At 37.8% G+C, this 144179-nt stretch overlaps 2 protein-coding genes across 8 annotated transcripts; both read left to right on the top strand.

Annotated features, from left to right (window-relative positions):
• Positions 1–2700: 2700 nt before the first annotated feature.
• On the top strand, positions 2701–33586 carry LOC121257592 (retinoblastoma-related protein-like). Of its 7 annotated transcripts, none has more exons than XM_041158662.1 (19): positions 2701–2949; positions 3079–3240; positions 3414–3518; positions 3602–3744; positions 3828–3924; positions 4033–4079; positions 4594–4792; positions 6330–6396; positions 6595–6774; positions 6881–7074; positions 7194–8064; positions 8388–8544; positions 8621–8738; positions 9237–9413; positions 9498–9617; positions 9688–9832; positions 9950–10062; positions 26313–26428; positions 26529–26902. In XM_041158662.1, the coding sequence occupies exons 2-19, from the start codon at positions 3118–3120 to the stop codon at positions 26677–26679; spliced, it is 3123 nt and encodes a 1040-aa protein (XP_041014596.1). In that variant the 5' UTR covers positions 2701–2949; positions 3079–3117; the 3' UTR covers positions 26680–26902. The 7 variants fall into 7 exon arrangements, with proteins under 7 accessions (XP_041014596.1, XP_041014595.1, XP_041014598.1 ...); XM_041158661.1 differs by having other exon boundaries at positions 3097–3240; XM_041158664.1 differs by having other exon boundaries at positions 3097–3240; positions 9700–9832.
• A 21150-nt stretch (positions 33587–54736) lies between these two features.
• On the top strand, positions 54737–105010 carry LOC121257190 (DNA-directed RNA polymerase I subunit 2). The gene is given in 28 exon segments (XM_041158120.1): positions 54737–55097; positions 55283–55365; positions 55431–55550; positions 64414–64490; positions 75251–75314; positions 75715–75785; positions 78289–78366; positions 79474–79519; positions 80747–80927; positions 81016–81068; positions 81190–81263; positions 81463–81580; positions 84956–85043; positions 87816–87931; positions 94264–94391; positions 94530–94609; positions 95524–95765; positions 95848–95884; positions 95887–96008; positions 96124–96288; positions 96418–96492; positions 97924–98027; positions 98104–98179; positions 98792–98920; positions 99010–99150; positions 101527–101739; positions 103013–103267; positions 104443–105010. Coding segments are annotated over 28 exon segments (3522 nt in total). The 5' UTR covers positions 54737–54931; the 3' UTR covers positions 104863–105010.
• The last annotated feature ends 39169 nt before the right edge of the window (positions 105011–144179 follow it).

Consider the following 144179-nt stretch of genomic DNA (forward strand, 5'->3'; position numbering starts at 1 on the left):
AAAATACAACCAAAGATTGTCGGAATCTGGACGGAGCTTCAACAATTGACTGCTGGTTGTGGCTTGATCTCCCAATCAATGTTTTAAATACCGTACCAGATGCTATATCAGTCAAGATACTGGAACGAAATATTTTGATCAATATATAAATAAATTATATATATAAATATATGTATATAAATTATATTTCAAAATAATAGTCTATATATGAATAACTTATATATAAATACATATATATATATATATAAATTATAAATAGCCTAGTCTGAATTGACGGTAAAAAAATGAGCTTGTAGTGTGAAAAAAAAAAAAAAATTAAGACCAAAATATCGATCAGTACAGGCCAGTACATAGGCCGGTACAAGAAGAAATATTGGCCGGTACGGCCGGTATTTGGGCTGGTACGAAATATATATAGTACCTGTACCGGCCCAGTGGCCGATACGGTAAATACCTGCTCGTACGGTACAATATTAATAACAGTGCTCCCAACTGCTAGTTGTAGGTGGTGGCTGGACATCCACCCATTATTTTCAAACTTTAATTCTAATTGTTTTAATTTTTAATATATATATATATATATATATATATATTTTAGTGTGTGAACGAATGAATTTTATCTTTTATTAAAAAATGAGATATTATGTTTTTATTAGAGGGGATAAAAATCAGCTTTACACCGCTTGGAATGAAATTAAATTCTTATAAAATTTATTTTATATTTCTATATTTTTTTATATGAGTTTATTTTAAGAGGAGTCCTGTAGCTATGGATTACATAAAAATAATCTCACAAACTGACATGATCTTTTATGTGATTAAAAAATGATTTATTTTACAATAAAATTAATTTTATAATCTGACAAATCATATCAAATTTTAAGATTATTTTTGTGTAATTATTTTATAATTAGAATATTTTTCTTTTTATTCATTTTTTTCTCATGCATTTCATTCTCCTGTGTTGCCAACAAAATAAATCCAACAAATAGCTCTTCTTTTTCAATTGTTGATTTTTTCTTCATTTTTTATTTGCCTGAAGTAAGAAGAGGACGGTGAAAAGGTTGAGGAACTCTGATTCTGGACTTGCTCTTGATATTCGTTGGTAAAGATACAAAAAAGATAAAAAAGAAAAAGATTAATATTTTAATAGTATAATGCAAAAGAGAGCTACTCCAATATAAAGAATCAGGTATATAGTTTAGTCAAGGTCAAAAGGAAAATTTTATACACTATATTATGATCTTATTTTTATTCTATTAAATAAAATATGTACATTTATCACTATTAAATGATTATTTATTGTATGTTTCTTTATCATCTAATGAAGATAAATGTGTCACATATTATTTAGGCTGCATTTGGTTCCCAAACTTAACTGAACTTAGTGTAATCTAATTTTAAACTGAGTCGAATATCCAAACACTCAATTCTCAAATTACTAAACTCATTCAAACTCAAAACCTTTTTACACGTGAGACTCACAAACTTTTTCAACTTAAAACATCTTTATACGTGAGATCCACAACCTTTTTCAATTTTTCATAAAAAAATTAAATTCATCTTAATATCCAAACACACTTTAAACTCAGTTTAGATGAGTTCCACATAATTCTTTTTACTACTCAACTCATTATTATTCATAAAGAATTCAATTTAACTGAACTCAGCTCAATATCCAAACGCAGTCTTAGTATGATCAAAATAGAATGAGAATGTGATGTATAACATTACTCAGATCATTAGGCGGCATTGTCAAGTCCAAAATTTAGCTAGAATCTTAACTTTTGGCTATAGTATCAATTTTTGACTAAATGAGTCTACATTGGACTAGCTATTTTAAAGTTAAAATAATAGTATAATATTATATATATATATATATATTTTTTTTTTACAAATACAATTAATATATTTCCTAGATTTTCATACTTTGTAGAAATAATGTATCTAATTTATCAATATTTGCAATCAGTAAAATAAATAATGTGCATGCCATGCATGTTTTACCATTAAAAGAGAAAGGGAAGTGATGAAATAATAAAATATTGTTTTCTATTGTGAATAGTAGCTAGCCATATTTGGAGAGGACTTAAGATTTATTGTAACTGAAATCTTAAACTTTGGACCATTGACTAGTCTAATATAGAGATTTTTTCTCATATCTAGCTAAAATTTATACTTGTATTAATATTTAACTAATCCATTACCAATGCTCTCATGTCAAAATAGTATATATTATTTTAGCTAATTCTGTGGGAATGCTCTAAAATTGAGATAAAGCTTAGTTTGAGTATAGATAATTTTTTAGATAATTCTTAAAATATCTCACTATTATTTATTATTTTATTATTATTTTTAACTATTATTTATTATTATTTATTACTATTTAATATTTTATTATTATTATTTCCATAAAATCTAATAATACCTCAGTATCATACACAATCATCTTCATTTTTAACAATAGGATCGATAGATTCTATAGAATGCATATGCTCTCGCCAAATCGTCACGCTTTCCAAAACCCAACACAAAACGACAGATGCCAGCCGAATAAAGACACCAACCCGGTGGGCCCATGCTTACACACACGTGTGGGCTGTGTTACCCAAAAAGCCACGTCTTTCCGTTAGTCACCGTTATCCGGTCCGTTATGTTAGGCTCCGAAATGGCCAAATCCCAATCAAATCTCTTCGTGACTCCGTCTCGGCGAATCCAGTTAGGATGGGAAATTTTGGCGGGCATTTTGCCCACACGGAGGGTTTCCCCGAAAGGAACCCTAGTAGAAGAGTAAGAAACTCTGAGAATTGAGAAAGGCAGAAAGAGAGGGAGAGAGAGGGGAAAAATAGAGTTCAGAGCTCAAAAACCTCTGCGATTTTAACTCGATCTTAGCAAAAACTGCTGTCGTTCTCATATTTCTTCACCCGATCTGTAAATTTGGTGGGGGAGGTAAAAATCGTGAACCTTTTGTGAATTTGGTATGCTTGAGTTTCAGGTTTTTTGGGTCGCACTTGTGGTTTTTCAGATTGATTTGAGAAACCTTGGAAATCTAAAGTCTGCATTAATTGGAAACTGAAGATAGTATCATTGACTTAGATTGGATCGGCTAGGGTTTGGATGACTCGAGCTGCATTAGAGAAGACGGAGGACGCTAAACCTTTGGATACAACATCCAGCATCTCGCGTACCTGTAGCTGCAATATGGACCGTCCCGAAGCTCGATTCACAAACTTCTGCGAGGTTTGTTTTTGTTTTTTTCTCTTTCTTGATTACTTGTACCCTTTTTTCTGTACATTATCACTTCATTTTGCTGTTTACTTTTGTTATAAGTTTTAATATGCATTTTGATTTGGATTTCTGTTTTATTTTTAAATTTTGGTTTTCTGTGAATTATATATGGGTTTTGGTGACAGATGGGACTATCATTGGATGAGACCACTTGTACGATAGCTATGAAGCTGTTTAAAGAAACCAAGCACCTTCTATTGGCGAATAGTTCTGCTATTGGAAATGGGACGGTACGTTTTGTTGTTCTCATCTTTCCTTTTCATGAGAAAAGTTTGTTATGTGGCACTAACTGAATTGTGTTTGTATGTGCCAGCCTGATGAAGCAGAAAGGTTTTGGTTTGCATTTGTTTTATATGCTGTGAAAAGGCTAAGCGTGAATAATGGAGATAGTGAGCAACAAGGTTGTGATGATAATGGCTTTACCTTATGCCAGATACTAAGAGTTGCAAAGCTGACGTACGTTTTTAGTCGTTCAGTTTTCCCTTTTTGGTGATTATTTACTTTCTTTGATTCTAGTCGTCCTATCCTGTGTTTCGTAGCATTGTGGACTTCTTCAGGGAGCTTCCACATTTTGTTGTCAAGGCTGGTCCCATTTTGAGAAATTTATATGGTGAAGATTGGGAAAACAGACTTGAGGTATGGATGTGACAGAGCATTATGCTTTTATTTTAAGAGGGTAGTCGTAATATGTGTTCTGGACAGAGATGCAATTTATGGTTCTGCCTTCATTTTTTTTCCCTTCAGGCGAAGGAGTTGCAGGCCAATTTTGTGCACTTGAATCTTCTTAGCAAGTGGGTTATCCTTTCTTTTGTATCTTTTTATCTTTAAACCATGTATATAGTCTGATGCATTGCCTCTTTCTCTTTTGTTGATTCAACTTTGCTGTCTTTTATCTCATCAAAGAAGCCTGAGACTAGGATGCAATTAATTACAGATACTTCCAGAAGCAGTTATGTTAGTTGAGTGTAATGTCAAGTCTCCTTAGTTTTATTTGTGTTTGTGGTACTCATTGTGTGTTTGCATAAGTGGTACTGATAAAAAATTGTTTGCTGAAGTGGTGATATAGGTAGTGATGGGAATTTCCATCTTTCCCATACATAACGTCTATGTAAATTTTGTGAGTCAATATATCATTGACAAATTCTGTTATTGTGTGTCATTGACTATTAAGATGAAACTCTCTGAAAATATGATGAAACTTTCTTCTAAGGCAATAGGTGACTACATTTTCAGTATTTCCTCTCTTGACCAATTTTCTAGTTTATATGTAAATGACATCATTTTCTCATATATTAATGATACAAGGCACTATGGACGCGCCTACCGGGATTTCTTCTTGACAAGTGATGCAAATGTTGATAAGCAGTCATCTGTTGCTAGTTCGTCTGGTTATGTCTCGGATTACCATCGTTTTGGATGGTTGCTGTTTTTGGCACTTCGTGTACATGTGTTCAGCCGTTGTAAGGACTTGGTGACTTGCACAAATGGTTTGGTTTCTGTATTGGTGAGTTACATTCCTGCATTACGTAATTTCATTGATTAATAAATCCCAGAATGGTGGTCTGGTTATGGGCATAACATGTGCTTTTCAAATTTTCTTTTTGAATGTGTAAAAATGGTTGTTGCATTAAGTTAGAATTTTGAGAATTATTTGAAAAACAGAAAAGTTAAACATTTTAAATAGGATCAAAGCAAAATCAGTCTCCGGATTTTCACGGGTTTGCAAAAAGCTACCTAGGCTTACAATGTTACCAATTTAATTATTGGATTTGAAGTTTTTGCAGTTAACTCTCTCCGTGTAACTCTCGTTAGATTTACTAATGGCGAGTTTGTCGTGTGGCATTAATGCTTTGTGTCAACCAATCAGAATTGACACGACACCACATCAGCCACATTAATAAATAAATAAAAACATAAGGGCCAAATCAGTCCTCAAGTTTCACCCGTTGGCAAAAAACTCCTGAGTTTCCAATTTTAGCATTTTAAACCTTGGGTTTTAAACTTTTTGCAACAAACTTCTTCTATCCAGCTCTTGTTTATAACCACTAGACATAGTTTCCACAGGGTATTGATGGCATGTGTTAGCCAATCAAAATCCTAAACGTGGCACAAAAAGCCATGTCAGCCATCTTACTAAAAATAATAAACAATTTAACATACAATTTCAGAAATCCAGAAATTATTTAAAAAGTAAAAAATAATTTTAAAAAATTAAGAAAAAAATTTATAAGTAACAGAAAACAAAAAATAATAATCAAAACCAAAATATTAAAAAAAATAAAAACTTAAATTAAAAAAAAAGGAGTGAACTTAAAAAACAAGACCCTACTCCTGCTTGTGGAAGAGGCCGTGGGGAGGTTTGTTGGTTTGACCCACCCAAGAGGTGGCCCAATCTGAGCCATCTCAGTGGTTGATCTAATCGAGCCACCTTTAATCCTTTATGGTCGCTGAGGTTTGTTGGTTTGACCCACCCAAGAGGTGGCCCAATCGGAGCCATCTCAGTGGTTGATCTAATCGAGCCACCTTTAATCCTTTATGGTCGCTCAGACCACCCAGAGTTGGTTAATATTTTTTCGTTTTATCAATATTTATACATGTTTTTGAGATTTTTTCATAGCATTTTTAAATTTTTTTGGCTTTAATTTTTTTTTTAGATTTTTAAAATTTATTCATATTTTTAATAAGGTAGTTGACTTGGGCATTTTGTGCCACTTGTTGGGTTTTGATTGGTTGCCATGCGTCAACTGTTTCGTTATTCAATCTAACGAGGGAGTTGGATGGAGAAAGTTAACTGCAAAAGTATCAAACCCAAGGATTAAAACGCTAAAATTGGAAACCCATGGAGTTTTTGGCAAACGCTTGCAAACCCAGAGATGATTTTGACTTGAACTCTTTGATAATATTCTTTCAGCCAAATTGTTTCCCTTGTTCATTTAGAAGATTGGTTGTTGTCAAGAGAAGAATTTATTGAAATCTTGCTGACTGGCAAAAAACAATTTCAATTGCAATATTATTGTACTGATTATTGAAATCTGTGACAGGCTATTTTAATTATTCATGTTCCTGTTCGCTTCAGAAATTTCAATATCAATGATTCTCAACGCTTTGGTAATTTTTTTCTGCTCTTTTGGTAGTTTTATACGATAGTCTCTTTTTTCGGGAAGTGAGCCCCCCCCCCTCTCTCTCTCCTCTCTTTCCCCTCACATTATTCATGGCTATGTGATCCCATCTTTTCTTCTTAAATTTTTGGAAAGGCATCGGAATTTGGCATTCTTAATTGGTGCTGATTACTAATTCCTGGTTCAGTTAAGAAAGACGGGAAAGGTGTGGACATCATTTCATCACTGTGCAACGTTTTTTACACCTCAGAAGATGAGTTGAGGAAAACAATGGAAAAGGCCAATAATATAATAGCAGATATTTTGAAGAAAACACCATTTCCAGCATCTGAGTGTAATAGTGAGAACATGGAGAACATTGATACAGGTTATTGAAAATTTCCTTACAGATATATATATTATATGGGTACTGATTATAATATATGGTATTAGCTTCATTTATTGATGTTCCTGAAATTTCAATACTCATGTAGATGGTTTAACATATTTTGAGGACCTACTGGAGGACTCGTCCTTGACATCGAGTTTAGGTATTTTGGAAAAGGATTATGATGATGCAATTCGTAGGAAGGGGGAACTGGATGAGAGGGTGTTCATTAATGATGAGGACAGCATACTTGTTTCAGGGAGCTTGTCTGGAGGTGCTGTGAACATAAGTGGTGTCAAGGTATGTTTTCAGTGAACAAGCTACATTGCTTTTGAAGTTGGTGTAGTTGTGCAAATACTTGTCATTATTTCTTGGGTAGAAGAATAATAGTTCATTGTGATATTTTTCTTTTTTAACAGAGAAAATTTGATGCGGTAGCCTCTCCAGCTAAGACAGTTACAAGTCCACTCTCTCCCCAGTGCTCCCCTGGACCTCATGCAAATGGTGGTTCTAATTTCAAGGTGGCTGCTACACCGGTAAGCACAGCAATGACAACTGCAAAGTGGCTTCGGAGTGTCATCTCTCCACTTCCATCAAAACCATCTGCAGAGCTGCGGCATTTCCTGTCATCATGTGATCGGGATGTAACTGATGATGTAGTACGCAGGGCACATATAATATTGCAGGCTATATTTCCAAATGGTGGTCTTGGGGAGCGTTGTGCGACTGGAAATCTGCAAAGCACAAACCTCATGGACAACATCTGGGCAGAACAACGGAAACTTGAAGCACAGAAGTTATATTATAGAGTATTGGAAGCAATGTGTAGAGCAGAGGCCCAAATATTGCATGCAACCAATTTGACCTCTTTGTTAACTAATGAGAGGTTCCATCGATGTATGCTTGCCTGTTCTGCTGAACTAGTTCTGGCAACACATAAGACTGTCACAATGTTGTTTCCTGCCGTGTTGGAGAGGACCGGCATTACAGCTTTTGATCTTAGCAAGGTCATAGAGAGTTTTATTAGACATGAGGAATCCCTCCCAAGAGAACTGAGGCGTCATCTGAATTCATTGGAAGAACGACTTTTGGAGAGCATGGTATGGGAAAAGGGTTCCTCAATGTATAATTCTTTGATGGTGGCAAGACCTAGTCTCTCTGCTGAAATAAATCGACTTGGGTTATTGGCGGAACCAATGCCATCTTTAGATGCAATTGCCATGCATCATAATTTTTCTTGTGGAGGGGTTCCACCCATGCCATCTTTGCAGAAACATGAGACTTTACCAGGTAATGGTTTATTGACTCGTCTCTAAAATTTTTCTCATTGGCCACTCAAAATTACATATTTCATTACATGCATAAGTTCTCAGACAGAGAAAAAATGTACTGAATGGATTGTTAAATCCGTGGTAGCTCATTATGGAGTGAGCAAAGTAGTTGTTGCAGATATAGGTTTTAAGCTCCTGGTTGCTGTCCATAAGTACATACACTTACTACAAAGCTAAGACACATAGGGACATGTACAGAACTGGTTGGAATAGCTTTATTTTGTTAAAATAAACTGTGATTTCGATTTCAAGTGATATATCTACTCTGATACTGTTATTCAGGTCAGCATGGGGATATCAGATCTCCAAAGAGACTGTGCATGGATTATCGAAGTGTATTAGTAGAGAGGAAGTCCTTTACATCCCCAGTCAAGGATCGCCTCCTGAGTAACCTTAAATCAAAGCTACCACCGCCCGCTTTGCAGTCTGCATTTGCTAGGTACTATTTGATGTAGTGTTGTCTCGGAAGGCAGGGAGTGATGAATCTAATTATTTGCGTCATTTTATTGCTATAGCCTTTCTTTAACATGGGGTTCTACTTGGGGTATTCATGTGTGCAGTCCAACACGGCCAAATCCAGGTGGTGGAGGGGAGACGTGTGCAGAAACTGGAATCAATATATTCTTTGGCAAGGTATGGCACACTTATAAGGAATCACTTCTACTCAAGAGTCCAAGAGAACCTGCCTGTTGCATGTATAATGGATATACATATCCATGGTTTTGGTTTTTCGGAGCTGTTCAATTTGAAGCTTTTCTGTGTTATGATGGTAAATCTTCCTGTAGATGACATGTAGATCAAACTGTTGTGGCCATTGGTTTGGTTTGATGACTTGTCAAAAAATATTGTTTGGTTTGATGAGGATATTGGAGACCACTCTTAATGCACAGATGTGTTCTATACTGCTTTTTTTTTTTCCATGTTTATAGTACTGTATCTGTGTTTGAAAGTCATATTTTTATAAGTAACTAACAAAGTAAATGGTAAACATATGCTCATGTCATGGTTTGTATTTGTAGTCTGTTTATTGTCTCACCTTACCTTCCAGATTTAGTTAGGATTCAATTCCTTTCTTTCACTTTGCCCTTTTAGTTGCACTAACAATTACATTTGTGTACTTGTGCTTTCTAGATAACTAAGTTGGCAGCGGTCAGAATCAATGGTATGGTTGAAAGGCTGCAACTATCTCAACAGATCAGGGAGAATGTGTACTGTCTTTTTCAGCAAATATTAAGTCAGCGGACGCCACTATTTTTTAACCGCCACATTGACCAAATCGTACTTTGTTGTTTTTATGGAGTTGCAAAGGTTTGCTATAATTAATTGAGTGTCTTTGGTCTCCCGTTTAATCTTATTCCTTTTTTCTCAGTCTTTCCATGTTTTGAACTGCAGATATCTCAACTCACCCTGACCTTTAAGGAAATTATTCACAACTACAGGAAGCAACCACAATGTAAACCACAAGTTTTCCGCAGTGTGTTTGTGGATTGGTCATCTGCCCGGCGCAATGGGGTATGCCGACATAATCTCTAACTGTCAGTTTTATGCATGAGTTTTAACCCTCTAATTGGTTTGGAAACAGAGAACGTCACAGGAACATGTTGATATCATTACATTTTACAATGAAATATTTATTCCGGCTGTAAAGCCTCTGTTGGTTGAGCTTGGCCCTGCTGGAACAACTACAAAAAGTAACCGAGTTCCTGAAGTCAACAATAATACTGATGGTATGCTTTTGTTACAAATTTATATATAATTGTCATGCTCATTCTATTTGGTGTCAGTTGTAATTGGCATCCTGCTAACAATTGCCTGATATGCTTTTGTATTTCCTGGCTGATAAGCTCAATGTCCTGCATCTCCTAAAGTATCTCCTTTTCCAAGTCTCCCTGATATGTCCCCAAAGAAAGTATCAGCAGCACATAATGTATACGTCTCTCCGTTGCGATCATCAAAGGTACTTGTATGTTTCTTTAGCGTTCATATTTTCTTTGCCCCTCTTTTTTTTCAAATCAGTCGACCTCACATACTTACAATCCTACTTGATCAGAGGACAAAAGACTTCACATCTTCATGTGCTATATAAAGTTATATGAGATGTTTGGTGCATGTTTTCCATTTGAGTTTTGTTATACACTACACTCCCCCACTCCCATCATTTTGTGTTGATGTGCCATTGTCTATCAACCCTAGTTAGCTAGCTCTTATTTTAAAAGAAAAAAAAAAACCTGAGGGTTGATGGACAATGTCATGTCATAAGACTAAGTGGAAGTAGGATGAAAGTATATAATGCAAGTCCCATTCTTGATTTGTTGGAACCTTGAATTCCCACCTCCCTGTAAAGGTGACTTTGATGATTCAATTTTGCTCTGAGAGTTGATACCAGTTTTTTGTTTTTTTTTTTTTAACAAGTAAAAATATTATATATATATATATCAATATGAGGAACCAAGTACACTGGTTGTATATAAGAAAATCCCTAACCCATACTAGAGAGCTCCTATTGCCCCAAAAGCCCACAAAAAACTACCCAACATACATCAAGCCCAAGATAGAATAACTCACCCCTCTCCAACCCCAACCCTTTGTTTCCCATAGCCCAACATAAATCACACCTCCCAAAATACCCTCTGTGAAAGACTTCCCAACATACATCAACCTCTATGCCCTTGACTTGAGCTACCACCCTTAGCGTCATAGTTGATTGCACTAAAAAGACGCTTCAACTCCCTGCTTTTCTTGAAACTTGACTTCGTATCATGTGAGTGGCTTGCTTCAATCGCAGTGATTAGAGCTTTAAATTGGTCTTCGCATCCTCCATGTGAGATTTCCACAATATGCTAAATCTCATTAACCTTTTGCAAAACCCAATCCGAAGATGATCCATCTATATTGTGTAATGGAGGAAGAGATACCAAGGGGACAACGTCTTCCCCCGATGTAGCGCCCAACGTAGATCCAAATGGTACCAACGATAAACCCTTGTTCAATACCTGTGCCTCCTCAACAACACCAATGGTACTCTCCATTGGAGATTCTAGGTTGGCAGCAAGTCCCTTCACCTCTGGTGACCTTGTGTGTGCAACTTCAACGGACCCCTTAGACGTTGGCATTACACCATGATCATGGGACGAAACCAAAGGCAAGGGACACATCATTGTTATCTGTGTCTTCCCACCATGATCCAAGCCTTCCGCAGACTCTACTCTTGTCGTGGACTTCTCAGATACCCTACATGTCGCCTTCTCCGCCATTATGACTGGGGACAAGTCAGAAACCTCCTCCAAGTGTTCTGTAGAAGCTTGCATGCATTTTTGCGTAGAAACTGTTGTCACCGACGAAGCAATGCCTGCGTAGGGGTCGTGATCGACGACGGAGGTTACCGGCTTCGAGATAAGGGTCTTATCTGGCCCAGGACTTTTGTTGGACCATGAAACTGGCCCAGAAGTGGAGCCCTTCTCAAACATGGGCCCAATGGAGCTTCGGTCTCCATTTTGGGCTTAAGTGGCCCAACCCAAGTTTGGCCTTCCCTTTGTCTGGCCTCAAACTATTACACTCAGCAGCCATCCTTTTTCTTGTTTTTAGAGGCCTCATACGTTGGCCCAACCCCAGGCCCAAACCTTTGATTATCTTAAATATCCAAGACTTTATCTCCTTTCTAAACAATTTCAAATCCTCCTTAACGCCTGTTACCTCCTTTTTCAAACTATGCACATATCCCTACAACTCGTTTACTCCTAAACATCTATCCATTTCAGGTAATTGGATAGCTGAAAGTACCTATGCCATTCCTCCCTTTTTGTGTATTTGATCAGCAGCCAGAAGATGACTTGAAACTTTTTTTTTTTTTTTTTGATAGGAAAAACAAACTTCTCATTAAACTGCCAAAATAGAATTACAATGAAAATCAGTCCATAGGACTTGTTGAACACAGCTGGGAACAAAATCCCACCATACATTGATTGTAGAAACATTTCTTGAAAATCTTACTAGCTTGTGTGCAGCTTGATTGGCTTCTCTATAGATATGAACAATAGAGCAGCTTTGAAATCTACTCTTGAGCTGTTGAATATCTGAAATTACAACATAAAAGCACAGTACTCATGCGGCTTGGTAGTGTGAGTCTAACACTGTTATAAGAGTTTTGAATTTTAATATCACCTATTTTTTATAATTTCCTTCCCACCTAGACCAGCCGCCACCCCTCCCCCCTAGCCTATGTGTGGCATCTCACCACCGCAACAGACTTGGTCGACGGGCCCCGGCGTTGCCGCTGAGGGCTGGCCGGTGTCGATCCTCCCTCTGGCGACTGGATTTTGCAGCTTCTGTCTCAGTTTTCGTCTTCTTTGTAGTCCTTCTGTACCGTCTGTCGCCGTCGTCTGTCCTTGTCTCTGCCTCTATCTTCGGCATTCGTCTCTGTCTTCGTCTCTCTGTCGTCTGCCTTTGTCGCCGAAATCAGATCTGTCTGTCTCCCTGCATAAACGCCTCCACCCTCTCCCACTCTAGAACGGCGAGTGACCCCTCATCGCCGGCACAGATAAGGTTGACGGGCCTCGGCGACTCCGTCGCGGGCCATCCGGCATTAACCCCCTTTCCGGTAATCGTGTTTTTTTGCAAAAACCAACCTGGATGAAGCTATGTTGTTTTACTTTAAGAAGATGAAGTTGGAGTAGTAGGGAGTAGTGGACACAAAGGGATTTGACGATGACGATGCGCGATGTGGACTCTTAGTTGGAAGGCAAGAGATGGTTGAAAGTGGAATAAAAAAACTGTTGTTTTTACGAAAGAGGGAAGAAATAATTTTCGTATTTCTAAACGTAGCAAAAGGATAGTTAAGTTCATGTGTCTAGGGGGATGACAACTTCATGGGTGGCTAAGGGGATTGAGGATTGTTTAGAACTTATCTGTCATGAAGGTTTTTTCAGAGAGTTAAGGATGGGTTATGGAGTTTTTATCATTCAACATCATGCTAATGCAAGGGGAAGCTTTCTACAACTCTCGGAATTCTGGAATGGAAGGAGGAAAGGATTGTTGGTGATTCCGGAGGGTGCTAATGGCATTGGATGGAAAGGCTTTCGGCAATCCATTCAAAGTGTTACGGGGGAGTTTGGAAAAACAGTGGGAAGACCGTCCTCAGTCAAAGGTGCTTCGTATGTTGTGGTGTTGAGGTCATTGGCAGGTAGTCCGGTCGAGAACAGCTTAGCGGCAGAAGGAAAGAATAAGGCACTTGTAGGAGATAAAGGCCGTCAGGTGACATTGGGAGAGGTGGAGGGGGTCTTGTGGGATGTCAAAGCTTAATTGAAGGGAGTTATAGAGTATGTGAGAGATCTGATGATTAAAGTGGATAAGGGGCTGGACTTAGTCGTGGGTATTGGTGGTGGGCCGAGCATGCATGAGGGAGGGCGGGGGGTAGATCCTTCGGGTTTGAAGGCCACATGTGTGCCGGCAAAGGGCGTTTCAACGTCGTCACAGATGGGTTCTTTGGACGCTAGCATCTTTGTCCATGCCAGTGTCACTATGCTTCCCGAGGGAGCTGTAGGACCTCAATCACCATATGCAGATGGGGTTGGTACTTCTGTCCAGGGTTCATCCTCAGTTGAAGATGGAGGACCCTCCAGGGTCTCGAATATTTTGGAAGAAACAGTCAAACCTCTTTTGGAAGATGCAAAAATGGGTTACAAAAGGTAGTGCTTCCCCTTTTTGTGCTACGGAGGGAACAATAAGGCCAGACAAAGCGACATGACAAGGATCGTTGAGGGGTTGTGCAAAGTCAAGCAATGTTGGTGGAGGGGAGGAACCTGTAATGGTGGCAGAAACAATGGACACGAGCGGTTTGTCGTTGGTGCCTCATGTGGGGGAAGGTTTGGAATCGGGAGTGCGGTTGGGTACGGTGGTTGGAGATAATGTCGTTTCCTTGGTTTCTATCCCTTCGTTAAACGATATAGCAGGTTCACCATCAGATTGGGTTCCGAATAAAGTTAATGGACTTCAGCAAATCTTGGGGCTTTCATATGGAGAACAGGGAGAATATGAAGATCAATTCAAAGCTCTACTCACTGCGATTAAGGCAAGTCACGTGCTTGAAACTAAATCACATTTTAAGAAAAACAGGGAGTTAAAGCATCTTCTATGTTCAATCAACTAAGATGTTAAGGGAGATAACTAAAGTCGAGGGAAGAATAAAGGGAGGGCAATGTGAAGATGATCTCGTTGTGGGATGTTCGGGTAGAGGATTAGTTTTATGGAAAAAAGGGGTTGGGGTTGGGGAGGTGTGTCTGATTCGGGCTTGGTGTATTTTGGGTAGGTTTCATGGGATTTTTGGGTCATTAAGGGCTCTATTGTATGGGTTAAGTGTTTTCTTGTATACGTCTAGTGTACTTGGTTACTCCTATTGATTTATATATATTATATTTTTACTTATAAAAAAAAAAGAATATCTGAAATTAGATTTCCATAATTGGAATTCGAGGTATGAGGACTGGTTATTTCTTGTACTAGTAACAGTGACTCCGTTTCTATGCACAAAGATTGGGGGCTAAGAGGAATGCAGAATTGCAAACCTCTCAGTATTGCTAGTAGCTCAATCTTAGCTCAATCTCCAAAGGCTCCATGACAACAGCTTCTTTCTTACTCACTGCTATTAAAACTTTCCCTTCCAAGTCTCTTACAATAAGTCCAACCCCTGCTCTGCCCTCATCATGAAAAACAGCCCCATCTACATTAAGTTTTATCATTCCTTGTGGAGGTAACTGCCATTGAGATATCTTCTTGAAACTGCTTTGATCAATACCTTTGACTGCTTTGTAAGACATGCAGAGAAAGAGCATTATCAATGACCTCCTCAGGAGTGATCTGTTTCTCTTCAAAGATCCATTGATTTCTTCTGTACCAACATGCCCACACTATCATGAATAACTTCTCCAACTCATCTTTATTGCAAGTGTCTTGTATTCTAGAATTCCACTCCCTAAAATCACCATTTGGACCTTCTGTATTGAGCTGAGGAAAATGCTGACTCCACATTGCTGTAAGCAAAGTACTTTTTGCACATCCCACCAACCTGTATTATGATCTATCATCTCTTCCACCTTCTGGTCATTCCCTCTAGTAACCTCCCCCATTTGTTGCAAGCGTTTAAAACCAGGGATCCAATAGTCTTCCCATATTCTAACAGTCCTCCCATTACCAACTCTCCACCTACAAGCCTGAAGAAACTTGTCTTTTACTCTCCATAGGCCCTTCCATACATAAGATGGGTTTTGTCCAAGGCTTGAAGATTGAAAATTGGTTTTAGGAAAATATCTAGCCTTGAACATTCTATGAAGTAGGCTTTCCTCATTCTGCATTATTCTCCACCCTTGTTTTGCAAGTAAAACATCATTAAAAAATCTCAAATCTTTGAAACCGAAACCCCCATCTCCTTTGGTTTCACACATCCTCTTCCAACTCACCCAATGTATTTTCTTCTCTTCCTGTTTTTGATCCCACCAAAACTTGGCCATCATCTGTTCTAATTCATAGCGAAGAGAATTTGGCAACTTAAAGCAGGACATAGCATATGTAGGGATAGCTAGAGCAACTGCCTTGATTAAAGTTTCTTTGCCCCTTGAGATAAAAGATTTTCCTTCCATTGTTGTAGTTTAGACCAGACTTTATGCTTTATATTTGAAAAGGCCCTCTTCTTATCTTTCCCAATCATAGGTGGAAGACCTACGTACTTGTCATAGTTATGATATTCTTGAATTCCCCAAAATGATAGCAGTTGTTGTTGAGCTTCTAACGAGACATTCTTACTGAAGACCATTGAGGTCTTATCTCGGTTGATTTTTTATCCTGAGGCCTGCTCATAAACTTCAAGGATTCTTAGCACCTCCCTGTTTTCTTGTAACACCCCCTTCCCGTAGGATAGAGATATTACTAACATTTATAACATAATGTTCGGTAAAGAGATTCATATCCTGAAATACCTCATTTATTGAAAAGTATCAAAATATTAAAATTGAATTGAACATGATTGTTTCGAAAACTGAACGTAAAGTAAAAGGACATAAACTAATCCTATGAATAACAAAAGAAATCTAATTCTTGTGTGAATATCACTTATTCATTCCTAAGTCTTTGTACTAGATCTATTCCTGGCCATCCAACTCTGCGTCTTCATAATCATCATCTGTGAGAATTAGATATGGAAGAAAATAAGAAGACAAACAAAAAAGAATCAAATATTCAGTAAGTAGCACATCATACAGTAAAACATAATTTAGCCTAGCATAGACTTAATTTCTGAAAACTCTTCACAACATGCATACAGTATCACAAATTCATAATCATACGCATAACATAACTTTCTGAAAACTTTATATACATACATAATCATGGCAACATGTAACATGAATGCATAATAACTTGTTTATCGTGTCTTAACATGAAGTGAAACACGCTTGAGTTCGTGTTTCACCTAACTTGCATAACATGGAGTGAAGCAAGCTTGAGTCTGTGTTTCACTTAACTGAATAACATGGAGGGAAACATGCTTGAGTCCGTGTTTCGCTTAACTGAATAACATGGAGGGAAGCACGCTTGAGTCCGTGTTTCACTTTACCTATGGTTAACCACGTTTGAGTTTGTGGCACTGTCTTAGAACTTTTATCTTTCTTAATGCATGAGAATTCATTAGGCTTCATGAACTTTCTTAACATGGCATATTCTTGTTCATGACATCACATCACATGACATATTCTTGTACATGGCAGAGCATAACATGACATTTTCTTGTACATGACATAGCATAACATGACATGACCTAACATGATCTGAACATTCTATGACGTTCCATGGCATACATGATCTGAGTACTACATGAACATGGCATACATGATCTAAGTACTACATGAACATGGCATACATAATTTAAGTATTACATGAACATGGCTTGCATAATCTGGCTATTCTATTACATGGCATACTTGACTTGAATTACTACATGAACATCTCATGGCTTCCATATGATTTTAGTAACGTTCAATCAATTAAACAACAAATTCATTCATTCAAGCATAATTTCATATTTCATCAAAGATCGTGAAAGGGAATCTAACCTTGACTTGTCTCTTAGCGAAGCGTAGATCACCATCATAAACACATCATATTTTCATACATAACAATAATATTCACAGTACTCATGCATTTATATGATCATACTATTTACCACTTAGCTCTGCTTCCTGATTTCCAAGTGGTATGAGGTACTCGACGTTACTAATTTTCTAGAAGAAGTGTCCTAACATCCTTCCCACTTAAGCATATGTCATAACCTTTAAATCTAATAAAATATATAGCTATATACTGAATTCATTGATTACTAATATCACTATTATATGGCTACTAAAACAAGTAATATCATATCTAGTTCTTTAAATGTAATTTAGTAGGAAATATCTACATATTATGTATTTTATAAAATAGCAATGTAATAATTTTGCAACCTGGGTTTAATAATACTATAGGCCCACCATGTATTAATATCCGATGTTATAAGTTTCACTTCATTAAGCATTTTCTGAAAACTAGTTTAGGGGTTACAAATAGATTCAAATAAAACTTTGGTCTAATTTAAAAATCATAAAAAAACAGTTTGTGACAATATTTTAAGCCCACATTAGAAAATAGTCTACTTAAATAATATACCAGTTTTTGGAGACCATTAAACTTTGGGTCCAACATATAACATGGCCCATGTAGAATTTAGGCCCTCTTATAGTTTATAAGGCTCCTGGCCAAATGGCTTAAGGCCCATGGCCCACTCTTAAATTCAGTAATGTAAAAGCCTTAAGGGCTGAGAAAGAAAGGCTCCTGAGAGGAGCATCGTGCGACGGAAGGGGCAACTCACCGAGAGGAAAAAGCTGATGCACGGTGGCTCAAGGTGGCTGGAAGTGACCGGCGGCGCAACTGGGAGGTCTGTTAGGGACCTCGGTCAAGTCCCTCTCCACGCCTAGGATCTCCTTGAGATGACCGAAAGCCTATTTCTCTCTTGTTTGATTCTCGAACAATGGTGGCCAAGATGACCACTTTGGTATTGTGAGGTTAGGTGTTTAGGCTTGAATTGGTGAATGGGATGATGGAAATGTTTGATGAAGTGTATGACTACAATGGTGGAAAGAGGGGCACGACAATGGAGGGCAACTAGAGTTGGCACCACTTAGGGTTTGGGTTTAGATTTAGGGTTTGGAAGATGGATGATGGACGGCTAGGGTTTAGGTTTAGTGTTTTGGAGTTGGGCGGCTAGGGTTGGTTGAGTATGGCTAGTGAGAGATTTTAGGAAAGTTCCTAAAATCTTGGAAGTCAATGGGGAATGGATATGGCCGGCTATAGGGAATAAGATGGTCTATTAGGGTTCCTAAAATGTAGGAACACTAATATGGCAAGTATGTTGGACGGCTAGGTCAAATCCAAATAAGGTAAGTGTTGCCGAAATTTGAATTTGAACTCAAGTGGATTGGGTGTTCGGCTAGGGCAAAGATGATGAGGCAAAACAATTATGGAAGGTGACTAACACTATAGTTGGTCGACTTTTAGGGTTAAATGGATTGGAAGAGCAAAAATTAGGATGATCACCAAGAACACAATGAAGAACACTCAAGAACAAAAGTATGAAACTTAAGAACTTGAATGAACAAATAACAATAATGATAATTCAACACTTGATTCACGAATTGCACAAGAATTGAAAAAACATCATATATTGATAAATACAACTTCGATTCACGGATTGCACCAAGTTGCAAGAAAACAAGATAAATGAATTACATATATTCAATGAATTGCAAGGTGTAATCCTCTTTTTGGGATTCACGAATTTCACCCAAAAAGCCCAAGTGCAAAGGCACTGTTTATGATCTCTCAAATAATAGTCTTCCCTCTAGGAAATTTGCCAAAAGATTCTAAGGCGAGTGAATGGAGTCCTATTTATAAGCAATACAATTTGGAAACTCCCAATAGGTCCCTTGAAAATAATTAAAAATTAAATAAATAAAATAAATAACATGATAATGGTCATGGACCAAGTCTAGTCGTGGCATGCATGGCCCATGGTGGGCTAGGTTGGTGCATGGTGGTCTTCGGGCTGGTCCATGGCTAGGTGGTGTGGCATGGCTTGCTGATGGTGAGCCATGGTGGTGCGCTGCATGGCCTAGGCTGGTGGCCTAGGCGCTGAGGCTGCAAGGCATGGGCTGGAGCCATGTGCTGGATTGCATGCCATTGGCCTAGCCTGCAAGGCACAGGCTGGAGCCGTGTGCTAGTTGGCATGCCTGGGGGCATGCCACTAACCTCGCTGGCGTGCGGCATGGGCTCTGTGTGCGCGCGCGCACTGGGTGGGCTGGTCGTGCTGCTCATGGCCTTGCGGCACATGGGCGCGCACAGGGCCACGCGGCCCATCAAGGTGCGCATGGGCTTGCGCACTAGAACAAGCATACGTGCGCGGCGCGCTGCTGCATGCAATGCCCTGCACATGGGTGCGAGGCGCAGTGTTGCGCGCATGGCTATGCTGTTAGGGACCTCGGTCAAGTCCCTAAACACTATGTTCCCTCGCCTATGATCTCCTTGTGATGATTGAGAGCCCGTTCCTCTCTTGCTTGGTTCTTGAACAAAGGTCACAAGATGGCAATTTTGGTAGAGTGAGGTTAGGTGTTTAGGCTTGAGTGGGCGTGTGGGTTGGTGGGAATGGTGATGGCATGTGAGGGTTGCACGGGTTGATGGAGGCGTACAACAATAGATGAAACTAGGGTTGGCGCCACTTAGGGTTAGGTTTAGGGTTGGATGAAGGAAGATGGAATTAGGGCTAGGTGTTGGGCAGCTAGGGTGGACGACAACAAGGTAGGGTTTGGTTGAGAGATGGGTGGAGAGATTTAAGGAAGGGTTCCTAAAATCTTGGAACTCCAATAGGGAAGGATATGGCCGGTTATGGGGGAGATATGGTCAACTAGAGTTCCTAAACTATAGGAACTCCCAATATGGAAATAGACATAGACGGCTAGGGTCGAGCCAATTTAGGCAAGTGTTGGCCGAAATTGGTACTTGGGTTCAAATGTGAGGAAGTTTCGGCTAGGGCAAACTAGGATGGAAGGTGGGTAAATATGGGAATGCCGAGTGGATGAGTGGGCAATGGGCTAGGGTTTTATGAGGGTGGCGGCAAGGTTAAGTATGGAAAGTGGATCAAGGGCAAACACTATAGTGGGCGACAATAGTGTTTGGAAGGGATCAAATGAACTAATTGATGGGATTTGTCAATGAACAATCCGAAGAACACCAAGTATTCTCAAGAATAACTCAAGAACAACTCACAAGCAATGCACATAAAATAAGAATAACAATGGAGAGAAAATGGAAGACGAGATGGAATGAATAATACTCATAAGATTGATAAACCAAACCACACTTATTCACGAATTGCAAAGTGTGATTCTCTCCTTAGGAGTTCACGAATTGTATCCCAAAGAGCCCAAGTGCTAAGCACCGAAAGATATGATCTCAAGAACAAGCTGTCCAAAAGGAATTTGTCAAAAGATGTCAAAGAAAAGACTAAGGGTTTTATTTATAAGAGTTACAAATTGGAAACTCCCAATAGGTCCATTGGAAATAAATAAATAAAAATAACTTAAATAAAAAAGAAATAACATAAAGGCATGGACCATGTTGGTCGTTGCATGCATGAGCCAATGGTGGCTAGGATGGTGCATGGCGGTCTTCGAGTTGGTCCATGGCTAGGTGGCACAACATGGCTTGCTGATGTTAATGGCATGGTGCCATGCACGGGCTTACTGATGGGCATGGTCTGGTGCCATGCAAGGCCTGCTGATGATGAGCCATGTGTGCGTGTTGCATGGCCCAGGCTGGTGGCCTGGGCGTTGGGCTGCAAGGCATGGGCTGGAGCCATGCGCTGGATGGCATGCCTGGTGGGCATGCCACTGGCCTAGCCTGCAAGGCACGGGCTGGAGTCGTGCGTTGGATGGCATGCCACTAGCCTTGCTGCTGTGCGGCGTGGGCTGCATGCTGGGGTGCGCGCAGGAAGGCGCATGGACGCGCGCAGGGGCGTGCGTTGGGGCATGGGCGCCCCCCAGGGGGTGCGCAGGGCCGTGCGCAGGCGAGTGCGTAGGGCCGCGCGGGACCTTGTGTGCGCAAGGGTTGTGCGCGGCTGCTAACCTTGCTGGTCTACATGCTGGGTGCCCTGTGTATGACACGGCATGGGCCAAGGCATGCGTGTAGGCTAGCCATGGTGCTGTCCTTGCCTTCCAAGGGTAGTGTTGAGGCTTGTCCCGAGGCTACTTTTCTAGGGGTTTTAACATATGCGCTCCGAGAGCGCGGCGCAGTGTTGCGCGCATGATTGCGCACTCGGCGCATGCCTACGCGCATTGCCGTGCACATGGGCAGGCGCTCACTAACTTCGCTGGCCCGCATGCTGTCGCCCCGTGTGTGCCATCGCACGGGCCAAGGCATGCATGCATGCTGGGCGCCCCGTGCGTGTCACCCCATGAGCCAAGGCATGCTTGTGGGCTAGCCAAGGTGTATGACCCCACCATGACTAGGGCATGTGAGGCACCTCTAGAGGCAACTTGACGTGGAGGTCTAACAAGGTCCCTATGGTGGTATGACACCGAGAGAGAGAGAGAGAGAGAGAGAGAGAGAGAGAGAGAGAGAGAGTTTTGAGAGAGATGGAATTGAAAAGTTAAATCATTGAGAGGGAGGAAGGGTGAGTGCGACGGCAGTGGCTTACCTGAGGGAGTGGGTGCGACAGGCTAGGTTGGCCTGCAGTTTTTGGCACTGTGGGTGGTGATCCGACGTCCTAGGGTGGTCGGTGGTGGCTGGGCAGAGAATAAGGCTTATGCGAAAGTGAGTTCTTCCTCCCTGTATTTTTATGTGTTTAAATCAGAGGGTTTTCGTGGGATTTTATAGACGATGGGGAGGGGAGTGGCGTGAGTCCTCAGGAGGTATGCTAGTGTTTGAAGTTGGCTACACTTAGGAAATTATTCCTACGAGGATATGGATTCTGAGAGGATTTTGAAGAGTCGAGTTGGAGTTAGTGTTTCAAACTAGGAAACTAATCTAATATGGGAACATAATGGATAATTATACGAAGGCTTTGATAGGGAAAGAATCACTGTTTTAATTTATCTGCTAGCATATTTCCTAAAATGATAATAAAATAAAATAAATAAAATATAATACTGGTTTTAAGTCCTAAATTTGGACCCGTATGTTACATTTCTTGGATAGAACCCTTACAGAAAAGTACACTATCATCTGCAAACAGCAGATGATTCACCACAGGGGCCCCTCTGCATACTCTAACTCCACCGATCTGCTTCCTTGTACCAGCTTGATTCAACAGAGAGATAAGGCCTTCAGTCCCCAGCAAGAACAGATATGGAGACAATGGATCTCCCTGCCTTATCCCTCGGGAAGGATGTATAGGACCAACAGGTTCCCCATTAATAAGAATGGAGAAAGAAACAGATTTAACACAAAGCATAACCAGCTGAATCCATTTACTAGCAAACCCCATCTGCTGCATAACAACCTCCAAGTAGTGCCATTCAAGTCTATCATAGGCTTTACTCATGTTCAATTTAAGAGACATGAAAGCAACATTGCTACTCCTTTTCCTTCTAAGAAAGTCAATCAATTCATAAGCTACCAAAATATTATCTGAAATGACTCTCCCTGGTACAAATGCACTTTGTGAAACAGATACAATCTGAGGTAAGATCAACTTCAACCTATTTGACATAACCTTGGAAATCAATTTATAAATGACATAACAAAGACTGATAGGTCTGTATTTGGATACTTTTTGAGGCTTGTTGATTTTAGGAATAAGGGTTATGAAAGTGTGATTAAGAGCAGAAGGAAATTGACCATAGATTAGAGCATGCAACACAGCCTTAGACAGACTTCCCTACTATATGCCAATATTTCTGGTAAAAAAATAGGGGCCATGCTATCGGGACCAGGAGCTGTAGTGGGATTCATTTGGTGCAAAGCTGCCTCCACTTCAGCCTCAGTGAAAGTTTTGGTGAGTTCCTCGTTCATTGCTTCAGTAAATCTACCTCTTAGAGAAGTTAAAAAATCCAAGTTACTGGACTGGTCACTTGAGCTGAACATTTCCTCAAAATACTTCATGATCAACTCTTCCCTTCTATCTCCTTCTTGCCATTCTCCAGATTCATCTATCAGCCTTGCAGTGGTATTCTTTTTTCTCCTCTGATTTGCTTTGCTATGAAATAACTTCGTATTCTGGTCTCCAGCCTTAAGCCAAAGTGCCTTTGATCTCTGCCTCCATAAAATTTCTTCCCTTTCCAGCAAGGTTTGTACTTCCTCTCGAGCTTGTTGTAATGCTTCTTTATTGGCAGTTAATGAATTTTCTACCTGAATTCTCTCCAGATTTGCTCTTGCCTGTTGCAGTCTCTTCTGTACTACTCCAAAGCAATGTTTACTCCATTCTAAAAGGCTCCCACTGCAACCAGATAGCTTTCCCATAATATCACCAATTGGTCCATTCCTACCATTGACCTGCCAAGCCTTTTCTATCACCTTCCCACATTCTTCACTTTCTATCCACATGGCCTCGAATCTGAAAGGTTTAGGACCTTTGAATCTTGGAGTATTTCCTTCAGTTTGTAGAACAATAGGGACATGGTCTGAGTGGGCTGCTGCAGTATGCATGACCTAAGCAAAAGGAAATGCTTGAGACGATGCATGATTAGTTAATACTCGATCCAATTTTTCATGAATGGCATGTTTCCCTTCTCTATTGTTCCACCAGGTGTATTTGATACCTTCATATCCCAAATCTATATATGCAGAGTCATCTATCACTTTCCGAAAATTCTTGGTTTGGGGCACAAGACAAAACACAAAATTCTCATCTCATCTCATCGTCACACATTTTTCAAATCCCCATACAAAATATAATAAACAATTCAACTTTTTCAAATCCCAAAACAATAATAATATTAAAACATAATATTTTAAACTTTCAAACAAAACACAAAATTCTCATCTCACCCCCCAAACTTGCACTTTTAGTTTCTTGTAAAAACATAATGTCGGGAACTTCTTTCTTGACTAAGTCACGAAGGGCACAAATTCCACGTGGGTTCCCATGCCCACATGAATTCCAACTTAGGAGTTTCATGACTCCCGGCGGGGCTGAATTTCAGCCTCCACCGATCTTCTAGTTATTATCTTGTCAAACCCCATAACCTTTCGTTGCTTAGCTTTAGCTAAAGAGCCTGACTCATTTTCCTCCTCCATAAGTTCCTTCCTCTTCATTGCACTTCTAGAAATCTGAGAACTTGAACCTTTCCTAGACATCCTTCTTAGTCTTTGCCACTTTCCTCCTGTTGACTGTTCCTTACGAACAGCAGGCTTGGATGAAGAAACTTCATCATGGGCCAAACCTTTGCCCAATTGTGGGGCCTCATTTGTCAAGCTCCTGTTGAGTTCAGTATCTTCATGAGTGCGTGTCTTATTTACCATAAATAGCACCTCTGCTTATTCATTTCCGCCTGCAAGATTCCCTCTCCCCCATATGGCAAGTCAACATTATTAGAAATGGCCTTTTTTGGCTCCACTAATCCAGCAGTGTGATCCATTTCACTTACCTTATTAGAGCTGACCTCTAAATGCACATCTCCTCGATTCATTCCTCCACCCTTACTGCCCAAGATGGAAGGTTCTGAATTTGCTCCTACTGTTTCCTGATTGTCAGCTGCTTCCTTTGAACTCGGACATGGAGCCGTTACAGGAGGATCTCTGCCATGCTCAGCCTCCTGGGCATGGAGGTTGGAAGCCGAACCACCAGCTCGCAGCCATGGACCAAACGGAAAGCTCCCTTCATCATTCCTTGGTTATGCTGCCAGCCTCCACATTCTTTATGACTATGCCCCAATCTACCACGAACATAACAGTACGTTGGTAATCTTTCATACGTAAATTGAACCCAACAGACTTCATGGGATGACAGGTTAATGCATTTGCCGCGCATCAGAGGTTTAGTGACATCCAAACTGACCCTGATTCTAATGAACTTCCCCCATGCAACTTCATCCTTCTCTATATTAATCTTCTCCACCTTACCAATACTGTTGCCAGTCATTCTCACCACCCTCTCATTCATGGCACCCAGTGGAAGATCATAAAGTCTAATCCAGAACGCTGCCTTCACTATCTTTATTTTGTTGGCCTGTAAATCCCCTTCAAAGTGTTGCATCAATACTAGATTCCTATCAAAAGACCATGGTCCCTCACGTTGTACCCTGGCCTTCTCCCTCTGATCTTCAAATTCTACCAGTAACAGTTTTGAGCCCAAATCCTTGAGAACCAAATCCTCTTCACAGGACGCCATATTTTCCTCAAGGTTTGCTTGAAAGCCTCACGATTGTAATGCTTGTCCGTGAATAAAGACACCAGCAAGCAGTGCTCTCCCCTTTGTTTAGTTTCTTCTAGCAGAACATCTTCAACGATAATCTCCTCTTTCTCTTGTTCCGACAGTGACATCCTTTGACATAAATCTTCTAAAGTTTCTTCCATGATGGAAAAGTTTGAAAACCTCAAGACAGGGAAAAGGCCTACACGATCGCAGGAGCTCTCGGGAGGAAAAAAAGTAATTTTTTTATCCGTTCAAGTCGCTCATACCAGTTTTCTTATCTGTTTTCCATGTACATATACCCAGAGATGAACCATCATATATGTCACTTGAGGCATTTGTCAAAGTTGGTGCTTGAAATAATTCCAACAAATTTAACTTGCAGTTAGTTAGCTATTGTACTGTTACTTAAAAAAAATAAAAACAATTAGCTATTGTACTGATGTCTGTTCTTTAGGCCTTTTGGCTTTTTTTAGGAGGTGGCATTTTTTTTTCTTTTTCACCTTGAATTTGAGTTGCTTGCTTGGTCTTGCAATGGGATGTTGTGCTGCTGCTTGATAAATATTGAGGGTTATTTTACTGCAAGGACGCAATAGTATTTTGCATGCGACTCCTGGTGTTAACATTGATAGCATCTTTAATTTATCTGGGCCAACTTCCTTTTGTTGATTCGGATGTGATACTTATAACAAAGATTGTGATTATGATAATGTAGTGACTGATCTCGATGGATGAACTTGACATCGAAATAAGTTGAACTGGAGTGCTCTGATCTTTAATTGCAGAAGGATGCTCTAATCTCACATAACTCGAAAGGTTACTATGCTTGCGTTGGAGTGAGTACTCATGCATATCAAAGCCCTTCGAAAGACTTGAGTGCTATCAATAACCGCTTGAATGGGTATGCATTTCTACATGCTTTCAACTTCTGAGGTTTGAGCCTATTTTACCCTTTTGTACCATATCAACTATATCCTCATAGGCGTTGCTTTTTACTTCAGGACCCGAAAGCTCAGAGGTACCTTAAACTTCGATGATGTTGATGTCGGCTTGGTTAGTGATTCTATGGTGGCCAACAGTCTCTATCTTCATAATGGGAGTTGTGCATCCTCATCTGGTGCACCACTGAAATCTGAGCAACCTGACTCCTAATTTGATGGACAGGGTGACCTCGTGTAAATTCTTAGCGTCTCATTCTTCCCCCGTTTTAATCTATATATGTTTCAAACCTGTGAGATGGGGTATGGTATGAGCGGTTTAGTTATTTTAGGATGGCCGCCACAATCCCCGTATGCTTATTTAAGGTAGGTATGGGGCTTTCCGAAAATGTACTCTGACCGACTAATTTAATAAAATTACACTTGTTTTTATTTTTCAAGTTTCAAGTGATTATTGATCTTTCTCCTACTAGTGCCTAGTTCGATATGGCATTCACTCTCTCCTCTAATGCACCTAGTCATTGCTAACTAACGAACTCTTCAATTATAATTTCTACTTATTAATCCTCAGCTGTCTTGGAGGTATACCCACGTGTATCCACATAACAGCAGCTTGACATCTCTCAGATGCATTCAATTTGATCTTGTTCTTAGCTGCCCCTTCCCATCTGAAGCCTCAGCCTCTGAACAAATTCATTTTATTAGGGTTTTCAATTGGATGTTCGGTCGGATGTGATTTCTACTATGGATTGGGTGTGGGATGAATAAGTTCACTTGCATAATAGGTCTTTCGACTCCTCCCTCCTCCCCCTTACCCTTTTTGGGACATCCACATTTGGTACTGCAAATCAGCATGATAGAAGATGCCGTGCTGCTTTCGCCTACAAGTAAGGCATCCTGTCAAGAACCCTAATTGAAGTGGGGAAACCTGCATGTGGAGAAGTGAAGGGATGAAATATCAGTGAAGTCTAAGTAAGAACCGAGCGACACCATTTTAGGGGAAGCAATGAAACGCTGCATAGTGCTTGTTGGAACGCCGCGTTTAGGGAGGGAAATTATAAGTGAAAGCAACTCTGCAGCTCCACGGCAGGGATAGACCGTTTCATTTGGTTATTCTAGAGGATTGTATAGCTTGAACTTTTCTTTTATTGTAATTTCTGTTATATTCCATTTCCACGTTGTCAATTATTTCATTCTTTAGTTTGTTAGCCTTTTGCGGCATAACGGAGGGAAAGGTTTATTGAAAATCCTGCAAGAAGATTGTGAACATGGAGGTTAGGGTGGCCTTGAACCATTCATTTTGTAATTTTCTTTACTATCAATTTCCATCAGTACCAATCAATTTACAATTCGTTTATTCCTTACGTTCAAAATCTCTACCGTTCCATGTGGATTCATGACAATTGACATAAGAGACTAACGATCCTTCATGGTAGACGAGACAAGATTCAAACAGCAGTAAAAAAATTTGCTGCTAAATAAATCTATGGAAGAAATTCCTGCAGCAATCTTGTAGCTCAAGGATTTAGTAGAACAAACACAAAAATTACAAGATTTTGTGGCAACAATTGAAGGAATTTTTGAATGATTTTACAGAATCTTTCATTCAGTTGCAAGACCAGGAGGTTCAGAATCGTGCGATCCAGGAGGACGAAGAATATGCAACGAAGCTTGAAGAAAACGTGGCGGTGACCACAAAAGTTTATTCTGTGAGCCTCATAAGGGAAAATTTCCATGACCACCGAATTTCCCTCTTCCCATCCAACCTTAGAATCCCTCATGCCCAACCTTTGTTCCACCCCAATCGCAAGGCTAATCTAGAGATCCCTCTCATTCTCTCTGCTCAGCAAAAGCTTGGCAGCTCCAACTTATTTGACCTCACCGATGACTTTGCTACCCCAGCCAGGACAGACGACTTCAAGGCTACCATCGTGGAGGTCGTGAATGCTGAAGCTGCGATTGTGGTTGAGATTCCTTTGCAGAAGAAAATCTGCAGCAGGACTCTTCGAACCCCTGAGGATTGCAACATTTGGAGGGGACCTACCTCCTGTATAATCCTCTACCTACGCATGATTGCTGGAAGTAGCCTCCACCCCTTCATCAACCGCCTCAAGAGAGTAACTCTCGACAACCAAACGAGACGCAGAAGGAGAAGAGATCCGTGGAGAAGAATGTTGTCTCTCATCAAGAGCGATAGACACGAAAATACTTTGGAGGAGGGCATCCATCTCGACCTCGCCCCTGGATGCCCCAACAGTCACCATCGGAAGAGGCGCCACTGGAAAATTGCTCGCCAGCTCGCTTGCCGTAATCAGCGCTGGAACAACCACAGTAATGGGATGGTTGACCTCCAAGGTAGCCGGTCCCCGCGTTAAGGGGTCTCGTACCCCGGGAAGGGGCCTATCCTCGACCTAAACAGTCTCTCGATGAGCTTTGTTCCCCTTGTTCAGCAGAGGAAGGTCTGAGGAACGCTTCCGAAGTGGAGCAACTTGGGGCCGCATAGCAACTGACCTATCATCAAACGGAAGGTGTCCCAAGGGAGGCAGAGAGCTTCTCAAACTCTCCTCGGAAAGGAGGATCTCGGAAAAGATCTTGTTGGGGTGGTTTTGCACCCATTATCGCACAATCGCAATGCGCTTCACTTCGTAAGGGGTGGCTGTCGGACACACAACCTTGTCTTCTGGGACTTTTCCCCAGTCTGTCCATATTGGGAACTCCCGATGGTTCACTTGGCCTACCGGAAACTCCCATCCACGATCAGATACAAAGAAGAATTTGGGAGACCAGTCTTTCACTTTGCGGTATCGTGACTCCAAGGTGACTAGAGCGTGTGATGCCTTGAAGCTGCATACATTCCCCTTTAGACGTAACATCCTATGAGGAAGAAGAAACTCATGACTAGTAAGGTCTGCATCGTCCTGGAAGGATTCCAACAAAGCCCGCCACCAGATAATGTTGTAGTACTTCAATAATCTCCAAGCATTCGGGTGCAGTTGGGAAAGGGCCAAGCCAATGCGATCTAGAAGGTCACGAACAGGATGATGGAATGGTAGTCTCAAGCCACATGAAAACATGGAAGGGTATAGGGCCACCCTAGTGGAATGACCCTTTGCATCGACAGTGCCTTTATTGGGTCCAGGAACGTCGAAGGAAGCGGATTCTGGTACTTGGTAGGTGAGGGCTAAGCAGGCCAGCGTCAGTTTGTTAGTAGTCGAGCACCATCTACTACCCAAAAACAATGGCCCAGTATTGGTGGAGCCATCGCCGAAAACATTGGGTTGAACAGATTTTTCAGAGGCCATCATTGCCAGAGCACGAAGTAGCGAAGAAGACTTGTCGAAGAGAAGAAAAACCAAGAAAACTAGAATAGCGGGACAATCACAACACAGTGGGAGGAAACCAGGTCCCACTCCCATGTTTTATAAAAAGAAGGTGACGGCTAGACTCTTATGCACTGTGGCAACAAAGATACTCGCCATTTCGGATTCGAGGAATGTGGTTTACGAAGCGACGCAAACATGAAAAGCCACCTTACACCTATTCATTAATAAGGTTGAAAATATGTCATGAAAAAGTGAGCCCATCATGGAAGATAGGAACATCGTCAGAAATGCCAATTTGTAGAAGCCTCCCGGACCTTAGAAAACCTAAATAGGGTTCTCAGCCTTGATAAGAAGGCGGGATCCAATCATGATAAATTTTCACCATACTTGTCCGGTGAGAATTAGCGGGGTAACTATAAAGGAATTTTTTTCACTAGGCCCAAGAGGCCCTATTAAGCCCGGCTCGGAGCAGAAGCCATTAACTCAGCCCATTAGGAGGCTCTTCTGTACATGACCTGTAGGAGGGATGGTGCAATAAGGGATGGGACTCGTCGATCTGAGGACCCCTCGAGTAGTGTCCAGTATTTGAGTGCCTGCTTGCACAGCATGTGTGACATACGGGGAACTGTTGATCTACTGACAGGGAAAGCATGAATGGACCAGAGGGAAGGTAGCCTGAGAAGAGGAGGTTGGAGAACCACGCCGCATTAAAAGTTCCGCCACACAGACAACACGCCACATTAATGACACCGTCGCAGAGTCACGCTACATTTAAAGACTTTGACAAAAGAAATAGTACAGGGAACACGAATTTCAAGAAAGCATGCACTATCTGTTCCTCAGACCTGTAGTATAAATAACAGATCCTAAGTACGAGAATACGATCTCTGATCCCTAGACTCATTTACTTATTTGCTCCCTTCGAAGAATATTTCCTAACTTTGGCATTGAAGGTTACCTGGCCCCAAGGTCTCCATCTCAAAGTTGTAGTCTTTTCTACCTTGTGTAGGGCCCGTTTTTGAAGACCTGAGTTGTTGGAGCTTGAACCAAAGGTGTGCAAAATACGTGTTGACACAATCAATATATATATAAATATAAATCTACCTATTTTCAAATACAATACCAGCAACAACCATACAAACTACATAACATAATACTCTTTGAGGCATAGAGATAGAATTTATACCACAATGTGAGGGGCTGAGCAACGACGGAAGCGTGCGGCTAAAGTGGGTTGGCTTATGGTTGAAGTGGTCTGAGGTGAGCTGAGCAGTGGTGACCCTAGGTTTGGGCGTCATGATGATGGCTTGCGGTTGTGGGGCTTCGTCGTGCAGGTATGGTGGATGCTCATCCTTACTGGTGGTCGTGCTGTGAGGGCTTCTGTTATGGGTAGGCTGTCATGGATGTTGGTTGGGCTTGCCGTGCACGGTGGAGAGAGATTGACAAATAGGGGTTTCAGTTTAGGCACGGAGGAGTTGGGTTGTCGGCTAGTAGAGGGTTGAGTTGCTTGGCATGGGGAAAAGTGAGAGAGGGAGGCAGAGGGGCAGTTGACACACGGTGCCGCACCGTGGAGGATGGTCGCGGTTGTGCCCAAATCTAGAGAGGGGCAAAGAGAGAACAAAAGAGAGGGAGAGAGAGAGATCCTTGGGTGAGAGAAGGCTAAGAGGGAGGAGGGTGGTTGCGGCGAGGCTCGTGGGATTGCTCACGGTGGCGGTGCGCGTCGTCGTTGGTTGGTCTACTGAAAGAGAGTGACGAAGAGAGGAAGTGAGATTCGAGAAGGAGGAGATAGGGAGATCTGAGGGATGAGGGTAAGGCTATGATGAACGAGGGGCTAGTCACCGACAAAGGTGTGAGGGATGACGTCCAAGGTTGTGCTGTCAATGGCGACGACTGGTGTGCAGTTGGGCGAGGGAGAAGAGAGAGACACCGGGGGGGGTGACGATTGGAGGGAGGGGAGAGAGAGAAGAGGGGAAAGGATGGGGGAAAATTACGGTTTTAGGGCAATTAATCTAGGCACTACATTTTGGGGTTCCTAACCTAGATCCAACAGTAGAGATTAAACACTTAGAAGGAGGAGAAAAGACAACGAAAATAGAAAGGAAAGGGAATTAGACTAAATGTAAAAATACAACTTTTTTGTATTGATCCAAAAATAATACTTTTCATCATAAATTAAAATGATGAGTTTTTTTTTTCATAAATCTTTATTAAGAGAAATAAAAGCATCTAAATAAATAGATGTTTTTAACATAAAACAAAATAATGAATATTAAAAAATACTCTTAAAGAACTAAAATCATTTTATTAATCATTTAAATAAAATGATTTTCTAAAATTATATTATTTTCGGGGCTCCAAAATATAAAGAGGTTTACTTGAAAATTAGATTTGGTTCAATAATATTAAAAACTACCCCATTTAAAACAATTTTGGACATTTAAAATATTTCAAGGATTTTAAAATACTCAGCTCACTTTAAACATCATCTGCTAAATTTAAAACACAAATTCGAGATTTAAAATGTAAAGGCAAGACTTGTGACCAATTGAGAGGAAAAGAAGCGGTTGGTCACATATCATTTATGCCATGATATGCCATATCATTTCATGTTTATTTGTTACACATAATTTTTTGTCATGAAATATTTATCTGTTACACAATATATTCTATCACATAATATCTATCTGTTACACTATATATATATTCTGTCATGTAATGTTATTTGTTACATGTTATGTCATTTCACGTAATTTTATCTGTTAAACGTTATGTCATGTCACGTAATGTTATTTGTTACACATGATGTCATGTCATGTACTATTTTTCTGTTTCATGTTACGTCAAGTCACGCATCTCATGTACATGTCACATTATGTTACGTCAAGTCATCTGTCCCTTCGTTTCATGTCACGTTATGTCTCAAGTACAGTTTATGTATCTCGAAACTAGTATTTTCAAGTCAGTCAAGCCTATTTATGTTTATCAGGACTCTAAGTGCTAGAATGAGGTAATATTCTAGTGGAACTCCTTTGTTAGCGTTGGAGTGTCTAAACTAGTGTGAAATTTCCTAAATTTACAAGGTAAAGATCAATAGGCTTCGAATAAGGCCTAATTAACAGGTCACCAAAGCGAAATCAGGCACTAACGCCAATAGTGTTACACACATTTCAATTTCATTTTATACATACTCGTGCTGGTGTAGATACTTGACACGCGATACGTACATTATGTATTCCACAGCAGGTGCAAATACCTGTGAACTGACACGTATGTTAATGCACTTACAACTGGTGCAGATACTTGTGTTGTGATGAGGTTATCAGTAGGGACACAAGGATCAAAGGAAACTGTGTAGCATGCTTATGGTCACTTTTATTAATCATGCTTAATTATTAAACAAGATTCCAAGTTCATGTATTTTATTTTTATGCTCATGTTATTTAGCATTCAGTTATGTTCTTCTCATGTCAGTTCATGTCATCTCAAGTTTGAAGTTTAGTTAGTGCTTCGTTTAAGTCATGTCAGTCAATATCATGTTATATGTCAAGTCACGTCATGCTTATTTATGATTATCATGTATGCATTCATGCTTTTATTGTCATGCATGCATTATTAAATTGTATGTTAAGTTTCTTGTTAACTTGCTGAGATTTGTAATCAAATCTTATAGTGGAAGTCCCAACTAGCATTCCCCTCGAAATGGTAGATCATGTGCTAGGATCAAGAGACGCGGCAAATGATCGACAAGAGGCGGTTGACTAGACAGCAATGGCACGATGCAGAGCTCATCACTTCGATGCTCCGTTTCTTCGATTAGCCTAGCAGTTATAGTAGTTTTGCATATACTTAGGGAGCTCTGTCTCCAGTACTAATTATGTTATAGACCTGTTGGATAAGTACTGTAACCTTTTGGATATTAGTTATATTGTGAATGTCATAAAATATGCTTATATTTTTGGGATACATTACTTCTGTTATATAGTATTGCTCAAAGAAAAAAATTATTCACTGCGAGAGTTGCGTGCAAGGTTATAGGAGGAGGGAAAAAGGGCTAACTTGGGTGGTTAATGACAGGTCATGTTGATGGAAGAGATTGCTTGCAAGCTTGGTTAAGCATTTATTGGTTTTGGCCATGTGCTTGTTGAGTGTGTTTGTGTGTGTGAGGTTGAGTGATGTGGCTGAGTCCAAGTACACGATTTGGGCTTACCATAAGGTACAAAGTTGGTCATGAGAGTGGTCAATTAAGGTAGTGTTGCTTGTGGGAGAAGCCAAGTGGTTGGAAGCCATTTGGTTGAAGCAAATTCCCTATATCTGATTGCCTCACTTTGGGGTTTAATTGGAGTTTCAAGTTCAAACTCAATTGGGGTTGGTAAATTGAGGGTACTATGGTGTAAGAGAGTGGATGAGAGTGTAAGAGAAGGTACTTGAGGTGATGGTTGCTTGTAGAATTAGTTTAAACCAAGAGGGAAGCAGATCAAACTGAGTGGACTAATATTGCACTTTGGGGTTTCAGCTCCTTCAAGGGATTTGTGGTTTCATTTAGGGCTTGGGGTCTCAAACCCTTTTTGGGATCTAATCAATGGTATAATTTGGTGGTTAGAATAGTGTGATGATCTTGTAAGAAAGCAAGTAGGTTGCTTGATTTTCACTCAATCTTCCTTACACAATTGTACTTTACTTGACAAGTGTAAAGTGTGTTCTAAATGGAGGGTTGTGATGGTGCCATGTGTCCAATAAGATTCTGTAGTGATCTTAGGCTGATTTGGGCATTTTACATGGCGATGTGACAGTTGTTTGGTGACATGGCGCTCTCTGATTGTACATTCTCAAAACTTTTTATTACACCATAAAATTCTAAAAATTCATACGAGTTTAACGGTACAATCAATTTTGTTTAATTATAATCTTAAGTGTCTAAAAAAAATAAAAAAAGGCAACTCATCTCCTTAGAGGATCATAATTCGACTATGATAACAAACTAAAACCTAATGATTGCTCGATCTATGAAATCTTCCTAGGTTTTTATGGCATTCCTAGAGTCCAAAGAAAATCAGTCTATTGAATTTCTTTTAGGGTCTTACACCCTAGGTCTAGATTTGGTGCTGCAATTTTGGTTATTTCCTCTAGATATCACATGATCCCTATCCATAACAGCAACCCTTGTTGATAACTACCCTCACTTTTCCAAGCAAGTTGCTCAGAAGGTATTTTCTAATAAGTTGCTCGAGATGCTCAGCTCTTTTTAGCAAGTGTGCTGAGCAAAGAAGGCATATCGAGAAACACAAAGCAAACATATCGAAAAGCACACCGAGCAAACATACCGAAAAGCACACCGAGCAACACACTGAACAAGTATACCGAGCGACACTTTGAAAAAGCATACCAAGCAATATGCTCAATTGTGCTTTAATGCTCAGTAAGACTGAGCATTATGCTCGAAAACTTCCAAGCTCATTCCGAATTAGAGTTCCGATTTTTGACTTGGCATTTTATACATGTAAAATAAAGATACTAATTTTTAAAAATTAAAGATCTATATAGTAATTATTATATATATATTAATTTCAACAAGATATTTAAGATTTAGATTAATTAGTCAGTTAATAGATACTTAATTATTAAGCTTAATAATTAATCTACTGGGTATTATAGTTAAACTCAGTAATATAATATATTTCATGTGTTTAGTAGAGAGAGTTCTAATCAAGGAAGGCCAAGTACCGCTTCTACAAACATTGGTAATGAGCTGGCACCACCCTCACGTAGATTTGATCTCCTTTTTCACAAAATTTTTGAGGATGGTTTTATGGAGTTTAGATCGAAGCCAGATAGGTATTTATCCGACGGGTGTGTAAAAAAATCATTTGGTTTTGATATTTTAGATTGGAGGAGGATTCATGCAATTAATTAACAGAACCGCTTCTAAGCGGTTGGTCTAATTTTCAAGGAATAACAACCCTCCACTTAGAAGCTACCACATTAGAAATGTAACAATTCGATCCTAAGATTAGGCCATAAGATAAGTTTTATGTATTTTTTATATAACTATTAATATATAATTATTCTTATTATTTTATTGTTATTATTATCATATTTTAATTGTTCATTTTAATAAGATTATTATCATTTTATTATTGATATTTTATTATGACCCGATTTTGCAATAGCCACTAGAGTTGATTTTGAGTTTTAAGCCTTATTTTTTCCTATCTGGTAAGCCTCATCCTTATCCCCTAATTGATAAATCCAAATGCTATTGGGAGACCAACTCATATAAGAAAATCCTACCATATATTATCCATTTTTTCCTCTATAAATTTACGAAGCCTTTGTATTAAATATAACACAAAACATGAACAAACCTTCCCTCATGCACGTCTCAGCCTTGCTTCATAACAAACCACCGTTGCATACAAGCAAAACACAGAGCACACCCATGCCATGGAAAACACTGATCACCACCCTAGTGAGCCACCCGTGATCTGAACTGTAGCCGAAGAACTCTGACACCTAGCCATGCACGTAAACCTCCGCCGCTAGCAGCTCCTAAAGTTGACCACTGTGAGCCTAAAACATGCACGAACGCAGCCCTGTTTTGCACCCATCGAACAGAGCACTGTCAGCAACAGCCATAAAGGGCCGCCACTCGACAACGGAACCACCGCAACAACTCCACTGCCCAGACATGCATGACCGCGAAGACCTCCAAGCACTGTCACACGTGCACCACGCTGCAGCCTCTTGCAATACACATAGACGAGCATCTCAATGCAGCCAATCCAAGTGGTGTCGCCAGCCACCACAGAAGACATTGGAGCACTATTCCGGACAGCTTAGAATTTACTGTTGTTCCATCGTGACCTCACTTCGCACCACCAGCCGAAGCACCACGTCACTGTAGCCACGAACGTGAAGCCCGAAGCCTCTGCTTCTCTTGCACGGTAGCCACCTTAGGATGTCGAAAAACCACTTGGGAATCCACAGAAACTATCGTATGGTTCACTTCCTTCGACCTTGCACAACCACAGTAAGCCCACGACCATCGCCACCACCCTTGCCTCAGCCCTAGCTTCGTCGCATGCTTCCTCTCTCAGAGTCGCACCTCCCTGCCTAAAGGACCACCCAGTCGCATCGCAAGTCTTTCCCAAGCCACCCAGAGTTGCCGTCGTCTCACCTAGCTTAGCCACGTGCTCCTCCTCCTCTCGGTGAGTACCCTACCTCGTACGCCTCTCCTGTTGCCCTCTATTCTCTATAGAATATAAGTTGCTTTTAGGTTTTAATTTGCCAAGTGCAGGTGCTAAAGGGAGATTACTTTTATGCCCTTTTTAATCCCTTCCCATGGTATCTTGAAGGAGTGTTTTAAGTATAATTACATTTATAACCTTACGTTTAAGTATATGTTAATTATGAATATTATTACTTCATTTTATTTGTAGTTGAGGTGGGCTTAATATTTCAAATTGAGTTTAATTTTATTAAATAAATGTATTAGTCATAAGCTCATTTTTATAAGAAAGTGTTTAAAGAATTTGAAATATATTTTAAAGTATACTATTGAGTCTAATATTTTAGTTAATATTTCTTTTGTCTATTTAGTCAGATTTTTAATAAAATTATTATGTTATACTGTAAATAGAAAAGATTAAGTAATATGTTATGAGTTTTTATGTTAAGAAATGAAACCTATTTTAAGAATTGAGATTTTTATGACTTATTTTAAAATAGCCCTAGTATTCTACTAAATTATAATATGTTATTAGTATTTAAGTAATTTAAATACCAGGATTTATTGATTATGGTCTTAAATAAAAGATTTATTTGAATATCTTCTAGATTATGAATTTAATTAAGTAGGATATTAGTACATGTTATTCCTAGACAGATTTAGTGATAGTTAATACTGTGTATAGGTGATGAGCTATGAAGTAAGATTCAAAAAGAAGCACAGCGAGGTAAGTAGTTTGATCACAAATTAGGATCATCACAGTTCAGCTTATATATAAGTATTATTCAAGCTAGTTCATTGACAACCATTATTTATGCACCACTTATGCCATATGCAAACATGTCATTCAGCATAGCATACGATCATGTCATTCCGCATCATGTTTAAATTCAGAAATTATAATTATGTATGTATTATGTCATGCATCTCATGTGTATAAGACACGTAAGCTATCTTAAGTTTAAGTGCAAGATAAGATAAGATCAATTAAGTAGATGGCCATTCAGATACATGGTACTAATGCAGTTTAGTTTCAGGGTGGATGTGCAAGTCACGGACTCAAGCGTGGTCCACCATAGTATACCAGAATACTATCAGCGGCTCCCTTTGCTACAGAGGGACATGGGGCCGGTGCACAACCTCGCACACAGGGTTAAGTGTGTTGGCCAGTCAGTTAAGTCAGATCAGTTAGTTAAATCAGATCGGTTAGTTAATTCAGATAAATCAGTCATGCAGAGCATAAACATCAATATGAACAGTCATGAATTTTTTTAAACTCTCGGCATGAAAACTTTATATTTATTATGTTTATGTTATGATGGATTTCTTGCTGAGTTTTCAACTCATTTTAGTTTGTTTTCATATTTTTAACCACCCAGGTGAGGATGATGAATACGAGTAGGCAGGCCAGGATTAGAAGGAGCAGTTGATTTAGTTTCAGACATTCTAGAATAAAATTACTATTATGACATAACTTTTATTCAGTTAAGATTTTGAAAGACATTTTATTACAGTTTTTCTATAAAAAAAATCCTAATTTCATATGAGACCTCTTGTCGGGTTTATTTTATGAAAAACACGTGACACTCCTAGCCTACGGGGAATGGGATGTTAGAAGAAATCACACCACAATCACGCTAGACTCGTGCGCATGGATAGGAATTGCAAAAGACTTTAGCTGAGAGGAGAACTGAGCACACATTGAGCTTAGCCCGACCGTGTGTCCAGAACGAAAGCCGAGCAGACCTCCACCTCCAGCATCCACTGCCACCAGTCCACCACCACCAGTCCACCGTTGTCCTCCTTGGTCGATTTTGCCCAGACCAATTACGTGCCGATTTCGTCAAACATTTTCGTTGCCCAGCACCCCAGCTTCCCTCTACTTCAGCATACATCCACCTACCCTTCTATCGAAAGCGCTGCCAGAACTGCGACTTCCCAATTGTCGCTCTCGGCTCATCTTCTAGCCAAACCAATGATGACCCATGAGTGTTAAACTATATACAATTGCTTTGTCGAGAAATTAATGCCACTAGAGTAGAATTTGAGACCAGCCCTTCTCTGGAAACAGTTTTTTTCGGGGGTGGTATGCCTTCAATGGTGCCACCGAGACTTGTGGCGTCGGTTCTCGAAGTTTTATGGATGAAACTTAGGTTGAGTTCAAATCCTAAAATATCTATGGAGATGGACCTTAGGACTTTTGATTCTAAGAAGATGGAGGAATTGATTGGGTTGGGCGTGAATCAAGTATCTTTGGGAGTTCAAGCATTTCAAGAAGAACTGTTGAAGGTATGTGGCAGGGCACATGGTTTAAATGAGGTCTATGAAGCCGTCGAAATTGTTGGGTCATGTGGGGTCGAGAATTCAAGGGTTACGTCTTCTTCAGTGGTGGTTGGTACTAGTCCTTCAGCCTTGGCTTCGAGATACACGGTGCTGAGTTGTTTGAGGGGGGTGCGGAGGGGAAGGGTTGCGAAGGGGAGGGTCTGCAAACTGCGAGTTGGAAGGGGCATTTAGCTGCGAAGGGGTTTTTGAAAGGGACGGGGAAGGGGTTGCGAGCTGCGAGCCACGAAGGCGTGGGTTTTGAAAGGGGTTCCGTCACGATTCGAAGGGGTTGCGAAGGGGAGGGGGATGTGTCTCTCGTGAAGGGGAAGGGGCTGTGTCAATTTTGCTGTAGCCGAGTATTCCATGTAATGCTGGTTCACACTAACTGTGGTAGAAAGTTTAGGTGTCAGTACACTACTGGCAGGCTGTTATATGATGATCCTTGGACGGACCGGCTAGTAGGAATTCTCATTAATTAATTATCTTGTCCTTACAGAGGTAGTACGTGATATATTAGCCACCTCTATTTTAACTGTTGCCTTGAAATCCGCATTTAGTATTGGAGGATGTATTTTGGATCTTTTTAGGAATTTATTATCTCCTGATACTATTGAACCCTCATTTGCACCCAAAATTGATTAATGAACAAACCAGTCGACAACTAGGAGTTGGAAGATCAATATGTATAAGCAATTGACCTTGAAGGTAAATTTATATATAAATTACTTGAAACTTAAATCTGGTTTTTATTAGTTTATTAGCTTAATCGGCAAAAAAAAAAACAAAAAAAGCTATATCAATCTATATGTATATACATATCTTATCTTTATCATACAAGTTTGGATGCAGATCTTAATGATCCTGATTGTATTTAAATTATTAATTAGATATCATGATCCAAAGCTACAAACCTCATCCTTGCTTAAATTACCAAGCATATGTTGATAAACATAAAAGCTATACAGTAATGATGCCTCTGTAATTGGACTTGTCTGTGTTTGTTTAATATTCCCCATCCTTGCAAACACATTGGTACGTTACAGAACAAGCTCACGGGTTAACTTCATTATTTTAGTGACAAAATCAATGGTAGCTTATTTTCTTGCTTTCTTATAATTTACACCTCATTTGGTTATATAGATGAGATGAAAAATCTGTAAATAATAGTGAGATAGTTTGTGAATAGTAGTTAAATAATTTGAGTTAAAATGTTTTACAGGATTTTGAGAAAGTAGAGAGAAAAAGTTGAATAAAAATATTATAAAGTTATAATATTGTTATAATATAATTTTTTAATATAATTTTTATTTTGAGGTCTGAAAGGGTTGAATTAATCATTGTGTTTTGTTTGAAAGTTTAATGAAGTTGTAATGATTAGATGAAAATTTTAAAAATTTGAAATTAAAAAGTGTTTATGTTTTAATGATATTTAGATGTTGAGATGAGATGAAATGATATGAGATGGGTTGAGACTATCTGTGAAACCAAATGGGGCTTTAATCTATTTGTTGGGTGTTGCATTTCTTGCAGAGCTATGATGCAACAGCTTACTTTGAGTCCACCGTTGAAGATTTTATTCAAATGTACAGTAGGGTTTGGATAGTGAGTTGAGATGGGGTGAGATGAGATGAGATGAAAGTTAAAAGTTGAATGTTGAATAAAATATTGTTAGAGTATTATTTTTTAATATTATTTTTGTTTTGAGATTTAAAAAAGTTGAATTGTTTATTGTATTTTGTTTAAGAATTTGAAAAAGTTGTAATGATTAGATGAAATGAGATGTAACACCCCATTTCCAAAGGCTAGGAGTGTCACATACTTTTTATAAAATAAATCCGGCAAGAGATCTCAAATTTCATAAATGAAATTAGAAATTTAATTTGTAGAAAAGGTCTAATAAAAAGTCTTCCAAAAACATTAAATGAAATAAACTGAACAAAATTCATGTCATAAAAGCATGTTTTATTTTAGAAAGTCTGAACAAAAAATTTAATGCTCCTTCTATTCCTGGCATGCCTGCTCGTATTCATCATCCTCACCTGGGTGGTTAAAAACATGAAAACAAACAAAAATGAGTCGAAGACTCAACAAGAAATCCATCACAGCGTAAACATGCTAAACGTAAGGTTTTCATGAAAACTTTCATGCTGAGAGTTTAAATTCATGATTATTCATACTGATGCTTGTGTTATGCATGACTGTTTTAACTGACTGATCTGATAGATTTATCTGACTGGCCAACACACTTAACCCTGTGTGCGAGGTTGTGCACGGGGCCCCACATCCCGCGGCTGCAAGGGGAGCCGCTGATAGTATTCTGGCATACTATGGTGGACCACGACTGAGTTCGTGGCTTGCACATCCACCCTGAAACTGAACTGCATTGGTACCATGCATCTGAATGGCCATCTTATTAATTGATCTGATCTTATCTTTCACTTGAATTTAAGATGGCTTACGTGTCTTATACACATGAGATGCATGACATATTACATACATAATCATAATTTATGAATTTAAACATTATGCGGAATGACAAAATCGTATGCTATGCTGGATGACATGTTTGCATATGACATGAGTGGTGCATAAATAATTGGTTGGAAATGAACTAGCTTGAATAGTAATTATCTATAAAATGAACTGTGATGATCCTAATTTGTGATCAAATTACTTACCTCGCTATGCTTCTTCTTGAATCTTATTTCGTAGCTCGTCACCTATATGCAGTATAAACTATCACTAATTCTGTCTAGAATCAACATGTACTAATATCCTACTTAATTAAATTCACACCGTAGAACATAATCAAATAAATATTCTGTTTATCACAAAAACCAATGAATACTGATTTCTTAAATTATTTACAATACTAATAGCATATTCTCACTTACAAGAAATATAACTTAGTATAATAATACTTGAGATATAATCAATTCTATTTAAAAATAAATCATAAAAACTTCGCTTCTTAAATAGGTTTCCTTTCTTAACAAAATTATTAAATCTTATAAGAAACTAAATAAATACTAATATTGTTTAAATATTCTTAACATAATAATTTTATTAAATTCTACTAAATAGACAAAGGAATATTAACAAAATATTAGGCTCAATAACATACTTTAAAAATATATTTCAAATTCTTTAAACACTTCCTTATAAAAATAGTCTTTGACTAATATATTTATTTAATAACATTAAACTCAACTTGAAATATTAAATTCAACTGGAATAAAATGACGTAATAGTGTCTATAATATCATATACTTAAGTGCAAGGTTACAAAAGTATTTAAAACAAGGTTATAAAAGTAATAATATATGATTAACATTTACTCGCAGTAAACCAACAATCCAAACACAAACTATAACATGAAGAGAAACAGAAACTCGGGAGGGAGGCGTGCGACACAGGGGCTCACCAAGAGAGAGGCTGACGTGCGGCGGTTCTGGGTGGCTAGCAGGCATCACGGCGGCTCATTTGAAGGGTCCTAGTGGTGGTGCGACACCGAGAGAGGGAGAGAGAGCTGTCGGCAGAGCTTACCGAGAGGAAGGAGGGGCACGTGGCTGAGCTGGGTGGCTGACGGTCGTGTGCTTACTGGGAAGATGCGGGTTCGACGGGAAACAACAAGTCGGCAGTTTCTGTGCTGTCCGAGAGGTGCTCCGACGTCCTTAAGGTGGTGAAAGCAACTGGCACTGGCTGCTCTGTTTCGGAAGTAGAAAACAGAGGCTCGTCCGTGTGGTGCATGGCGAGGCTTACTATGTTGTCCGAAGAGTGGGTTGGTGGTGCGAAGTCTCTTCACAGTGGCATGCACGGTTGTGCATGGTCTGGATGGTGGAGTTGCCGTGGTGGAACGTGGGTGATGGTGGTTCCGTCGAGGTAAGTGGTCTGGTTTATGGAAGGAGGCCAAGTTTTTTATGCTTTTCATAGGGCTGGGCAGTGCTAACGCACAGGTTCCGTCGTGCAGGTGGCTCTCGGTTGCTTCTTTCATGGACGTGGCCTGGAGGCCGTGCATGAAGTGGAGGACAGCGTGCAAGGGCTTAGGGAGTGCGGCTTGTAGTTTTGGTGAGTATACCATATATATATATATATATATATGTAGATGATTGAGAAACAAAAGGAAACCTAGCGGAGTAGCGTGCATGTGCATGGGAGTGGAGACGTGCAGAGTGGAGAAATTGATCATCACAGAGTCGGCCTCCACTAGGATACTAACAACTAACACTGAGAGACGTACGGGTTTGGAGGTGTATTGTGTTTATAACAGAGACTAAAATCATGAGATGAGGCTCGGTGGAGATAAGAAAACTAAGATTTAAATTCAAACTAAAACTTAAAATCTGATAATAATAATAATAATAATAATAATAATAATAATAATAATAATATATTTATAGGTATATAAAAAAATACATAAAATCTATCTTATATCCTAATCTTAAGATTGAGTTGTTACATGAGATGAGTTTAAATGCATTCTGAATCCAAGCCTACGATTATTGGAAAGGTAAGCTTTTCATTGTAAACACATCTATCGTAGGGTTCTTTTGATTAGAATTAGTGATGTTAATTTTCGTTCTCGTAGTCTAGGAAGGCAGTTTGACTTCTTGATAATTTTGGTCCAATACTTTTAAGAAAGATTTTCAGAATATTCATTTATGACATTAACTTCAGATATATTCTCATTTAAACCCAGTTTACCTATTTGCACGTGACCTAGTCTTTGGCAGATTTGGCAAGTGGAATAAGACACAAAATTCTCATTTCATCATTACAATATTTTAAACTTTTCACATAAAATATAATAAACAATTCAACTTTTTCAAATCTTAAAATAATAATAATATTTTAAAAAATAATAAGGCTCAAACTGCTATTCAGAGTGAGATTACGACCTCGTTTGTTTTTACAACTCTTCTCAATTCATCTTATTTCATCTAATCATTACAATTTTCTTAAATTTTCATAAAAATAAAATAAACAATTCAAAATTTTCAAATCTCAAAACAAAAATAATATTAAAAACATATATTCTAACAATATATTATTCAACTTTTAACTTTAACCTCAACTCATCTCATCTGCAAAAATAAACGAGGCCTACATCACGATGGAAGTCCATGTTATTGAATTTGTAATTCTTCTGTAATTTTGTGTTTTGTGATGTAATGTATAAACACTATATAGGTAGTGGGTTGCATTGTGTATTGCGTGCATTTTACATGATGAATATTAGATTTATTTGTTTTTGTTTTATATGCATTTAATTTAAAAGATAATTAGTTGTTTCTAACTTTAGTTATTCTTTTGACATAAAAATTAGTTCTCAATTTTAATATATTAATATTATTATGGACAATGGAAAATGTTTAATTTTTTGACATGTATTTGATGTTTTGAGATTTATTTAATTTATTTAATTATTTTTTTCAACGTTATTTTTTTCTTAAAAATCTTTTAGTAAAATAGAGGCTTTTAAAAAGTAATAGAGTTCATCCGGGTAATGGCTCAGATCATAACTCAGATTAATTTGGACGAGTATTTGGATATTGAATCGTATTAAACAATCAAGTCTGGATTTGAGTATATCTATATATTGAATCGCATTAAACAATCAAGTCTAGATCTGAGTATATCTGTATATTTGAATTAATGCCCGATTGAACAATCTTAGTCGAGCCCACTGCAAAGAAGGATGCCTTGCATCATTACTTTTAGAAAAAAATTATGTACTATACTACCATCCTACTATGTAAGATGTGATACATTTATTACCATTTGTGACATGCTAACATGGGAATGCTAAGAAGTAAAGTGGAGATCGATCGGCTGAGTAAAAGAAAACCTAGGAGAATAAGATGGAAGATGGGGTAACGGGTTGTGAAACGTTAGGGCTGGATGTAGAAGGCCTGGAGACCATGTAACATGCATATAACAACAAATGAGTTGTACTTGGGTCGTGGGCTTCTTTAGGCTGGAGGCCTTTGTCTAATTGCATTTATCATAAATAGTTTTACTTTCTTACTTTCTTAGGTGGCCGATGGCCCTATTTGTAAGTGGTTCTCTTAATCCATGGTAGATTACTATATACGTACTGAGGAAAAGAAAAGGAAATCATCTAGACTATTCCTAGATTTGATTCTAAATTCCTATGGAAGAGCTCTCCTCGAAGAGAGTAGTTATCACTTTCAATTTTAATATAGTATAAAATTTCCATCCATTTCTTTACCATTTTGCCCTTTCCATTATTGTTCCATTACAAGTGTATTACAAGTGATATCCAGAGCCCCCAATCCTCACCCATCGTCCATGACAGAAGGCATTCGTATGAACCAACTTCAGGAAGGCTTCAATTGCTTTAAGAAAACTATAGAAGCATATATAAAGAGCTCTAACTCTCAATTCAAGATTATTGAGGTGGAGATGCAAGCTTTAAGGAGCAAGATGGAGGCCATGATGCAGCAGTCCTCAGTGGCGTCAGATCTGCATTAGAAGAACAACAAGCAATTAGATGGAGCACATACAAGTGAGCATAACAACAGAAATGATCAGATGGTACCTCACACTAGAGAGATCCACCCAAGGACTGTACGTTTGGACTTTCCGACTTTCTAGGAAGATCACTGTAACACCCATGTCCCATAGGATAAAGATATTACTAACATTCATAATATAATGCTCGGTGAAGAGATTCGAAGTCATGAAAAATACCTCATTTACAAAAAAAAAAAAAAAGGTCAACTAAATTGAACGTAGCTGTCTTCGAATCATGAAACTGAAAGCATAAAGTAAAAACATAACATACATACATCATCACAGATTTACAATCATATCATAAACACAACTCAGCTTAATTTAACATAGGCTTAATTTCTGAAAAAAACTTCACATATATCGTCACAGATTCACATAACATATCTATTCATTATTAACCTGAGCGAACCATACATAATCATGGAAAACATGTAACGTGAATGCATAAATGACTGACTTCATGCATTCTCTAACAATCATACATGACTTGTTTATCTTATCTTTCACTTATCATATAGTGACCCACGTTTGAGTCCGTGGCACCGCATAACTTGTCATAACATGGAGTGAAACACGCTTGAGTCCGTGTTTCACCTAACCAATGGTAAACCATGCTTAGGTCCGTGGCACCGCTTATTATAACTTGTGGTGAACACGATTAAGTCCATGTCACCCTTTAACATATCATGGAGTGAAACACGTATAGGTATGTGTTTCACTTAACATATGGTGAACCACGCTTAGGTCTGTGGAACCACTTATCATAACTTGTGGTGAACACGCTTAGGTCCGTGGAACCACTTATCATAACTTGTGGTGAACATGCTTAGGTCTGTGTCACCCTTTAACATATCATAGAGTGAAATACGCTTAGGTCTGTGTTTCACTTAACATATGGTAAACCACGCTTAGATCCATGACACCGCTTATCATAACTTGTGGTGAAGACGCTTAGGTCCGTGTCCCCCTTTAACATATCATGGAGTAAAACATGCTTAGGTCCGTGGCACCGCTTATCATAACTTGTGGTGAACACGCTTAGGTCCTTGTCACCCTTTAACAGTTCATGGAGTGAAACACGCTTAGGTTCGTGTTTCACTTAACATATGGTGATCCATGCTTACGTCTGTGGCACCACTTATCATAACTTGTGGTGAACACACTTAGGTCTGTGTCACCCTTTAACATATCATGGAGTGAAACACGTTTAAGACTGTGTTTCACTTAACATATGGTGATCCATGTTTAGGTCCGTGACATCGCTTATCATAACTTGTGGTGAACACGCTTTATCTTTCTTAATGCACGAGAAGTTTGTTTGACTTCATGAACTTTTCTAGCATGGCATATACTTGTGCATAACATGACATGGCATAATGTGATCTGAACATAAACTTTTCATGTCATACATAATCTGAGAACTACATGAACATTACATTACTTATATGATCTAAATACTTCATGACATTACATTGTGTGGCATACATGTGATTCTCATGATATATCATATATCAAATCACAATCCATAATAGCATAACATACATAAGCTTACTTACATGCATATCATTATAATTCATCGAAGATCATGAAAGGAAACTAACCTTGACTTAGCTCGTAACGTAGCGTAGACAAACATTACATTTTCATATACAATTAGAACATTTACAATACATATACAATTATATGATCATACTAATTACCTCTTAGCGTTACTTCCACATTCCCACGTTGTAGCTCGTGACCTATAATAGGCACTAATCGTCACTAGCTTTTCTAGAAAGGCGTGTCATAGCATTATAAGTACTTAAAATCATATATAGAGATAAGTTAATTACACTAAGATTAATACATAATAATATTATTCAAAACTCATAACATATTCCTTACTTCTATTTAAAAATATAACTTAATAATTCTATAAAAATCTAGTTAAGAGTCAATTGGAATATTAACTAAATAATAGGCATAAAAAATAGTTTAAAAAGGATACTTTAAAAAATATACTTTAAAATTATGCTTTAAAATCCCTTAAATACTTTCTATAAAAATAAGTCTATGACTAATATATTTATTTAAGTAGATAAAGCCCATGAAAAGGTAATGTTTTTCTAAAAATATAACCAACCCAATAAAATCACTAAAACAGTTGCTGAAATATAATAAAATCAAGTTCAATTTAAAACACAAGTCCATTTAAAGTAAGCTCAACACACTTTGTCTTAAGAAGGCACTTGGCCGTATGGGCTTAGGGCCAAAGGGCCCATTATGAATTGAAGGGCGGCTACCCTTCTGGAGATTAAAAGCACATGGGACTTAAACAAATGAAGGGAATGGACGTGTGATGCTCACTGAGAGGAGAAAGCTGATGCACGAAGACTCTGGGTGGCTGTGAGTGACCGGCGGTACAACTAGGTGTCTCTGGGCAATGGTGTGACACAAGAGAGAGAAAAGGGTGAGAGATTTAGAGGGAGGATCTGTCAAGTCGATAAGCACTATGGAGAGAAAATAGTGGCCGACGGTAGTGGGCTTATCGGAAGGGAGTGGGTGCGACTAGATTGGGTTGATCAGTGCTTTCTGTGGTGGTGTCGGAGGTGGTCCGACAAGGTGGCTGTTGGTTGCAAGGAGGAAGGCTACGGTGGCTTTATGGGTAGGGAAATTTTGTTTTCACGTGTTCTGACCATGGGGGTTCTGTGGGTTTTGGTGATGGGAATATTTTGGGGAAGCAGAGAGAATTTATAGATTGATTTTTTTACATGAGTTGGTCACCCATTAGGAAACTTATTCAACTACAAGATAAATACTGAGGCTTACAGGTGAAGATAATGGAAGAAGCTCACTCAAATAAACTAGGAGATAAACACTGAGGCTTACGGGTAAAGATAGTAGAAGAAACTTACACAAATAAAATCACTATTTTAAAACAGATTTTAAAATTAGTAATAGTAATAAAAATAATAATTAAAGTTTCACTTTTGGGGTCTAGATGTTACAATCACCCTCTCGATTGGTTATACAAGGTGAATCAATTCTTTAATTTCCACATCACACCCCCACAACACCTTATGAGGTTAGTCTCATTTCACATAGAGGGCAAGACCCTAGTGTGGTTCCAAGATCTAGATGAGTCAGGGACCTTAACTAGTTGGGAAGAATTTGTTAAGGCACTATTAATTTGTTTTGGACCCAATTTTTCTAATGACCCGATGGACCAATTAACTCATTTGAGTCAGGTTGGAATAGTAGAGGAGTATAAAAGTAATTTTGAAGCCTTAACCAATAGGTTGAGAAGCTTATTAGAGCAGTACAAATTAAGTTGTTTCTTAAATGGCTTACAAGATGAAATAAGACTCCTGGTTCGAATGTTTAACCCCAATAATCTTACTACAGCCTATAGCCTTGCCAAGATACAAGAGGAGAATGTGACCCTTCATAAAAAATTACCCACCCGAAACCACTACCCATGCTACCCAGCCTCCCTAAAATTCAATCCCTCCCTACCCTACCCTAAACCTCCTAAAAATCAAAACAAGGCAGTAGTTCCTGTGCACAAAATCACCCAAAATCAACTGAGTGAAAGAAGAGAAAGGGGTTTATGCTATACTTGTGACTCCAAGTAGAGCTTGGGTCATTGATGCCAAAGTCTCAAGTTGTATTTAATTGAGGAAGTTGGGGATGTTATTAGAAATATTGAGTTGTTAGAGGGCCATGATGAAGGTTAGGGACTGCTGAATTGTGGTAAACAACCACAAATCTCGCTATATGCAATTATTGGCTCTCTAAATCTCAAAACTATGAGGCTCAAAGGTAAGATTTGGAGTCAGTGGGTGATAATATTGGTTGACTCAAGAAGTACTCATAACTTCCTTGACCTTGCAATCCTTTCTAGGTTCCCTCGAGTGCAAATGAAAAAATAAAAGTGAAGATAACACATGATGATCATGTAGATAGTGTGGGAAAGGTGTTAGGGGTGAATCTGAACATACAAGGGGAAACTTTCAGTGTTGATATGTATGTGTTGGTGTTAGCTGGGTGTGACATGGTTTTAGGGGTCTATTGGTTGTAAACATTGGGCTCAATTCTATAGAATTTCAATTGCCTCACTATGCATGTTAATTACAACCAACATGTTGTCGAGTTAAAGGGGCTGAGTGGGCATACTTGGATCGAAGAAGGTGCTGTGCAGAAGCTTAATAAAATCGATAACAAAGGAATGTTGTTGCAGTTTGTTGAAGCCATACATAAACTACCACCCAAAGACTACCTGAACCCTTCCAGCTTGTAGTCCACCAATACACATATATATTTGCCTCCCCAACTGGCCTACCCCCCAACCACTCCCATGAGCATGCCATTACTCTCCAACCAGACACTAAACTAGTCACTGTTAGACCTTATTGCTATCCCTATTTTTAAAAGGATGGAATAGAATGGATAGTAAAAGAACTACTGGATTCAGGTGTCATTCGACTTAGCCAAAGTCCTTACTCATCCCCGATATTGTTGGTTCGTTAGGTGGATGACATGTGGAGATTATGTGTGGACTATCAGGCCCTTAATAGTGTCACTTGTAAGGATCAATATCCTATTCCAGAAGTGGAAGGACTGCTGGATGAACTAGATGGGGCACATGTATTTTCTAAACTTAACCTAAGGTCGGGTTATCTCCAAATTAAGGTGAAACCATAGGATATCTACAAGACGGCGTTCAGAACACATGAGGGATACTACGAGTTCCTGGTTATGCCATTTGGCTTAACTAACACACTTTCAACGTTTCAAAACCTTATAAACCAGGCCTTTAAGCCTCATCTTCGTAAATTCATACTTGCTTTTTTAACAGTAAACTAATATATAGCAAGGGTAAAGAGACACATTTACGCCATTTGAAGATCACTTTTGATATCTTGAGACAAAATCAGCTATTTGCTAAGCTTAGCAAATGCAGATTCGGTTCTGCTGAAATCTCTTACTTGGATTGCCTCATTTTTGCCCAATGTGTTAAAGCAGACCTTGACAAGATAAAGACCAAGTTGGAATGGTCCACTCCTCATTCAGTCAAGTCCCTAATGGGCTTCTTAGGCCTTACGGGATATTATCGAAGGTTTATTCGTAGATATGGCTCCATAGCTGCCAAACTGGCCACCTTATTGCGAAAGAACAATTTTAAATGGGATGAGGAGGCCCAACTTGCATTTGATAGGCTTAAAATAGCAGTAACTCAGTCACCTATTTTAGCACTATCCAATTTTCAAATCCCTTTTGTGATTGGGTGTGATGCCTTCGGGGAGGCTATTGGAGTAGTGTTGATGCAAAGTACCAAGTCTTTAGCAATCTACAATCAAGCCTTGAAAGGAAGGGCTTTGATGCTGTCCACTTACGAAAAAGAACTGCTGGCACTTGTGTCAGTAGTACAAAAGTAGTGGCCCTACTTATGAGGTCAGTCTTTTACGGTCAGAACTGACCATTAAAGTCTTAAGTTTCTACTTGACCAGAGAGTGGGCACTACAATTGCAACATAATTGGATAGCCAAACTGATGGGCTATGACTTCCAAGTGAAGTATAAAAAGGGTATGCACAACATAGTGGTTGATGCCTTGTCAAGGCAAAGGGGGGATACTGCAGTGACATTGTCTATGATCTCAATGCCTAACTGAGATTGGATAACAGAGATCAAATCTCTATATGCATAAGATGATAAGGTGCAAGAATTGTGGAGGAAATACCAAGGTGAAGACCTGCCCCCTCACTACTTAGTAAAAAATGACTTGTTATTCTACAAGAATCGAGTGTACATTCCTGCTAATTAGGATTTTATACACAAGTTGTTGGATCTGGTGCACATCAATCCAATGGGGGGGGGGGGGGGCGTCTGGGCTTTGATAAAACTGTATATCGGTTGAAGAGATATTTTTACTGGTGAAGGTAGAAATTAGATGTTAAACACTTTCTACAGGGGTGTGATACATGTCAGGTGGTCAAAGTGGACAACACACTTCCAAGTGGCCTGCTACAGCCCTTACCCGTTTCCTCTAGATCGTGGGCAAATATTACTATAGATTTTATAGAGGGCTTGCCTCCATCAGGAGGGTTTAACACTCTGTGGGTCATAGTTGATCGGCTTACTAAATATGCCCATTTTGCACCCATTTCTCATCTCTATACAACTAAGGTATTGACCCAATTATTCTTGAAGCATGTGTTCAAGCTGCATGGGATGTTGGGTTCCATTATTTCATATTGGGATCCCACATTTACCAACAAATTTTGGAAGAATTATTCACACTCTAGGGGGTTCAGTTATAATTTAGCACTGTATATCACCCTCAAACAGATGGTCAGACAGAGACAGTTAATAAGTGGGTCAAAAATTATCTAAGGAGCTACATGGGGGATAAACCTAAAGACTGGTCACACTGCTTGCCCTAGCAGAGTGGTGCTACAATTCTAACCAACACACATCGATTAAAGTCACTTCATTTGAAGCCTTCTACGGCTACAAACCACCAAGATTGTTAAACTATGTAGTTGGATATGCTAGAGTAAAGGAGATCGAAGTTACCTTGTAGAGCTGTGACTAGATCTAGAACTTGTTGAAACAAAGCATCTGTAAGGCTCAAGAAAGATTGAACAAATATGCAAATCAAAAGAGAAAGGAGCAGCAATTTGAGGTGGGCCATTGGGTCTACTTACAGCTCCAACCCTTTCGACAGTCCTCTCTTCATCAGCGTGGAAAAGCTTCAAACTTTCAGGTCGCTTCTATGGTCCATACCAAGTGGAGCAAAGAGTCAGGGAGCTGGCGTACCGTTTGACGTTGCCATACGACACCCAGATCCACAATGTCTTCCATGTTTTGCAACTGAAATGAAAATTGGGCCAACATGTCACACCTATTTCCACACTGCTACCAGTGGACCACCACAGAGTCGTGAAGCTTGAATTGGAGGAGGTGCTGGATCGACGGCTAAGGAAGTTCAAGAACCAATCTTTGGTTTAACTGTTGGTGCGCTGGCAAGGGCAAAAAGCCGAGGATGCATCATGGGAGTCGTACCGTCAGTTATGCTCACACTTCCCACACCTTGTGGGCAAGGTGTTCTGATAGGGGAGAGATTGTAACATGCCGACATGGGAAGGCTGAGAAGTGAAGTGGAGATCTGTCGACTAAGAAAAAGGAAACCTAGGAGAATAGGATGGGAGATGAGCTAACGGGCCGTGAAATGTTAGGGCTGGATGTAGAAGGCCTGAAGGCCGTGTAACGGGAATGCAACAACAAAGGAGTCGTACATGGGCCGTTGACTTCTTTTGGCTAGAGGCCTTTATCTAGTTGCATTTATCATAATTAGTTTTACTTACTTATTTTCTGATGTGGCACATGGGCTTGTTTGTAAGGGGATCTCTTAATCCATAGTAGATGACTATATATGTATCGAGGAGGAAAAAAAGGAAATTATCTAAACTATTCTTGGATCTAATTCTAAATTCTTGTAGAGGAGCTCCCATCGAAGAGAGCAATTATCACTTTCAATTTCAAAACAGTATATAATTTCCATCCATTTATTTACCATTTCACCCTTTCCATTATTGTTCCATTACAAGTATATTACATTATTTCATCCCATTTTATCATTCAGTGATAATAAATGTGCCATATCTTATATAGTTGAATGAAACTGAAATAAAAATGTGGAGTATAACATTGCTCTTACTTTTAATACAAAGAAGATCATGAATTAAAAAGAAAAAGAGAAAAACTTCCAGCTGGATGGGTATAAAAACCATTTTCACACCAGACAATCAAATCGCGACATGTAGGCATCTCAAACTCCAGCCTCCTGCACCTGGCACACCAAACTGTGCTCTCCCTCTCCCCCTCGCAAACACGCTACTCTTCCCTCTCTGTTCTCAAACTCCATCCATTCCATTCTCTCCCTCTCTCCAGATGAAAAATTCTTAAAATGAAAACTAATCTTATCTTGAGTCCTGTTGGGAATCCATGGTGCTCCTGCTAATTGATAACAAAAATGGTCATTCAAATATTCTTGATAAGGATCACTTATACGGTGAATAATCTTTAGGTCACTTTCATTTTCTTTGGTCGCTGGTGGTGCTAAGCTTCCAATGCTAAGCATTTTTATTTTTTGGTTGAATTCTTCTTCTTCAAAATCGGTACTAAACTCTTCATCTGAAGTTGTCTCATTGTCTTTGTCTGTAGTGACATCTTCTATTATAGAGTAAATGTCGTCATCATCTTGAAAGTCTTCATATTCGATCTGATAAACAAGGTCTAGATCGAATGTATTTGCTACATCGATGATTTTTACAGGTTTTTTGTCTTTATTTTTCTTTTGCAGGCATTTATTGGCTAAATGGTCTTTCCTGCCGCAGGTCCAACATTTTGTTGGTTTTCCTTTCCTTTATTTAGGAGGGTCTTTCCTATAATTGGAAACTTTCTTCTTAGGGTTAGAATTTTTCTTGAAATATTTTCTCTTGACAAAATTTTTGTCTTTTGACTAGGTCTTTCCATGTGGTCTATTTTTTTGTCCTTCGTGAAAATTTCTCATTGTTTGTAGGAATTAAGAACACAAGGGAATTAAGAATTTTTCATTTGGAAGAGAGGGAGAGAATGGAAGGGATGAAGTTTGAGAACAAAGAGGGAAGAGTAGCGTGTTTGAGAGGAGGAGGGGAAAGCATGGTCTGGTATTATTGGGTGCAGGAAGCTGGAGTTTGAGATACCTAGATGCCACAATTTGATTGACTGATATGAAAATAGTTTTTATATCCATCCGTACTTTTCTCATTGTAAAAACTAAGAAAAGGACAGAGTTATGGGCTTAAACTTGTACGAGATGGGCCGATACAAAACATTAAACAACCTGTCATGAGAAGTTCCCCCCATGTTTATTTCGTCCTTTTGGTGAGTAAATTCTTTTGGAAATTCACTATTCACATCGTTTCCTCTCCCAAAACCTCCTCAAAACCCCAGTCTCCTTTATAAGCCGCAACGACACGCACTGACCGTAGTTCAGACAGGCAGTGCGAGAGACCTTCTGGGCGAGCAAAGATGGTAGTCAAGCCGAATATGATGCCGGATCTGGAGGCTCTGCGCGAGCTCTTCAGGCACCACATAGAGTCGTTCGATTACATGTCTGACAAAGGACTGGAAATATTATTCCAGAGCATCAAAGGCATTCATGTTCACGATTCTTTCACCAACAAGAACCTCAGAAATATCCTTTATGATTCCCCCATCTCTCTTTTTCTATAAAGAATATTTCCTCCACTTAGTACTTCATTTGTAGTTAGAGTTATAGTTATTGGTTTTAGTTTGTCTTTATGATTTGATTGATTGAGCTTCGTTTTTTTTTGGTTTATATTCAATTTAATATACGTTAATTCTTGACTTGGATGTTACTCTGGGTTGAAAACCCTAAGTTGCACCGTCCGGCAAAGGAGCTGTTATCGAAAACGATGCACGGAGACCTGCTTCCTTATAAAGTAAGATTTTTCATTCCATGATTTCCTTCCTTTTTCCTTTTTAATCTCTCTTCTTTGTGTAACAGTGTAGGCAGGCTAAGATTTCGTACACGGGGAGTTTGAAGGCGGATGTTTACTTTCAGTGGGACGGTGGAGCTCCTATTGCACAAGAATTCGATTTTGGGCAATTTCCGATAATGTTGAAGGTTTGCAGTGTGCTTGTTTGGTTATGGTCTCTGAAATTTTCTATTTTTTTTGTTTAAATTAGTCAATATACATGTGTCTGTTTGCCCTTTTGAATCGGTTTACAGAAACGACAACTATGCTTACTTTTTTGGTTAGATATAACGCACGACTGTACTAAGTGATTAGAGTTAAAAATATTCGAAGATGCCAATGACTACTTACCAAAAATTCGTTGGAAAAATGATTAAGCCTTTTGTGAGCAGACTATGGAGGCTCAAGACTTTCTTTTTTAATACTCTCTTACTCTGTATAGCTTCTCTAGATTTTAATTAGCTTAATCCATGATTTGCTTTTATCATTTTTTGTTTTCAGTTAGATGACTTTCTTGTTCAGATCTTTTTGCGTCTATATTGTGCCTTTTGCACCTTTTAATGTCTTTTTTTTTATCACTTATGAAAAAACATAGGGAAGGGTAAATGTTAATGATTTGGCAGAAGTATGTGAAATTATCTAATTTTGTAAAGACGATAACGGATTTAACAATGCTAATAAGCATGCTATTAGTGCAATACTGGAAAGGGAGGATCCTCATATTGGTAGCCCGTTTGGTTGAGAGAGGTCAAAGGGAGCGAACTTGGCGGGAATATATATTTTAATTTTTTTTTTAATTCCATCATGGGCAACACATTAGTCGGGAGGTTGTTGCGGTACCTTTTTCTGGTAGGGAAAAGAAGATGACTTTAAGTATCACTTGAAGGATTACTTATAAAAAAAAAGTATCACTTGGAGGATTTGAACTATGTTTATTAATTTGAGAACTTGTGGGGGCCTTGAAACTTGATCTATTAGGTTATTGAATGAAGTCTTACTGGAAATTTGGCTGTAAAGGATTGGAATAAAGAAGAGAGACATTGGAGGAAAAGTCTATTATCTCAGTGGAGGAGGAATGGTTGTTTGGATGGCAAAGGTGGTGGAGGATTGTTTGAGGTTATTGGGTAAAAAGGAACCTTATTAGACAAGAAGGGAGGGTAATAGAGTTTTTATGGTTCAAAGGTGTCAAAATGCGCATGGAAGGTTCGTGAAGTTGATTGAGTTTGGCACTCGTACGGGGAATGGAATCATTGTGATTCCAGACGGGAGGGAAAGGGGTGGTTGGGCAGGTTTTGTGAGAATATTGAGAGAGGTAGTTGATTCTAAGATCTATGTTTCAGCTTCTGAAAACAGAGTCGTTCCAAAGAATGGTGGTGGTGAACGGGACTCCAGAGGTAAGAAGTTGACTTCAGATACATCTTTCAAATCAGGAAGGATGAGTCAGTGCTGGATGGTAGGAAAAGGAAGAATGCTTTGTGGAGGAAGCAACTTGATGGAGGGATGGATGGTTGGCCTTCAGTGGTGCTGCAAAAATTTGGAGAAGTCGAAGGGTCTCTTTGGCACGTAAGGGCAAAGTTGATTGGATGGAAGGAGAGGTTGTGTTCATTGTTGAAGAAGGTAGATGGAGGGCTTGGTTTGCTTATGGGCTTGGGCCCATCTTTAGTGGATAATGAAGAAGTGAAAGGGATGATGGAGTCGCGGAGTGGGCCTAAGAGTTTTAACGTTAACAAGGCTGATGGGCTGGCTAGAGGCCTAGTAAATAGGCTTGGTCAATGGAGGGTTAAGCCCTTTCGTGAAAAACAGGGTTCCAAAAGCCCGATTGGAGTGGAGGCTCAGCCCAAGGGCTCGGTGGCTCCGATGGGTACTTCGACGTCATAGACAGGGTCGTTGGCGGCAAGCGAATCTTTGAGAGGCTTTCCAACGTTGAGTTCTCCAACAACAAATCTCCGTTTACTTGGATCTAAGAATCAGACTAGTGAGGAGGCCCATATTAGATCTTCGACGACTCAGAAGGATGCGATTCGATCATATATAGGGATGACGATAGTTGTCGAATCTTCTGGGGGTACTCAGGTGGTGAGTCTCACTCTAGCGAAGGGGAGGTTGTTGTCTTCCTCTGATTGTGAGGTTTTGAAGGGAGATTCACATCTTGGGAAGGGTAGAGAAAGGTTGGTGCAGTTATTGGCTCCTACATAGTTATGTTTTGGAGGTACTGAGCAAGTGTCAAAAGGGGGTGGAAGTGGAGGATGCAATGGGAGAAGTGGAGTTGAGAGGTAACGCTTCTGGGTTCATCGAGGAGTATGTTTATGGGGTGCCTTGTACCCAGATCTATAACTCAGATTTGTAGATGGTTCTTGGTGGGGAGGATGATTTGGAGGCAAGTGAGTCAGGGGAGTTGAGGGAGACTGATGATGAAATGGATCCTTATCCATTGTGTTCCATTCATCCTGAAATTGATTGGCCCAATAAATCTTCAGATTGGGTGTTGAGGAAAGTGGATGAAATCAAGGATTGCGTGGAAATCTCTTGCAACGGTTTTGAGGAACAATTTAGAGCACTTCTTATAGCTATAGAGGCTGGCCAACCTTCTTTGGCTAGATACGCTTCAAAGAAGGAGAGGGAATTGAAGAGATTGTCGTGCTCTATTAATTATAATACAAAGGGAGGAAGTGCCTTTAGGGATAAAGGCAAGGAGAGGGTTGCCAATTATCAATGAGACCAACAATCATTTCTTGGAATGTGCGGGGGCTGAACGACTATAGAAAATGTCACAGGGTGAAGAATTTGATCCGTAAGTGGAGGGCTAATGTTATTTGTTTCCAAGAAACCAAGCTGAAATTTGTTAATCAAACATTTGTTAACAGTTTGTGGAGCTGTCAATGTGTGGGATGGGTTGAATTAGTTTCGAAAGGGGCTTCGGGTGGCATTATTGTTACGTGGGATAGGAGGGTAGTGGAGATGCTAGATCATTATGTGGGATAATTTATGGTGGCTTGTCGATTTAAGAGCGTGGATGATGGATTTGAATGGGCTTTTGCGGGGATTTATGGACAAAATGTGGATAATAGTAGGAGAATTTTATGGGATGAAATGACGGGTGTTAGCTGTTGCTGGGATGTTCCTTGGTGTTTTGGAGGGGATTTCAACATTACACGGTTTCCTAGCGAGCGTGTGGGATAATTATTTCTCTCATGCTATGAATGTTTTTTCAGATATGATTTTGAGCTAGATTTGATTGATTTACTGATGCTGGTGGGGATTTTACATGGTCCAATGGAAGGGCATGGTCTAGGCTGGACAGATTTCTAATTTTGGCTTCTTGGGAAGTTTGTTATCATGATATGAGCCAGAAAAGGTTACCGAGAATGTGTTTGGACCATTACCCCATTAAATTGGAGTGTGGGGGCATTATTAGAGGGCATAGGTATTTTAAATTTGAAAATGTGGTTGGAGGATGAGGGTTTTGTGGATAGGGTGAGGTCGTGGTGGTCTTCGTATTCTTTTTCTGGTACTCCGAGCTTTGTTTTGGCTGGTAAACTTAAAGCATTAAAATTAGATTTGAAGAAATGGAATGTGGAGGAGTTTGGGAACACGAAAAATAAGAGGAAACTTTTGCTGCAGCAGTTGCAGAGCTTTGAGGAAAGGGAGCTATTAGGGGAAATCCGGTGAGGAATTGGAGAGAAAAAAAGTGGTGGCGGATGAATTAGAGAAGATCACTTTAATGGAGGAAATTTCTTGGGAGGCAGAAATCCTGGGTCCTTTGGCTGAAGGAATGTGACAAGTGTACAAATGTTTTTCACAAAATGGTGAACTCTCATTGAAGAAATAATGCTATTGAGGCTCTTCATGATGGTGATAACATCCTTTCAGATCAAGAGGACATTAAGGATCATATTGTCAATTTCTATGGGAAGTTGTTCAGGAGAATATTCGTGGAGACCTAAGCTTGATGGATTGTTTGTTGACTCCATTGACCAGGTAAGTGCAGAATGGTTAGAGAGAGCTTTTGAAGAGGATGAAGTTCTTGATGTGGTTAGAGGAATCGCAAGGGATAAGGCTCCGAGCCTGGATGGTTTCTCAATGGCTTTCTTTCAAGCTTGTTGGGACATAGTGCAGGATGATATTATGAAGGTTTTTCTTGAATTTTATTCATTTATGAAATTTGAGAAAAGTTTCAATGCTACATTTATTGCACTTATTCCCAAAAAGGTGTGAGCTGTGGAAATGAGGGATTTTTGGCCTATTAGTTTGGTGAATGGGGTGTACAAGATCATCTCTAAGGTGCTAGCTAATCGCATGAGTGTGGTGTTGGGAAAAATTATCTTGAAATCTCAAAATGCCTTTGTAAGGGGGAGACAAATTCTTGACTCGGTCTTAATTGCTAATGAATGTTTGGATAGCATAATTAAATTAGATTAGTCTGGAATTTTGATCAAATTGGATATGGAAAAGGCATATGACCATGTTAGTTGGGATTCCCTCTTGTACTTGGGAGATATGGTTTTGGAGAGAAGTGGTGTATGTGGATCAAGCATTGCATTTCGACGTCTAGATTCTCCATTTTAGTGAATGGTACCCCAGTTGGGTTTTTTATAGTTCACGTGGCTTGAGACAAGGAGATCTGTTATATCCTTTTCTTTTTGTTCTAGTAATGGATGCTTTGAGTAGAATGATTGAAGTGACGGTAGAAGGAAGGTTGTTGTCGGGTTTTGTAGTGGGAAATGAGGATTGGAATAGCATAAAAATATCTCATCTTTTTTCTGATGATACTTTAATTTTCAGTGAGTCCAACCAAGAACATCTTCGATCTTCGATCTTTGAGAGTCTTGTTGTTATGTTTTGAAGCTATTTCGGGTCTTAGGATTAACCTAAATAAGTCTGAAATTATTCCTGTGGGTGCTGTAGCCAATATTTCAAATTTGGCTAATATTTTGGAGTGTAAGATATCTTCATTGCCACTGAAGTATCTTGGTCTTCCCTTGGGTGCTCCTTACAAATCTGTTTTGATATGGGATGGGGTGATTGAAAAGATCAAGAGAAGGTTGGCTGGCTAGAAAAAGTTATATTTGTCTAAAGGGGGATGAATTACTTTGACAAAGAGTACTTTGTCTAATCTTCCTACGTATTTTTTTTATCTTTTCCCTTTGCCGACAGGGGTAGCAAGAAGAATTGAGAGAATTTATCGGAATTTGTTATGGGGGGTATAGGAATTGAGAGAATTTATCGGAATTTCTTATGGGGGTATAGGACAGGATAAAAAGATTCTTCATTTGGTTAGTTGGAACAAGTTTGTCAACTGATTTCTTGTGGAGGCTTGGGGTGAGAAATTTGAGGATGTTTAACAAAGCACACCTTGGAAAATGGCTTTGGAGATATCATATAGAGAGATGCTTTACGGAAAAATGTTGTTGCTGTTAAATATGAGAGTGGGTTGGGGGATTGGTGCTCTAATGAAGTTAGAGGAGCATATGGGGTGAGTTTATGGAAGTTCATTAGGAAAGGCTGGGGGGAGTTTCTTAAACATATTAAATTTAAGGTGGGGGAAGGGAAGATGATTCTTTTTTGGCATGACATTTGGTGTGGGGAATGAACTCTCAAATCTGATTTTCCCTCTCTTTATAGGATTGCTAGGGATCAAAATGGTGCTGTGGCAGATTATCTCTATTGTACGGATAATAATATTCTGTGGAATGTTGATTTTACTAGAGATGCAAATGATTGGGAAGTGAATGTTGTTTCTAATTTTTTGGGAAGAATTTATAGTTTAAAAGTGGTGCAGGGAAGAGGGGATTGTCTACTGTGGGATCATGCAGGAAATTCCAGGTTTTCAGTTAGTTCTTTTTACAAAGTGTTAACATGTCATTGTGGCTGTGCATTCCCTTGGAAAAGCATTTGGAGAGTGAAGGTACCTACTAAGGTGTTCTTCAGTTGGGTGGTAGCTCTTGGTAAAGTCTTGACCACGGATAATCTTAGAAAACATGGTTTGTGTATAGCTGATTGGTGTGTCAAGTGCAAGAAGGATGGTGAATCTGTAAATCATCTCTTTCTTCATTGTGAAGTGGTAAAGTCTTTGTGTAATGAGGTTTTTGGTCAGACAGGTATACATTGGGTGATGCCTAAGCAAGTGGTGGATCTTCTTGCATGTTGGTGTGATTTTGAGGGAAGGAAATGTGTAGCTGCCATATGGAAAATAATTCCTGTGTTTAATGTGGTGTCTTTGGCTGGAAAGGAATGAGAGATGCTTTGAAGACAAAGCGTTCTTTCCGAGAACTTCAGAATTTTTTCTTTTCTACTTTGTGTTTGTGGGCTAAGACTTTTGTAAGGAATGATGATAATTTTCTGAATTTGTATTAGTCTTTTTTCTTTTCCTGCTTTCTAGAGTGTGGTAGGTATTTCCTTTGTATACGTCTTGTGTACTTGGCATTTGCCTATTCTTGGTAATAAAATTTCATATTAATTAAAAAAAAATGTTTGTGTGTGTGTATATATATTTATATATTTTTTATAGGTAAAAGGAAATATATTAAATCACGTAATAAAGGCACAACCCAAGTACAGAAGGAGTATACAAGATAAAACACCTAATTATAAGCTAAGAACTAGAAAAAGCAACAAAGAAATCATGAAAGTAGGTCTCATCCAATACAGTGGGCGACGCCCAAAGAAATAACATATGGAAGAAAAGATCTCTAAGGCTCGGTTTGAATACACAAAATATCTCATCTCATCTCATCATTGCAACTTTCCCAAATTCTCACATAAAATATAATAAACAATTCAACTTTTTCAAATTTTAAAATAAAAATAATATTAAAAAATAATATTTTAACAATATTTTATTCAACTTTTAACAAAACATCTCATCTCATCATTGCAACTTTCTTAAACTCTCACATAAAATATAATAAACAATTCAACTTTTTCAAATTTTAAAATAAAAATAATATTAAAAAATTATATTCTAACAATATTTTATTCAACTTTCAACAAAACATCTCATCTCATTTGAACTGCGTAACCAAACGAGGCCTAATCTCTCCCAATGAGCGTTTTCTATCTTTGCTTATTTTCCTCTGCCTAATTAGATGTTTCTCTTGTATACATCATGTGTACTTGCGCTAAGGCCTTGTTTATTTTCGCAGATGAGATGAGATGAGTTGAGATAAAAGTTGAAAGTTGAATAAAATATTGTTAGAATATTTTTTTTAATATTATTCTTGTTTTGAGATTTGAAAAAGTTGAATTGTTTATTTTATTTTATATGGAAATTTGGGAAAGTTGTAATGACTAGATGAGATGAGATGAGATGAGAATGGTTGTGAAACTAAACGAGGCATAAGTCTTTGCGTTCTTTAATATAATTTTCAATTACTTTTTTTTTTTTGACAAGTATAATTTTCAATTACTTGTAAAGAAAGTCTGTAGAAATGATTGGGCTGTTTCCATTTTGAGTGAATTCTTTGGTTTGTCAGTAAAAGAATGGGGGCTAATGTGAGGGAGGGAGCTCCTTTTATGATAGGCATCTCCATGGTGGTAGGAAATTGTTCCTCTTTCATATTTTGGGTTGTTGCTAATATCTCATGGTGTTTTCATTAAGACTTTTTTTAGCTTAGCTTAAATTAAATAAGCACAAGTCAATGATAATCTTTCAAGGAGTGAATAGGAGTAATGGTTTTGGGTGTGGGAGCAAATAGGAGTAATTGGATGCCTAAATAACATCTGAGAGGAATTGAAGAGGCATATTTAAACAAAATGAGATCAAGAGTACTATGACCTTAGTTATCATAGAATAAAAAAAAAAAAAAAAAAAGGAAAGCGGAGGAAAAGTTTGTGATCTGGTTTAGTTTGAGTTTGAGTTTGAAAATGATTTATGGAGCTGACCCAATTTTGTTAAAATTAAGGCTCAGTTGAGTTGAGTTGACTTTGGCCAAGCCGAATCTACTTCCGTTGGGACAAGAAAATGTGATGTAGTGATCATTTTCCATGGGCAGCTCTTAGTTGCTTTTAATTAGTGGATCTTGGACCTTAAAAACTGGCATGACCCGTCATGGTGCTGCCTAGTGGTCAAAGAGCAAGCATGGGCGAGTTGTGGACTCAGACATTCTCAGTTCGATTCTGAAGTAGGAGTTTCTCTTGGATTACCTAATATGTAGTTTTGGCAGGTGAGGTCATGCATTTGGGGTTTGCTCCCGGGGTTGGTCCGAAGGGCCCTGCCTTGGTGAGGTTCCATGCCATAAAAAAATATATAGAAACAAAAGAAGCATGGATCGTTGCTTCGTCGATTGCCTCCATCAATTACCATGCCAATCTTTTCTTTTCTTACCATGTTATCTTGAGTTTCCAAGAGGTTATACATAATTAAGTTTTAACTTTATTCCTTGGAGTGAGTGCCTGAGCTTTTTTCCATAGTGATGATACTGAGCTGGGACTGTTGGATTCAGCATCCTATGAACTATAAACAAGATGTACTGCTATTTATCGACTATATCTGTACGCCATTGATTAAACTTTTGTCAGATTACGTCGGTAATCAAGTCTTCTTTTTTCTATATCTTTCCTTTCCTTCATTTACACAATCACATATAAATTTTCATCAAGTGGATGTCTATAGACACAAGCTGTTGTGTAGATAATGATGAGATGATATCTTTCCGAATGGGATCCTTAGAGGGTTTTACAATATTTATTTTGAATTGTTGGAATTATCTTTTGAAGAAATTTTCTCTTTCCTTGATATATTTCCACGATAGCTTGTTTCAATTAGGTACATGTGACTTTGTATAGTGGAAGTTTGCATTCAAACTTTCTGTGTTTTATCAATTATTTGTGGTGATTTGATGTGTGTCTTATTATCATATTTGAATAATGACTTGGTATGTGTTATATAATGAAATCAGTTGTGCTTACATGTTTTATACTTGGATGTTTATGATTTTGGTGGCAAGGCATAATAAAGATAGTAAGAGAAAATTGGTTCCTTTTTTTCATGTTGCCCAATTGTGTTCTATGCAGTCAAAGCTTTGTCATTTGAGAGATGCTGATCCACAAAAACTAGTTTCCAAAAAAGAAGAGTCATCGGAAATGGGTGGGTAAGTATTTCACTATATTTTTTGCTCACTATGTATTAGATTCGTAGTTAATGATATTCGCATTTCCTTTTAACGGGGTGATGATGAAATTTATGATGATGGAAGTTCAGCAAGTAAATACAGTAAGCAAGCATATTCTACTATTGAGACTATAGTTTGCACTTTATATTTATTTATAATGAAAAATAAATATTGCACCGGGCTTTTTAATGACACCTAGACTAAAGTTGCACCCCATTGATGGTCAAAAGACTAGTTGTAAATTGACATGGTGAATGCAAAGAAGTTGAGTTCTATGGTTGTGTTTGCAATGCAAATATTGTATCATGAGCAAGCTCTTAAAACCATACATATCATCTAACATTTTTTTTTTTATTACCAAGACTCGGTACAGCCCAAGTACATAGGAAGTATACAAAGGAAAATACCTATTACACTCTAGAAGCAGGAAAAAGACTAAACTAGATTCAGTACATTATCATCATCCCTTACAAAAATCCTAGCTCACAAACACAAAGTAGAAAAGAAAAAATTCCGAAGTTCTCCAAGAGAACGTGTAACACCCCCTTCTCGTAGGATAGAGATATTACTAACATTCATAACATAATGCCCGGTGAAGAGATTCTAATACATGAAAATACTTCATTTAAAAAAAAGGTCAACTAAATTGAACCTAACTGTCTTCGAATCATGAAACTGAAAGCATAAGGTAAAAATATAAACTAAATTAATTCTTGTGTAAATAACACATATGCCTTTCTAAGTCTTTACACTAGATCTATTTCTGGCCCTTCAGCTTTGCGTCCTCACACTCATCATTTGTGAGAGTTAAACATAAAAGAAAATAGAGAAACAAACAAAAATGAGTCGAATACTCAGTAAATAGTACATCATACCGTAAAATATAACCTTGCTTAGCATAGACTTAATTTTTGAAAGACTCTTCATACATACATCATCACAGATTTACAATCATATTGTAACATAAGTTAATTTATCATAAACTTAATTTCTGAAAAACTAACTTTACGTACATATATCGTCACAGATTCACATATCCTATCTATTTATCGTTAACATGAGCGGAATCATACATAATCATGGCAACCATATAACGTGAATGCATAAACGACTGACTTCATGCATTTTCTAACAAACATACATGACTTGTTTATCTTGTCTTTCACTGATCATATGGTGACCCACGCTTGCGTCCGTGGCATCACATAACTTAACTGGTGATGAACACGCTTAAGTCCGTGTTTCCCTTAACATATGGTGAATCACGCTTAGGTCTGTGACATCGCTTATCATAACTAGTGATGAACACGCTTAGGTCCGTGTCACCCTTAAACATAACTTGTGATGAACACGCTTAGGTCCGTGTCATCCTTAAACATAACTTTTGATGAACACGCTTAGGTCCGTGTCATCCTTAACATAACTTGTAATGAACATGCTTAGGTCCGTGCCATCCTTAACTTGTGATGAACATGCTTAGGTTCGTGTCATCTTTAAACATCTTATCTCTCTTAATGCATGAGAAGTTTGTTGGACTTCATGAACTTTTCTAGCATGGCATATACATGTACATAGCATAGCATAACATGACATGACATAATGTGATCTGAACATAACATTCCATTTCGTATATGATCTGAGAACTACATGAACATTACGGCCTCGTTTGTTTTCAGAAAACATCTTATCTCATCTCATCTAATCATTACAACTTTTCCAAATTTCAATACAAAATAAAATAAACAATTCAACTTTTTCAAATCCTAAAACAAAAATAATATTAAAAATATATTCTAACAATACTTTATTCAACTTTTTAACTTTAATTTCAACTCATCTCATCTCATCTGCGAAAACAAACGGGGCCTACATGACTTACATGATCTAAATACTTCATGACATTACATTGCATGGCATACATGTGATTTTCATGACATATCACCCATTAAATCGCAATCCATAATAGCATAACTTACATCAGCTCACTTACATGCATATCATTATAATTCATCGAAGATCATGAAAAGGGATCTAACCTTGACTTAGCTCGTAGCGTGGCATAGACAAACATCACATTTTCATATACAATTAGAACATTTACAGTACACATGCAATGATCATACTAATTATCTCTTAGCGTTGCTTCCACAATCTCACATCCTAGCTCGTGACTTATACAAGGCACTAATTGTCACTAACTTCCTAGAAAGACGTGTCGTAGCATTCTAAATACTTAAAATCATATATAGAGATAATTTAATTATACTAAGATTAATACATAATAATATTATTCAAAACTCATAACATATTCCTTAACTTCTATTTAAAAATATAACTTAATAATTTTATAAAAATCTAGTTAAAAGTCAATTGGAATATTAACTAATTAATAGGCTCAAAAATAGTTTAAAAATGATACTTTACAAATATACTTTAAAATCCCTTAAATACTTTCTATAAAAATAAGTCTATGGGCTCATATTTATTTAAGTAAAACTTGGGCTTGATTTAAATTCCAGCCTCGCCCTAATTGAGAAAACAGTCCATTTAAAATCATTAGAATAGTTTTTGTAAAAGTGCAACCTGGCCCATCTTAATTTTAAAGCACAAGTCCATTTAAAATAAGCCCAATACTCTTTTATCTTTAGAAGGCATTGGCTGTATGGGCTTAGGGCCCAAGGGCCCATTTATGAATTAAAAGAGTGGTTGTAATTCTAGAACACACACGGGACCAAAACAACTGAAGGGGATGGCTGTGTGATAACAGAGGACTCACCGAGAGGAGAAAGCTGATGTGTGGCAGCTCTGGGTGGCTGGGAAGGACCGGCGGCACAGCTGGGGGGTACCTATGATGGTGTGACGCTGAGAGGGAGAGTTTAGAGAGAGGAACTATCAAAATCGACAAAAATAGAGGGAGGGGAGGGTGGCAGACGACAGTGGCTTACTGGAAAGGAGATGGGGTGGGGCTGGCCGGCGATCTCTGTGGCCTCGGAGAGGTAGTCCGACGTCTTCTAAAGTGGTCGACGGTGGCTGGCCACAACACCTAGCGACTTTGGTCACTAATGACAGAAGGAAAAACGACGGGAAAGGCTTAAACGGCAACAACGTTCGTTGAGGTGGGAGGAGAGCTTACCGTCAGCAGCATCTGTGGTGGATTCCAGTGAGGTAAGTGTCTCGGTTGGATGTGAGAGTGGTTTTCTTGGTTTGCAAAGGCTGTTGCGTTGGGCTGGAGTGTATGATGTTTCTTGTGTTTATTTCTGAAGGGTCCCGTGGGATTCTTATGGATGATGGGAAGGAATAACGTGAGTCTTCAGGATATATGCTAGGGTTTGAAGTTGGCTACACTTAGGAAACTATTCCTACGAGGATACAAACACTGAGAGGATTTTTGAAGAGTTTGAGTTGGAGTTAGTTTCAAACTAGGAACCTATTCCAATATGGGAACCTAATGGATGACTATACGAAGATTTTGATAGGGAAAGACTCACTGTTTTAATTTATTTGTTAGCATATTTCCTAAACTAATGATAAAAAAATAATACTAATTTTAAGCCCTAAATTTGGGCCGGTATGTTACAAAATGCTCTGTCTTCAAAACATTTGCCATTTCTTTCCAGCCAAATACACCACATTAAACACAAAGGAATCATATTCTATCCAGCAGCTACTCATTTCCTTTCCCTCAAAATGTCTCCAACATGCACGAAGATCTACAACTTCCTTTGGCATCACCCAATATAAACCTGTCCGACTCAAAACCTAATACCATAAAGACTTTGCCACCTCACAATGAAGAAAGAGATGATTTACAGATTCACTATTCTTCTTGCATGTGACACACCAATCAGCAATGCACATACCACGCTTTCTAAGGTTATACGTAGTCAAAACTTTCCCTAGAGCAACCACCCAATTGAAAAACGCCACCTTAGTAGGAATCTTCACTCTCCAAATGCTTTTCCAAGGGAAAGCACAACCAGAATGACAAGTCAGCACCTTATAAAAAGAACTAATAGAAAACCTGGACTTTCCAGCATCGTCCCACAGTAAATTGTCCTCTCTTCCCTGCATCACTTTTGAATTATAAATTCTTCCCAAAAAATCAGAAACATCATTCACTTCCCAGTTATTTACCTCTCTGATAAAGTCAACATTCCACAGAATATTATTATCCGTATGTTGGAAATAATCTGCCACAGCAGCATTTTGATTTCTTGCAATCCTAAAATGAGAGGGAAAATCAGATTTGAGAGCTGATTCCCAACACCAAATATCATGCCAAAAAAGAATCATCTTCCCTTCCCCCACGTTAAATGTAATATGTTTCAAAAACTCCCCCCAACCTTTCCTAATGAACTTCCATAAACTCACCCCATACGCTCCTCTAACTTCATTAGAACACCAATCCCCCCACCCACTCCCATATTTTACTGCAACAACATTCTTTCATAAAGCATATCTCTCTAAATGATATCTCTAAAGCCATTTCCCAAGAAGTGCTTTGTTAAACATCCTCAAATTTCTCACCCCATATCCTCCACAAGAAATTGGTTGACAAACCTTGTTCCAACTAACCAAATGGAAAATTTTCTCCTCTCCTATACCTCCCCATAAGAAATTGCGATAAATTTCTCAATTCTTTTTGCATCCCCTGCTGGCAAAGAGAAAAGTGAAAGAAAATATGTGGGAAGATTAGACAGTGTACTCTTTATCAAAGTAATTCGTCCCCCTTTAGACAAGTATAGCTTTTTCCATCCAGCCAACCTTCTCTCGATCTTCTCAATCATCCCTTCCCATATGGAAACTGATTTGTGAGAGGCACCCAATGGAGAACCAAGATACTTCAGCGGCAGTAAAGAAATCTTACACTCCAAAATATTAGCCAAATCTGAAATATTGGCCACCCACTGGAACAATTTCAGACTTGTTAAGATTAATAATTAGACCCGATATAGCTTTATAAGATAACAACAATGCTATCAAAGATTGAAGATCTTCTTGATTAGGTTCACAGAAAATTAAAGTATCATTGACAAAGAGAAGATGAGATAATTTAATGCTATTCCGATCCTCATTTCCCACTTCAAAACCCAACAAGAACCTTCATTCTACTGCCATTTCAATCATTCTACTCAATGCATCCATAACAAGAACAAAAAGAAAGGGAGATAACGGATCTCCTTGTCTCAAACCACGAGAGCTATTAAAAAATCCAACCGGGGAACCATTCATCAAAATAGAAAATCGTGCCATCGAAATGCAATGCTTGATCCACAAACACCATTTCTCTCCAAAACCATACCTCCCGAGTAAGTACAAAAGGAAATCCCAACAAATATGGTCATGTGTCTCTTCCATTTCCAATTTGATCAAAATTCCAGATTCATTTAACCGAATTCTTCTATCCACAATTCATTAGCAACTAAGACCGAATCAAGAATTTGTCTCCCCCTTACAAAAACATTTTGAGATTTCGAAATAATTTTTCCCTACACCACACTTACACGATTAGCTAACACCTTAGAAATGATCTTATATACCTTATTCACCAAACTATCATATAACATTGACAACGAATTTTTTTGATAAGAAAAATGAAAATTTTATTCATACGAATGAAGTAGGCGAAGACCATATACACAAGAAGTATACAAAAAAACACCTAAATACATTCTAGGAGCCAAAAATTTGAAACAAAAAGTCATGAACACTAGTTCCATTAAGCCCAATGGCTGAAAACCAGAACAATAAGGTGTGCACAAAAAAGTCCTAAAGGTCCACCATTGTGCGCTCCCTATCTTCAAAACACCGATCATTCATTTCCGTCCAAATACACTACATAATGCACAAAGGAATTATCCTCCAAACTGCAAGCACTTGGGGCAGCCTTGATTATCCTTCTAGCAAGCTATTAAATCCACCAACCTCAAAGGCATAACCCAAGCCACACCAATTCTTCTAAAGATCTCTTCCCACAACACTTGTCACCTCACAATGCCGTAATAAACGATCCACTGATTCCCCATTCTTCTTGCACAAATAACACCAATTCATAACAATCAGACCCCGCTTCCTCAAATTGTCCGTGGTCAAAACATTCCCAAGAGAGGCAGTCCATACGAAGAAAGCTACTTTGGAAGGCACACAAGACCTCCAAATACTCTTCCATGGTAAAGGAACATTACCATGTGATGCCAATAGCTTGTAATAAGATCTCATTGTAAACTATTTGCTCCCATTAGGCCTCACTGCATCCTATCCTCATGTACCATTAGGCCTCCTGTAGAATATATAAGACTGAAAAATTCTGAAACAGTATACATTTCCCAATCATGAACAGCCCTATTAAATTGAACATCCAATTGGTGAGAACCATGGGAAAATGGCAACAGATTTGACATAGAAGCATCCTGATTAACAACAATGCAATAGAGAGCAGGGAAAGCCCTATAGTGAGCGCAATCTCCTCACCGAACGTCATGCCAAAATCTGATTCTAGAGCCCTCACTAGCTACAAAACAAATATGAGTGGCAAAACTTTGCCAACACCTCCTAATAAATTACCATAAGCCCACACCATACACCCTCCTTACTTAATTAGAACACCAAACCCCCCAAGCACTTCCGTATCTATATTCAATAACCTCCTTCCAAAGCGGATCCCCTTCCAAGTGGTTCCTCTGGAACCATCTTCCCAATAGGGTTTTATTGAATGTCCTCAAGTTGCGAACCCTCAAGCCTCCATTAGAAATTGGAGAATAAACTTTATTCTAATTAACAAGATGGAGCTTAGTTTCCTCCCCCACTCCACCCCACATGAAAGCCCGGAATAATTTCTCAATCCTATTAGCCACCCTTGCAGGCAAAGGGAATGAGGATAAAAAATAAGTGGGGAGGTTGGATAGAGTACTCTTAATTAAAGTGAGTCTACATTCTTTCAATAAATACATCTATTTCCACTCAGCCAACCTTTTCTCAACTTTCTCAACAACCCCATCCCAAATGGCTCTAGCCTTAAAAGTCACTCCCAACAGAAGACCCAAATATTTCATAGGCAAGGAAGCCACTTTACAACCCAAAAAAATCGCCAAGTTAGTAATATTACACCACATCCACTGGAACCATCTCAGACTTACCAAAGTTCACGTTGAGACCCGACACAACTTCAAAGCATAACAAAAGTGCCCTTAAAGCTTGAATCTGGCTACGATTTGCCTCACAAAAAAAAAAAAGAGTATCATTTGTAAAAAGGGGATGAGAAATTATGATAGAACCATTAATACCATTTCCCACCGAGAATCTGGATAAAAAACCTCCCCCAACAGCAGCTCCACCATCCGTCCAAGTGCCTCCATAACAATAACAAAGAGAAAGGGAGACAACGGGTCCCCTTGCCTCAGGCCATGAGAAATATTAAAAAAACTCCAGCAGGGGTGCCATTAACTAGCACTGAAAAATGAGTGGTATTAACACAGTGTCGAATCCACAAGATCCACCTTTCACCAAAGCCACACCTCCCAAGCATATAAAAGAAGAATTCCCAATTCACATGATCATACACCTCTTCCATGTCAAGCTTGCACAGAATGCCTAGGACTCCCTCCCTCAATCTACTATCCAAGGATTCATTGGCAATGAGAACCGAATCAAGATTTTTCTCCCCCGAACAAAGGCGTTTTGAGGCTTAGAAATAATTTGTTCCATAACCGTGCTCAAACGTTTAGCTAGAACTTTCGAAATAATCTTGTAAACCCCACTTACAAGATTTATAGGACAAAAATCTTTAATTTCCGTAGCCCTATGTTTCTTCGGGATGAGTGATTAAAGTCGCATTGAGGCATTTCTCAAACTTCTTAAAAGAATAGACCTCGAGAAAAATATGCATCATATCAACTTTCACAATATCCCAACAAACTTGGAAAAATCCCATAGAAAAACCATATGGTCCTAGAGACGAGAAACCTATCCAATTGTGACCAATCCCGACTATTGGACCACGTGAACTCACCCCCAACAAGAGGGAGATCCATGAGATCCAAATCAAAGATGAACTCAAAAAACTCCTCCATAGCCAAGGAAGTTCGAGGTTCCCCCGATCACTCAATAGGAAAGTGAGTAATATTGAAATCCCTACTCATACACCATGACACATCCCATAGATAATATAAACCCACCAGCTCCTCCCATAGAAGTCTCTTATCATAATCCAAACATGGCCCATAAGTGCCTACATAAACCCACTTCCACCCATCCTCAACATTTTAAAATAAACTAGTAACTGAGAAATTCCCAATACACTCCTTGACAGACTACCGCTCTTTTATTCCACATCGAAAGAACACCACCGAAGCTCCCAAAGATGCCAAATAAAATCAACCCACAAAAGAACACTCACAAAGACTATGAATGATGCTTCTATTGTTAAATCGTAACTTTGTTTCTTGAAAACACAATATCAATCTTCCAAGTCCGCAATAAAGATTTTATGCGAAGGCGCTTGTTACGATTATTAAGCCTTTGCATATTCCAAAAGAGGATCTTAGGCTTCATGAACAAAAAGAGGCCCCCTCCCTTTCAATCTGTCCCTTTTGCCATTCACCTCCTTCGCATCATAATTAATAGAACATTTGAGTCTTCTTAGTTCCCTATCTGTCTTTGAAACTGATTTCGAAACTCGATCAGCTTCAATAGTGATAAGGAGCGCCCTAAATTGTTCTTCAAAGCCTACACAAGAAATCCCAATGTAGGCTTGAATCTCCATAACCTGGCGATTTAGGACTGGGTGGGAGTGTGCACAAGGGGGTTGGTACAACATCACCCCCCCCCTCTCACCCCAATAAAATAAAAACAATCTCCATCACCGAGGACTAGTTTTAGATTCGAGTCATTCGACACCCTACAGGAGGGATGGTCTGACACACCCCTTCGAAAACATAAAGCTCCTGCAAAACATCACCATCTTCCATACTCAGGTGCTTAACAAGTTCAACAGGGATCGCAGATGGAAAATCCATCAGCACCTTTGTCCTCAGACCCTTAGCAAAGAAAGATAAGGAACTTGAGTGGAGACACTGGACAATCCAGAGTTAGTGTCCTTCCTTACCACCATATCGACCCTGAGAGCCCACTTCCTCCCTTTCCGACATGATTATAGGTGCGGGCACACCTTCCGTAGGTTCATTGGCCACTGATGAAGAAGTTTGTGACTGCCCAAACGTCAATCGCAACACATCTACAAAGGACGTCGGTTCTGAAGGAGACATGAAAATGGAGAGACCTCGTACCTCTATTCTATGGAATCTCGACCACCGGAAACATAATTGGCAGGATAGCTTCTGAGCTAGTCTAGGCTCAGGTAGGCCACCCACCATCGAGTTGGGCCTTCCTGATGAAGATTCACCTTTGTCAGACCCCCTTATGATTCTTGGCTCGACACACTGGCTTGATATGCTTTTGAGGCCCAACCCCAACCTTTTCCTTGCCTTTCCCATTACACTTGAGCCCCTTAGCATAAGACCTAGGAGATAGGCCTGCACAACTCATCCTAGAAGAACAGAATAGACTTGGGTCAGAAAATGATGAGTCCATAGTCAGGCCCAGGCCCGAATCTACTTTTAAAATTAGACGGTTGATCTTCTCATTCACGCTGATTAACTCAGCCTGCACCGCCAACAATATGCCCTCCTCAAAATACTCTGACACAGTCCCCTCGGGAAGGAGAGTGCTGCCGACCTTTGCGTGTGAACCAGAACCATCGGTCAGAGGGGCTGGTAACCAAGAACCAGTACTAGAAGGTGGCACACCACCCATGCTAGAACCTCCATTACTACGAGAATTTCCTTGCAGAGCCGAAAAGACATTGGCTTTACCAGCGCTGCCCTATATGACACCACCGGATCATACGAAGGCCTCAAAACCTGGGATTGCTTCCCTCTCCCATCAATAGTTCCACCAATGGATAGTGCGACTCCTCTATTACCATTAACCATAGCAGGGGAAGGTAAACGACAGAAGTCCCTGAGCGTTTTTGCAAAACAAACCCACCCTTTGCACTCCTTCGGCTATAACCAAAACGGCACGTCTACCACCACCACCACCACCACCACCATAAACTTCAAATGATAAGAAGCGGCCGAAAGGATTGGCATGACGCTGAACTAAGAAAATACGATGGCCTTCTCGAGTGGTTTTAAGGAACTCCTTATGGCCTCCCAATAAACACATGCATCCATTGTTTTGGCCAACAAACCAGCCACCCCATTTCTAAAAAGAAATGTGCTTTGTCACTCGTTTACCCTTCTCTGTGATTCTGATAAGTCCCTGATCCTCAGTACAAAAGACAGTTTGGAATCCACCCGCAAGCTCCTCATCATGCCCCCCCACCCACCCAAAAGTAACAAAATGACAAGAGGAGAAGAATCGCGAGGAACGCTGGAATTAGTCATTTCTGAGAGAGGGATAGAGGGGGAAAGAAGTATCCAAAACAATTTTAAAAGATGCATGGTACCTAGAATGTAACATTGACAGCTATTTAATTGTTTTTATTTTTGGATTCAACTATAATGTCTGTTCTACTCATTGTGGTCTGTTTTGGAGTCAAGTATTGCTTAATGCCACATTTTTGTTCTTTGAGGTGGATGATTTTGTTGTATAGATTTATTTTTTTAAATTATTTTTGTTTAATCTGCATATAATTCCTACTACTCTAAATCTTTTTTTTTTTGTTTTTGGCTGTCTAGTTACTTTATACTGAATGGGCTTGAGCGAGTTGTTCGACTTCTAATATTGCCAAAGCGGAATTATGTAAGAGACTTTGCCTTTTGCATACATTTTGTGATACTCAAGTGGATAAATGTGTTCAACCTTGAATGGCTTGAGCCAAGATTTTATGTATGTTTCTTGTGAGCCTAAATGACTTAGCTAGTAATTGGCACCTAAATGACTTAGCTAGTAAATTGCCAATTACTAGCTAAGTCATTTAGCTAGTAATTTCAACAAAATGTGTTCAACCTTGAAATTGTGGCTTGAGCCAAGATTTTATGTATGTTTCCTGTGAGCCTAAGTCATTTAGGCTTTTACTAGCTAAGTCAATTATTTATACACCGATGGTTTGAAGCAATTCAGTACTTTGTTCAGTAAAATCTCTCTTGCTTTTTGTTGCTTATGCATGTCACATAACTGACATGAGTGCTTTTTGGTCCAGCCAATGAGTATGGTGCGGAATTCATTTAGTGATCGGCGAGAAGGATATACTGATAAAGCAGTTGTCATAAGGTTATCTCTTTATCCAATGCACAGAGATTTTCTTTTTCATAATATCCATCTACATAACTTAAAATTTCTATTTGGTATCATGGGCAGATTAGGGACATTTTTGGGATTTAAAGATGAACCGGTTCATTTTGAAAGATGGAACTTTGATTTATAGCATGTTATTCAGTATGTTCCTCCTTATTTAAATCATTGAATTCGAGATTTTTGCTTGAAAACACTTTCTTCACCCTTACAGTGGTCACAATAAATCTTAAAACGTCTTTTAAAAGGTTTTATTAATACTAACAGAAAAATAGGAATCGCCCAAGTATATGTGATGTCTACAAGAGGAAACACCTTGTTAGGAAGAAGAAATAGATACAAGGAAATAATGAAAGTGAAGAACATTAAAATCTATAGCTATTGCCCATAGAAATAGCAAATTGAAAAACAGAGTTCTAAGCTCCTCCAGCAAATGTTCCTTATTTTCAAAGTTCCAGTCATTTCCTTTCCTCGAAATGCATCACAAAAGGCATATGGGGACCATCTTCCAAACTGTAACTATTTTTGGAATGCCATAAAGATTTATCTTGTTGGCAATAAAATCAACCGCAGAACTTAATTGTCATTATCTATTCTTTGCTAAGACGAGGATCTATTGGGATTTCTTTCTTATCTTTTTAGATTTTTATTTATTTTTTAGTTTTTCATGACATGGAACCTCACCAAAGTAGGACCCTTCGGACCCACCCTTTGGGAGTAAACCTCGGATACATGACCTCACCTGCGAGAAGCTTATATAAGGTAATCTAGGGGAGTTCTTTGTGTGGAATAAAATCCTGGATGTCTGAGTGTACGGTTCAATCCAACTCGCCCTTTAATGACTATGTTGCACCCTAACAGGTAAGATCTATTGGGTGATTTTACCATAATATTTAAAAGTTTCAAAAAATGCTGTCCAGACTGCCAGTCGAATGATTTACCATCACTTGTACACTAAGACCAAGGTTTCAAAGGTTGGACCGAATTGCTCGATTGGATTAGTCCAACTGTATACAGGTTCTAGCCCGGTCCTATTACCTCCTAAAACCAGTCTATTGAAAAAAAAAATGTATTCCCCCATAGTATCCGTAGACCTGAGAATCATGGATCTCAAGGGTTTTGGTCATTTTTTCCTAGAGATGCCTATAACTCAGCCCCCTTCCATATCTCTCGATTTCAGCTGCCCCCACTTTACCATCCACAAAAGATAGTTAAATTGATTTGGGCTGTAGTGGTGGTGTCAACAAATCATAAGTATCGGGTCCATGGACTTGCGCTGATAGATAGCTCTGTGCCATGCACTGATATGCTCCTTCTGTGCCCATAAAATATTGGGATATTCACCGTGGTTGGCTGAGAATTGAGAAGGGGATAAATGAAACTTTGAAATTTGAGTATTAAAAAGGAGAGTGACTGGGATTCGAAAGATGGAAAACATTGATTTCAAATTTAGTTGGAGTTTTGTTGTGGTGTGCACAAATATCAATTTGCTGCAAATACATTTTAGGACACTTCAATCTTGTTTCTGATATCTATTAGCGGTAAAACATCCTTCAAATTATTCAATTATTTTTGGGTAGATTGTTAAAATTTCTTCTGGTATAAGTTTATTTATTTATTTGTAATTTTAATTAAGTTATTTAATGATGTCACGGTCTAATTTCAATTTACCCTGCAGTTGGACCTAACTTTGGACATCTCATTTTTTCAGTTCTCTTGTTTTTCTAGTTTCCAAAACCAATATTCCATAATTCTGCCATCCAGACAAAGAATGCTACCCTTGACAGTGCCTCATGTCTCCGAATATTCTTTCAAAGGAAAGGAGGGCCATCTTGGGGGATGAGTGCATGGTAGAAAGAAGACCTCAAAGGTCTCTTTCTTAGTAAGAATCAACAGATCTTATCACCTCCACCACCTCTTATCCTGAAGGAGTACAAACAATTAAAGAGTGAGGAAATCATCCTCACCTCCCAATGATGTGTCATTTTAATAAAAGCAAACATTCCATTGGGATCTATTCTCTAAGATCTGCAAAAGGTTTGCTATCAACTTCTCCTTAAAATGGGAGATGCTAGACAATGCCGAGAAGGATGTCTTTAAGGGATTCCTCACCACAAGCTTTGTGAAAATATGATCTCAAAACCATCCTCAATGTCAGATTTAACTCAATGAGAGAAATCTCTACATCCTCTCCCAATGTTTTTCCACACCACCACCCTGTTGTATCATATTTAGTGGAGGTTGACTTAAGTTTTTATGACGTGTATGTGTTAGCGACTATATCACTTATCTAAGTTGTATAGATAATGGTGTCATGTTAGCTGTGGTTCATTCTAGACTAAATATTCAACTTGTTCCATTTATTTCTAGTTGTCATTCAACAGAAAGAGTATATATACTCCCGTTATTGTTTTGGTTTTCACACCACTTGTTTAATAGTTTTTACCTTTTGGTTTTGATTGCTCCTTAATTGTTGTTTCAGGTGTGAGAGAAAAAATCAGTCTTCAGTTACAGTCAAAGTATATTACCTTCGTAATGGAAGTGCGAGACTTGGATTTTGGTAAGCTAGGGCTAGGTCTAACAAAGTAATATATAGATTGTGATTTTTTTATTAGTACAGAAAAAAGCATAGCCCAAGTACACATGAAGTATACAAGAGAGTACACCTAGTTAGAAAGTAGAAAAAAGATACAAGGAATTTGTGAATGCTAAGACCATTAAGATCTATAGATATGGTCCACATAAATAAAGTTCTCAAGAAAAAATTCTTCAAGCTCTTCTAGGGAGTGCTCTCGATTCTCAAAAATCTCGGTCATTCCTTTTCCTCCAAATACTCCAATAGTAAACAAATGGGAGCCATCTTCCACATAGCTGCAATCAAGGGGACACCCTTAAGCCCTATCCAACTAGCTAGTTGATCAACCACCCTCCCAGGCGTAACCCATGCTAATCCCACTCTTGAAAAAATCATTCCATAAGGCCTTGGTAAACTCACAATGTAGAAGTAAATGATCCACTGTTTCGCCACAATTTTTACACATACAACACCGATCAATAAGGATAAACCCACATTTCCGTAGGATATCCATGCTCAGGATCTTCCCTAAGGATGGAGTCCAAACAAAAAGGGCAGTGTTAAGGGGTGCCTTACTCCAAATATTCTTCCGAGGGAAGTCATTACTATCCTGAGTATTGAGGGCTTCATATTTGAGCGTACGGAGAATTTTCCTTTACTAGAAGGAATTCAAACAATGTTATCCGGCTCTGTGTTACCAGCTCCAAAGGAGTATATGAATTTAAAAGCTCAGTGAAGACACACCAACCTCCCAATCATGCCCTAATGAAACTGACATTCTACTATTGAGAGCCAGTAGAGATCTCGCTTAATTCAGTCACACAGGCCTCTTGTTCCCATGCAATCCTGAAAACAGTAGGATAAACATCCTTAAGAGTCATATCCCCAACCCATACATCCATGTTACATCCCCCAACACCAATCTAGTGTGTCTAGAATAAGATCCCCAACCTTTCCGGATTTCTGGATATTTTTCCTTAAGCCACTTCATATGCCCCTGGGGTTTCATTAGAACACTTCCCCCCCTCCCCCCCAATATGACTTGTGATTTTGAATATAACTAGAATATACTTTCTTGAATTTATTTTACAGGATACAGGGGAGGGAGTACTTGCTTCCTGCAGGCGTCGTGCTAAAGGTAGGTTGTGATGCATAAAATTTCTCTCAGACATTCCTTGGCTTTCTACTTGTTTTTTAGACCACTCTTATGTATGAAGAACGTTTTCTGGTTATTAAATAATTTTTTTTTGCTTAAGTAGATATACATTTTTTGTGTTGATATTGATGATTTGGCTACTTGTCCCATAATCCTTTCTTTTTCTCACCCATCTTACATTTGTGCGCATTTGGGGGTGTGGGAGGGAATAAAGTAGTGTTATCTTTCCATGCTTCTTGCACATGTGCTATGGAGGTCAAGTAGTTCTCATGGGCTTTTCTAGATCTGGTAAAGATTTATATTTAGCTAGTCTAGGTTTGAACAATCTAGTAGTTTCTTAAACATTAGGTTGTCATTCTAGTGATTTTTAATGATAAATGCTATTAGTATTGGCACTGATCCAGCAATCAATGAGAATACCAATATAGCTCGAATCCTTTCTTTTATGTAAATCTTGACCATATTTCTATAAAAATCATGTGAAAACACTGAAGCGATGATTTTAATCCATCCTGTTTTACCCGGGCAATGTCTTTTGTTGTGTTTCAATAAAATTTTTACTTTTACCTATTAAAGAAACATTGAAGCAATGAGTTGCTTTCAAAATACATGAATTCCTAAACGTCCAAAATTTTGCCTTCTCGTTTCAGATGAGGTATCACCGGTCAGATTAAGAGGGGGTGATCTTTTTTTTTGTGGCATTATAAAATAGGATCTTCAATTGTGGTACAGTTCTTGGGTAAACATGCCTAGATAGGATTGTGCAGTTTGTTTACTTGCGTTTTACAGAATTGTTTGTTACTTTGTTCAAAACTATACAATGTTTATTAGGTCTTAACATTTTTATTATGTCTATAAAATAAATCTTATAAAATGGGAAACAATGTTTATACACTTAGCTTGACATCAATGTCTCCAAGTTTTTTAATGAATGCGTTTTTGAGAACCTCCTTGACAACGTTCAGCGACTTGGTAAGAAGAAATAAAGAAAGAGAATGGAATGTGCAAGGTTTGTATGCAGCCAAATATTTTCAGCAATCATGTTGTATGTCCTTTTTACCACCCTGTTGAAGTTTAATTTCTGGATGGAATATTATGTAATGCACATTTTTGGTTTTATTATGTAATGCTGAATGAATACCATGCTTCTTCATTTTTTGACCTGTTGGATTATGGTGGTATAATAGATTTGTTTTGTGTAATAAACAGGCTCTTGTAGACACAACTGATCATGAAATATATGAGAGTTTGACATGCTGCTGTAGTGAGAAAGATGAGAGAGAGAAGGGTGCTGTTGCCACTCAGCTTGTGGGTGAAAGGGCAAAAATTATTCTTGATGAAGTTCGAAATCTCTCTCTTTTCACTCGGCTTCAATGTCTAGAGCATATTGGTACTGACCATGGGATATTTCATGTTTTCATTGGAATATGACTTGGATTATTGATAACCTATGTTAACTTTGGTCATTATAAATTTAGGGGAGCATTTCCAAGCTGCCATGGATGGGCTGGAAAACGAAAGTTATTCTGGTGTATGTCATGATCTTTACCTGTTACTCTTTTTTAGTAGAAAGAAGCAAAGGATTACTTTGTACATACAACTTGAAGTGTAAATTTTTCCTGTGACTGGTTTCATCTTTCTTTTTCTGGTAGGTTGCTAATGCTGTTCTTGAGGAGTACATCTTTGTTCACCTCGATAACAATTATGAGAAGTTTAATCTGCTCATGTGCGCCACTCTCTCTCTCTCTCTCTCCTTGACTTATCTTTCCCAACACATAGTTGCCAAATTTCATTGTTGGTCTTACTTTTCTTTTGATAAGTATTGTTTGTCATACGTTACTGTTTGTATGTTTGTTTTTCTATCTCTTCTTGGTTGGGAGGTATTGTTCTCACATACTGACTTGTGTTTGGCTTCTTTTCTTCAGCTTTATGCTGCATAAACTTTTCTCACTTGTGGATCAGACATCTGTGCCAGACAACCCAGATTCCTTGCAAAATCAGGAAGTCTTACTCCCTGGTCACTTGATTACCATTTATCTCAAGGTAGAAAACTTGAAAATCTATATTCAAAAGAAACATTGTGTTAGAGGAAAAAATAGATTAACACCACGGTAACACTTTCCCCATCCGTGATCATTTTTAGAGTTTAAAGTCATGTGTTATAGAATATCCCTAATCAATCAGAAGATTTTATGTCCCTTAACATTTTAAAATGTTCTCTCATTCTATCACTTTTACTAAAATACAACTAATAATTTTGTGTTTTTTTCTCTTGAAAGAAAAAGGAATTATGTGACAATATAGGATGATAGTGTGAATGATGGTCTACAATTAAGTGATGATGTGGCATAAGATGATTGCTGTAGACTAAACATGTGACTTTACACTTCCTATTTTGTTTCGTAGCAAGTTTTCTTATAGGATGCATGATCACAAGCATTCTTTTTTTTCAGTTCCTTGTTTGAAATAACTTCTATACAACATTTTGACATGTTCCATGTATGGGAATGAAGACTCAAACTTTTGACCATTGTAAATCCACCTCAATTCAAATAGATTGTTTAACTTGCTTGGGCTGTAATATTTGCTGGTATCAATTGTCTCTCTCTTTTTTTTTTTTTTTTCTGGGTTTTGTTGTAATTTTAAATTCAAATGTTTCATCATTTACCTTTGTAACACCCCACTCCCCATGGTTACAAATAAAGTCATTTTTAGGAATTTTTGGGGAATCGGTCTGCTACTACTGAACTTGACTTAAAAAATATTTTCTTCTATTCTAAGGAAGTGCCAGGTACAAAGATTCCTTATAATAAATACAGTGTTTTGTATTAAAATACTAAAATCATAAAAGAGTGTGTGTAAGCATTTATTAAAAACTTCTCGAACTTTGTACCTTAAAAATCATAACTTAAAATTTGTGTACATGATCTAGGCCTCTATCATGCCTCCCTAGGCCAAGTCTGTCCTGCATCTCTATCTTCATAAATATTCTGACATGGGGTGGTTTAAAAACATAAAAAAACCAACTAAAATGAGGCAATGACTCAGTAAGAAATCCATCATAATGTGATCATACTTAATATAAGGTTTTTCATAAAATATTTCATGCTGAGAATTTAAAATCATGACTATTCATAAATATGCTGATGACATGCATGACTTGAAAATATTTTTGCTATATTGAATTGATCTGAATTATCTAACTTGTTTGACTGGCCAACAAACTTAACCTTGTTTGCAAGATTGTGCACCGGTCCCATATCTTGTGGCCACAAGGGGAATCGCTGATTTGATCTGATAATAATACCATAGTGAACCACCCTTGAGTCTGACTTGCACATCCACCATGTTTGCGTTGGAATCATGCATCTGAATGGTCATCTAATTAATCTGATCTTTATCTTACACTTGATCTTATGAAACTATGTGTCTTATGCAACGTGAGATGCATTATATGCATAATACATATATAACTATAATATGTGGAAAAACATGATCATGAATTATGATGAATGACGTGCTTGCAGATATCATAGCATGTGTGGTACATAAACATTGGCTTCTAAGGAACTGACTTTAATAATAATAATATAACTAGCTAACGTATGCTAATCCTAATTTATGCTCAAGCTATTTACCTCGTAGTGCTAATCCAATATTTCTGGAGCGAAGCTGATTTCCTATAGAATAGACAAGTAATTTCCGTAAAGAATTTAAATGCAGTCTCCTTTGAAATTTGGTTTTGTACAAAGTAAAGGGTGTTATAAGTCTTTATGGTATAATGGCAATTTTATGGAATGTCTGAACATGTTTATGATTTACAGGGTTAAGGTAATTTCTTTCCCACCAAACAAGCATGGTCTGACTTATTACTTGAAAGGTTGCTTTCTTGTTAGAAAAGCAATTACAGGTTGAGGACAAGAATTTAAATAACTGGGGTTGGTGCCGAGAGAACAAATATGCACTTCAGGAAAAAAAAAGGGCCGCAATGTACTTGCACGAAAACTCTTCTGGTGGAAAAGGTAAAGTAAAACAATTGGAAGCTGGAAAAGGAAAAAGGTAGCAATTGAAAGCTAAAGGAGTTGAAAGCCACGTGTCCAAGCTTAGAAATAAAACATTTAAAACCAGTGCTATTCGGTGAGAGAGAGAGAGCAACTAAGAATAGAGAGCTCGCCGAGAGGATGAAACCGTGCGACAGATTGGACTTGAATCAAAGGCTGCAGTGGGGCAGCGGCTCACTAGTTAGGATAGAAGGCGATGGTTATGAGTGGTGAGTGGCCGGCTGTTTCTGGGTGTCTTCCAACGACTTCCAGCGAGCTGGATTTAGATGAGGATTTAATGGTTTTTTCGAAGTAACACACGGAAGGGAAGATATTTATAGAGAAGTTTGGGAGAGGGTGCCGACAAGTTCGAGTTGGACTCGGTTAATACATGTAGTGATACTAATTTGCTGAAAACTTGGTCGTGATCATCCAAGAAGAGAATTGGAAATTTAAAAACATGATCTAAGAATTTATTCAAAGTGGGATTGGTAGTGATTAAGACTGCGTAGGGGACTTCATTAAGTGATGATTTTAAGTTGAAATAAATTTCTAATAGCCGATCTTTAAATTCTAAAAGGAGTCTAACTCGTTCAATAAATAATAAATGAGATTTAGCCTAGTTATTGAGCCTAATTAAAACTCATAATCAACCTCAGTACTCTATAGTTCGTGGGCTTATGCTATATGACCCATTAAATATAATTTTAGGCCCAATAAAAGTTATCAATAGTCTGACATTATAATTATTGGGCCAGTTCAACACAACCTCTTATTTGGTTTGATGTCAGGTTTTCAATTATGTGCTCGTGTTTGCAGCACTAAATGCAAGTATAAGTTTGTAACTGTTTGTTGCATATCAAGTGATATAAAATGCAGCGAACCTGAATGTTACTGTTATATGAACTAGTACTGCCATAGCAGCCCAATTCTTATAAATTGACTGTCACCATCTCTCTCTCTCTCTCTCTCTTTCTCTCACTGCCTAAAGCCATTATCCAAATATACAACGATCTCAAAATAACACTCAAATATATGCTCTGACTAAGTGGTCATGTTTTACAAAAATCTTCATTTATTGAGAAAGAAACATAATATTGTTTTACTTAAAAAAAAGAAAAGAAGAGAATCATAGCATCATTTTGCTGTCCGATCATATAGGCCTAGAATTTGTGCCATGCTGTCTGTTAATAAAAACTTGATTATTCTACTTGCTGATGCATGTTACACAGGTTGGCATCACTGTATAATTTGTATGCACCATGTAATGATGATCATGTTGATTAACTCTGTTATGTGTTATACAAGTTATAAATTGTATTTTTTTTTCCTCATCAGTTCTTAATCATATTCACCTCGTGTTTATCGTGGTATGTAGGAAAAACTAGAAGATTGGCTGCGCAGGGCAAAAAAGCTTCTTCAAGACGAGATCAATAATAAGAGCAAAAATTTTGATTTCTGCAACTGTAAGTTATGTTTCTGTGTCCTTAAAGAATCATGAACTCTCTCTTCCGACTCTTGGAGTTTGTTTTATGCTCTCTCTCGATTGTATTTTCGTTTAAAATGTGTTGTGCGATCTTTTTTTTTTTAACTAATTTACGAATTGTTATTCTGCACTGTTCATAATGTAGCCTACAAACTTCCATATTCTAATGCTCTAAGTCATATTCTGTCATTGAACTATTTAATGTTATGTCCACAGTTGTCATTTTCTAGTTTGGTGCTTGCTCTGTTTTTTGGTCCATTAATGCTGGCAGGCTGTAAAATTAAGAATGTAGTTAGAAGACCAGTAGACAATCAGATCACGCGAATTGAATTTTAATTTTTTTCTCAAAATGTAACAATCTGCCAATATATAAATAAATAAGTAATTAAAGGATATGGATGTATATGGTCACTAATGGTGTATCATGTTTGCATATATCTGTTGTTACTGTTAGTAAAATGCAACATAGAGTTTTCTTTATACTATGCCAAGGACAGTGGCGGAACCAGGCATTTTTACTTGGGGGGCCAATTTTTTGTTTAGGTAAAATAAAAAGAAATAAATCTTATGTTTAGTTCCTTGGTAAATCGTAAGATAATAACTATATATACATGTTACACATCGATAAATTTATCTAATTCAAGAGACCTTTCATTTGAAAGAAAAAATATATAATTCCATATGCATGTAAAAATAAAATTTTAAAAAGCACAACTTATCATCCCCTTTAAACTTCTTATGATAGTCTTTTATGAAATAATATTCATCCATTATCAATTTATCTAATGATCATATTTTTAGAAATTTTGTTCTCAATAAAAACTAACAGGCGAATTTTTATAAACTCATCTTTCATTCTTGTACTTAAGCTAGTTTATACAAGTTTTATATCAAATCTGAATATTTTGGTGCCACATTAAATATATAATGCTACAATTGAGATCTCAAATAAATTTTTTCTTGCTTAATGAATTCTGAAGGATAAAAGTTCTCAACTATTTTTTCATATAAGATATCAACCCTAAATGATTATTCTAATGTTTATTTCAGTTTGGGTTCCATATTAAGAAGCTTAATACTGTATGATCAAGAAGTTTGCGGTCTATATTAATAAGTTTATTATTCTCATAAATTTAATTTTAGTTTTAAGCATTTTTAGAATTTACCAATCAAATTGAAAGAATTTTTAGGGGCAAAGAAATTAATTTTGAAGGGACCACATCGTAATTTATTTATTTATTTTTTATAAGTAATAAACTTTTATTGATCGAATGCAACTAGGCAAAGCCCATATACACATGTAGTATACAAAAGAGACCCCTAATTACATTCTAGCAAACTGAAAAGAAAGTAAAAACTCATGAACATTCCTTCCCTTTAATACAATAGCAGAAAACCATTGAACCAATGAAAATACAAAAAAGTTCCAGATTTCCCCCGTTGTTCTCTCCTTGTTGTTGAAGCATCTCTCGTTTCTTTCCAACCATATACACCACAATAAACACAAAGGGACCATCCTCCATGTCGCAGCCAACTGTGAACTATGATGTTGCCTATTCCAGCAAGCTAGAAGTTCCGCCACACTCCTAGGCATAACCCATGACAACCCAGCCCTACTGATAATGCCATCCCATAACTCCCTCGCCACCTCACAATGCAGAAAAATATGATCAATTGATTCACCAGCTTTCTTAAACAAGTAACACCACTCCAAAATAATCAACCCTCGTTTTCTTAAGTTGTCAGCCGTCAGAATTTTACCTAAAGCCGCAGTCCAAACGAAAAATGTAACTCTAGGTGGTACCGGGACTCTCCATATACCCTTCCATGGGAACACTAAGGGCTGGTGTTTTTGCAGCACCTTGTAGAAGGATTTGACAGAAAATTTATTGTTCTTTGAGTGTTTCCACAGCATTCTATCTCCCACAATACCACCACATCATAATTAATACATGATATATAGAAATTTAATAAACTTTTGGGCCATATAAGAAAAAATTGGAGAGACATTTCTATGTATATATAGATTTTAGAAAATTTTGGAGAGTACATAAGGTTTATAATTTTTTGGGGGCGCCAATTTCTATATACATAGAATTTTGATGAAAAAAATAATTGTGAATTATAAAATTTGTTGGGGGGGGGGGGGGGGGCATGAGGTATATGTGGTTCCATTACTGGCCAAGGATTTATACCTGCTAATTACTTTCTTAGCTTTTCTGAGTTGTTTATCTTTTAACTAGTCCGCATAAGATCAACCCCAATTAATAAACTCCATAAGGCAGGAGGTGGGCCCTCACTATCACCTCTTCCCTGTTTTGCTTGTGTACTTTGTTTTACGTCTTTTTAATTGTTCTTTGTGTGGAAAATACTTTTTTCCTTGTTCATTTATGGGGGTTATATTTTTAAGGCTAGTATATAGTGATAAGTTTGTCTTGCAACTTGATTGATTTTTTACTTATTCCTTAATTTGGTGGTGGAAATGCTAGCCACTGATTTGGTTGTGGGAAGTATACTATGTGGAGAATCTACTGGGATCCTTTTTCATATGGTGCTGGAGAACAATGCTGCAATGGTCTATTTGCGATTGATTGTTACTGAGTTCATGATACTATCTTCTCAAGCTTAGTCAACAAGTGTGCATTTTGTTGTCAAAATATTAGGATTTTTATTTTTAAATCTAGAATATTATTGATGATTGGTACATTTCTTCCAAGATTGACATTCCATCTCGTTTCCTGGGATAATGCAGTAGCTCATGTCAAGAAGGTTTTGGATAAAAATCCTGTCAAGCAAATTAGTTCTGCTGTTGAAAACATGTTAAAAACTGGAAGACTGGTTACTAAAACAGGTCTAGATTTGCAGCAGGTATTTACTTACTGATCACCTTAAGTTATGTAATTCAAAATTTTAATCCGTTCTTCCTCATAATCTGTTTGCAATACATCATCAACAGATGAAAATCTGATTTCGTAGATTTTTTGAATTCTTGTTCTCTTCATTTCCTTAATCTTGTGCTCTCCTTTATATACTCCTTTTGTGCTTGGGTTGTGCCCCTAGATCTCTTTAATGGAATTTGGTATCTTTGATTATTAAAGAAAAACAGATGAAAACCTGTGATTAAACTTGTATTGCATTCTACTGTCTATTTATGGCATTCAAATAGATGCCGATGCAATGATCCTTTTTGGCTTTCTTTTGCCTCATTAGTGGAGTGATATGCTGTTTCTCCTTTTTGTCTATCTTTTTCCCTGGATAAACCTCATTTCCCCTACCCTTCAGTGGGTTAATTTGGGTTAAGTTGTGAACTTGTGTGTAAATTAATTCAATGTTGACTCTAGGTAACTTGAAGAAAAAGGCATGCATCCAAACTCTGACTTCCAGTGGGTTTTTCTTTTAAATCAGCGAGAAAAATCTAGTATGAATGAAAACCAACAAAATTTAGTCCTGTGATCTCAGGAACGTGCTATACGCTACCTCCTTTTAGATCCTTGTTCAGTTCTTTCCTTAAGAATCTGCTTTCTTTAAAATCAGAAATGAAATTCTGATTTTAAGCACTTAATATTGATAGATGCAGTGCTTTGTGATTTTATTGCATAAGACCTTCTGTTTGCTCTGAAAAGATCTTCTTTAACATGTAATATCTCAAAATGCTGGAAATAACTAAAAATATGCTAGCTTTCTGTTAATGGCGTAGGTGTTGGTTAGTGTTCTGTTTACACTGGATAGTGCTAGTCATGAAACGTGTTGTGATTGAGGCTAAGCTTTTTGAGGTGAGCAGGGATGGGCGTTACGTATTTTTGAGTGAGAAAGGACGGAAAGGGGTGAAAAATATGAGAGTAGGGGTGGGGACTGCTAGGTGGTTTTGTAGAGCTTTGGAGGGTGGTCTGAAGGCTACAGATAGGGGTTTCTACTCTGCTCACAGGGATGGGGACAGAGGCTATATTGCTCAAAGTTGTTCCAATGCTAGAGGGACTTATATGGTTTTGGCAGAGTATGAAGGTGGTGGGAGAAGGAGTTTCATCTTTATCCTTGAAGGCAGAGGTGGGGTGGGCTGGAGGAACCTAATGGTGGTGTTGCAGGATGCTGTTAAAGATGGTGTTGCACCTGTGAAACCTTTGCATGGAGTTCTTCCGTCCTCATTCAGGGAGGCGTTAGTTGGTCGACAAGAGGGGCCTTGGGTTGCGAAGGGGTCAGAGACGTTAGGATTGCTCAAGCTTGGTGGTGTTCCAGCTTTGGAGAGGGGTCAGTGCAGGGAGGATGTTGGTCCGAATAAGGAAACATGGGTAGAGACCTTAGCTGCCATCAAAACACGCTTGGGAGAACTAAATGATATAGTTGGTTGGCTGAAACGCAACGTTTTGGGGCAGGAGATGGAACCTCACGGGGGCTTAGGAAAGGGACAGGCTTTGGGAGCAGTAGATGGGCCTCAACCCAAGGCTATTCTCGACCCAGCAGAGTCTGTCGGGACTCCAAAGGCTGCTGTTGACCCATTGGTCCATGGGCCCATTTCAACATCGACGATAAGGCTTCAGGTGGGCTCGCCACAGGTGACCGCGCCGATGGTCTCACTGCAAGCCGTCGCTCCATCGGCGAAGGCATCTACATCAAGGGAAGGTCCTTTTCCAGAGCGTGAGGGTCTGTATCGAAACCAAATTGAGGGATCTCTTCCTCCTTTGGCTGCGGGACCTTCACAGACTTGTCCGACGGTGGTCGACGACTCGGCCTCGACTCAGGTTACGCCGGCGATGGTGGTAGATCAAATTCTACCGTCGCGCGAGGAGGAGAAATCGCAGATTCCATCTCCGTTCAGTAGTTTTCAAGAAGTTGACTCCCAGAAAATGCCGATCCATATCGTAGAACCCTCATCTCTTCAATTGGGTCTTTGTTCTACCCACGACGAACATCTGGAGGTACTATCGGAAGAAGGAGAAATAAGGAGGGGGGTTTTCATGGAAGATAAAGCTGAGGGGTTATCGCAGGGACGCTTGGAGGTTAATATGGACTTCTCGGATTCTCTTGCAGTGGACAAAGTGGGTACTGTAGTAGAATGGAAAGGAAATAATCTGTTCGGGGGGGAAGGAGACGCAGTAGTAAGGGAGCCTTTTCCATTATACTGTTCGTTACCGAATGACTTTGAATTCTCTGAGTGGGTATTCCAAACGGTAAAGGACATCCAACAGGTTGTGGGTATGAAATGTGTGGGATATGAAGAACAGTTTATGGCTCTCCTCACGTCCATTGAGGCGAGTCATATTCAGTCCATGAAAGTTGATTCTAAGAAGAAAAGGGAGCTTAATAGGCTTAATTGGTTGTTGAATGAGGTTAGCTCAAGCCGCGTTAGGTCCAAAGGGAAGGGGTTGACTGTGTCTTTATGAAGCCAAAACTTGTGTCTTGGAACGTTCGCGGGTTGAACGAGGCGAATAAACGGCTACGCATAAGAAATCTACTTTGGGATTGGAAGGCGGACATTGTATGTTTACAAGAAACCAAACTGAAATTGGTAAACAAAAAGCTCGTGAGAAATGTGTGGGGTTGCCTGCATGCAGATTGGGCCTATCTAGCTTCTGAGGGGGCATCGGGCGGTATTTTGGTGATGTGGGATAAAAGGGGGTTGTGGAGAAGATGGAAGAGTTTGTAGGGGAATTTACAGTGGCTTGCTCTTTTAAGATGGTAGAGGATAATTTTTTGTGGGCTTTTGCAGGTGTTTATGGACCGAACATTGACAATATTAGAAGTCGTTTGTGGGACGAAATGGCTGCTATCTATAGTGGGTGGGGACTTCCTTGTTGCATTGGAGGAGATTTTAATGTAGTAAGGTTCCCTAGCGAAAGATCTGGAAGCACCCGATTACATCCAGCCATGGCTGAATTTTCAGAGTGCATTTTTGACCTGAATTTGGTTGAACTCCCTCTAGTTGGCGGTCTCTTCACATGGTCTAACAGTCAAACTTGGTCCCGGCTGGATAGATTTTTAATATCGCCGGACTGGGAAAGCCATTATTCGGAGGTATGTCAGAAGTGACTGCCGCGTCTATGCTCGGATCATTTTCCAATATTATTAGATGGATGTGGTATTCAAGGAGGTCGTCGTTATTTCGAGTTCGAAAACATGTGGCTTAAAAGCGATGGCTTCGTGGAGATGGTAAGGCTTTGGTGGTCTTTTTATCAGTTTTATGGTACCTCCTCTTATATTCTTGCAGGCAAACTGAAAGCGTTAAAGGAAGATTTAAAGCTTTGGAATTTCCAATCGTTTGGAAATATAGGGGAGCAAAAGAAAACTTTAATGGAGGAGTACAGAATCTTGAAAGGATTATTGAGGATAGGGCTCTTACCCCAGAGGAAGCTTCAAGCAAGACAGTGCTGGCATCAGAGTTGGAAAGGGTTTTAACTTTAGAAGAGATCTCTTGGCGTCAGAAGTCAAGAGCTATTTGGTTAAAGGAAGGGGATCGAAGCACAAAATTTTTCCATAAAGTGGCTAACTCTCATCGGAGAACTAACTCTATTGAGATGCTGAAAATCAACGGTAGTGATTGCACAGAGGCCCCTGTGATCCGGGAACATGTGGTGAATTTCTATGATCTTCTATTTATAGAAAATGAGGGTTGGAGGCCCAAACTAGATGGACTTGGTTTTGAGTCCATAGAACCACAGACAACATCCTGGTTGGAACGATCTTTTGAGGAGGTGGAGGTTTTGGATGTGGTTCGTAAGATGGTAAAGGATAAAGCACCAGGTCCCGATGGTTTTACGATGGGATTTTTTCAAACATGTTGGGAGGTCGTGAAAGATGACATTATGAGTGTGTTTCAGGAGCTTTTCTCGGCAGGGAAATTCAAGAAAAGTCTGAATGCTACTTATATTGCTTTGATTCCGAAGAAACCTGGAGCTGTGGAGTTGAAGGATTTTAGGCCCATTAGCCTCATTAATGGGATATACAAGATCATTGCAAAGGTGCTTGCTAACAGGTTAGGGGTGGCAATTGATAAAGTAATCTCAAAGCCACAAAATGCTTTTGTAAGGGGTCGTTAGATTCTGGACTCGGTCTTAATTGCAAATGAATGTCTGGATAGTAGATTAAAGTCTGGCACTCCAGGTATTATTTGTAAACTAGATATGGAAAAAGCATATGATCATGTTAACTGGGAATTCCTCTTGTATTTATTGAAGAGATGTGGCTTTGGAGAGAGGTGGTGTATGTGGATCAGATGGTGCATTTCAACGGCAAGATTTTCAGTCTTGATCAATGGTAACCCAGAGGGTTTTTTCAATAGCTCTCGAGGCTTAAGATAGGGTGATCCCTTGTCCCCTCTGCTTTTCGTTATTGTCATGGAGGCTTTGAGTAGGATGTTATCGGCTGTGGTTAGTCATGGTTTTATGGCTGGATTTTCTGTGGGTGATCCACAAAGGGGTCTTATCTCGGTCTCCCATTTATTATTCGCAGATGACACTTTAATTTTCTGTGATGTAGAGCAAGATCAACTTAGGGCACTGAAGGCGCTTCTTTTTTGTTTTGAAGCAGCATCAGGTTTAAGAGTTAACTTCGATAAATCAGAATTAGTGCCTGTTGGAAACGTCAACATTTCTCAACAGTTGGCTAACACTCTTGGGTGCAAGGTCGCTTCTCTTCCTATTGACTTATTTGGGGTTACCATTGGGGGCTGCTTCACGGGCTGTGTCTATTTGGAACACAGTTATTGAGAAAATAGAACGAATATTGGCTGGGTGGAAGAGACTGTATTTGTCGAAAGGAGGCCGGGTGACTCCTATCAAGAGTACTCTCTCTAACCTATCAACTTACTTTCTATCTTTATTTCCAATTCCAGCTAGTGTGGCGGCGCGAATCGAAAAACTTTATCGGGATTTCTTATGGAGTGGGATGGAGATGAATTCAAGTTTCATCTAGTCAGTTGGGATAAGGTATGCAGACCAATTCCTTCAGGTGGATTGGGGATAAAGAATTTGAGAACTTTTAATCGGGCATTGCTTGTGAAATGGCTTTGGAGATACAATGTGAAACCAGAAGCTCTATGGAAATTAGTGGTTGATTGCAAACATGGTAAGATGGGAGGGGAGTGGTGTACTAGAGAGGGGAATGGGTCCTATGGGGTGGGGGTTTGGAAACACATATGACGTGGTTGGGGGGTGTTTTCTCGTCATACTAAATTTTTGGTGGGGGAGGGCACTCGTATAAAATTTTGGAGAGACATTTGGTGTGGGGAGGAGGCTCTAGCAGATGCATTCCCTTCCGTTTTTCGTGTGGCATGTGATCAAGAGGCTTCTGTGGTGGATCTCATGGTTCGTTCAGGGGATCAACTCCATTGGAATGTCATCTTTAGTAGAGCAATACATGACTGGGAACTTAATAGTTTTGAGGCCTTTTTCAGTCGAGTGTACTCTACGAGGATGTCTGGTTTGAGAGAAGATAAGCTGTGGTGGAATCCAGCAGGTAAGGGTGTTTTTTTGGTTTGCTCCTTCTATAAGTCCCTTACTAAGCTTCCAAACACGCGTTTTCCTTGGAAAGGTTTGTGGAGGAATAAGGCACCTCCAAAAGCACTATTTTTCACTTGGACAGCGGCTCTGGGTAAGATTTTGACCACTGACAATCTGCGGAAGCACCAGGTTATTATTCTAGATTGGTTTGTATGTGCAAGAAAGCTGGCGAGACAGTGGATCATCTTATGCTACACTGTGAGACAGCTAGAGCACTGTGGAGCGATGTGTTCATTCGAATAGGGTTGACTTGGGCCATGCCTGCTACAGTGGTAGAGTTATTGGCTTGTTGGGTAATGCCGGGTGGTGCTCCACAAATCAAAGCTGTGTGGAAGATGGTTCCTATTTGTATTATGTGGTGCATATGGCGGGAGCGTAATGAGCGGACATTTGATGATAAGGAGCGGACAATAGAGGATCTTAGAATTTTATTTTACCGCACCTTACTTCTGTGGGCTAGTGCTGTAGATTTTAATGGCCTAACTGTACATGATTTTCTTCTTTCTTTTTTAGCAACTAGATAGGTCCTTTCTCTTGTATTCCACCTTGTATACCTGGGCTTGGCGTATTCTTATTTATACTACCGTTTACTTATAAAAAAAAACTAAAAATATGCTGTACATACTTTTTTTTCTTTTTGGAAAAAAGTCTGCAAGCTTAAATTTTAAAGTAGGATTGGCCTTTATGGATTATGTTTTGCTTCACTAGCGGGCAGGCTTTACAGTTCAGGCGGAGAGGCTTAATTTCTTACGTTTTCTCTCACATTTTCGTGCTGTCCATCGAGGGGCTTCATTTGCTGGACTTCGGACCACAACTGTGCGGAAATTGTTACCTGAGTATGCATCTGCTTGCTAAATCAAAAAAAAAAAAAAAAAAAAAAAAAAAAAAAAAAAAAAAAAAAAAAAAAGCAAAAGAAAGAAGAGTTTTGTGCATCTCATCATGAATTATATTTATATATGTTTTTTTATTTGTAGATCTTGGGGTTTTCTTTGCCCTGTGCATACACCTGATGGGGAGCCATGTGGCTTGTTGAATCATATGACCAGCAATTGTCGTAAGTTCATTTATCATCCTTTATGCTACTGAAAGTGGTATGCTTTTTTCATGCATATATTGGTTGGTTCAACTGACTAGCTAAAGTTTGATGACTGTGCTCTTTCATGCAGGAGTTTGTTTCTTGTAAGAGATGCTTTTTTGTTAGAAAAAAAAATTTGTTGGAAGAGATATCTCCTAAAGCTGATGAAATTCAGGAGAAGAAAATACACTAAAAAAGAACATAAATGGATGGTTTCCCATATTTTGGAGATAAATACTTAATTGAATTGAATTTTGTAGGGGGTAAGAGAATGGTATCATTTGTGGAGAAAATAAACTTTATTATGTCAATTACAAACTGAAAGAGGAAATAAAAAGCACAATCATTTCAGCAAGTAGTAAAAAACTCCTAGGGGTTAGCTCCAGTGTTAAAGGCCTTGGTCTTGGGATTATGCTCTCTCCAGGTCTAAGGTTTAAATCCTCTTGGGTGCAAACAATTCTTAGGGGCCATCGGACTGAGAGATTTTCCCCTTGAATTACCCGAGGTGCACTTGCGGGAAACTCCTTGCTGAGGGCCTATGCACCCCCGGGATTAGTTGGGACACTGTTCTCAGACACCTGGTGCCAATAAAAAAAAAAAATTCAATTGATAGCACATCATGCTTAAATATGGGTTGTGTTTTCCAATATGTATATGAAAATAAAATTTATACATGACGCTTTTTGTTATATAAGTCTATAGCAAACAGTACGGGGAATGAAATGTATCTCTTACATGGCATGGGGTATGAAACAGTGGAACTAACTATTATTTAATTTTCTTGCCTGGAATCTTTCTTCTAGTAGGCAAATTTAGAAATTTAGGTTGCTCTTGTTTTTCAACGTTTCCTTCACATGACATCTAGCAGTCTTATTCTGCCTTATATTTTTCAGGAGTTACATCATACTTTGGTTCTGAAGGAGATGTAAGAGATTTTAAGAAAATAAGAAGGGATATTCGCAGCTTTTTGATTGGTGCTGGAATGATGTCGCTACAGCCAATGCTAGTTAAAGTTGGTCCTCCCAAGTTTCTTTCGGTCCTTATAGATGGTCATGTTGTTGGTGCTATAGCTTCCAGTTTAGTTGAAAATGTTGTGGCCAACTTACGGAAATTAAAAGTGTCAGCCAATACAATGGTTTGTTGTTGTTAAATTCTCTTTACCTTTCCTCCCCATGGTTTCTTTCATTGGATGTACTGCTGATGCATATTTGTGCCAGATTCCGGATGATCTGGAAGTGGGATATGTTCCTTTGAGTCTGGGGGAGCATATCCTGGTTTGTACCTCTTCACATCTCCTGCTAGATTTGTTCGGCCAGTTAGAAATATTTTGAGTCCCGAGAAAAGTCAGAACATCGAACTTGTTGGTCCTTTTGAACAGGTCAATATCTACCTTGTTAAAGTTTTTTAGATAAATTTGGGCTTTGGTCAGCAGGTAAACCTCTTTTGTCATGGAAGTATAGTAAGAGCTTACTAATTTCAATTCTCCATTTCAGGTATTTATGGAAATAAGATGTCCTGATGGAAAAGATGGTGGGAGACAAAATGCTTTTCCTGCAACTCATGAAGAAATCCATCCAACTGGAATGCTCAGTGTGGTTGCTAATCTTACACCTTGGTCAGATCATAATCAGAGCCCGCGCAATATGTACCAGTGTCAAGTGTTTTTCTTTTCCTTTACTCTTTCTTCTTTGCACTTTTTCATCCTGTATGAAGTTGTCTAATGCTCCTTTTGGTTGTTAAAGTCTTTTTTATAGGTTTTTACATCCTTTTCTATTCATAATTTGTAGATGGCAAAACAAACAATGGCTTTCTCTTCACAAGCAATTCACTTTCGTGCGGACCAAAAGCTATACCATCTTCAGGTAACTTCATATCACTCTCTTTTTTTTCTCTCTAATCTCTTTATTTTACTTTAATTAGAACAGAATTGCTGCATCCTATAAATGGTTCTGCAAACTTAAGGGTCATGAAGGTCATACTATCTCTTTATTTTTTTCTCTCTTAGTTGAGTACTTCTCTGGAAAGAGTTTTTCTCAATGTGAATCTGCAAACTTAAAGGTCATAAAGGTCATTTATCTTGTGCTGGTCTGGACTGCTTGAATATGGTTCTTCAAATAAACATTATATTTTTGCATGAAGCAACTGCTCTCTAGATTTGAATCAGTGAACCTGGGTTTTCAGTCCAAAACTTTATGATTACCCTGGACAATGACCTCTAAATTAGGGCTGAGCAAAAATCCGAAAATCCAACTCTGAATCTAGCTTCGCTCCGACTTTGCTCCTTGAGTTGGAGTTGGATTTTTTTTTTAATTTTTCAGTCAGAGGCGGAGTCGGAGGTGTCACTGGACTGACTCCAACTCTGACTCCAATCTGATCCGACTTTATGCTCCGACTCCGACTCCGACTTTGAATCCAATATTGTACATATGTTATAAACATATGTATTTACCTATATATTTTTCATATATACTAGTATAGTTATATAGTTATATAACTAGAACTTATATGGTTAAAACTTAAATTCAATGATATATTAGTATGAGCTAATTATTATAAAATAATATGTTTATACTATAATATAAATAGACTAATGATAGTTTAGTATATGTAAACATCATAGTATTACTACCAATCATAATCCAGTATAGAAATAAATTAGACACTAGTATTTAAATAAGTCTAGTATAATAAATTAATAACACATGCTAATTGACTAAAGTATAATAACATGTAATTGTACACTAGAAAAGTCTAGTACATAATTAAGCTAGAAATAAGTTAGACATTAGTATAATAACATGTGATACTAATGTATAATAACATGTAATTAGACACTAAAAATAATATGTAATACTATAGTATGATAAAATGTAATTAGACACTATAGTAGAAGTCTAGTATAAAAACCTATAAAAAAAAAAGTATAGGTCTAGTATAAAAATAAGTTAGATATTAGTATAGAAGTAAATTAACAGTGAATGATTTAGTTTTAGTTTTAAATTTTTGGGAAAAATTGAAATTTGAAAGGTCACAAAAAATTCTTTTTTAAAATGGGCTAAATATGAAGCTGAAAAAAGGCCAAAACTGAAAGCCCAAATCCGACTTTGGAGTCGGAATCGGAGTTTGGATTTGATCTCCGACTAAGTCGGTGCTCACCCCTACTCTAAATTTGCTAAAACACCTACAATATACACGCCACATTGAGTATGTGATAAATATACTATATTTCATGTATGTACTTTGGCATTCTTTACTTGGGTTTATATGTTGACTGGTCTACGAGGCATTTACAGACTCCTCAAACTCCTATTGTGCGAACAAGTACATATACGAGGTACGGCATTGATGAATATCCAACGGGCACAAATGCAATAGTTGCAGTGCTAGCATATACAGGGTAATTACTTTAGACAATCTCTCTGTCTCTCGTCTTTTTTTTTAGCATCTTACAGTTGTCTCTTTATGACATCCAGATATGACATGGAGGATGCCATGATCCTTAATAAATCATCTGTGGAGCGTGGATTGTGCCATGGACAGATATACCAGGTTGCTTCTTCTTTCTTCTTTGTGCTAATTTTAGTATGCACAGTTGAGAATAATAGCTCGACTTATGATTGTTGTCAAAATTGTTAATTTTTCTGGAACCTGCATTGCCATTATCTTCATAAATTCCTCTAATATGGTTCTTTTTTAGTGTTTTATATTTACCTATTTTTCTATTATGAAATCTTGTTGCTTCAATATTTGTTTTCCAGATATGTAGATTTCCATACTGATGTACGAAAACATGGATTTTATGGAAGGAAATCTCTAAGTAGGGTTCAATTGAAATGATTGACAAGGCTCGAGGGAAGTTTTTCAAATAATGATGATGTCTATTACATAGTGCATAAGGCTTAAAACTGTGCTTTTATGTGGTCTGCACAACCACTTATGTATTGTGTGACCATATTGCATCAATGAGTTTAGAGGCATGGGTTTCAATTCCCTGCACTTCCATCGGTTTTTTTATAGCCTAGGTAATCAAGAAGTATACATGACCCTGCACCTCCATCTTACGAACACTTAGCTATCAAGAAAACAGATTATGTTGATTGGTTGGTCTAATTTCATGTAGTGCTTGAATGTATGGTTTATCTGTACCCTGTTTTTGTGCAGACGGAAACTCTTGACTTGTCTGATCAGAGCAGCCGGTCAGAACGTTCCCAGCGAATGTTTAGAAGAAGCAATGTGGACAAATCAATGCATTCTTTGATTGATTCTGATGGGCTTCCATATGTTGGTCAGGTTGGTCTTGTTTTCTTGTACTCTTCTTATATCAGTATTATCTCTTTTGGTGTTAAGGTTGACCAACTATATATGTCAACTACTTTCAGATGATACGACCGAATGAACCCTATTGTTGCATTTATGATGAGGTAACAAGTTCCACAAAAACCAACAAACGGAAGGGTTCAGAACCTGTTATAGTTGACTATGTTGCTGTTGATGTGAAAAACAAGAAGCCGCTTCAGAAGGTAACTGAAATATGTCATCTTTTGATTATACGTGGTTTTAGACAATGTGTCTTAAAATTGAATATTTTGATCATTGGATTTAAACAGTATTTTGCGGTTGTGGCTCATGCCCTTCCCCATCCCCTTTTCTCCCTCATTTCAATGCTTGTATACCATGTTTAGATTAAGACTGTAAAAAATTAGAATAGAATTGTTGAGTCCTTTTCATCCAAGCCTATATTTTTAGGCTCATGGTTTTCTCCATAAAACTAGTTTGCACCAAACTCGTTTCGCGTATCGTTTTCTCAGTGCCATTCTCAGAGAGCCAGTGCCGTATTTCACTATTGGCCATATGACCTGATTTAAATTAGCAGTCTCCATGAGATTGATTATACTGGTGTACTTTTTCTACCCTTTGAACTAAGCCTGTGGGGAAATTCTATGAACTTAAATGTGTTTTGCGCCATAAACTACAACTCCTATCTCACGGTTAGAGTAGCCACATTGTAGGGTACATGTACATGTCTTTAGATCATTGTGATCCTGTGTGGAAATTACATGACCCTAAGGTGTTGTTTGGGAACACAAGTATTCTTGGGTGAAAACTGCTAGAGACACAAACCACAAACGGATAACTGACGTGGCACAGTGCCACATCATCTTTTTTTTTGTCAATCCCCCCCGGCACACGCGGGCATCTCCCTGCATTCCCAAACCCCCAACCCCCATCGGCACTGTACCATCTCGCCGCTGCCAGTTGCCATATTATTTTGAATTTCTCAATAGTTTAGAAAGCCTAATGATTGATGCTTTCTGAATTCTTTGATCCGCTGTTGGCTATCCAGAAAGTTGTGGGTAAGTGAGACGAATATGCTAAAAGAGTTTAATTGGGTTTTACCAAGCAAAGGTCTTTTTTAGCTTTCTTGGGTCACCAATGAATAAAATATAGAAGGTTTGGAAAAGTCGACAATTTTCCTACTCTGTCTATGCAACCATATGTTTCTGATTCAATATTACTGATTGTGGAGCCACCATTCTCGAAGCCAGTTTTCCAACAACGAAGCTAGGAATTTCACGCAATCCACGAATCTCTGGATTTGAAGCAAATTCACCCATCCTCCAAAAATCACTTTCTTTTACATAAAAAAAACAACAAAAAACAAAAATCTGGAAAAGAAAAAGACTGTCCTTTTAGGAACTGGTGATGAGCTCAGAGGCAAATAGATCAGATGGGTCTGGGAATTAGGAGTGGTGGAATCTGGAGAGAGAGAGAGAGGCGAGGAAGAGATGAAAGATAAGAGATGGGTATGTGTCAATAAAATTCCTGGCTGTGCGGAAGTGGGCTGGCAGCGACGTTGGTGTTGACAGGAACTGGCTGGCGGCGAAGCTGGCATGAGCTTGGGTTTGGGGGTTGGGAAAGGGAGGGGAGGGGGACTCGTGGCGCAGTGGAATGCAGGGGTAAAAATGAAAAACAGAAAAAATGAAACTAAAAAATAATAACTTAGATGATGTGACACTGTGCCACATAAGTTTGTGGGATCCTGTTGTGGGATCTTTTGTGTCTCTAGCAGCTCTCCTCAGGTATTTTCAGATATTTCATTCCCAAACATCTTAAACACAAAGCACTTTTCAGTTTCAAATCTTCAACTTTTTCATTTAATCATTACCTAATTATTACAACTTTCCTAAACTCTCAAACGTAACACAAAAAACAATACAATTTTTTCAAATTTTAAAACAAAAATAATATTAAAAGATAATATTCAAATGGTTTTTTAATTTTAAAATATTTTATTCAACTTTTCTCTCATTTTTCAAAACTCAATAAAACATTTTATCTCAAACCATTTCACTACTATTGACAGATATTCTGAGATATTCTAGGTGTCCGAACGAGCCCTAAATCCCCAGCCCAGTTGTGGTGATTGCCTTGGAAGAATAATTAAAAAAGGGAGATGTTGTCCATAAACTCTCAATTAGTTTTTTAAAGATAGGATATCCACCTTATTGGGAGCACACGATGGGCCATTAGTTTTGGTTTGCTGGGAGGGAAACTTTTTTTTACCATTTTTCTAATATTTTCATAATTCCATGTCAACTTTCTTTGCAAGATCGGAACAAATGTCTGGAAAGTGATGATTATTTAACGATTTTCCTTTCCCTTCAGTAAAACTATGTGAGGATAACCACACCAGCATCAATATTTAATCAAATGTTGAGCTGGCTGGAACTTGCCCATTTTACACTCAGATTCTATCTCAAATTTGGCCCTCCATGGATATTCATACCCCATAAAGTACTGTTGGCAATGCATATGATCATAGATTGTACAATTTCTCTAAAATGTTTCTCATCCTAAATTCTGGAATGACGTTTTCTGTTAACATTTTTGGGTAGGTGAATATACGTTTTCGACATCCTAGAAACCCTGTCATTGGGGACAAATTTAGCAGTAGACATGGTCAGAAAGGTGTTTGCTCGCAATTGTGGCCAGACATCGATATGCCATTTTCTGGAGTTACTGGGATGCGTCCAGATCTGATTATTAACCCGCATGCATTTCCATCAAGGATGACAATTGCAATGCTTTTGGAGTCTGTTGCTGCTAAGGTACTACAATCTAAAAGAAATATTGTTGGTATTTATTTTCATATGGTTGATACCTTTTTGGCTTGGATATCAATTGCTGAGCATATAAATTGTGTGGATTATTTGTAACAGGGCCTGGATATTTTTTTTTTTTTAATAAGCACTAGTCTGATCTTTCAGTAGTTGCATCAATAATCTTCATCATCCTTTTAATTTTCCTTAGCAGATTCAGATCTCATTCAATTCATGTCTTTGTCTTTGTACAATTACCCATAATAATCTTGCTAATGCATGCGGTTTATTTTCAAGTCTGGGAGTCTTGGGTAATTGGAGGTGGACAAGTATTCTTTTTTAGAAGATTTTAGTTCAATTTTTGTAGTAAGCTTGCAATGTCAGCAAAAGGTCACATGCTGTGCAAGGAGATTTAAATGCATAAGTTGAAAATTGAAGTAGGCCTCATGTAGGTTTTCAGAAGTCAAATCAGAGGGTCAAACATATCAGTTGGTGCATATTGAGAATTATTATGCCCGATTTTGTTACAACTTCATTTTATGTAATTCTCCAACCTCTTAAATTTGCTGACCTCTTTATGTAATTGGTTTGTAAATCCAAATGTTATTAATGATTCACTCGAACCTTGTTCTGTTCTGTCCATGTTTGAACTTTGATGGCTACTGCTCATGATGAGGTCTCATCGCACTACTGTTTTTTTTTTTTTCTTTTTTTTTTTAAAAAAATAAAAATTCAAATGTACGCTTGATTTGACAATCAAAGATTTGACCAAAGATAAAGATAGAGGAGGCAGAGCCAGATACACCTTTTTCTGAAGATCGGTAGTATAAATGCACTCTTACACATTGAGCAGGCGATCCTTCTACTTGATTTCTACTTTAAAAGGTCTCCATTATTCCAATCTCTCTTTCCGGGTTTGGCGAATCTGCTTACCATTAACGAACCAAAGTCTCATGTTCTTTCACAGATATGATAGAAGAAAGAAAAACACAATGACCTTGCATTTGGGTTTCGTTGGCCCAGAAGTTGCTATGTTTTGTATACTTTGTTTTCTTATTGTTTCTTTTGGGTGGTAGTAGAAACAAAGAAGTTAAAATCTTGCAGACGCAATTCAAAAGAAGGGTGCTCATTTCACGAACTGTTTTTTGAATAAAATTAAATGCTTTTTTTTCCTAAATGGATATCAGTTGCAACCCATAAAAAAGTAGATATCAATTGCATAAAAATGCATATCTATTAGCATTTAAAAACTGAAAAGATGCATGTAAACTTTTCATCGCAGGGAGGTAGCTTGAAAGGAAAATTTTTAGATGCAACACCATTTTCTAGTTCAGTCAAGAAAGAAGATGGGGAGACTGGACCAAAGCCTGGTTCCCTTGTTGATGAGCTTGGTGAAATGTTAAAAGAAAAAGGGTTCAATTACCATGGATTGGAGGTATTGTACAGTGGGGTTTATGGAACAGAACTTACATGTGAGATATTTATTGGGCCTGTTTATTATCAGAGACTCCGACACATGGTTTCAGACAAATTTCAGGTAATCATTCAATTTTCTTTTATTTTTCATCCCCTAATTAGTCTCCCTTGATTTTCTTATTCTTTTGCTACTCATTCATCTAACTAATGAATCTATCATTATCTTCATTTTTTTCACAATATTTAGTGTTCAATCCCCTCGTTTGTTCATTTTGTTTTTTTTTTATTTTTTATTTTTGGCTAAATCAAGAGGATGGTAATGTTAGCTAGAAATTGAGCATGAGAAAAAAAGGTTGGTTTGATAGGTAAAGAAAAAGAGAAATTCTAAACATAAGCCTCATACTCCTGCACACAACTTAAAAACATGTGATTTACCCCTTTACCCTGATAGTAAAATCACATGTTTTTAAGTGGTATGCAGAGTGTGAGGCTTCTGTGTAGTACGACTCAAAAGAGAAGAGAGTAGAAATCTCATAGAATTGAAATATATTTTGTATTTTGTCCCTTGTGGATTTTAATGAGAGAATTTTTGTGTCTGCCCATCCAATTATGTCCTTACTAGAAAAGGCTAAAAAAAATGGATGGCAATGCAGAAATGCAAAAAAGGTTGTCATGAGATTTGATGGTGTGAAAATTTCTCATTCCTCCATTAAGGGAAATTACTGAGCGTGAATTCAGATGATACTATTAGTACCTTACTAGAAAACGCTTAAAAGAAGAATGGCAATGCAGAAATGCAAAAACTGTTGTCATGAGATTCCCGTTACCAGTCAGAAGTTTTAACTCATGTTGGTTCCTAATGGGATATATCGGATTTTTTTGTATATTAGAATTATTTCCCGGTTCCTGTAATCAGCTTATATCTATGTTTCTTGTCTTATTTGTTCATTGTTATTTTTCTCTTTTCCTAGGGTACAGTTCTCAAACATTGCCCGACTGTGCACTATCTTACGAATTTTGCTTTGTTCATTATCATAGTATTAAGTATAATTATTAATAATATTTTTTATCTGAATAAAAAAGTTTATCATACTATTAAGTAAAATTATTACTATTTTTTTTTTATTCTTTGATTCAGTCATTATTATCTCATATTGGGAAAGGGTTGCTTGATGTCCTCTTTACATTCTCCAATTTTAAGATACCCTTGTTTTTCCTCTTATTTCAGCCGCCCAAGGACTCAAATTGTGACTGTTAGATCAATCATTAACTCGGGGAACTTGTGTTCACATGCAGGTCCGTTCTACTGGAACTGTTGACCAGATCACCCGGCAGCCTATTAAAGGACGAAAGTTTGGTGGGGGTATTCGTTTTGGAGAAATGGAACGAGACTCTTTGCTTGCACACGGGGCAGCATATTTGTTGCATGACAGGCTCCATACCTGTTCTGATTATCACATTGCTGACGTATGTTCTCTATGTGGAAGCATCCTCACAACTTCATTCCTCCAGCAACAAAAGAGAGCAGTGCGGGAGATTGGCGGGCTACCCCCTGCTAGGGCACCCAAGAAGGTCACTTGTCATGCTTGTCAGACGAGTAAAGGAATGGAGACAGTTGCAATGCCCTATGTCTTCCGATATTTGGCTGCAGAGTTGGCAGCTATGAACATAAAAATGACCCTCCAGATAAGCAATAGTGCCGAACTGTCAAATTAAATTTCCTTATCTAATGTCTCTAAGCTGTTATATATTTGAAATTGTTTCCGTTTACAAGACTTTAGCTATTCTTTCTAGTGACTCAGAAGTTTTGTTTTTTTTTTCTCGCATAGTAACTATAAAAGTTCAATTGTGGTGTGTGGTGCAATGTTCATGATTTTTGCAGAGTACATATGCTCATGGATTTCCGTTACCATGCTCAAAGATTGATAGCTCTTTAGGTGAGAACTTTCTAGGTGAGTTAAAGTACCTAGTCAAATCTCGACAAGTGCCTCCTATAGTGTCTATTGAGAGTCAAAACTCTACTTGCACATTAATCCGTTGAGATCACCTAGCATTTCAATTGCAGAAGCCGAGGAATTGTTGGGACAGGCTGTGGAAAATGTTCTATTTGATGAGAAACTTCAAAGCGATAGTAGGAGGGCAATAGAGTGTTGAAGATCAGGAGTGAATCATTCAAAGAGGTTAAGGTTAAGGTTTGAGTAAATGGAGAGGAGCGAGTGGACAAGAGTGGAATAGGTTTTTGGTTCTGAGTGGGGCATTGCAGTATCCAATTAAAATGGACCATGTTGGGGGTTTTTCTTGCAGGTTTTAGAGGGTCTTGCAGATGGTTTCTTGTCAATGGACATTGAGGTTGTGGTGGACCTTAGGGCTGTAAATAAACATGGCTATGCGATGAGTCGCTCAAGATTGACTTGGTCAAACTCTAGTTCAGCTCGGTTTGTTTGTTGAGTTATTTGTGAATACAAAATTATGGTTAATTATTAAATGATGTACAATTTGTACAAAATTCAGCTCCACTCGTATAAGAATGTAGAAACTCAAATAATTTTATATTTTTTATATTAATTTTATATTTATAATCTTAATTTTTTTAATATTTAAAGAGAAAGGAAATCATATTCCTAGTACTAAACATGTTACTTGAATCCTTATAAATATATTCATTAATATTTGTGAAAAATAAACTTTATAGAGATAAATATAAAATCAAAATTTTATCAAAAAATGTTTTGTAAAAAATTGTTTCAATACAAATAATTTATTTTATAAAAAAGTAGCAGTTTATAAATAAGCTTGAATTCGCTTGAATATTAAATGAGTATCTAAAAATAAAATCTAGCTCGATTGAAAATTCGAGCTTGACTTGTTTTAAAGTAAAAGTTAAACAACTAAACCTTAACTACCCATTACCAGCTTGAACTCCACTTGTTTGCTTAGCCCCTTTAGGGGTTAGTACATCCTTGGTAGCTTAACATATGTATTCTTTACTTGCTTATGCGCTCATAGTCCAAGACTGTATTATTCAAATTGCATTATATATGCATCACCAATACATTATAGGATTCTTTATGATAGGAGCTTTTGCTCATGGAGCTATGCTCTTTATTAGAGATTAGAATCCATAACAAAATGATGTATTGGCGTATTGGCATGTTAGATCATAAGGAAGCTATCTTTTTTTTTTTTTTTTTTGTAAGTAATAAGGGAGCTATCATATCCCATTTAAGTTGGGCCGGTCTTTTTTTTGGGATTCCATACTTTGGGACTTTATGTTCATAATGTCATGCTTGTTTTTGGTACTTTGGAGAAACAAATCTTGATCGAACCTCTATATTTGCCTAAATACAATTGAAAATAATGCATGGCGCCTACGACAGAGCTAGGCCTCCATCTTCAGGGTTTGGGCAGGTTTAGTACTTTCTCCTTGGGCATAACTCAAGGTTCTAACTCTGTATCAAAATTTATGGTTTCGAGAGTGAAACCATAGATAGGTTAGGCTATGACAAAAATTTCTAATGAGAGATCATGCTCTTGAAGATGCAATGAACAATTCATGTAAATAGCAAAGGACACATATATGTATGCTTTGGCTAGGAATCACCCTCAAGGGCATAGGCAAATGAGTCTGTAAAACATGATGAGAAATCACCCTCTTAGTTTAACACATATATAAGCATGGCGAGTAATCGCCCAATGAGGAGTTATCCTCTAATGCAATATACTTTAAAGCATGAGTATTATTTAGGCGAGGAATCACCCATCACTTTAGTAGGTCAAATCCATAAAGTCATATCAGTTTCTCTTGGTACAACCACAACACAGATTTATCACGGATATTCATTGCGCATACATTTTTTTTCACACAGATATTTCGTCACAAATATTTTCATTGTCTGATGGGCAAATAGGGGGTGAGTTGCTCTACAACATCGAGGGAATCCCTTCTCAACACCTATACCCCAACGAAGGTCGACTCTAACATAGAGAACATCTTGCACCAAAGGGTGCAAAGAACATCTATGACGCCCCCACTTGGGATTTGAAGAAGATTGAATACGACACCCTTGAAACTCCGCTTAGGATTTGAGGGAGTTTGAAGTGTTGAGACGTACTACACAAGGTTACATACATTCGTTCATGACAGTTAAAGATGCAATGTGCCTAGCATGTATCTAACAGTATGCAGTATTCGCAACAGATTTTTGTTTGAGCAATAAACAATGCGCCATAATTATTATATCCCAAAACATAATTATTCTTCATAAACTAACATATCCAAAAGTTAATATCAGTTTGAATTGAAAAAGGTATTGGAGACAACGCTCCATAATACAAATGTGTAATATAAACTACTGAACTAAAGCACTACGATGCTCATGCAGTTTGGCTAGGGTTGAAAATAAAAAATGGTAAACCGGCCCGAACCAGACCGGACCAGACTGGTGTATTTGGTCCAGTGCAAAATCGGTTAGTTCCGGTACTACTTTCATTATTTAAAAACTGGTTTCAAATCGGTCTGAATACACGTGTACATGTTCGCGCACTTAGGGTCAACCATGATACCCTTCAGGGTTTAAAATATAAACCTTAACATAATAAATGAAACTCTCCACATAAATCATAATTAAAACTACCGCGTAAAATGATAAATTGAATATGAACTTAACATGAATTGAAACATGAAATGAATGTGTACTTGAGCTAAAATAGCATGAACTTGAACTCAACGTAACATGAACTTGAACTTAAATAACATGAACTTGAACGTGAAATACATGAATTTGGAATCTTATTCAATAAACTGAACTTGAGCATGAACTTAAACATGAACGTGAACTTGAACTCTGACAATCAAAATGATTTCGCCAGTTTTTTCCTCTGGAATAGTGAACAATCAAAATGATTCCGCCCAACATATTCCGTCAAAGATACTCAGACAATCAGAATGATTACGCCAGAAGTACCTAGTAATACTTTGACAATCAAAATGATTACACCAGGAGCATTTGAGTAGAAGTATTCTAACAATCAAAATGATTACGCTAGAAATACCTCACGTGAATTATAAATGGAGATGTTCGGATAATCATAGTGGTTACATCACGAGTATCTTATGCATGATTGATTGAGAAAATACTGTTTTAGAGACACACTCTGTACTCGAGACATTACGTAATGGGAAGCGAAATGACAAATGGCATGACATACATAACGTAACATATACATGAGATGCATGACTTGACATAACATGAAACATATAAACAATATGTAACATGGCATAAAATGTAACATATAACATTATGCGACATGACATAATGTGTAACAAACAACATTATATGACATGGAATAACGTATAACAGATAACATTATGTGACATGACACAATGTGTAATAGATAACTATTTCATGACATAATATAATGTGTAACAAGCGAAATTTCGTGACATAATATAATATATGTAACAAATAAACGTGCAATGACATGGCATGGCATGGCATGGCATGGCATGACATATATGATAACATAAGTACATAACCAATAGTTCTCTTACCAACACACATATACAGTAATCTGACATTAAGTTAGAAGTTAACTTACAGTGATCGTCGCGTTACGGGGATTACGCACGAAAAATGAGAAACTGTAAGTAAGGATTCTAAAAGTTAGAAAATTTATCACTAACAATTAGAAATATGAAAAAAAATGCTAACTTAGAGTAAAATTAACATTTTACCCTCTACATGTGGGAAAATGATCATTTTACCCATAACTTAAGGATTTCACATCCTAACTCTAAAAATACAAAAATTTACATTTCGCATGTAAATTTTGTCCTAAACTCAAACATCAATTTAGAAAAAACTAAAACCAAACACAACTATGAGAAACACCATAGGGCAAAACTATCAAAGGCCATTTCTCTTGGATTTTTGTTGCAATTTTATCCAACTCCAAAACTCATGATCAAACCGAAATATTGTAACAAAGATCCTCATATCCTATGTTTAAAAACATGCTTAAAAAATTCAACAAAATTATACTTCACATAATCACAAAACTCTTTAGTAAAAAGATCCTAATTTTTTAACTAAAATACAACTCTTGAATATCAAGGTTTGACCTATTTCAAAACATTTTCAAGGACTCCAAAAATCCAAACTTTCTTCTAACATATTCATAACACATTCATAAGAACTAACATGCTTTGAATCAATACATAAAAGTCACCAAAAACTCACAAAATAGCACATGAAGCACTCGACTCCTACCTTTAGCCAAAAACAAAATTTCTTCCCAACTAGCTTTAATCAAACACTTGATCCAAGAAATTCTATGATGTGATTTTCAAACCAAAATATCACATGGTTTAAAAATGTGTCCTAAAGTAGATCCAATCATTAAACTTAAAATCACATGGCTAAAACTCAACCAAAACATGGATCTATCCAAAAAACATCAAACTTTTGAATCAACCGAGCATTCTCTTGCATAAAAATCGTATCTTCACAAATAATACCTAAAATATTCAAACCAACATCTTAACATGTAGATAAAAGGCTTAGGATCATCAAATAAAAATATCAAAGATATTGGAGTAAGATTAAAACACAAAGACTCAAACTTTCATAAAACAGAAACTATTTTTTCTCTTCCAGTTTCTAAGTTTCTAGGTCTAAGAAAATCGTTCATCAAAAGCTTTTATTATGCCACTAATATCCAACAAGAATTCATATAAACATATTCACAATACTCCATAAAAATTTCGGACCAAGATTTGCCCATTAGTTTGGTCAAAAACTCCAAAATACAACACATTATCCAGATTATCTCCTAGAATGACTTTTACAAGGTTAAAACAACTTTTGACCAATCAAACGACCATGAAATCAAACAAACAAGATACCCACAGAAACTAGACTCAAATATGAACAACTTGTATAGTAATTGTGAGAAGATACTTACAAAAATTTCAAAAATGGCACACAAAAATCCTTAGGAATCTGCCCTAGAGAGCTTCTAAGGGTATCTTTCCATGCATGGGGTGAAAAGTGGTGAAGTGAGGGAAGTGATGACTTGCACGCCTCAAGTACTTCTGAAAATGGAGGTATGAACTTGTATGGCATCTTGAGGTATGGTGATTGGGTCACAAAAATGTGCAAATAGAGGGTGGTTTTCAGCCAAGAAAACTTCCAAGAGAAGGGTGGTGGTGAGGTGGCCTTTGGCTTTCACATCATACACGACTTTGGGGTTGGTTGGAGTAGTGGATAGCCTGTCATGAGTGCGTGGAAACTTCCTCAAGACACTTTGCCAAGGTGGCCAAAATTCGTGGGCCTTGATGGGCCTTAAACAAATGGGCTTCATTTGGGGTTTAAAGAGAGTTTGGTTAGAGTTTGATATGCTATTAAGCCTAAATGCAATTTTTCTTGACCCAATCAAATTTTCAAGGTTTAAAGGGTTGGATAATGATGTCATAACATGAATTTGAGACATTAATAGCATGTGAAAGTGATTTAATCATGTGATTAAACACAATGATAGTAATCGGGTAAAATAGGGTTTGGAAGCCAACTTTAGGATTTGGAGAAACTATTTAGGATTTTGGTTTCAACAAAGATTTTGGGGTTTTAATTGGATTCTAAATATTTAGGGTTTCACTAGGGTTGGAACCTTATTTGGTTTTGCACAATTTGGATGGTTGGATGGAATAAGGTTTTACTTAGGTGTCATGATCTCACACCTTGATTTCCTTCACAATCCATTTAGTGGTTCCTCTTGGTGCCAAGTGTCCAATACTATTTACCAAGTGTGACTAAGATCTTGCCAAGTGTCCAAATAAAACTTCTCTAACCTAATTTGGACATTTCACACTGTGATTTTGAAAACACTGCACTTGGTGCTACTATTGAGGTTACTATTCACTCTAGGAAAAGTGAAAATAATTTTGCACTATAAAATCTTAAATATACACACTAATCTAATTGTGCAATTCGTTTATCAAAATTCAACCCTGAAATGCCTTGAAATAAACAAAACGTGTTTTCGAATAAACGATTCGTTCGAAACCTGAAAATGAGATTATTGTGCCATAAAATCTTAAATATAACTCTAAGTCTAATGGCGCATACAATATCCCATTCTGACACTTTCAACTATCTCAAATAAATAAAATCATGTTTTTGGCACTATAATGAGTGGTAACACTGACATACTAAAATCTATGCAGCTGGTCTATGCGAGAAAACTTACAGAGTTTCCATGAGGTTCCGAAAGCCTATAAAAATTCTACCATTGAATTTCTAACGGGCTGTTATAGTGTAAGTGCTAGCTAAGTTGAGATGCTACCTTGGTTTTTCACAAGGTTATTGCTGCAGGGGCTCAAGCTTGGAGGAATTGCGAGCAGAGGCTGGAGGTTGATGATGTGTGTGAGAAGGTAGTGCGGCAACCCTATATTATGGGGAAGGTGATGGCATGTGCATGGCTACATGGGCATAGAAGTCGTGAAGGGTTTTCAATTGTGTGTCTGTTGGTTTCAAAAAACAAAAAATGTTTCTACTTGATCAAAACCGAGAGATACGACGTAAGTCGGTTATAATATACAAAATCTTCCAGAATAAGAAATTACCCTAGGGAAAATAGCGGCGTTTCGACGCTTGCATTCCTTTGACAACGTAATGTTCAAATTAATGTTAAACGTTTGAGAGGGTGAAAATGTGAAAGATGACAGAAGATCCCAAAATATTTAGGAAAGATTATTATTAAAAAAAATTAAAATTTTAACAGTTATAATTAAAAAAAATAGCTATAATAAAAATTTGTATTTAAAATATAAACAACTTATTAATACCATAGAATCCGATAAAACTGATAATAAATGAAACTCTCTACATAAATCATAATTAAAACTCCCGCATAAAATGACAAACAATTGTCCTCATAAATTGATAACCTCAAATAAATAGGTCTATAAAATTCTCCAAAGTTCAAGGTCTCAAAATATCTCAATCCTATGGGCTATAGGCCCACATCTCTAATGTGTTACTCTAATTATGCTTGTCTAGCATCCCTCTCTAATCCATTAACCAGTTCCTCAATTATTAACATAGCAATATCAATTAAATTTCCAACTCAAGTCTCGAAATCTCATGACATTCTCTAATTATGCTAGCCTAATCATTCATCCTATAATGTGTATGTCTAAGGCATACACATAAATAAATCATCTTCTACTCATAAGCCTTAAATTCTCGTACCTCAAAATATATTGACTCCACAGTTTCTTTCCATAACTCTATTGCTAAATAACTCCACGGTACATGACATTTTCCATTTTTTTTTTTTTTGTTCACCCTTCATGCTAGGCAAGAGAATCCCATTACCTAAAGATCATAATATACTTTCCATCAGTTATCATGAAATACCAAACACCATATGTAAATCTATGTCATAACTTCAAAATCTACCAACGACATTCCCTAATTTCCTTAAATAAGACTTCATCAAATATAAGTCATCTCCATCCATTCTCATGAACCATATACACTATCAATCTTAAATGTAAATGTGATATCCTATATTTACGTGTATTTTGACTAAGTAAATTATTACATTTATTAAGATTATGAGTTTTCTTGTTTTAAATTTTAGATGATTTACGTTATATTATTTTAAGATTTTTAATTGTTAATTCAATGTGTTTTCTTGTTAATAATTATCGTTCATTATTTAAATTACTTTTTATTTTAAATTAGTTTATTGTTGGATTTAATTATTTTATATTCATTTAATCACTAAGTTTAAATTATTTTATTTTATTTGCCGTTTTGAAATCTTTTTCGTTGGATCATTTTTGTGACCCAAGATGTAAGGATTGGACCTCATTTCTTTCCCTCACTTTTTTCTTTTCCTCTTTTTTCTTTTCTTCCTCTTTTCTTTTTCCCCCATTTCTTTTCTCCTTTCTCTCTTCTCTCCCGCGCGAGCAGCACCCCCTCCCCCGTCCATTTCGTTGTTCACCACCCACTACCGCTGCGCGCCGCCGTGATCAACACCGCCCTTCTCCTTCCCTTCCCCACTTGCCGGAGACCACCCCCTTCAATCCCAGCCCCTTTTGCACCGCCGTGAGTCCCCACGCACGGCTTGAAGCCGCAACCTTCTCTTTGCTCCAGCGCCGCTGTCGCGCCACCTCGGCCACCATTTCTTCACCACATATTCCTTGACCTCCTAGCAACCTAATGCACCCATCCTCAGCCTCGATCCGCCACCGGTGAAGCCCCACCATCAACATTTTCGTTTTGGGTATTTTAGCCTTCAACCGCCGCCTCCCACGGCCAACCACCACCACCATTAACTTCACCGACATCCCTAAGCCATTCCCTAGCAATCTTGAGTCTTGGTTTGTCCCTGTTCAAAAGTGAGTTTTTGAGACCCACGGCCACAGTGCATTTTGCACTGTTCTGTTGCTGTGTTGCCACTTCTTGTAGCTCCATGATCCTTCAAAAATTATAATGAAGCATTGTAAGTATTTTCCCAAATAACTTTCATGATTTAAATGTATTTTTGCACTAACTCATTTTACTATGAACTGGTTGGTTATATCAGACTGAGTCCGAGGAGTGGGGGGTCGGATGGATTGGAAAATGTAGTTGTTTGTGTGATTGGATTGTGTTGACATTTGTTGGTTGTTGCATATTGGTGTTGTGTCTTGTTCATTGCATTTGCACGCATGTTCATGTTTGTAACTGAAAACTGGGTTTTCACATGATTGCATACATGTTCATGTGTTTATTTGAAAACTGGGTTTTCAAGTGAGAAATGATTTTGAGTATGTTTGAAATGATTGGATTGACTAGTTTGAGAAAAAGGAAAAGAGGTTGTAGGGATGGTGGTAAGCAGGGATGGTGGTATAGTCCCGCCTGCGATTTCTGCCTACAGTGCACGCGATAAGAATGGTGGTAAGCAGGAATGGTGGTATAGTCCCACCTGTGATTCCAGCCTATGGTGCATGCGGTAGGGAAGGTGGTAAGCAGAGATGGTGGTAGAGTCCCGCCTGTGAATGCCACCTACAGTGCTCTGATAAGTACATCTTGTGTGAAAAGGAATTGTAGGATGGTGGTAAGTAGGGATGGTGATTAGTCCCGCCTGCGATTCCCGCCTACAGTGTCTGATAAATGATTTTGTTATCGGTTTATGACTTAATGGTTACAAGCACATTTTCTGAATTTTCTGAGAAAATAATGGATATAATTCATGGCGTGTTTATGGTCAAATGGGGTTTTTGGCATGTGTTGGAAAATAATCATTTTCAAGAAAAATGGGGTTTTGGGATCTGTTAGTTGGTTGCATTAATGCGTTTTTATCTCAAGGGTTGTTTAGATTATTACTTACCTGCGGTATTGTTTTATGGTATCGCAGATTTTGATGCAGATGAGGATGACGAGCCTTAGGCTTTGACTCCTTTGGAGGAGTAATCTGGGTTGCTCTTCTGTATCGAGATTTGTTTTATCACTCGTTTATGTATTTTCCCTTTGTAATATTTTGGGATAACTGTATAACTTTTTAAAGGTAATTTATTTTGGATATTTGTATTTAAATTTCTGTTACTTAGTCTTATTTATATTAACCGTTGCAAATTTTATTGTGCACTTTTGCATGTTGCACACACTTGAGCACATTTCGTTGGGATACGTGACCTGTGTTGTCATCATCCTGGCGTCACGATTCTCGCGTTTCCGTACTTGGGAGTCGGGGCGTCACAGTAAAAGTCTCCTAACTTCTCCTTCCTTCGATCACTTACACTGTCATAACCAAATTGACACGTAACTCTTGTACACATAATTCTCATAAAATCCTAGATACCCATGCTGCATGAAATTCCTAGAGTTGCGTACACTAATTTAAAGTAACCATTTACTAAAATTTCAATACAGACATAAATAATAATAATAATAATACCTACCATAACTACAATAGTGCTAACTTGTAAGAGCTATAAAACATCCTATCATAGTAAAAAATATCTCAATAACTCTCAAGCAGGCCAGAGCATCCTAGGTGACCTTATAGAATTAATAAAATTTGTTTCTCTTCAAAAGTCTACATAATCTCTCAACCTAGGCATTGATACTAAATTGTAACACCTTATTCCCTAAGGTTAGGCATGTCACTTGTTTTTTTATAAAATATAACCCAACAAGAGATTCCTAACTTAATAAATCAACTAAATAAATAATTAAAGCCTTGAACTAAATCCAACCGTTCCATCTAAGCCTAACCTTCATGCTCATACTGATCATCTTCATCTGGGTGGTAAAAAAATGAAATAAAACTTAAATGAGTCAAAAACTCAGTAAGAAATCTATCACAACGTAAACATAATAAACATAGGTTTTTTCATAAAACATTTCATGTTTGTCTACACAGTGGAGCCAAGCACATCAACAAACCAAGCATGAGCAAGAAATGGAACAAGCTCACAAACAAAGCTCTTACATTAATTTTGTACATCTCTTGAAAAATTCGAAATTGGATTAAGGCTAAAAAAGAATCTTTTCTCATAAATTAAATTGCATTTTCCACATATGCATGATATACTTGAATAATTTAATGTTTGAAATTGAAATTTTTGAAAGATGATTGATTGTCATATTTCATATGTGCATGACATGATTAAAAGCTTGAATTTTTAAAATTTGAAAGATGATTGATTGTCATTTTTCACAAGTACATTTTTTGTTTGAAAATCTTAAAAGTGATTGATACACTTTTTGACATATGCAAAAGGTAGATGATTGTGACAACCCTAGATTCTGCTTGGGATCGGACGGACATCTGAAGTGTCGGGATATGCAACACAAGGTTACCTGCCCCCTTCATGACATATAAGATGCAATGTTCCTAACATGCATCTAGCATTATGTAATATTCATAGCGGATAATTTTTTTTTTTAGCAATACTATGCATCAAACTTATAGCATTCCAAATAGTTAAAACATAATCCATGCATACTTAACAAAATAAACATCCACGGTTACAACACGAGTCTTAGAAGACTGTAATCTCAAAGCAACGAAGACAAGGTTCCATACTATCCAAAGACTTAACTATGGAGGCTGCAAGCTCCGTGTTGCGTCTACGGTATTTAGTCAACCTCCTCCAGTTTGCCAGTGTTTGCTCCCTGCTCTGATCTTGACACATCGCCTGCCATTTGGGGGAATGGAAGTTGGGACTACCACGGTGAGCTTTGATTACAAATATCAGCAAGTTAACATGAAACTTCCACACAGGTTAATGATGTATGCATGAAAGTAAAATCATGAGTGCATAATCAAAATTATAAGTAAGCCTAACATAATTTGACATATACATAACTTGAACTGAAACTGAAACTTAGCTTGACGTGACATGGCATGTACATGAACTTAAAACATAATATGGACTAGCAACATAGCATGAACGTGAATTTGAAACATAACATAGACTTGAAACATAGTATGGATGTGAACATATATAATTTAAACATGAACCTGAGCATAATATAACATAAACGTGAACATGAAACATAACGTGAATGTGAACATGACATAACATGAACGTGAACTTGAACATGACATGAACATGAATATAACATGACATAAACATGAACTTGAAACATATTCTTGTCTCATGGGGTCACCATTATTGAGTAATCTTATCTCATGGGGTTATCATGATTGCGTATTCTTATCTCATGGAGTTACCATGATTGACAGGAACTTGAAACTTGACATGAACGTAAACTTGAACATAACATTACTTGAAACATGACTTGAACGTGAAATACAAGAACTTGAAATCTTATTCAATAGATTTAATTAACAAAAGTGACCATACAGTTTCTACACGGGTCCCCTTGAGTCGTGTGTCCCTGCCCATTACTGCATTACAACACAGGTGTCTATATCAGTTGTGAGTGCGTTAAGACGTACTCCACAATTGTTGTATTTCACGTAGTGGATGCTCCACAATTGTTGTGGCCCCATACTTCATGCTCCACTGTTGTTGTGGCCCCATGAATTGTTTGTGCCACACTTGCTGTGGACACACGTAACATAATGTGTGGCTCCATCGGCGTTAGTGCCTGGTGCGCTCCGGTGACCAGCTAGTTAGGCCCCGTTCGCAACCTGTTGACTGTACTTCGTTAACCCATGAAATTTCATACCTATTTAGAAACTCCAGCGTGAACAAAGGAGTTCCACTAGGATATTACCCCATCCTAGCGCTTAGGATCGTGATTGACATAAATAACTTAACTGGCATACATGACATTTCATAACGTGACGTGACATAAATGATAGAAGTCCTGATGTAGCAGAACGTGACATGAACGTAAGACGACAGACATGACATAAAATTTAACATACAACATTTCATAACATGACATAACATGTGACAGTGAATATTATGTGACATGACATACATGTAACATATAGCATACGTAATGTGACATACTTGCAACAAATAGTAACGTGACACGGAATATATTGTGTAACAGATAAGTATTTCATGACAGAATAATTCGTGTAATAGATAAACATGAGATGACATAGTATGGCATGGTATATAAAACAACATACGAACATAAACTGTAGTTCCCTTACCCATCACACATATACAGTAAACTGATAGTAAGTTAAGAGCTAACTTACATCGATAATCGCGTTCTACGAGAATAAAGCGCGAAACACGAGGAATTGTAAGAGGGTATTCTAAAAGTTAGAAATTTAATTACTAACAATTAGAGAAAAGTGAAAAGGAACAACTTAGAGTAAAATTACCATTTTACTCCTACATATGGAAAAATGACAATTTTACCCCTAACTCCTAATTGCAAAAATTACCAAAATTTACATTCTTCATAAATTTTGTCCTAGACTCAAATATCAACTTAGAAAAAATTAAAACCATTAACAACTATGGAAAACTCAAAATGGCCGAAATATTCATAGGCCATTTCTCTTTATTTTGGTTGCAATTTCCTCGATCTACCAAAATTTTGTAACAAGGATCTTCCTATCCTAAGTTTAAAAATACACTTGAAATATCCATTAAGAAAAGCTAATCATCATCACCAAACTTTTTGTAAAAAGACCCAAACGTTTTAATAAAAAGTAAACCCTTAAATCACAAGTTTTGGCCTTAATAAAAACATCTACAAGAATTCCAAAAACATCAAATCTTACTTCTAACATATTCATAACATCATCTTAAGATCAACCATGATTTAAATCAAAAAAAAAAAGTCACCAAAATCACAAAACAACACTTAGAGTTTGGTTTTAAACTTAGTCCAAAAACAGAAACTTTTCTCTCAACTAACTTTGATCAATCTCTTGATCCATGACTTAAAGACTTGTGATCTTTAAATTAAAACATCTCATGGTTTAAAAATGTGTCCAAGAATATCCAACCATTAAACTTAAAATCACATGGCTAAAACTTAAAAAAACATGGATCTAACTCAAAAATATCAAATCTTAGGCCTAACTGAAATCCTCTGGCATAGAAAATCATATCTTTAAAACTAATACTAAACATCTTTGAAATAACATCCTAACAAGTATGTAAGAGGCTTAGGATCATCATATAAAAAAATATCAAAGCCTTTGGAATAAGATTAAACCACAAAATATTCAAACTTTCACAAAACAAAAACTGTTTTTCCACTTCCAGTTTTCAAGTTTCTAAATCTATGGAAATCTATCATCAAAAGCTTTATTCATGCAACAAAACCTCAATGAACATTCATAAACACATGCTAACAACACTCCATAAAATTTTCGGACCTAGATATGTCTACTAGCTTGGTCAAAAATTCCAAAACATATCATACTCTCCAGTTTCACGCCCAGAATGACATTTCCATGGTTAAAAATACTTTGGACCGACCAAATTATCATGTAATGAGACTAATAAGTTATCCACGAAAACTAGACTCAAGTCAAAACAACTTTTATGTAGGAGTCATCGTGAGAAAATATCTATAAAGGGTCATAAATGGCAACGCAAAAAGACCTAGAAATCTGCCAGAGAGAGCTCTTTGGGGTTTCTCTCTAAGAACGTGGGGAAGAAGTGATAAAATGGAGAGAAGTGTGTCTTATACGACTTTAGACTCCTGGAGGAAGAAGTTATGGGCTTGAAAGACCCTTGATTAGAGTTAGCTATGTGACATAAAGTGGAGAGTAATGAGGGCAAAGGACTACCTGCAACATCTGTGAGAGATGGAGGTTGATGGAATGGACTTCTCATTCACATCATGGTACTAATGGGTGCAGCCAATGGTAGTGGATGGTCTGCCATGTGGGGGAGGAAACTTCTTCAAGAAGCTTAGCCAAGGTGGCCAAATTCGTGGGCCTCAACCGAGTGGGCTTCAATTTGGGGTTTAAAGGTGGTTTGGTTAGGGTTTGAGATGCTATCAAGCCCAAAACCAATTTTACTTAGCCCAGTCAAATTTTCTAGGTTTAAAAGGTTGGATAATGATGTCATAACAATGATTTGATTAATTAATAGTATGTGGAAGTCATTTAATCAAGTGATTAAACACAATACTAAAAATCGGATTAGAAAGGGTTTGGAGGCCAACTTTAGGGTTTGGGGAAACCGTTTAGGTTTTTGGTTTCAACCTAGTTTTTGGGGTTTCAATTGGATTCCAACCATTTAGGGTTTCGCTAGGATTGAAACATTCTTTGGTCTGGCACAATTTGGTTGATCAGATGAAACAAAGCTTTGCTTAGGTGGCATGATCTCACACCTTAATTTCCTTCACAAATCTATCTAATGGTTCCTCTTTGTGCCAAGTCTCTAATATTATTCCTTATGTGTGGTTAAGATCTTGCCAAGTGTCCAAATAAAATTTCTCTAACCTAATTTGGACATTCCACATTGTGATTTTGAAAACACTGCACTGTGTGCGCTTATCGAGATTACTATTCACTTAAAAAAAACATAATGAACTTAGTACTGAAAAATTCTAAATATTCATATTAACCTATAATGAAAATCATTTACAGAAATTCAACCCCGAAGTGTCCCTAAAATAATTTCACAATTTCGAACAGGCTTTTCGTCTGGAATTATGAGAATTAGTTATTGCGTCATAAAATCCTAAATAATCAATTGAGTCAAATGGCATAGACCATGACACATTCTGACACTTCTAACTACTTCAAATAATTAAACTCATATTCTAGCACCATAATGAGTGATAACATTGACTATGTTGACAGACTAAAACCTGCACGATAGGTCGATTCGTAAAAACTTATGGGATTTTCACAAAGTTCCTAAAGTCAATAAAAATTCCACCAATAAATTTCTAGCGGGCTGTTACAATGATTTTGCTTGAAAATTTTGAAAAGTAAATAATGCTCTTCATAGCGAAAAGCAGAATACTTAATTTGAAAATTTTGAAAAGTGAATGATGTTCTCTTTGAAAATTGCAAAAATGAGGAACTTTTATTTGAAAATTTTGAAAAGTGAGTGGTACTCCTTTTTAACATGTGAATCTTTTTAAATTTGAAAATGAAATTTCATATGCCTATTAATAGATCAATTGAGATCTTCAAATTCACAACAAGAGAATACACACATCAATTGCAAGTTTTACAACATTCATTCAAAACTTTTAATCTCTCTTTTCAGAGCATTAACCCTTAACCCTTCTTTATTTTGAGAGAGATATAGTCTGCGATGTATTATTCTTATTTCATTAATTGAGGAGTGTTTTTCTGGTAACCTACCCATTATCGCTCTTGTAAAAGGATGTGTATAACCCTTGTGCTTGTAGAAGGTGTTCTACATAGGGAATAGTTGAATCACCACGTGTAAGGTGATCGCAAGTGTAGAGGGCATTCTATACGGACTCTTTGTAGCAATACTGCTCAAAGGTGTAATAGGTTTCTATCTCCACCTGAAGGAGGTGGAATTGTGAATTTGGAAATCCTCAAGGGGTAGTTAGAGGCAAGAACGCAGACAGTGGAGCTGAATCTCGTTAAAATACTTAATTTGATTCTCTCTTACCCTTACTTTTTATATTTACTATTGCTTCGTATTTTGTTCATATTTCATTGTGTGTATTTGGTTTATAATTGTCAATTTTTAAATACAACCCAGTTCACCCCCTCTTGTGTTAGTCATATGGACAATAATTGGTATTAGAGTAAGGGCTCTTTTATAAGATTAACTATCTTTTGAGTTAGGATCTTATGGCTAGCATTGTAGCTACCTTTAGTGAAGGTCAATCCAAGGGCTTCACTATTTTGTGGAGACAATTACACATTCTCGAAAGTTAGAATGAAAATATTCATTCAACCTCAAGGTCGAGAAATTTGGAAATGCGTTGTAAATGAACCTTATATCCCAACAAAAGTTGTTGATGGAGTAAATGTCAAAAAGGAATAAGAAGAGTTCGATCATGAAGATGAGAGAATTCTAATATTGAATTCAATGACTATAAATTTCCTATATAATGCTCTCAATGAGAATGAGTTCAATAGAATAATGACTTGCAAGATGACAAAGAAAATTTGGGATAACTTGGAAGTAACTTATGAAGGAACTTCGCAAGTCAAGGAATCAAAAATTTATATTCTTATTCATGAATATGAAATGTTTAAAATGAATGATGATGAATCTATTTCTACTATATAACTTGTTTTATTAATATTATAAATAGATTGACAGCTCACGACAAAGTTTATTCCACCTTGGAGATAGTAAGAAAAATTCTCAACTCTCTGCCAAAACATTGGGAATCAAAAGTGATGACGATTCTTGAAGCTAGAGACTTTAAGAAACTCGAAGTAAATGAACTCTTCGGATCACTTACCACCCATGAGTACACATTGAAAATAGGGGAAGAAGAATGAAAGCTAAAGAAGAGCATGGCACTTAAAGTTGTTCTTCATGAAAGTGAAAGTGATGAAGATGAGAAAACTGATGACAAAGATGAAAAAGTTGCGATGATACCAAGGAGAATTAAAAGGTCCTTAAAGAGAAGTAAAGCTCTTTCAAGGAAATCATTCAAAAAGTTTTCCAAGAAAGATATAGGTAAAAATGACTATTTAACTTGTTACAAATGCAATAAGCCTGAACATATCAAGATGGATTATCCTCTGCTAAAGAAAGATTGAAATAGGGGCAAGACATCAATGAAAGCTACATGGGATGATGATTTAAGTAGCTCAGACAGCGAAGAAAGCAATGGAGAATCCGCAAATCTTTGTCTTATGACTAAAGATGACCTTGAGGTAATAAATCTTGACAATATTGAAAAGGATTTTGCTATACATCAGCCACTATTCACCCTTACATCCCACACCTGATAACGTTTTCTTTTTCTTTTTCTTTTTTTTTCATAGGGTGTAGGATAGTGAATAATAGTTGATGAGAATAATTATTCTATTGAAAATCCTTCATATGAGGAATTGTAAAATGTTTTGGAAGAGGTATATGAAGAACTTGAGAAATTAGGTATCAAATACACTACTTTGAAAAAAAAAGATTCTTCTTTAACAAACAAAATTGATGTTTTAAGAAAATAAAATATCATTTCGAAAGATGAAAATCATGAGTTGAAGAAGAAAGTGACTGATTTAGAAAAATTTTTTGAAAATTTTACAAATGGAAAAAGAAAGTTTAAAAAACTTATTGGTAGTCAAAGATGTGTTTTTGACAATGCGGGCTTGGAATACATGCCAAAACAAAAATACAAACCTTATAAAAACTTCTTCGATAATCATTCTAAATCAAAATCTAGCATTCAAAATTCTTTTCATAAAAATAAAATTTTTAAAGAAAGATATTATTACAATCACTCAACTTCTTCATATATATGTCACATGTTATTTGCAATTTCTGTAATAGAAATGGTCATAATTATCATACTTGTCTTATTAGAAGAAAATATACAATGACTATTAGGGTCATATGGGTACCTAAAAATCTTGTTTATTTTAATACTAATAAATGAAGGACCCAAAGAAATTGAGTACCAAGAAAAATCATTTTAATTATTTTTGTAGATATGCATGAAGTCCTCTATAAGCAAAAGCAAATGGGTTTTAGATAGTGGGTATTCAAGACACATGACAGGAAACAAGACTAAGTTCATTGATTTTACATTTAAAGAAGAAGGACACGTGACATTTGGAGACAACTCTAAAAAGAAGATCGTGGGAATATGTAAAATTGGTAACGAATCTTCTCTCATAATTGAAGATGTTCTACTTGTTGAATGTCTTAAGTATAATCTTTTGAGCATAAACTTTTTACCATAAACCAGTCAATCTTTTGAGCATAATCTTTTGAGATGATGATTGTGAAGACCATGTCTCGGTCGCTTATTTGAAAACAAGAATGTACCTCAGAAGGGAATTTCATAGATTTAAATATATCATAAGTGACCTGCTCTTCGCTGACCCTCAAAATAAGTTTCCATTTCTAGACATCAATCAAAGTTCTCCCCGTCGCAAGGAAAGGTCGGCCTAGTATTAGAGGGATCTCCTCGTCCTCCTCCATTTTGAGTACCATGATGTCGGTCGGGAAGATGCATTTATCAACTTTCATGAGTATGTCCTCGATGAGTCTACTTGGGTATTTAATGGATCTGCCCGCCAACTGTAGAGAGATGGTGGTTGGTTTTACTTCTCTAGGACCTAGTTCCTAAGGCGGCAGTTTCTTTTGTAAAATTGCACTGCTCTCCTCAGTCGCCAACTGTAGAGAGATGGCGGTGGGCTTTGCTTCTCCAAAACCTAGTTCTTTAGGTGGCAACTTCTTTTGTACAATTGCACTGCTCTCCTTGGTCACCAACTATAGAGAGATGATGGTCGGCCTTTGTAACGCTCGTCCTTGTGGTGAGACTTTTTATAAAATGTTTTTAGAAGGATGACTAGAATTACCGTTCGATTTAAAACTTTTTACTTGCATACCCAGGGTGCAAGACTCAACATTTATAAAATAAAATGTGCTTTTAGAATAAAAGAGGTTTATAGCGGAAAACATTAATCTTACAATAAAATGGTTTCTCGTACAATTAAAACTCATGCTTAGGCTTCCGTGCTCTTCCCCATGGGTTGTGTCCATCCTGATCATTCAGTTCTTGTGGGGGGAGGGACATGCATAAAAACTAACATGAGTCGATAACTCGTAAGAATTACTTTATACAGTTAAAATATAACAACATAGGTTTTCAGTCATGCATTCATTATTCCATACATACTATATGTACATGCGTGCATGCATACGTGCATTCATTTGAAAACATCATTGGACAGAGTTTTCTGTTAAAAGGGGCTTTCTTTTCGTAGAACGTGTCCCCCGTCAATGTCTTCATTTCTACAAGAGTGCGCGCGTTCATGCATTCATCCATTCTTTCTTATCACTTTCATAGGCCAGTACACACTATTATGCCCCGTGTGTTGGGGTTAGCGGTCTTCCTTTGGACCCGGACTCGGCCCGTGGCCACGGGTTGGGAATCCCTTTTCATGGGGGGTAGCACTGGGTGCACTTCCAGTACTACTTACCTGGCATTGCAATCTGCCCATTTATTGGTACCCTTTACATTCATTCATGTGGCCGTTACGTATCTTCATACATTAAAACATTCATTCGTTCAGTCCTTTCTTACAGTTCAGTCCTTTTCATTAAATAGTTCAGTTCATGGAAAAACATCGTTTAAGGCATGGGCTTAAACTTTCAGTTCATTTAATAGTTCATTCATGAAAAACGTCATTTGAAAACATGCATGGCTTAAACGTCGTCTTTCATGGCATCCACAAGCATCACCTTAAACGTCGTCTTTCATGGCATCCATAAGCATCTCCTCATAGCACTTATGAAAGCAATGGTTCGTAGGATCCATAAAAGCTTCCGTTTTCATGCCTTTCATGCATTTTCATCAGTTCATGGATTTTTCTTTGGAAAATACATACAATAAATACAGCGTATAGTCATCCATTCACATGCGTACAATTAATACTTTTGTTGCGTAAAAAGAGGCTGCCAAGGAGGGCCATAGATATGTATACATTTGAACACTTAGCTTTTTCTTTCGTAAAACGTCTTTCGTGTCTTTTCGTAAAGCATCATAAGGAAAAGCGTTTCATTTTCATTTCTTTATATTTTAGAAAACTCTAGAAGAGTATGAACGTAACACTTACCTCGACTCTATGCTACTTGCATATCATGCAGTCCATTCATATGTGTGTCAGATGGCAACCTACATGCATACACATAACCTTAACGTCATTCACTATCTAATGCATAAGCAACTTAAACTAGAAATAGAGCTACACATCACTTGGAACACTCTCCTTCTATCCCGTGCTCTTACGTGCCCTTTACTATGCTAACATCTTCGGGGACCACTTACGGTCACTACCTCTTCCAAACTCGATGTTCTTGCCTCAAGTACTTATCTCTAAGTAAACCCGTGATTCACCTTAAGATTAAGACACTAAGACATTCGTCTTACTCTTCTTATTGATCACATTCCAAAGCATTATTCCGACCGACGGAATCACGCATCCCAATCATAGATAATACACCCATCACTACCTCCATGTACCTTAGCTCACACTAAATCCTCATTCCCATCCATACAAGCCACACGGCTCTAAGCCAATTTTGAGACTTAAGCACCGTGTAACTGTGCTAAGGACAGATTACTCATTACATATGGTGAATCCGTCCGGCACATGTGTCTAACCAGATTTCACATGGACCTTACCCCTTTATCACCTGAGACCAACATATAACATGTTGATCTCCTCTCGTTGGGACAAGGGCCATACTCCGATACCAACCTTCTCTTAACCTGGCTAGCATGACTCTTCATGCTACCTGTCCCTTTTGACAGTTCATCCCAACACTTAACATGACAAAACTCCATTCACCACTACGCCTTCATCATATAGCTCGAGACTATACCTAAGTTACACCATGACCTTGTCACGTCACCTGACATCCCACTATGCCATTTCTACGCCAACTCCTAACTCATCACGAGTACGGTTCCTCACGTTCTTGCTAGACCATTTCCACACTACTCCTCACCCATCATAAGCACAACTGTCAGTAACCACGTCACTTCGTGATGTTGCCCAGTCATGCTTCCGCTGCACTACTCGGATACTTGTTCTGTTACTACACACATACTTCCAGCCATAAGTCCATCACGGTGACACTTGTCACCTCATACTACAGGCTACACCATAACTACTTTGGGACACTGTTCCACAATTCCCGACACTACTCATCACGTTTCACACCCATCAATCACACAACCATCCCTATCTCTATGACACGCCACACGAAGTGTCGCTGCCTTGTGGAGTACACTCCACGTATACTCCCTTTTCACACGCTACGACCCATCACCATTACGGCATACGTGCCACATGGTGCATTGCTCCACTACATGGAGTACACTTCTTGTATACTCCTTTCACATACGTTACATCACATCACCATTACAGCATACCCGCTGTATGGTGTATCACTCCACTACATAAAGTACACTCCACGTGCACTCCCTTCATACACACTACGCCACATCACCACTATGGCGTACACGCCATATGGTGCATCACTCCACCACATGGAGTACACTCTACGTGTACTCCCTTCACACACGTTACACCACATGACCATTAGGCATACCCGTCATATGGTGCATCACTCCACCACATGGAGTACACTCCATGTGTACTCCTTTCACACACGTTATGCCACATGACCATTATGGCATACCCGCCATATGGTGCATTACTCCACCACATGGAGTACACTCCACGTGTACTCCCTTCACACACGTTATGCCACATCACTATTTTGGCATACCCGTCATATGGTGCATCACTCCACCACATGGAGTACACTCCACGTGTACTCCTTTCACACATGTTATGCTACATCACCATTATGACATACCCGCCATATGGTGCATTACTCCACCACATGGAGTACACTCCACGTGTACTCTCTTCACACATGTTACACCACATCACCATTATGACATACCTGCCATATGGTGCATTACTCCACCACATGGAGTACACTCCACGTGTACTCCCTTCACACACTCTACACCACATCACCACTATAGCATACCCGCCATATAGTGCATCACTCCACCATATGGAGTACACTTCATGTGTACTCTCTTCACACACTCTACACCACATCACCATTATGGCATACCCTCCATATGGTGTATCACTCCACCACATGGAGTACAATCTACGTGTACTCCCTTCACACATACTACACCACATCACCATTATGACATACCCGCCATATGGTGCATCACTCCACCACATGGAGTACACTCCACGTGTACTCCATTCACACACGGTAAGCCACATCACCATTATGACATGCCCGTCATATGGTTCATCACTCCACCACATGGAGTACACTCCACGTGTACTCCTTTCACACACGTTATGCCACATCACCATTATGGCATAACCGCCATATGGTGCATTACTCCACCACATGGAGTACACTCCACGTATACTCCCTTCACACACGTTATGCCACATCACCATTATGACATACCCGTCATATGGTGCATTACTCCACCACATGGAGTACCTTCCACGTGTACTCCTTTCACACATATTACGCTACATCACCATTATTGCATACCCACCATATGGTGCATTACTCCACCACATGGAGTATACTCCACATGTACTCGCTTCACACACGTTACACCACATCACCATTATGGCATACCCGCCATATGGTGCATCACTCCACCATATGGAGTACACTTCACGTGTACTCCTTTCACACACTCTACGCCACATCACCACTATGGCATATTCTCCATATGGTGTATCACTCAATCACATGGAGTACACTTCACATATACTCCATTCACACACTCTATGCCACATCACAACTATGGCATAACCGCCATACGGTGCATCACTCCACCACATGGAGTACAGTTCAAGTGTACACTCTTCACACACTCTACGCCACATCACCACTATGGTATACCGGCCATATGGTGCATCAATCCATCACATGGAGTACACTTCATGTGTACTCCCTTCACACACGCCACGCCACACAGAATACACTCCACATGTACTCTTCACATTCCACTATATACCAGGAAGGTATATTTTACATATACTCTCCTTATCCCACACTACGCCACACACAGAGTACACTCAGTGTGTACTGTTCCCATTCCACATGACACGTCACCAATACAGCACATACTCCACAACCATACTACACAGCACAGTCCACAACACTTCACAGCACACTTCCCAACTACGCCCAACACTTCATAGTGCACTATATAGATATGCCCAACACTTCACTACACAGAATGCCCAACACTTCACTACATAAAATGCCTAATACTTCACTACACAACACATCACAACACAGCGAACTCCACAAATACTAACAACACAGTCTACAACCTAATCAACTAATCGACATCTAACATAAATAACAAATGATAGAGGGTTATACCATCAACGTGATAACCCGTGCGGTGGAGGAGTCTCATGCGGTGGATCTAGGGGAGGCTACTGGTCGTGGGTCCAAGGGAGGAGGAAGGGGGAGACCAGGAGGAGCTCGTGATGGTGTCTGGTGGCCAAGGTGGCCGCACATGGCGGAGCTAGGGACGTGCACAGTGAACCCGTGCATGGGTAAGGCTCTGTACGTGTAGGTGGAGAAGGTGGCTGCATGGAGAGGCCAAGCTCGCTGGAGGTGGTGGCGCCGGAGGATGGCGCACGGCGGTGCAGCAACATCAAGCCCATTCGAGCTGTGTATTGCCGAGAGAGAGGAAGAGAGAGCATGAGAGAGAAAGGCAGGCATGGGAGAACTCATTGGAGGGAGGAGGTGCCGACAGTGGCGGAGGTGAGGCCCACTGGTGCACGGCGGCGCCGGGCTTGGCAGTGGAGGAATTCTGGCATGGGGGTGTCGTGCAGTGAAATCCCCAAGGGAGAGGGAGGAGAGAGAGAGGGCTGGGGAAAAGTGAGGGAGAAGGAAGAGGGGTTTAGGTATTTAACCCAGTCCCTTCATCTTGGGATCTTCAAAACAATTTAACGATGAAGGATTAAAACACTTATTTGAAAATACGTAAACATTAACTTAATTAAAAACACTTAGAGGAATTAAAATAGAATATTATTTAAACTAAACTTTAGGTTATAAAATAATATTCCTTCATCATTAATAAATGATGAAGTCTTATTTAATATCTTTAAAGAATAAAACATTTAATTTAATTAGAGTTTTAAACATAATTTAAATCTCATAATATTTTAAATAACTGAAATCATTTTAATAATAGTATTAAAATGATTTTCGACAATTATAATATTTTTGGAGCTCTTCAAGAATATTATAATTGTCGTATTTAAAATCAAACTTAGTTCAATAATACTGGAAATACTCTTTATAAATATTTTCAGTACATTTAAAACACTGGGCATGCCTTAGAAGTCACATAATATCTTGAGAGACACGCCATTGTGGTTCGGCACACATGACGAGGCTTGCAATCGTTAGAAAGAAGGGCATAATGTTACATAATTTTCATCCTCGTAATTTGCTTACGTCAAAAAGAAGGAATGTACGTCAGAAAGAAGAAGCGTACGTAAGAAGGAAGGAGCGGGGTGTTACAGCTTTGCTTCTCCAATACCTAGTTCTTTAGGTGGAAGCTTCTTTTGTACAATTTCACTGCTCTCCTCGGTCACCAACTGTAGAGAGATGGTGGTCGACTTTGCTTCCCCAAGACCTAGTTCTTTAGGTGGCAGCTTCTTTTGTATAATTGCACTGCTCTCCTCGATTGCCAACTGCATAGATAACTGATTATCAATCTTATTTTTTTTTAATCTTTGCGGAAAAGGAATTGGTGGGTCATAAATTGAAGAAGAAAAAGTTTCATATATAAATTCCTTGGATTTCTTGGGTTTTGCAGCCCCTTTATTCTCCTTAGTCATTTCAGCTTGCTGGTCGGTCACATCCCGATTTGTTTCTTTCACCTCGTACTCGATTTCCTTCTTCTCGGACTCCATATTTTTGGTTGCTTCTACGTCTCGCTCGGTATTTACCGACTAGTCATATGTCTGCCTACTTCTCAATGTTATGACTTTGACATGTTCTTTTGGATTGGTCACAGGGTTGCTCAATAAAGTCCCTACTGTCCTCTTGGTAAGCATGTTTAAGAGCTGGCCAATTTGTGCCTCAAGATTTTGGATTGAAGCCGAGTTGTTTTGGATTACCGCATCAGTCTTTTGTATGTGCTGCATGATCATATCTTCAAGTGTCGGCTTCTTCTCTTGATGTGGAAATTGTTGAGGTGGTTTAACCGGCACTTGGTTATTATTCCATGAAAAATTAGGGTGATTTTTCCATTCGTGATTGAACGATTTGAATAAGGATTATTTTGACATTGAAAATTGGACACATAATGGGCTTGTTCATAACTCGGTTGGGCAAAAGGATTCCCCATTTGGCAATCTACACTTGAATGATTTCCTGTGCAATGATCACAAACAACATTAGTTTGAATAATATTAACGTTCATTTTACTTATTTGTTTGGATAGATTTTCCAACTGAGACACAATTGTGGTAATAGCATAATCTCTTAATGCCTCGTACTCCTGGTCAGTGACCTCTTTCTTGTTCTCTTTATTGTACGCCTTGTTCTCTTTTTTTTTGTCCTAAATAAAATAAAATAAAATAAAATTCAAAGTAGTAAAAATCTAGCTGATATCAATATCAATAACAAATCACTATTCCCAGTCAATAGTGCCAAAAACTTGTTCCCATAAAAATATTTCTACAAGTGTATAGAATCGTAACAAGTAGTAAAGTGTTTTAAAGAAAATGGATATCGAACCCACATGGAATGATTATGCTATTGAGTATTGAAATTGACTAAATTAATTACTATTTGGAAAACTGAATTTTGAAGAGTGGATTATCTAAATTAAATTGAAGAAAAGAACATTAAAATTGAGATTAAAAAATTAATAAAAATAGATCTAGAGCATTTGACTTCACCTAGCAAATCTCACACAGCTTATTCTTCCTTGTTATAGAATCCCAATTATCCCAACTTGATGATAAAAATCCCTTAACTATTCAATATTTTCTCTCGAATAGTATCAAAAATATCTCTAACTAATAACTCCTTATCTTTATGTGAATTTAACTAATTGGAGACTCATTAGGTTTTTTAGATTTTTCTTGAAAATCACACTATTTGTAGTAAAATATCTCTATTTTCGCTCAACTAATGGTGTTTAAACCTAGAGGTTTAATCACAAATCACCTCTCGGTCTCATTGCAATCCAAAAGATCGAACAATAGTTAGCTAGAAAATTGTAAGCATTAAGAACAATAAATAAACACTCAATCATGAAAATATTGAAAATAAAATAACTTGGAATATAAACTGTTTGTTCAATGCTAGGCTACATCAAAACTTTAGAAAATATAATTAGTTCATAATGAAATTGAAAAGAACAAATATAACTAGTGTTGTTCGTTGGAGTCAGTTGATGAAACATGCAGCTCTTATCTTTACTCCCCCATATCTGCCTCCTTGAAAGAAATACAAATAATAAACTCTAAACAATCAAAATCTAAACTCACTCTCTAAAACTCAAAACTAAAACTAAGATTAAGAACCAAGACTCCATATTCATCTCACAAGATGAGATTAAATAAATGTCATAACTCAAATCCAGAATCAAAATAAATGCGACTACAATCTAGCCTAAAAGTCTAGAAAATAGTTTCTAAAGATAGATGTTAACATAAAAAGAAATTATTCCAAAAATATCATAATTATCTAAAATGGAAGATTCAATGATATGCGGCATGATTTACGGAGTTTAGGAGGATTTGGTGGTCAGCAGCAGATTGATCTTGGTCGAGAGGAATTATCCCATCAAGTAGATGTCGTGTGCGCTGAATATAATTAACGTGGAGGTCACAAATGAACAGGCATAGAGGTCACAAATGAATGGGCGTGAAGATCACAAAGACCACAAGACCATCTCCTCGTTTATCGAGTGGAAAGACTCCCTGATGGGAACCAAGGTGGGTCTAGCCTTAAAGATCATTTGCGAGTTCCAGATGAGCCAATTACAAGATCAAGAGCCAAGAAAATCAAGGAAGCAATGCAAGGATTGGTGAAATCCACTTGGAACAAAGCTAGTAAGAGCTCAACACTCTAGATAGGCTTGAAAGAAGGAGAATCAGTTTTGATTCACCTGATACAACCTGTGGAAGGCATGACTTAGAGTTATTGTTTGGGCCTATTGTTATGGAAGGATTTCAATTTGTTAAAGGATTTATTTTATTAGTTTAGAATAAGTAGGATTGAGGATGCCTGGTCTACATATGTCTTATTTCTTATGAACTAGGATTTTGGGAAGTCCTTGTATTGTGGCCAATGGCTTATTTGGAAAGTTACTTTTTAAGAACTGGGGTTTCAAGAAGTTACTGTAGCGCAACACTATTCATTTAGGGCTATTTTTGAGAGAAATGACTTTATTTTGGCTAGGATTTTTAATTAGGTTTTGGTTTAAATACTCTTTGTAACTTTATTTTAAGAGTTAGACAATATTGAATTTTCATTGTAAGTTGAGTTTGCTCATTTTGTTCTTGATTGAATTTTTAAACTTATCAAAGGTAAATCACAACCTTTGTAGCATTTCTCCTTGTAATCTGGGTTCTTGAGACAGGTTCTCAACAGGGTTAGATTCTCCATTCATTGACTTGATTTAGGCTTTCTTGGGTGAGTTTTCAAATTGATTGTAGGTTCAAAGGATTATATTCTTGCGGGTTCATATCACTCACAACCAGGATGAAAGAATTAGCTCGCCTTTTCTAGTTGTTGCCCACGATGTCGTTTAGAATGATCTCTTAAGTTGGTCGTTTAGACTAATCAGTCAATCTAACCACCTAGAGCTTTGTCGCCAAATCTTCACGCCTTCTGGTCGCGTCTTCTGGTCCCGAGTTTCCTCGCCTATTTAGAGGTAAGTCTTCTCGCCTTTGGGGAGAAAAATCTCTTTGCTGCCCACGGAACAAGACTCATCGCCCAAATCTCATCGGCTCTCTTCAGATCTCGCTACCTCTCATCGATCTGAATCCGCAGTCTCTTCTTTTGTACCAAAATGCTCTCATTTTGTACTAAATCTTTTAATTCTTTCAAATCCAAGAAAATAAATAAAAATATGTAGAAATAAAATAAAATCAATAGTATTGAAGGGAAAATGATATTTTTCATAAATAAAATAGTGATAAAAATCACATAAAAATAACACTTATCAAAAGTCTAACATAGAAATCCCGCTTACCTTGAATTTTTAACTTTTCTAAACTTCCTACAACAGTACTAAACAAAAATCAATTGTCACATATAAAATAGACACGTAGCTTACTTAAATTTCTAACTAGACATGTATTTTGATATTAAAGCCGACAATACTAGAGTAACCTATTTATCTTTAAAATGTAAGATTCTTGTATTTTTAAATATCATCACTTTCCAAATTAATTGATATTAACTTAATATAATATTATAACAAAATCTATTAAAGTAACCAGCATAACTACGTTTAATAAAAATAAACTTAATCAAATTTAAGTGTTCAAAATAAAATTACACACTTACTATTTATTTCTGAAATTAGATTTTTAAAAATAATTTAATACTAAATAATTCAATTTAAATTCTCATTATTTTATTAATAAAATCTTGTATTTAAAACAAAGCCCACACAAAATGATTTTAATATATAAATAAAAATAGGGACAACGTAAAACTAGCCTAATGACAATGGTATATTAAGAATTGACCAAAACATGGATGTGCTCTTTGGGAAGGGCTGGAATTCAATAAAAAATTTCTAAAACTACATATGCCTCCAGACCAACCCGTGCAATAGAGAGGATAGTTTCATACCGAAAGAGAAGGAGGCGCGCGACGGAGTAGGGGGCTAGGCGGAGGTTGAAGGTGTTCAGAGGTGGAGGAGCCTCTGTCACGGTCTTTGGCACTGCTTTTATGGTGGTCAGCGAAGGCCGACTGGTTCACGTAGAGCGCACGTCGGTTAGTTCTCGAACGTGGCCGTGGGAGGAGAGAGGCTCACGGGCAGTGCAACCGTGGTGAGAGACGGAGGAGTATGACTGAGTGGTGCTGCACAACTGGACGGCACGTGGAAGTAGCGACGGCACAGCACGACGGGGAGAGAGAGAACGTTGTTCAGCACTAATCCCGTGAGGAGTTTCGACGGCAAGACCGATCTGGGAAGGTTCACGAACTGCAGCACACAAAATCGCAGAGAATGGTAGGAGAGGGAGCAGAAACACAAGGGTCTGTTGAGCAAGAAAAGTGAAAAAAGAAAAAAATAATCTCTAGAGAATGAAGAAACTGTTGATGCGTGGGGGAGGAAATGGGATTCGGGGAAGAGAAAACTGGGGGAGAAGGAAAATTGACGGGGAAAGGAGAAATTGACTCATGGGAGAAGGAAACGTACCAAATGGAGCCGTTTTGGTCGCTCCTGGGCTGGGCTTCATCTGGGTCTTGGGCGGGGTTTGGGCTGGTTGTTACATATTATTTACTACTAAATTCAGTTGTAAAAGTTAATATTTAATATTTTAATTAAAATATTTTATGCAAAAATAAAGCTATTGTGCTAACATATTCCTCCAAGAAAAACTAAGTTCGAATTAAAATATTAAGCCCAACCTAACTTAAAATAGTATAAAGGTTTACGTAATAAAATGAATCAAGCCCAATGTAAAATATCGCTGAGTACAAAATAATTTTCCATGTCTTATGTAATTCAAGGGCATAAACGTAATGTAATCTATAGGAAATTTGCAACACTTAAGCACAACAACCGAAGAGGAGAGGAGCAGTCTTACATTGGGTAGTTGGCGACGTGCGGTACGGTTGCAGTTTTTGGCGACGAGTGACGGTGACCGTGTTGTGTGGGGTTGATGGGAGGTAATGACTGGTGATTTTTGTGGCGACCTGAGAACTCCAACGTCTTGTGGTCGTCTATGGTGATGTCAAGGAAACTGATTGCTCTCTGTTTAATCAAGTTTCGGGATACCACAAACAAGTAGGGATGGAGAGGCCTACGAAAGAGATGGGCGGCACCTTCTAACGGTCCTTGGTGGCGGGGTCTCACAGTGTGGTGTTCGTTGCAACTTTTCGTGGCAAGGAGATGCTCTATTTCTATTGTATAAAAATAAAGGCTATGTTGATATCATGTGGGCTGGTTTTTGGAGCTGCTAACGGCAGAGATTTACGTGCATGGCAGGTTGGCAGAAGAGGTTGTGGTGTGGTTGAGATGCTGCCTTGGTCTTTCACTAGGTTACTATCGTAGGGGCTCACGATTGGATGAATCGCGAGGAGAGGCTGGAGGATGATGTTGGTGAGAAGGTAGTGCGACAACCTATATACGAGGAATGTGATGGCATGTGCATGGCTACATGGCATAGAAGTCGTGTAGGGTTTTCATTTGTGTGTCCAATGGTTACCAAAAATAAATGTTTCTACTTATGTAAATCTATATCATAGCTCCAAAAACCACAAAATACATTCCCTAATTTCCTTAGGGTATGACTGTGAAGGACAACGGAAAATCCTAAAATATTTAAGTGCAATTAGGAAAGATTGTTATTAATAAAAAATTAAAATTTTAACAATTAAAATTAAAACAATAGCTATAATAAAAATCCATATTTAAAATATAAACAACTTATTAATACCATATAGTCCGATAAAATTTATAATAATAATAATAATAATAACAATAAGAGAATTGTATAATAATCTGAAAAAAAAAAAATTTCGCGTTCAATCCCTAATAATATTTGGGTTGTGTTGTTACAAACTCCACCCCTTATAAGAATTCCGTCCTCAGAATTTGCTAGTATCTCAAGAAACCTACATACTTATCCATTAGATCCTTTCCAAGTTTTTAATTTTTAAATCCTCGATCATTTAGTCGAGCCTAATATTTCAAGAGTTTAGTCCACCGATATTTGTTTCTAAACTTCATATATTCTCCAAATCCTTCATGTGTACACGTTCGCGCGCTTAGGGTCAAACATGATACCTTTCAGGTTTAAAATATAAACCTTAACCATGGGTCAAGTTAAAAACCTAATAATAATTTCTCCCAAATTTTTCATCTTTAACTCCATCTAAATAGTAAGAATCTCCGTATAACATAATAAATGAAACTCTCCACATAAATCATAATTAAAACTCCCGCATAAAATGTTAAATAATGCTCCTCATAAATTGATAAGCTCAAATAAATAGCAATATAAAACTCCAAAGTTCAAGGTCTCAAAATATCTCAATCCTAAAATTCTTAAGAATGAAACACCACAATGATCCTTGGCCTATAGGCTATGGGCCCACATCTCTAATATATATATATTTTTTAAAATAGTACCTCATTCTTTAATTCAATCATAGAACATTATCTACAAAACCTTCCATGTCTTTTTGTAAACAAGAAGAAATACAAGTTGGTGCCTCTTCTATCCATACTTGCTCTACATTTGATCGTATAGCTAACTTAGCCAAACTATGTGCTATTGCATTTGTGTTTTTGTGTGTATATGGAACTGCTCAATTGGACCAAGCAGATAAAAACTTTGAATCTTCAATGATACTACCATAGCATGATAAATCTTCATCTGGGTTATAAACAACTTTAACAATGTTTTGAGCATCCCCTTCAAATGTCACTTTGTTGAGTCCCAAGTCCTGCAAAGTTCCATGGCTTTTCTAAGAACAATTCTTTCTGCTATTACTGGTTGATCGACATTGCCTCTGATTCCACAATAAGCTACTATGACTTCCCCATTTTTGTCTCTAATAATGACTCCTATCCCCATTTTTGTCTCTAATAATGACTCCTATCCCCATTTTCCTGTGTTTGACATCACAAGCTGCATCCCAATTAGCTTTAAAACTATTTGCTCTTGGTGGTGACCATTTCTGGATGACTTCAGTTGAAATTCGATGGCTAGTCATACTTGTTTCTGCTATCCCCTCCTTTACTAAATGGTATTCTTCCAAAGATTCTCTGGCAAATCTGATAATACTACTTGGGCTATGAAATTTGTTGTCAAAAATAAATCTATCCCTTCGCATCCACATTCACTTCATGCTGACTGCAACTTCATCTAATTCATTTTTGTTGAGCTTCCCTGCCAGATCTTCACAAAGCATAAGCAGGTCAGTCTCCATAGCACCCCATTTCTAAATTGGTCTGTGAGACTTAGCCGACACATCACTAGTTTCTGGACAGTGCCAGAGAACATGCATGATAGTCTCCTCCCATTTCAAACAGATGGGGCATAAAGGATTTTCAATAACTTTTTTTGTAAAGAGGTTTTCTCTGGTAGCAAGGAGGCTGTTTCCTGCCTTCCACATAAAAAGCTTCACCTTACCAGGAACTTTCATTTCCCATATGGACTTCCACCTGCTATCCATCGTAGCCTCCCTTGAACTCCCACCATTGACTTCTTTCTATTTTCTTCCAAAAAATATGCATTTTTAACTTAAAAAAACCTTTTCTCAAGGGACCCCATATCAATTTGTCCTCTACACCCCTAGTGCTCATGGGGATACTACATATCTGCTCAGCTTCTTCTTTATTGAATATTGACCTGATTAGGCCTTCATTCCAATCCTTTGAATCATCATCAATTAGTTCTCTAACTTTTGCATTTGCTTCCAGGATCGAGATAGGGGATTGAACACAAAAGGTTGAAGGAGTTTGCAACCATTTTTGATCCCAAATGTTCACTTTTGCTCCATCCCCAACCTTCCACCTCAACCCTCATTCAGTAACCCCAATGAACTCCAAACACTCCTCCATATCAGAGATGGGGCATTCCCCAATTTTGCTTCTGTGATGGAGGTTCTTGAAATATTTCTCTTTATAGATCTTAACAACCAAAGAGTGAGGGCTTTGTAACAATCTCCAAGCCTGTTTAGCAATGAGAGTTAAGTTGAAGCTAGCCAAATCTCTAAACCCCAAACCTCCCTTACCCTTAGCTACCCCCATTTTTTCCCAACTCCTCCATTGGATCCCATTACTTTTCTGTTGATTTCCCCACAGGATTTAGATAGCATGATATTGATCTCCTTACATAGCTTTTTGGGCAGTTTAAACACACTCATTGTGTAAGAAGAGACTGCTTGAAGTACTACCTTGATCAACACCTCCTTCCTTGCCCCCGACAGAAAGCAATTCTTCCAGTTGTTAATCTTCTGCCACACCCTCTCCTTGAGACATCTAAAAGTGTTATACTTCGATTTACCAACCATGGTTGGTAAATCGATAATATATTACTCTAATTATGCTTGTCTAGCATCCCTGTCTAGCCCATTAACAAGTATTTCAATTATAAACATAGAAACATCAATTAAACTTCCCGATCAAGCCTCGAAATCTCATGATATTCTCTAATTATGCTAGCCTAATCATTAATCCTATAATGTGTATGTCTAAGGCATACACATACTTAAATAAATCATCTTCTGCACGTTCAACCTTAAATTCTCGCACCTCAAAATATATTGGCTCCACAATTTTTTTCCACAACTCCATTGCTAAATAACTCCACAATACATGTCATTTTCTTAATTTTTAATATCAAACACCATAATTGGGCTATATTCAATTATTCAATCTTACAAGAAATCTAATCAATACTAATCTGGACCCATATCTCTAATTTGTTACTCTAATTATGCTTGTCTATCATCCCTGTCTAGTCCATTAACAAGTACCTCAATTATAAACATAGCACCATGTGTAAATCTATGGCATAACTCCAAAACCTATAACTACATTCCCTAATTTTCTTAAATAAGACTCCATCAAATATCAGTCATTCCATCCATTCTCATGAACCAGATACACTATCAAACTTAACTGGTGGGTTTGGATAGAGAGTTCAGATGAGATGAGATGAGATATTTTGTTAAAAGTTGAATAAAATATTGTTAAATATAATTTTTTAGTATTATTTTTATTTTGGGATTTGAAAAAGTTGAATTGTTTTTTATATTTTCGTATGGAAATATAGAAAAGTTGTAATGATGAGATGAGATGAGATGAAATGAGATAGGTTTGTGTATCCAAACCCACCCCTAACTTCACCTTCGTTCAATCAATTACACTATCATAACCAAATTGACATGTAACACTAGTACACATAATTCTCATAAATCCTAGATATCCATGCTCCATGAAATTCCTAGAGTCGGGTGCCATAATCTAAAGTAACTATTAACTAATATTTCGATACATACATAAATAATAATAATACCTACCATAACTACAATAATGCTAACTCGTAAGAGCCATAAAACATCCTATCATAATAATAATAAAAAAATATCACTCTCGAGCGGGTTAGGAGCATCCTAGGTGACCTAATGCAATTAATAAAGTACTGTTTCTCTTCAAAAGTCCACAGAATCTCTCGACCTGAGCTCTAATACCAAATTCATACATATGCTCATATCATGCACGACTTATCTTTAAATTATCTGACTTATCATACTTATCTTACTGGCCAACACAATTATCTGACTTATCATACTTATCTTACTATGGTGGATCACGCTTAGGTATATGGCTTGTATGTCCACCATAAAATCGCATTGTACCATGCATCTAAATGATCATCTTATTAAACTTATCTTATCTCTTACACTTGATCATAAGAAAGCTAACGGAACTTGATCATCAAAAGTTTACGTGTCTTATACACGTGTGATGCGTGATATACAACGTACATGATAATAATTTTTAAATCTGAATATGATGTGGAATAATATAATCGTGTACTATGCTAGTTGACATGTTTGCATAATCATGACATGCTACATACATAAACATTGGCTTTCTAGAATTGGCTTTAATAATAATATATCTAACTGACATGTGATGATCTTAATTTGTGATCAAATTACTTACCTCACTGCGTTGCTTCTAAATCTCACTTCATGGTAGAATACTTGGGCTATATTCAATTCTATTAAAATAAGTCGTGAAAGCATCAATTCTTAAAATTGATTTAACTTCTTATAATTAATATAATTATTCAATCTTACAATAAATCTAATGAATACTAATATCAATTAAATATTGTTAATATATTTTTTTGTTTTCTAGTTATAACTGTAGTATAATAGTTTTATCAAATTTGACAAAATAACAACAAAATTCCTTTTAGTTAAAGTTAATCATATTTAAAATTCAAATCCGTGTTAAACTACTATTATAATCTAACAAGAATTTAAAACTAATAACAAATTACAATTTAGTAGGAAAAATACTTTTATTTAAATGTTTTAAATAACACTGGAAACTCGTTACATAATATGTACTTAACCAAACTTAACGTACTAAAAATAAAATAAGACTCTTATTATTTACTACTAGATTCAGTTGTAAAAGTTAATATTCAATAATATAATTAAAAGCCTGAAATATTTTATGTAAAAAAAAAAAGCTTTTGAGCTAACAATTTTTTTTTTTTTTTTTTGCAAGGAAAACAATTTCATTGATGACTTAGAGCATACATGATACATCTTTCATTACAGAGTTTTTGACCTCATCAGGACCATCTTTTAACCATATTTTTTCACTCGCTTCCTTAATAGCTATCTTAGCTACTATGTGGGCAGCATTGTTTGCAAACCTGTTGTAACACCCTGTTCCCATATGATAGAGATGTTACTAACATTTATAATATAATGCCCAGTAAAGAGATTCATATCCTGAATTACCTCATTTATTGAAAAGGATAAAAAACAGAAATGAATCTTTTCAATAATTGAAATGAACATAATTGTTTTGAAACTGAACGTAAAGTGAAAGAATATAAACCAATCCTACGAATGACATAAAAGAATTATAGTTCTTGTGTGAATATCACTTATTTCTTCCTAAGTCTTGTACTAGATCTACTCTTAGCCATCCAGCTCTGCGTCATCATTATCACCATCTGTAAAAATTAAACATAGAAGAAAACAAGAAGACAAACAAAAATGAGTTAAACACTCAATAAGTAGCACATCATACTGTAAAATATAGTTTAGCCTATCATAGACTTGATTTCTGATGACTCTTTACCACATGCATACAACATCACCGATTCACAATCATGACTTTCTGAAAACTTTACATGCATACATACATACATACTCATGGCAAGCATGAAACGTGAATACATAATACTTGACTTAACATGCAGTAAAACACGCTTGAGTTCGTGTTTCACTTAACTGAATAACATGGAGTGAAACATGCTTGCGTCTATGTTTCACTTTATTGAATAACATGGAGTGAAATACGCTTGAGTCCGTGTTTCACTTAACTAAATAATATGGAGTGAAGCACGCTTGGGTCCGTGTTTCAATTTAACTGAATAACATGGAGTGATACATCATTGAGTCTGTGTTTCACTTAACTGAATAACATGGAGTGAAATATGCTTGGGTCCGTGTTTCACTTCACTGAATAACATGGAGTGAAATATGCTTGGGTCCTTGTTTCACTTAACTTGTGGTTAACCACGCTTGAGTCCATGGCACTGTCTTTAAATGTCCCTATCTTTCTTAATGCATGAGAATTCATTAGGCTTCATGAACTTTTCTTAACATGGCATATTCTTGTTCATGACAAAACATAACATGGAATTTTCTTGTACATGAAATATCATAACATGACATAACATAACATGATCTGAACATTTTATGACATTTCATGGCATACATGATCTAAGTACTACATGAACATGGCATAAATGATCTACGTACTACATGAACAGGGCTTGCATGATCTGGCTATTCTATTACATGGCATACTTGACTTGATTACTACATGAACATCTCATGGCTTTCATATGATTTTAGTAACATGCAATCAATCAAACAAAAAATTCATTCATTCAAGCGTAATCTCATATTTCATCAAAGATCATGAAAGGAATCTAACATTGACTTGTCTCTTAGCACATCGTAGATAACCATCATAAGCACATCATATTTTTATACATAATAATAATATTCATAGTACGCATGCATTTATATGATCATACTATTTACCTCTTAGCACTGCCTCCTGATTTCCAACTCGTAGCGCATTACCTATACGAGGTACTAGACGTTACTAATTTTCTAGAAAAGCGTGTCGTAATATTCTACGAAATTAAACACGTATAATGGAACTTAACTAAAATAATATGATTCATAGCATACTGTAAAAACATACGTTAAAATTCCTTAAATACTTTCTATAAAAATAAATCCATGACTAATATATTTATTCAAGTAAAAACTTTGGCCTACTTAATTATCAACCCAGCCCCAATTAGAGAAAACAACCCACTTAACCCAATACTATAGTTTCTGAAATAAATCAAGCCCACCAGGTTTAAAAACTAGTCAAGTTACAACTAAGCCCATCCCCAATAAACTTAGCCTAATAGAAAGGATATTTTGGGGAAAACTGAACGAAAAGAAGTAGAGATAGAAGACAGGGTTATGGGAGGCGAGGTTGTGCAATGCTCACCGAGGGGGACAGCTGCAACAATAGCTCTGGGTGGCTGGGAGTTTCCAATGGTGTTACTGGGGATCCCTATAATGGTACGACACCGAGAGAGGGAGAGAGAGAGAGAGAGAGTTTAGAGAGAGATGGATTTGAAACTTAAATCACCGAGGGGGAGGAGGGGTGAGTGTGACTGCAGTGGCTTACCTGAGGGAGTGGCTGCGATAGGGCTAGGTTGGCCGGCAGTTTCTAGCACCGTGGGTGGTGCTTCGAGGTCCTAAGGTGGTCGGCAGTGGCTGGGCAGAGAATAAGGCTTATGCGAAAGTGTTCTTCCTTTAGGTATTTTAGCATGTTTAAAACATAGGATTTTCATGAGTTTTATAGACGATGGGGAGGGGAGTGGCCTGAGTCCTCAATAGGTATGATAGGGTTTGAAGTTGGCTACACATGGGAAATTATTCCTACAAGGATTGGATTCTGAGAGGATTTTGAGGAGTCAAGTTGTAGTTTCAAACTAGGAAACTAATCTATTATGGAGACTAATAGATAACTATACAAAGGTTTTGTAGGGAAAGAATCATTGTTTTAATTTATATGATAGCATAATTCCTAAAATGATAATTAAATAATAAAGACAATAAAAATAAAATAAAATACTAGTTTTAAGCCCTAAATTTGGACTCGTATGTTACAATCTCCCCCTTAAAAGAAATCTCATCCTCGAGATAACGTACCTCAATCGAATAAATATAGATACTTGATCCTCATGTCCTCTTCCAACTCCCAGGTGGCCTCTTTTTCCGTGTGATTGCTCCAAAGTACCTTGACCTTCGGAATGGTCTTCTTGTGGAGTACTTTAGCTTTTTGTGCAAGAATCCCAGTTGGAAATTCCTCATAGGTTAGATCCTCGCGAGCTTGGAGAGACTCGTACTCTAGTACATGTGTAGGGTCCAGAACATACTCTCGAAGTAGAGAGACATGGAAAACATCGTGAATAACAATTGTGGTGGGAGGGCCAACCTATAAGCCACAACTACAATCCTTTCTAGTACATCAAAACGGCCTAAATATCTCGGACTTAGCTTACCTCCTTACCGAACCGCATAATTCCCTTCATCAGCGCCACTTTCAAGAATACTTTGCTTCCTACTTCAAATTGCAACTCTCGACGTCTCTGATTCGCATACTTTTTCTATCGCTCTTGTGCAATAGAGAGCTTCTTCCGAATGACCACTATCTTCTCAAGCATATCTTGAATAATCTGTGAGATCCCTAAATTTCATGGGGTTTAATTATTTTATTTGTGTTATTTTATTTGTTTTATTTTTGTTATTGTATGTTAATTTATTTTGGTGTGTTTTAATTCCCTAGTATTTATTTAATTATGTTATTTGTTATTTTATTTTA

The sequence above is a fragment of the Juglans microcarpa x Juglans regia genome, chromosome 3S (genome assembly GCF_004785595.1).
Source record: "Juglans microcarpa x Juglans regia isolate MS1-56 chromosome 3S, Jm3101_v1.0, whole genome shotgun sequence".
NCBI classification, from domain to species: Eukaryota; Viridiplantae; Streptophyta; class Magnoliopsida; order Fagales; family Juglandaceae; genus Juglans; species Juglans microcarpa x Juglans regia.

Coding starts and splice junctions, on each gene's coding strand:
- LOC121257592 (XM_041158662.1), top strand. CDS start 3,118: ATGACTCGAGCTGCATTAGAGAAGACGGAGGACGCTAAACCTTTGGAT. Junction 3,241..3,413: donor GATTCACAAACTTCTGCGAG/GTTTGTTTTTGT, acceptor TTTTGGTGACAG/ATGGGACTATCATTGGATGA. Junction 4,793..6,329: donor ATGGTTTGGTTTCTGTATTG/GTGAGTTACATT, acceptor AATCTGTGACAG/GCTATTTTAATTATTCATGT.